We start from the raw sequence: 108625 nt of genomic DNA, 5'->3' as shown, positions 1-108625 counted from the left end.
AATCAATAACTTTTCGTGTTTTTCTTTCGTTCAATCAGACCGTTTTTGTAACTGACAAATTAAGAAACCTGCCCCGCGGATTCCGTAGTGATGAAAGCAAGCTTGCAGCATAGTTGTTCAATTGAAACGTTGGTCGAAGAAATGCAACAATAAAAGTGCACTTAATATTTAGCAGGAAATGGAAAATGTATCCTTCTCGACATTTTATTCCGTGGCACATCATCCTTGGCATGAACGTGACTTCCAACAGAACAACATGATGAATCTCATCTCATCCGCTTGGAAAAAAGTGTCACCCAACCATAGGGTGGTTAACAAACAATTGTGGACACGGGGAGATTGGTTTTTGCTTTGTGTATGGAAAAAGTAATAACAAAATAAGTAAGAATCAATTCATTACGGATGCCATGATGGTTATTAAATGATGGGCTCCGAGAGCCTTTGGGAGGAGAGTATTCAAACAGTAAACCAGTACCAAAGTACGACACGCAAGTTTATCGTTGAGTTTACCTTGAGCAAAGGACCACCACCATCATACACACAAGGGGGTGGTAGGGCAATTAGTTTCGGTAAAGGTACTTGAGGGACACTAATATTATTGTAAAATTGATAACATCGTTCATCGTAGTTCTTCTTATATTTGTTTTTCTGTTGTCCCATAGAACCATATCGATGGTAAACTTTTACGTGGGTCGGTTAAAGACGAGAGAGAAAAAAAATTAGTTGAGGCCAGCGAATTACTACGCAGACCACAGCAACCTTCAATGCAAAGGACATTAGTTACGATATTAAATAAACATTTAAGCGTGTGCCCCAAGAGAAACCCACAACAAGGGAATGAACACATGAACCTCCTTAGCGGCATGCACTTTTGAGTAATTTTTAAAGCAACTTACCGACTGTAAATACCTGTATTGAATGTTTTAGGCACGATGGGCGGGTGAGTTGTAAAGAACAGTTTTAAGGATAGGACGTCAAAGAGCCGTGCACTGAGAGGAGGTCCGGTAGTATAATCGAGAAAGGTACCACTCTTGTATTGTGGTCGACCTACGCTGAGGATGCACGGATAAAGATGAAAGTCGCAGGGCCGGTATCGGTTTTTATTGACGCATTGACGCAAAACGTGTCCGTGTAGGTAAGGCAAGGCTCTTCGATTCGAGGTAGGGAAAAGTAGTAGTAGTAGAAAACCAAGTTTCTTTAATAAGTTAAGATTTATTCGTGTAAGAACACAGGCGAAAGATTATAATATACATTTATTTTAAGCGTTATGTGTGGCGACGGGGGTCGGCATTGCAGTACTCTATATACGGTCATAGAAACACCCAAAAAAAAACAAAGAAGGAAAGCACCAACCTTTCATATCATAACAAAGAAATATAAAGGAACAGAGAAAGGCACGATCAAGAGAGAGTGTCAAGTGTGCTAATACGTGTTACTATCAGTTATCATCGTGGACTATGTAGCATCAGACGACAGTAGTTACGGAAGTACGGTTAACATGTATGGCGAATATTTTTACTTTTTTTTGTTATTGTTTATTTTATATAAATATAAATATGCTACACTTTGATAGGAACAAGCCTAGGCAGGAGTCAGTACCGCGAAAGCCTTGCAGCAAAGGACTTGCAAATGGAAAGGAGTGTAAAGTAAAACAAATCATGAATCTAGTTTAGTAAAAGTAGAAACACAAGACAGAGGAGAAAGGGCAATTGAATGCAAAAACATGAATTAATGGTTCCTTTTTTTCCTCACTCCACCCATCTCTGACCCTTGCTGTGTGTGGGCGGAGAGAAATGTTTCCCGTACGCATGCTCTGTATAGTTAGATAAAGCTTATTCGAGCCGAATGTGTGCTCCGTTGTTGCTTTCTTTGCCCCGTTAGGCCCGGTTGGGCTTTTTCCGTTCATTTTCCTGATTCCTTGAACGCTGTACACCTGTATCAAACAGCGCAGAGCCCCCGTTCCGAATGAGTTATTATTCGAGCGAGCAAAAGCGAGATAGAACTTACCGTTAGCGAGACATCGTGTTATAGATTAATATTATGTACTAAAGTTTCGCCCCTTGTATCATGTTCATTTTCTTCCCGTGACAAACACACAAACCACACGTACGGACTAGCTAAGACCAATTGAAATGCCTCTGGTATCACGGAGGGGGTGAAGCAATGAATGCAGATAAAAAACTGCGACAAAAAAAAAACCGGTAGGATTTGAAACACCTCACACAACACCATCCCTCTAGAGGAAATAAATTAATGATTTAAAGTATTTATTTGAAATTGTGTTTTATTATTATTTTTTTTCACGAGTTCACGACGAGCAGATGGTGTGACCTTTGGGATTACGGTTATACATGAACGATTAATATCACACGCGCGCGCGCACGTTTTTTCGGCTCACACTACGGTCCAAGATAACGTTATGAAAATGTCACCATCAGGTCAAGCGGCCGGCGGATTGTGCGTCCGTACAAGATTGATTGGGCAACAACAGTGACGAAACGAAAAGGGTCACGCGTTTCAGGCGTAGGTGCATAAATTTCCTTTCGCAATCAATTGAAACGGGGAGGGAAAAAACGACAGAGACGAGCCGACCCGGGTCCGTAACATCATCCTTCCGTGCGGCGCGGATTTAAATATTAGTTACGCCGCGTGGTTTATGTAAGCCGACCTTATGTCGCACGCTGCGATGGTCGCAGGACGATTCAGAGTAAATAGTAACGCTGAACAACCCACCCCATCACATTGCTGGCCCTGAAACTGTTCGGTGCGGAAACAATAATATAGAACGAGTGTAAGTTACATTTGCGTACATTTTTTTTATTGATTCTATAAAATTGTAAAATTGGACTACTACGTTTAATATCGAGTTGACGTCGGGTTAACGTCCGCTTTTTAAGGTACAACGACGTGGGTAATAGTGTGTAAGTGTAAGTTCATGTGTTTATGTGTCCTATGTACAAAAGAACCCAACGCGATGGTTTGAAATATGTACAAACAATTCCTCGTCCTTCGGGATTGCTTCCGGTGAAGGGGCGGAAAGGGCGCAAAGCACTTAGCCCTGGGTGGCACGCAGACGGGCCAGGGTGGCTTCGAGCGAGGCGAGGCTGAACTCCGGATCCTTGGGCGGGTTGGCACGGAGGTCCTCGAGCAGCTTGATCACGTGCTCGGGCGCGGCCGGCTCAACTGGCAGATGGGCACCTTGCGGCTGGAAGCCGTTCTCGTCAGCGACGTACACGACGGAGTAGGAAGCACCATCCGGACCGACGAACGAGTATTCACCGGCGGCGGACACTCCGTTGTCGCTTGACTGGCGCGCCTTAATGCCGTTGCTCGTCTCGTAGTTGTACGCGTACGAGCCGCCCTCGTTGATGATCTGCTCCTGCGCCACCACGGTGGCATCGGCGTCCGGTCCTCCGGCGCCCGGCGACCGTTTGGCTGGGGCCGAAGCAGGCGGTGCTGCGACGGCGAGCGCCAGAACGCACGAAAGAACGACGATCTGTGTGGTCGACGGAAGAATGGAATGGTGAGTCAAGTGCCCTCCGAAGGCTACTGCGATGTGTCGAACTTACCGATTGCTTGTACATTTTCAAGGCTTATCGCGTTGTTGGTTGGGTTGTGGAAAAGTGTTGCTGCTGCTGCTGCTGCTGCTGAGCTGTGAGCTGTTCGACTGTTATCATTCCGGGTGCTTCGTTCGGTTTTTATACTGATGATCATCATGTCCTGGCCCGGCTCGAAACAGTCCAGTATCCACCACCACTACCAGACGAATGATTCTGCTGCACACGATGCCATTTCACCTCCCGAAAAAGTAAACCCGCCGAATCGGTTGAAACGATGACGAAAAAAAGTCACAGCCTACCCTAACGCAGCATCCCCGCTGCATGTGTGAGTCGACACCCCGGTAGTAGTGTCGATGGCAGTTCACAAAGTGTTCACACCTGGCTCATCTCTGGCTCTGCTCTCCTGATTAGGCAGAGTCGCAGCATCCCATTCACCCGCTCATCCACGCACGACGTCATGCGTTATTGGGTAAGTCCTCTATCGTCCGTTCGTGTGACCACCCGTGCGCCGGTTTCCCAGTGTTGCATCTGCTTAAATGTCGTTAACATTTCCCCTATAAGCGCGCACACACACACAGCATCATGCACACACGCACATCCCTGCAGTTCGCTTTCTAGGCGCATGTATGAGCATCTCGCATGGAGACCGCTGAAGATGGTTGCACTTTTTCGGGGTCCCCGTCGTCTCGCCCGTGCTCGCCGGGCGTGATTTATGAATAGACGCCAAGCCAAGTTGAAGAAGATTCGGAGACCGGCCGGCCCGAAATAAGTAAAAAAAACGGGCGGCCACGAACATACATGATCGGTCAACCTTTGAACGGCGCGGCCTAGGCTGGGACTCTTCGCTAGGAGTTTCGTTTCAAACCAGTGCAAGTGGGAAGAGAAGGTTGTCTGACGTGTGACCCTTGACAAAAAGGAAGCGGCGTCGGGAGGGAGGGAGACGATCTTTTGGCAATCGGTAACGGCAGGCGAACGCAAGCCCGGCTGTTGGTCTTTCAAGGTGATGTTTAATTTTCACTCGACCGTTTGCGAAAAAATTCGACAAATTTTATTCAATCGAAGCACTCCATCCTAGGTTGTGCAGTACTTGAAGCACGCGTACTTTGAAGGATCCGGTTCCTTGCGGTGCCAATAACCACCTGCTAGTATAAGTTTTTGTGCAAACGAGAGTCGCAAGTGTTGTTGGACAACTATTTGATCAAATTAAATCTTAGGCTTGCAATGTCAAGCGGAAATACTAGAAAAACGTATTTGCATAGCAATACAAAGCTTAACAAAGGGAAAATGGAATAAAGATTAACAACATAATTAGAAATTCTAGTTGTTATTTTTTCTCTACCATCCCTCACTGTTTTCGATCAACAACAAATATTTATCCAGTAGGCTGAAACAACTTCGAGCTTTGACTCTGGAGAACTCCACTTCGGTTCGGTTGGTCTTTTTGTTTTGTTTTTTTTTTTGTTCTAGTAAGTTATTTATTAGAAGGTCGATATCTCAATCTATTTTTTTTTTCAAAGTCTTATTTATTGAATTTTAGAATTCATGCAATGTTAATTCCTTCCCTAGCATTCCCTTCACAACTCTGTTTTAAACTAAAAACAATTACAATGTTTATAAATAAGTAGCAATATTTGCGTATCATCGAAAACATAAGTAGAAAATTATGGGAATTTTAAAACATCGCTCCTTCTATTCTATGCTATATTCAGATCAACAATCTTATACTTATATCTTATATAAACAGATTATATCTAACAGTAGTTTTTTATTTTAGATTTAGTTCCCAATTTTTACAAAATTGTCCGATTTAAATTGGCAGGACCTTCTCTTGCATAGAAATTTGAATAGGCCATCCTCTGGACTAATTAAGTGAAGAATAGCTGTTAACTGTTGAGCATATGTTGTAACAAAAATTGCGTTTTTAACGAGAAAAGAGTAAGACATTTGGAAGAGAAAAATTCCTCAATTGTGTCAAACTATTTTTAAAACTACTTTATTCCAGCGATCTTCATCTATCCTCAATTTGATTGCCTTTCAACACGTTGAACCGTTTTCCCAGGAGTGATCCATCTCCGATTGTTGGATAGCGGTGACTCCCTGTGATGGAAGAGGCATATGGGAGAGATAGTACAACTCTCTTCTTCCCCAAACCATATCAAACCCATTGGAGTGTCTGCTGGATGCGATACGTGTTAAGGTCGCCACGAGGATTATGATGTGTTCAGTCACATAGTTTTGGGACACGCCGAAGATAGAAACCTAAAAACCCGTTTGACGGAAGCCCATCAGGTGCATCGATACGGCTACCATTGTGGTTGGAGGATGTTGACAAATAAAATAAAATAATAAAACACCCATGCGAAGCTGGCTCTCTTACAAGACCGCTGGCAGCGAGCAGAAATATAAATGAGGGAACATTATTAAACGATAAACGTTCGCACCCCACTCACCCATGCAGTCCCAACGGACATCGGTTGATATCTTACGATGAAGCCTCCTTTATGACCGCGGATTAATCAAACGATCGTTCCGCCCAAGATTATAGTTTGAAAAAAGAAAAAGGAGCCACGAAAAAAGTCGCGCATCAGCTGTAAACTGTGCGTTGATATCCTCCACGCGTCGAAAAAGGTGTCGATTGAGTACATCCTCATTAGAGCCGATCTTGGTGCCCTTGAACTTTCCGTTGATGTATTTTGGAAGAAAGGTTTCCCCCAAATTGGTCGGTAATTGTTGCAAATCTTCAACGCAAAATTATGATAGGACAGGAGGGGGGTGAGAGAGGATGGAAGCGGTCAATGGGACCGGTTTTGATTATATCGACGACCGGCCCAGCTGACTAGGTGGGAACTCGCGTGTCGGCACACTGATTGCAAGAGCTTCCTCCTGCAAGGGGTGGAATTAATCGAAAGATTTCTATGCCGGCCAAGCGACGAACGGGAAGCTGCAAAGACTTGAGCTCTGTTTAACGTTTTGTTTGACAGTGCACAATGGCCACTTTAGAGTAAATACCGGGATAAAATTATTTTTCAATTGTTTCATACTGCAAACTGTATTTTATAACTGTTTTATATGAAATTTATTCTCAAAAAAGTAATTCCACCCAATCCCACAAGGGGGCGCTATATGCTATGGTGACAAGCTATTAAGCACATTTTACTGAAGCTATTGTTACGTAAAAATGTCCTTATTGTCCGATTGAGTCATTTATTATGATTTATCAATTGATTTACTTTATTTTTTTGTACTTTACAAAAATATGAAAACAGTAAAATACCTTTTTTAATCCAAAATTATTATATGTTCCTCATGGTATTAAAAACTTGAATAACTTTCGATTCTGCGCCTATCCGCAGGTAAACTCTTCATGGCTTAAAAGAAAACATATCAGGCTATAATATCACGCCTTTGAACTTACGCAACTCCGCGCACTTTTTGTTTGGCAAGATGTCGAACTTCAAGTTGTTTCATATTTTATCAGTAATTTGATACGTTTTGTATAATATTTAGAAAAATGCAAGCTGTGCATCCAATTCTATATTTTTTCTTTAAAGACAAATAAAATACCTTTCCAAAACAGTATTACTTTTAAAAATAGAACCAAAAATGCAAGAGTTATAAATATGCAAAGTTGGATAATTTTTTTCAAATTTTCGGTCGGTTTTTTCGCAACTTTGGACTTTGACCTTTTGAATCTCAGAATTGGCTGGACGCATTGGCTCAAGTTTTTGGGTAGTTCTTAGTTTGATCTTGTAGTTTGAAGCAAAAATGGTTTGTAAACGTTATACCTAAGTTGGATTTCTGACTTCCATCCCGGCAAATGGCCATTGTGCAGTGGTAAGCGTTTTAATTAAATTGATCTCAACGTTTATTGTAAGTTCTCATTTTATTGCTTGCGCTTCTGCTATCGCAATATTTCTTAACGTGTATCGTTGCAGTAATGTGAACATTATAAGCACTGATTTTTTTATTATTTGGATTACAAATTTTTTAACCTAAATGAAACAAAATAAAATTGCATTTCTGAATATTTTACCGTACAAGATTTGATGTCATCTCATATAATATTTAATAATCAAAAGATTTATTTTAAATTTTAACGAACAGAACATAAAGATTCGCTGTCAAGGATTAAGGTTCAATAGCAAGTTATGTTAATTTTAGCCTGGCTTAATGCATTAAATTTATAGTGAAAACCACACCCGAAACAAATTTTTGACCCCCTTGCTAAGGACAAAGCAGAGTGGATCAAAGTTTTTTTTTCTTAAATAGAAAAGCAAAAATGTGGAAAGTAATACTATAACCGCAGGATAATGTTGCAAACATCAAGGTTAAATCGGATGACACCAGCGAAAACGATGGACTCGACCCGATCGGTTGATTGGGTGCTGAAAATTTGATTATAAATTGGATTTTAAACAAACGTCTAATAAATCTCTGCCAAAGTTAGGTCATATGCAATACGTCCAAGTTCGGCCATTTTTTTTTTTATATCGGCGCCTGAATACGACTAAAGCAAAATGTCATACATTCGGATGAGAGTACTACGTATTTTAGACGAATAGGAATAACGTGCGAATACTGTACAACACAAATTAGCGACAAATAAAACCATAACGTCCCAGGTTATCAATTCAATTCAATTGAAAAAAAATGTTAAAATTTGTCTAGTAAAAGATTTTACTAAACATTAGTATTATTTAATAAAATTAATAAAAAACAATAAAAACAATCAAAAAGTCAAATAATTTAATGATTTAAAAATTCAAATAGCGGAGATAAAATCATTTCCTTTAAAATCAAAGTAATTTGGTTCATTTAAAAGAAAAATGGGCCACTCATTTTGACAATATATTATTTTGCATAAAATTCATATGGAGTCAGGACATGAATCAGTTGACTTTGCCAACCCCTGCAATAAATGATTCATGTCATCTTGAAAATTCGAAAGCATAAGCAACGGAATATCAAAGTATACTCACCTTCAAAGATATCAAAATCATGGCTAGGAAGAGGAAAGAGGAAATAATATACCCTTTCCTTCGATTTTTGCACCTCCTTTGGTGAGAAATTTTATTTCGATACAACTTTATCCTCACGCCACTCGGCTGAGCACAACATAAATCTAGTGGGCATCGAACGAATGCTGTACAATTTGACCGTTTGAAAGGAAACGTTCGTTAGTAAGATAAGAAAAAATAACCCATATGGATTACACATTTTAGGCGTTGGGTTTTGTGTGATCGTTTTGCTTCAAGGAAAGATTTTCTGGATCCCTGCCGTCCGGCGATGGCACGGATGAGTAGCGCACTGTGTACTACTTATTCTCTTTCTCTTTCACGTTCCTTCTTAAATGCCATACCTGAGAGTGTGAGAATGAATATATAATCGAGTTTCGCCGCTGCTGTACGAATTCGGATCTGCATCTTCACCAAACGCAGATGGATCTACCGGCGAAAGCACTCTCCCGGGGCGGTGTTCAGCGGGAGAAAGTTTTGAAAACTTCTTTTTTCTTTATACACACACAAACACACTAATACACACACGCATGCACACACATTTAACCGTTAGTTAGATAGTTTCCTTATGTTATAGGGTTCGAAGTTTTTCTTTTTCCTTTTTCTCACACTTCATCAACCTGGCCCATTTTTTTGAGGTCAGGCGAAACGGAAAAGTCACAACCGGTGCTGGTGATCACCTCCTCCACCGAGCAGTCCTCGGCCAGCTCCATCAGCATCAGGCCGGTGTCCTTGTCCACGTTGAAGACGGCTTTCTCGGTGACGATCATGTCGACGCAGTTCCGTCCCGTCACGGGCAGGTTGCAGCTGGACAGAATCTTGTGCGAGCCATCCTTGGCGTTGTGTTCCATCGTGACGATCACCTTCGTGCCCGGGGCGGCCACCAGGTCCATCGCGCCACCCATACCCTTCACCAGTTTGCCCTAAATTGCAGAAACATGATACACGAAAAGGGAAAATAGTTAATGAGTCATTCCTGTGGAATGGACACAGACTGAAACACAGTACAAGGACAGGAAAGGACAGAACCTTAGACCTGCTGTCCCGCTGGATGCTATACTGACCGGAATCATCCAGTTGGCTAGATCGCCGTACTGCGACACTTCCATCGCGCCCAACACAGTGATATCGATGTGGCCGCCTCGGATCATAGCGAAGCTGTCGTCGGACGAAAAATAAGATGCACCCGGTAGCACGGTGACCGTCTCCTTGCCGGCATTGATCAGATCCGGATCCACCGCGTGCTTCTCTGGGAACGGACCCAGTCCGAGGATGCCGTTCTCCGACTGCAGCAGCACGTTCATGCCGGCCGGGATGAAGTTGGACGAAAGCACCGGAATGCCGATGCCGAGATTGATGTGCATACCGTCGCGGTACTCCATTGCCACGCGCTTCACGATGCGTTCGCGCATCTTTGCGGCCGGCGTAGACGATACGACCGACCCGGATCGCTTGGCATCGTTCACCCTCAGTCGCTCAATGCGCTTCTCGTACGATGGGCCCTTCACGATGCGATGGACGAACACGCTCGGCATATGCACCTGGTCCGGATCTAAGGAGCCGACCGGTACGATCTCCTCCACCTCTGCAATCGTCACTTTGGCCGCCTTGCACATCGTCGGGTTGAAATTGCGGGCTGACTTGTTGAATATAAGGTTGCCCGCTTCGTCGGCGACGTGTGCCTTCACCAGCGCGTAATCGCCCGTGATCGCTTCCTCCATGATGTAGGGCTTGCCGCCGAACAGTTGCATCGGGCGCGGTTCGCTAGCGATTTCGATTGTGCCGCCCGGGCCGTACTTGATCGGCGAACCACCCTCGTGCACCAGCGTTCCGTAGGCGGTCGGTGTAAAGAAGGCGGGTATGCCGGCACCACCGGCCCGGATTCGCTCCGCCAGCGTGCCCTGAGGGGTCAGCTCGAGCTCCAGCTCGCCGGACAAATATTGCCGCTCGAATTCGGCATTCTCACCGACGTACGATGCGATCATGCGCCGGATCAGCTTCTCCTTCAGCAAAAGGCCGAGACCGAATGTGTCGACGCCTGCCGAAAGAGATAAGACAAAGATAGGGTAACTTTTATTGCATGATCATTACTGTCCGCTATGTTGTTCGACTGTTCGAATCAAAGTATATATTTCTAAAGTGAAGTTTATATATGAATGATTACAATCATCATCGTTGCAAACTCGAATCTATCAACATTTTGCCAACAATTATAGGACAGTTTCTTATTTTATCAAAGAATGTTTAGAACTGTTTCGAAAAGCAACTTTTAAAAAAATAAGATTTATCCTATTATATAACCTCCTTATTTTCTCACAGATGAAGTACACTTACGTACGCCTTTATTGAACAAGTAACATTTACTATTTAAAATGATAATTTTTTACAGCAAACCAAATTCTATTGGTTGCATTGTATGCATTGGACTTAGTTAGACAGATTTTTATATAGATATAAAAACAGCTGTCCAGTTTCTAATAGACTTGGACAACGAGGGTTTTAGAAAGGATAGTATAAGTAATGTATTATTATAATATCATTATACTTTATTTGGCGTTATTCTCGTGAACTCCATTAACAAAAACAGTCAATCTTTTTGCCTTTTGTTTGTCACTATCCATTCAAACCATAAGAGCCATCCCAGTGTAACTTGCTTCTATTGTTGTATCTATGTGTAATAATAATCACAGCATTGACCAATGTAACAAATGATTAGTCAGAATGACTTAAACCATTTGATGATATGTTTATTAATCTTATAGAAACTGGGCACAAGTGTTCCTGTTCCTATAGGACTCGTTAATTAAAGGTACTCGGTACACCAATTACGCAAGCAGTCCACAATTGGATACATAAGAAAATGCAAAAATATTATTGAAAAGTGACTTAAACATTGAACATCAAAATATATTTTTAAGATACAATAGAATCTCTTCAACACGTTAAGCGCTACGTCGGCCCCGTGGGGCCGACAGTGTTCTTCCCCGTAAGCCGGCGTCGGCCTGCTTGGACCGACAGAGCCGGTTGATTAGGCCGGCGTTTCTACGAATCGCTGGCAGAACGGAAAGCAGTGCAATTTGGGCATAGCGCTTAACGTGTTAATTAATTAATACTCTTCATTAAACCTGCATAATCGTCCCTGAAAACGTAGTCATGAAAGCTATTTCCCCATCACAATTTGAGATGCCCAAGATAATAAAAAATCACCTGATTTCAGTTAAGGGCTCGCCAAGCATACAAGGGTCAGTACGTCTGGGTACGCCATGTGGAGAGATAAGCTACCCGTCTCGGAATCAAGTCCATCGGACGACTTGTACCGGTGGGACTCTTATCTCATGTTTCCCCCGACTTAGACTGACGGCTCGTTTCGTTTTTATTCCTATTGGCGGTGGTGGTGACCGCACCAGCCCATTATACCGTAGGTTACATTATTCTCCCTCTTCCTGGTGGCATTTTTTGGAGAGGTTATTTTTGCATCGAGGTCAGGCTGCGATTGTTATGTCTGTGCTTTTGCCCAGCTCGATGACGAGGGCATTAAACCACAATCGCCGACGATGAACCAAATTTAAGGTTCGAGTTTCAGTTTTTCCTCCCATTTTTGCATATGATACAACATTCGACACACGGCAATGGTGATAGAGTCGCAGCACCACCCGTCGGCGTGGTCGGAAAGTCCTCCAGCCAAGGTCTGTGATCTTTGGTGCCGGTGGGATACGCTTCTTCTCCGTTACGTCAACGTTCGGACAACCCGGTGATAACCGACATTGATGACGAGGACGACACTGAACGCACGCGCTTATGGCCCAGCCCGCGCCAGGTGACATTTGCATTTCATTTTTCGGGACTAATAGTGAAACACCTTCGCTTCGACCGTTTCAGACCGGACCGCCCGACACTTTCGCGAACACGGCCGATGCGGATGAGCAACGGACGAAAAAACGAAGAAGAGGTCAAATGCTAAACATTTGTAAAAAGCTTTAGGTCTCGGTGGTGGAGGTAAAGGTTTTCAGCCCGATCAATATCATCATCGATCAAGATCCGTAACTGTCTTCGTTCGTTTTCTTAACGTCGCCTTCCTCGTAACCTCCGTGGCGACAAAGATGCAAAGTTTGGTGCATCACAAGCCACGTATAAATATTAATACCATCGCGCGCTGGCATCGTCAGTCGCATCGGAGAAGATGCATCATATCGTTGGACACCCGGTATATGCAAAAAGAGAGCCGCTCGACTGATTGGTAAAACATTAAGAGGTCCACCTGATTCAATCGCAACATTAATGGAGTTGATGAAACGTTTCTTTATTGGTAACACGTTTCACAAGCGAAAAATATGGTTGTTTTTTCATCTAGATAGTTTTCATCAAAAAGCAGAAATTTGTAAACACAAAAACAAGATTTTCAACATACCGTTTAGACGAAACGAGGTTTGAATGAACCAAAATTTGATTCTAAAAAAATCAACATGCTGAAACCAATTCAATTAATTCGATAACGTGCATTTTCTTTTTAAAAAAAGATATTGATTTTTTACGTTACATGATCATGCTGATTGGTATTGTTTCAAAACTGGAAACACCTAAGCAGCCGTTAGAATAATAAATAAATAGTTGAACAAAACTGTTCCATTGGTAATCGTCCCAATTTCTCTTTCCAGAAAACGCATATGCTGATCTCACGTTTTGAAAATATCACCCGAAGTAAGAAATTCGGTAAAAGTGCATGTGTTAGGTGGAGTGTAGGCGGCTGAATATGCTAACGAAGGCTACGATTTCTCTTCCGTATGAGTGGGTATGGTCAGATATACTTTATCTTATCAGGTAGTCTACAAAATCAAACAAAAACTCGGTTGGTTGTAGTCAAAGCTCACGGCGGAATGTTGCAGAAGGTGTTAAATTAGTTTTGCGTAGTGCGAATGTGTTTAGTTTTTCCTATTAACAACAAAGAGCAAAAGAAATTATTTTAAATATTGGCTAAATTTATAATGCAACCTAACACGCATGGCGCAGCACATTGTCTCAGATGTTAAACTTCAAAAAAGCGGCTTTCTATTTTTATCACAAAATACAGCTTCCGATACTACTACCAATGCTGCCCATAGTAAGATCATTGATCAAGCAACAGGAGACATAGTAAGCGAGCATACGCTACCATGTTACCAAGCAACAGCAGCATGTTGTCAAAACACATAATTAGCAACAGGCGATCAGTGAAATCAACCAATACGATTTTCTTCGAGATCATGTGAAGTCACACATATTTAGAACTGGTGCGGCATCACAGTCATGAGCCCGTCCGCATTGGAGGTGTGTTTCCTGTAGGAGTGTTGGTCCGAGGGCGCATACGGAGCACCGCTTATGATAACCTTGGAATGAAACCGAAAGGTATTCGACCAACGGGCATATTCGGAGGGGGGTTCGGGGCATCATAAGATGCTGTTCCTTTCAGTACACATACGTGCACGATCTGTGCAAGCCATTTCACTGCGTTACCGTCGTTGATTTAATACTACCGGATCGCGTGATTATTTGTCCCGAAGCGGGGCAAGAATGCGTCTGCGAATCGAAGCTTACCGGCATTATTTGACACCACTGTCAGGTCTTTGGCACGTTTCTTCACCAGTGCCCCGATCAGGTTCTCCGGAATGCCACACAGACCAAAACCACCGACCAGCAGCTTCGATCCGTCGGTAATATCAGCGATCGCTTCGTCGGCGCTGGCGTAGATTTTGGAACGCTTCTTTTCCGTCGAATAGCGACATGCCAAAACCTGAAGAAAAAGTGCACGAAGCAGAGGGGGGAAGAAATTAGAATAAAATATGTATGCAAATTACAACCCCGCTCTTCAAATCGAACCGGTTCGGGAGGAGGCCCGACAGGTCGGGGGTTCAAGTATTTTTTTTTGCTACGCTTCTGTTTTACCATCCGTTAGTTTGTATCACTTTCAGTTCCGTGCGCAACAATAATTGTGACGTAATTTAGTGCAGTATGTCGACAAACTTGTTGGGGAGCTAACCTAAACTGCGTACTAAATTTCGCTGGATTCCAGCCACGATACAGTACTTCCGCAGTGCGCGTTCCACTTTCAAGGTCAAATCAATTTAAGGCGAGGAAAAAGGGCCCGAATCTACTTGGAGTCTGTGATTAACTGCCCACCACTTACCTTCGAGATTTCCCACGACAGTATTCTGCTCCTAAACCGGCCGGTGGTGCCGAGCACTTGTTTGCTGCACAGTGACAGAGCCATTTACTATGTTTGTGGTAGCAGGGAAGTAGAAAAAATATTAACTTTGTAGCAAACACTACTCGGAGAAAGAAACGCTACGACACGCGGCGGCCCGGAACCGATGCGATTAGAAACAGAACTGAAACCGACGATCGTACCACGAACGTGTAGAACGTTTTTGTTTTGATTGTGTAGCAGCTACAGTAACTGTCATAACATTTCGATGCGAGTTGGCGACAGCAGCTACATGTGTTTATACCGCCCGGTTGAACGTGCCATATCTGTTCCAAAGTTTATGGCGGTTTATGGCTCAAACGTTGGTGCGTTGGAATTATTTGTACTTACATTTGTTTGTGCAATGTTTAACATTTCGGATGGAGTATTTCAACATTTTCCAATTTATATTCTCTTGCATAATTTATTTGACAGCATTATGTACCATTTTTAGTTTTCCCTTGATTCAAAGGGAACGAAACAAGGATTCCACTCTGTTGTACATACAATTCGTTTCGTTACAAACAGCCAATCTGAAAACTGCAACATGATGGGTTTGTATTTCGTTTTTTTTTCGTTTCCGAAGCGGCACAGCGCACACAAAACAAACAACTCACCGATCAAGAACGCAAGGAAAAATAAAATGAAACTAGCAACCGACAAAATTATGAACCCGACTAGCTTTGGTGGGTTTTGCGTAGGATTAGTAAAGTTATGTCCTCTCACATGTCCACCGTTGGCTGGATGGTAATGCACGGCAGTCTGCCCCTAATTCCTAATACCATGCAAGTAAGTATACGCTGAAAAACTGATGGAAAAATATACACATCTTTACGTTTTTCCTACAATGTGAAACATTTAACAAATGTATGAGAACAGCTAAACGGTGTAACTAATGCTCCTAAAGAAAAGAAAACGCAAACGGTCAAAGTATTGAAATAATGGAACCAAATACTAAACCAAAGTAAATTTACAAACCGTTTATGAGCAAAGATGACCGGGTTTCAGTGTTCTGCTCATAACTTTCACACTTATCCTCATCATTCTTGTTTCCAGCTCTGTAGCCTGTTCATTCCTAACACACTAAATGGTTGCAGGAGGGACGCTTAATTCAATAAATACAACTAGCTCACAATTAAATATATTTCGTCCTTCTTGAAAGCGACGGCTCACTCCCGAATCCCGGAACCGATATTTGCTCCTTTGCGTAGTACTACTATTAAATGTATATGTATATGGCTCACTTTTGCATAACTTGAATGCAACACAGGACGCGGGGCGAAGGGTACGATAAAAAGAAAACAAACGCATTAGATAGTAAAACATGGTTTAACTTGTCCTTATTAGTACGATCAGCTTTTACCCTTTTCTTCATCGCTCTACCTGTTGACATTCTCAATTTTGGTTTGTTTGGCGAAAGTCCCTCCCTCTCTACTTCTTACATTTCTTTCCGATCAAAAACATCCCTCCTTAGCCTATCGTTATACAGAAGAATATCTTGCAACCAATGACAACATAAGAAAATTGGTATCATTAAAAGGAAACTATAAGAAATTTAAAAAAATGAAACTTAAACAAATATTCAAAACATAATGAAAAACAACTCAACCCGATTGAACTTAGTCTAACACCACTCGGGTTCTTTCGTCTTATGGTAGCAGCTCTCACAGCGCCAATAGCCCGTCGGTTTCGTCGGACTTTTTCTTACGATCCTTCGCCACCGCCGGACTGTTGCTAGAGCTTTGGCTGCTTATCGTCGGCAGAGTATCGGCCACGGCCGCCCGTTCAGCAAGGAATTTTTCAAACTCTTTGCTTGTTAGGCTTTCCTCCGTGCCGGCACCGCCGCTGGAGGCCCCGCCACCCATTGCCCCACCTGCCGCAAGCTGTGCCTCGAGGTTGTCGATGTCATCCTGAAAGAGATGGAGGTGGGGAAACTTTAATGAAAGAAAAGTGCGGCCGGAAGTAATGATTAGAACATCGATATCCATAAATCCACATACAAGGCGATACCGCGTGTGCTGCATGAGCCATGCCACAAGGCTGCTACTACTTTCTTAACATACTTTACAAGCAACTACAACAATTGTTAAGCTACTTTTCACCGCACAAATACACTCTCGTACATACGCATTAGTAACATTGTCCCTCCCAATGGGTAAAGAACCCCCAAGGTCCCACATCAACGTGATACTCACCGGGTTTCCTAGCCACTGTTCAATTTCGTCAAATTCCGACTCCCTCGTGCCCTGCAGTGGCGTACCACAATGTGGCCAAGGACGAAGGATGTATGTTGTGTGTGTGTGTGCGTGTATGGGCATATGTCAGTGTATTTTTGTTGGAAGATATTCGAAAGTTGAACGATTTCGAACCCCATAGCCAGGAGAGGCCCACCGACCGATCAGCAGCAGCGTACCCCGGGGTTCCGGTGTGTCACGGTGTGGTGGTAGTTATCGTGTTTTTTTTTTTTTTTTTTAGTTGCCCAGGACAAAACGAACAAATCGAATACGGTGGATGTGGTGGTTGCGGTAGTTTTTGTCCGGGTATTTCGATAGCCATATGGTACATTCACAATCGTTGTTGGGAAGCCGATTGGTTTGTTTCGTTCGACACAAGATGGACGAGCAAGTAGTGTACGGTAAAGAAGAAAAAAATATATGCGGAAAGAAAGAGAAAAGACAAACACACACATATGAAGGTATGATATAAAAAAGGTGGCGAAACATAATTTAGAAAACATAAGGGGTCGTTTAGTAAATGTAACACTATCAAATATAAAACCCTGCCGGTGAAACAAATTAAGATACCAAAATCTCTTTTATCTAGCTCTCTACAGCCAATTATAAAACTTAGGCCAATTCATAAATACAATAGAGAGACCATATCGATCATGGTTGCCTTGGTTCATTCCATTTGTGTATTGATTTTTTCAGTGCCAACCTGCCCGGATCAAAACCAAATGAAACGATACCAAGTCGCAGTAAGTCATCTCTGGATTGATATCTTTTGGGGCAGCTTTGTATGGTCTGATGAATACATGAAGTAACTACTATAAAATAAAAAACCAACTTTCAAACCATCGAACAAATTTCAAGCTTCAATGGCAATATTTTACAGCGGAAGTGCACGAGCTGGGTTTGGGAGCACAGGCCAAACTGAATGGCGTGAATAGGAAGGGAAAACAAAAAGGTCCACCGTAAAATACCGTAAATAATATATCGGGACTAAAAATAATTGATGGGCTTTCACTCGAATTGCTAAGATAAAAAAATCCAAAACATCTTTACAACCGATTTCGGGAGTGGAGGAAGAGAGAACACGCATGCGTCACCCTTACCAGTGGATTGCTACCAGCGGTTGCTCCCAGAAGGTCTAGCCTCGTCGTCGGGTCTTTATCACTGCAGGGAAGAACAAAAAGAAAAAAGAAAGCCGTCAGCACCTGTTGGCCTCATCGCTCGCTACACCTTTTAAAACCCACCCGGTGGTGTTTCTCGATTGGGCGAACATGTCGAACTCATCCGACACGACATCCGGTGGAATGGTGCTGGTGCTACTGTTGGTGGCCGTCGTTTGGTTTCTGCTCGGCGACTTGACTCCCAACGCTGCCGATCCGGACTGCGCCGATACGCTCGTAATTTGGGCCAGCTGGGACGAGGCGGTAACCGGTGAACCGGTGGCACTCGCCGCCGCCAAGCTGAGTCCGGCCAGCTGCGAACTGATGATGTTGGCGCGCGCTGCTGCCGCCGCAGCTCCACCGGCCGCTCCGCCGGTCTCGTCACTTAGATCGATGAGGGAAGCGGGATCACGCGGTTCGCCTGCTCCCGGTGCCCCAAGTGCCGCCCCGAGAATCGCCGACGGCGTGGCACTGGTGGCGCTCTTGGGGTCGCGATTCTTCTCATAGCGGGCGTGCCGCAGAAAGAGGTTGTTCAGCTCGTCGTTCAACCGCAGCAACTCGGCCGTCAATTCGTCGTGCTGCACCTTGCCGATGAGTTCCACGATGCGAGATTGCATTTCCCTGTTGCGTAAGGAGAATGTTTAGATCGATAGCCATGCAATGCGACTCACTAGAACACTTGCCGGCAGGTTGCGGCCAGATCCGTTAATAGCTTGTAGTCAGCTGCATCCTCCTGGCCAGGCTTCAGCTCGGTTAACATTTCACCCAGGATCGACATGTTCATCGCCACAATATCAAGTTCCGACTGCAACTTGGCGATCTGATCCTGCGAGAGGGATGATGGTGGAGGCATCTAGAAAAAGATAGAAACAGTTTTCGTGTGTAAGTATCGGATTTCCAGCCCCCACCCCCCTCTTTCCTTTAGCTTACTGCTGGCGATCCAGGCGTTTGCGATGCATGGTGGTGTGGTGAAACTGGCAAAGTGTTTACTGATTCCGGTGCAGGTGCTCCATCGGGGACACTCTAAAAGATAGGACAAATTATTATATAAAACAGTTTGGTATTTGAATTCATTGTCCCCAACCGATCTACTTACCCGTTGTGGGGTGTAGATCGGAGCGATCGCATCAAGATCGGTGGCCGGAAACTCGATGCCCTTGTTCTTCAGCTCCTGGTACACCTGCACCACGCCATTCAGGTCCGGCTGCGAGCGGAACGCATCGGCCCAGATCTGTATCTGGCTCAGCACCTTCTCCTGCACGATCGGTGGCGGATCGTTTTTCGGCCCGATCAGCTTCACCAGCTCCTGGATGAACTCTTTGTTCGCGACCAGCACGTGAAACGCCTTGCCGCAGTTCTTCACGCACGTTTCCAGCACGGTCAGCGTGTACATGATAACGGTGTAGTTTTTGCCCGCATTCTGTGCCAGCCGCTTGCGAATCGCCTTCATCGCGTCCCGTGCGCCGTCCGACGACTCGTTGATCATATCACAGATTTCCATGTTCAGTGCCCAGTTCTCCGAGGCCAGACTAGCATCTGTTGCTTGTTCTGTAAATGGAAAGGTGAAATGCAAAAGTTTTTTAAAACACGGCACAGTCAGGCGAGTATTTTGATATGTTTCTTTGAGATCTTTGGAATAGAACCTTGGATAAAAAGTTCATCAAAAGAACGATCTTAAAGCATCACCTTTTTGTGTGCTTTCATAGGTGTTGGTGATGGTCGAATGAGCTTTGTTTTGGGAAAGACAGTGGAATATGAAACTATAACCATATCGAAAGAATTAAATTATAATGTTTGTTTCTTCGTTCTTAATTGGTTTTGTTTGTAATTGCTTCAAGACCGGGCTCGTACAGCATTCTGACCCAATAAGGCAAACTTTTGTGAATTATATGTTACTGATTTTCCCTTAATATCTCCAACCCATCAGAAGGTGACAACAAGAATCCAAACAGACCCATGATTGGATTGTATACAACTTTTTAGCACCATTTATCACTGCTTCGCTGAATGTAGCTAGCGATTATTGGGGAACCAATCCGTGGTCCATATTTAAAAACGTTCGAATTCATATCTAGAGGCAATTGCCATATTTATCCCGAGTCAACTTGATAGATATTTTATTCGTGTGCGGTGGAGAGAGAATGCCTTTTTGTCTTTCAGCTACAAGAATCTACAATCATTCTCTGCTCATCATAAAATGTATACACTAACAAACAATTTCTTATCATTACTGCTACGCGGCCTAGCGAGGTGATTAAAAAGACCAACCTGGAAAGATTGTGCGCTACGTCAGAAGGTTGATAGGAAAAAGTACACGCCTGCGAGCCATGCAGGCAACATAGAAAAGTGTACCATACAAACGATGTTTGGATGCCCGATTGCAAAGCCGATGCCTTTCCTGCCTCAACGGAGTGGCAAATGACCGTGCCACAGTGGCAGTTTGTGTTTTGTGATTCATCAATGTTTACGCTGTGGAATAGTACTGGGGGACACTGGGGCTGGAACAAAATAGTTCCATTTAGACTGTTGTTGTGGTGTCGCCGAACACATGCCACCCACATGCATTCCCCACAGAAAAAAAGCGATTCTGTTGATTACGTGGCGCAGTGGTTGAGTTCTGTGAGCTCGACTCTGGCGTTACACAATTGGACAACCTTGGTTTGTTGTTTGTGGATCATCGGTTAAAATAATGGTGGAAAATTTCAAAATATAAGGATCGAAACAGAATTTCAATGTCATTAGTTGACTCATTCGCCTTTCCCATCGGATCGAAGCGCGGCGGCTTTCCGGCTAGAAGTATTCTTCCTTCAAATGACATTCAATCATCTTTCACCATTAACAGCTATCCCATTGAGTCACCCGGGGTCAAGTGTTATCAGCTGCTAACTTCCTACAGAGGGTAGCGAAGCGCAGGCTGCATTTGTTTACCAAACAGTGAGCAATCTGTGTCATTTTTTCGCTAATTAAAAGCAATGAGCCGATCGAGGCAGAACAGGCTGTCAACAGCTTGAGAGCGATTAAACAGACAGCTTGTGGCGGCTTCAACGTCCCTTGACGAAGAAAGGGGCAGTGTGTTCACCATGCGCTAACGCAATCGCCACATCATAAGCTGCACATGCAATAGGAAAAAGCTAACATTGCCACTGGAGAAACTGGCGAGCGTAAAGTTGTTATGTAAAGTAATTCGATTTGTTTCATCAACCGCCCAACGAACTCAACGAAACGAATCGGCATCCAGCTGAACAAGGAGAGCTTTTCTCTATCAACCCTTACAGTATGGTTTAATGAATAAGCAACAAAATAAAAAATCCCGGGTCTGCGTTTAATCTGAGATGATGGAAGGCTGGAAATTTACAGCGAACAGCCAAGATAAAATAGGGCCCTGCAAGTAGTGGACAATTTGACAAAATGCAGCACCAAAGGGCAAACCAATAATGTCCCTCAAGCCCGCAATGATGAACTCTGATTTCGCTCTCAATAATCAACAAAAACCATGAAAAATCTTTTCGGTCGATCGATCTTTTGAACAAACCAAAAATATTTGTAAAAAACATTGTCTGTATCTAAAACTTCAACTTTTAGAAAATTCTTTAGATTTACATCAATTAATCCTATAACTCAATCGAACGTATCATTTGAAAAATTTCCATTGAATCTGTAAAAATGTCTTTTATTTCTAATTGCACAATTTTGCTAAAACTTCGATGGTGCCTTTAGCCCGGAATCCCCTACGATATCATCTTAAATTATCAGCAGTCTTTCCCGATGTTTTCGATATGGTTTTCCTATTCGTCATGCACAAGATGCGTAACGCCGGCGCGTCTTATTATTATTTTTTTCCGAGCATAACTTATTCGTTGTCTGATGGTTGGAACATTACAACACTATGAACTGTTGAAGGAAAACCCTTTACGCTTCGAAAGTTTCGTGAGTTTGGGTGGATTAATTTTTTCTTCTTCAATTAATTCACTGTTTGTTGTTTACACAAACATATATTGCCCGGAAACCCGGACTGATCCATGATAGGTGTTTTTTAACTAATACATTTTTAATAGCGTAAGGAAAAAGTGGGAGAAATTTACCAATAAAAAATGTTTAGGCAGAGAAAGGAAACAAATTTCAAATACATTTTCATTGATCGTATCTGATACCGTGAGACAACAGGAACACAGTTGTTGGTTTCAATCATTGATAGAAAGGTTCGTTAGTACCTTCTAATGAATGTTTTCCAACGAAGTTTGTTCCGTTAGTTCATCAATGGGCTTCCGCTTTAACTGCGGCACTTTGATTTTGTGCTTACATTTTTTCTTCCTTGTTTTCCCATGTTTTGCGGCACGAGCTTTTAACCAGTCTTCGGGACGGGCCGGAATGGGATCATAATAGAAGAGGCATAAACACTACCGCCCGAGCACATCCACCACTACAAACCACCACAACATTACCGTTCAATTCCGCTGAAAAGCGACGGGGTAAACACGCGAACAATAAAACCCACAAAAAAGGAACGTGTCACTGGGCGAATGACGGTGACGGTAATTGAGGCACCAGTCGCACCGTCGCGCCGTCGTCATTGCAATGCGTCTCGCGGTGAATAATTATGCAAATCAATTCCCGCCGGGGCTGGTAGGCAAACGGCCACAATGTCAACACACCCACCAGCAGCACTATATACTGGTGCTCAACTGGTGGTGGCCACCGACTGGACCCATTTCCCGGTTCCCAACACTTTCGTTCGGACTGGAGGAAATAAAAGTAAGCAACATTGGAAAGCTTGGAAAATTCTCCCTTTCTTAACTGCCGGTTGCAATCGAAACTAACGAAACTAATTTATGTTAGAATAAGTAGTAGATTAATCACACACGATTTTCACTGAAAGCAGGCTTTTACAATTATTTCCATCCCTGTACCTTACTGTATGGATGGAATTAAAATTGCTTCAAGCATCATTGGATCTCTTCATCGATCGTAATCTCAATCTTTCTCCTGTCGGTATCGCTTGATCGCTCGGCGAAAGACATGTAGCTACCTCCCTAGTGGGATGGTGGGTGTTCTACGATCTACGGATTTTCTACGGCTTCAACGTTCCGAGTACCACCCGCAGAAGCCAACCGGGAAAACTAGAGGACGAGACTACGCGAGGAAAATTGTGCCCTCTGCAATGGCGCACTTCCGGTCCCGCCCCAGTACTGCACTCGTCACTCTATGGTAATTGTTGTCATTCGTAACGACAGTCCGGTGGTTTGGGGGGGTGGGCCACAATGTGCAGGCGGCAGCAGCTCTCGACCTCCTCCGGCTTTCGGCCACATATCCACACAAAAGAGCACACATGTTTTTATTGGTTAGACGCGGAGGTTCCACCTGGTTTCACAGCGTTTGATTTTCCACCCACGCGGGTTTGTTGGGTTGGTATAGGGGTGGAAGGCAGTTGAATCATTTACGATCATTGAGTCATTCTGTCTGGACTGGGTTGGAACAAGGCGTATTACCGCTCACTTGCTTTTGCCTAATGTCACAAAAACCACGTATCGACTCCAAAGCATGTCAGTTTATTCCTTTGAACATGATGACATCTTTTTTCTAAACATATGTTTTAAATTTGAACAAAATTGTCCGTTGGTTCGTCAGTTTGTTTCCCCGTCGGTAGCAATATTTTAATAAAATGAATTCGTATGTACTAATATTTTCAAAAATGAAACTCAGTAAAGGAGGTGCAGTATTCGTTGCATCCGAGCATCGTTGTGCAGTTGTTTTAGCAAGCACATTAATGGCTTTGAAAATTGAGCTTGTTTTTGCTTGACACTATGCTTTTAACCTATTTATTATACCATACAGTTCCATATTTCTAACATTGCTGAAATGAAAGTATTTTATGCATAAGCTACTTATCTCATTTGTATATATGAATTGCTCATAAGCATTTATTCAGATGTATCGAAAACATACGGTAGGCAGCGTATTTCAAATATGGGATGGAATTACCAATTAATGGTAGACTTAACATTAAACATCAACTATGTGTTAAATTAAAAATTTGTTCGATGTCGTCCGCTTTTGCTGTACAGTTTGTAGCATAAAGTTGCTTTGCCTTACTGTAAGAGCACAGAGCTTCTTGATTATTTCCTTATGAGGTAGTATTTTCATGGCAGCAAATTCTACTAATTTCGTTAACCGTTAAATATTACCTCAGCACGATGAACTGTTTTTCTTTGCGAGTGTATTTTTTTTTTGTTCCACATACTTTGCTATCGATGACGTTTGCAATAATCAGTTGCAGAATGAAGGGAACAACATCGGGCTGGTCTGGTTTCAACATTTTCTTCGCACAAACACAAGCGGGACATGCATAGACTGGATGACGGTAGACTTTTGACGAATGTCTACCATTTACACTTGCGACAGCTACACTAGTAGGACTTCCTTGAAGAAAGTGTATCCAAAGCCGCAGAGAATATCGTTTGGCGAACCGTATACCTACGTACTGCCGCCTGTCTCTTGTCAATGTGTCATTGCGGTGGAAAACTCCTACCAGCCAACAATCACCCACATCACCGGTACGGCTCGCGTCCAGGTGAGTGTTTGAAGAACGTGTGTTATCTTGTTTGGGATTTCATTCACCCACGGGTTATCGTCATCCACCGACAAAGGCGCCTTTCGCATGGGGAAGGAGTTGTTTTTTTTACAGGTTTTTTTATGAAATGTGCTCCAAAGATAACGAACGGGCGTTGCTTATCCTACCGTTCTTTGCAAGTTCTTCAAGCGTCCTCCACGGTGGATGACAATCATGTGATGAACATTTTTTGTGTTTTGTTTTTTAAATAAACCGTCTAATATTTTCATTTTTCCGTTTTCCGAAAAGGGTAACGTTCGTTTAGCCCATGACTCGTTTTCTTCTGAACAGTATTTTTATTTCTTTACTTGGTTTGCTAAAATTGGTAATAAAAAGGTGATCGCAGCAAGGTATCAGATATTCTTTTCATTTGGCTAAAGTAAACGTATTCGTACTTACCTACTTTCTGCCCCACAGGAGTCGAAAACGGATTGCCACCGAGGGCCCCAACGTTGAAGAATGATGTCATTTTCCCCGTTCCTTGCTGATTTGAGGTAGGACGAAGAGAAAAGCATGGAAAAAACAAAGGCTTGAAAAGTGTGTGAAAGAAGCCGGGAAATTCCTGGCAGAAGTTGTTGGGTGTTTGTGTAAATCCTTTGGGGGAAAATTGATGAAAGCGGTATGTATTATTCTTATGCGTATCGATTCAATTGCAGCCTTTTCCGGGTGCAATACGCCCTTTCTGGTCAACACAAAAAGGACACCATCACGCACGAACACACACACACAACAGGACACCAGCAGGACCAGGGTCAGTGCACACAATAAACAATTACATTCGGTGAACTTGCTTGAGGATGTATTCTGTGCGTTTCCACTTTCTTGCGGTCCGGTCCCTGGCAAATCGATATTGTGAGCTTGGAGGCGTGAATTGGAGGATATCCAAGTCTTTTTTTTATGTTGCTCCGGTCATCTGCACCGGAACCGACATCGATCAATACGGCGCACCAACACAGCTACGTTCGTTCAAGGGAAATAGAGCAGGGCTTTTAATTTGGCACGAGGTAGCTTAGTGCACCACTGCACTGTTGGACGTGCAATCTGTCTCAGGTGGTACCGGTTTTCTGGTGTGAAAGGGCTAGTTGTATTTTATGTATTTACATACTACTATGATCTTGCACTCTGGTTAAATATTGCATTTTCCATACTGCGGTTACCATCGTTTTACACTGCACCGGAAAGGACTCTTTGATTATCCTTTATGACATGAATGCCGCATACATACACCCGGGGCACACCCACGCACACAGATCATTGCGTCTGCCCTAGCCATCGCACACGTTCACTTGCACCCACACAATCGTTCAAGCGAAAAATGCTTACTAATTCCGAGCACTAACCACCACCACTGCCACGGGGAAATTTAATACCGGATGTGATGAGAGTTGAACAATAACAATGGATAGCAATAGAGTGAAAGATTATTGGAAAACGACGTACGAGCTCCCGTTTCAATACTATTATTGTTTCGTAAAAAAAATCTTTCACAGCTGTCAATTGAACGCAATCTTTTCTGATTCTCTAACGCATTGTAAATAAACATACGTATTCCAACCAACACGTACACTATTGCGTCTCAGATGACTTCGAGAAAGGGCCCCAAAACGAGACAATTGCTTGCGTTGTGATTATTTTTCTTTTTTCATTTTTGACGCAATTTTTAACTTCTCGTACCTTCCCGCAAGCCTTCGGATTATTGCAGCGAGCTGATCGTGTCACCACACGGACTATTGTGGTTATCGATTTCGGCTTTGCCAAACTTTTTCGCACCACTTTCTCACTGCTGCTGGGGGATACAGATTCTGAGGCGCAAACACACAATGGAAGTCAACCTACCCGAAGGAATAACTTTCTTTTACAAGCACTGCGAATCACTGCCGACCGACCGACCGACCGACAACTGAAGCCGCCGAATTGCTATTGCAGCGAAAAATAGTGTTGGCAGAATCGGGACTCGGAAGATTCGAAGATTCGATCCATGGACGGATTCTAAAGATTCGAATCCCATTTGACGGATTCTAAAGATTTAGATCCCATTTGACGGATTCTGAAGATTTGATTCGATTGGGATTCGAACCAGATTTACGGTTTACGAAATAAACAATTGAATGGGACGAAGGTACAGATATCTTGGTTGGTATTCGCATAACTTGTTAGTTCCTCGACCGATTTCCACAAATGATCCCTCAAATGAAAGGTCTTTACAAGACGCGTAATTTTATCTCAAGGAACATATCATATTTTATCCATCTTTTCTAGCTTTTCTACCAGCTCTCGTCGAGAGAAAAGAGGACAATTTTCTCTCCCCGAGACCAAATTTGGTCACGCTCACATTTGCATTCGTTGCACCAACACATGCGCGGTGCGTGTACAGACACGTTTGTCGCCCGAACCGGTTTACCGGTTCAGCGTTTGAAGGTCATTCGCTAGAACAAAACCCGCTGTCGGAAAGGTTGTGAGCATATTTCGCCCGGATTTTGGGAGATAATTCGCCTTTTCCCGCCAAATACGAGCGGCGAAAAAAGTGAGCTAGTGAGAACCAAGGGCCCAGCGGATGTAGGAATTGAATATCTCAAATACGTTAGATATATTGTAATGGACACAAAGCACCAGTTTACTTACCTGTCGCTGCAATCTAGCTTTAAATACATTACATCAGCCATATCTGAGGCGCTATTTATGAAGAATGTTATCAGAACCTCAAACATGTTCGTTCCGCGATAAAGTCCCCGCTGGGAAAGTGCGGAAAAACATCAAAAGGACTTGCTTCACTGTTTCAGTGACCCACGATGGATTCAATTTGAATGATAACGCTGTCATATTTGTTTTTGAAACATAATAAATGTTACTCTTCCTGGAATAAACTCGGGTAAATCAGTTAGTCTGCATATTCCCAAAAAGGACTAGATTGTTCGTGTTGTTTGAATAATGTCAACTATACTGATATTCTTATGTAAATCATTCATTGAATTAAACACATCATATGAAAAATCGGCATTAGATGAGCATGTATGATTTGACGGAATGGAATTCGGAATCGGAGATCCGGATCTCCAAATGGATTTGAATCGAAAGATTGGAATCCCAACCGGGAATCGATTTTCCCAACACTAGCGAAAAACTCCCGGAGTATCGCACTCAGTTCCGATAAGAACGACTTAGGTTCAAAGGGTTCCTGGAATAGGCACTGCTGCACCAACAGGTTCACAAACCGTTCAAATCAGATCGTTCCAAAGATCAAGATTGGCTAACTGAGACAATAAATATGTTCATAGAAAAATGTTCCCACTGATTCTGCTTAGCACGTTTAGCACGATGACTGCCATGACTATCAATTTTAATAGCCGTTAGCTGCCGTTAGTTCTTAAAAATATTTGCCCCACAAATGAATGAAAATACAACATAAAAACTGTAGTAATATAAAAACAGAATTATTCGGGGAGCTAAGTCTTTGCTTTAGTGTGAGTCAAATTTTATCAAACAAGATTGACCCAAAAAGTGTGCATAAGACGCTTGTCAGTCACGTGTTAGAGCATTAAAATAGTGTTAATATAAAAAGGCCTAAATGGCAAGCCACCATTTTGCACAGCATTGCACATGTATTGATTGATCTGCATAAGCATGTGTGGTCAACAAAAAGGCTTACTAGAATCCATTTTGAATCGTCAGGATCGTTTCGACTGTCTGCTCGTCAGATAGAGCTTGTACGTTCTAAGAAGCGTATGTTAGCATCCTTTGTCCGTGAATTGCGTGAAAGTGGCATTTATGTTTTAAAATTGGTGTACTAAGTGTTTCCTGTAAATAAATCTTCATTGATCTTCATACGCATGTGTGGTCAACAAAAAGGCTTACTAGAATCCATTTTGAATCGTCAGGATCGTTTCGACTGTCTGCTCGTCAGATAGAGCTTGTACGTTCTAAAGAGCGTATGTTAGCATCCTTTGTAGTACGTCCGTGAATTTCGTGAAAGTGGCGTTTATGTTTTTAAATTGGTGTACTAATTGTTTCCTGTAAATAAATCTTCAAACGGTAGTGCTAGTAGATTGCAAGACGTCCTAATAGAAGTTGAAGAACATAAAGACGAAAGTAATGAATTTTCCTGAAATTGATATTGAAGCGGTAGTTGAGTTGTGGTTCCGAATGTTCCCGGATGGCAAGGCTTCCATCAATTACGCCTTGCAATCGCCACAAGTAAATACCGGTGCAAATCTAGAACCAGTGCAAAGGCCTAGAGGCAGACAGGAACTTGTATTCGACATAGTTGGTATGGCTAAGGATCTTGTACCAACATGTTGTGACATTGCAAAAGTATGGGACGATTTTCGTCAAAACGGATACAACGACATGTCATACGATCTCGTCGTCCTTGAAGCGAAAGAAAATACTCTACCTCTGAAAAACATAAGTAACCAGCAAAAGCGACGCGCGTTGCGCAATGGAGCCCACACATCCGAGGTAATTGTAAGAGCACAAGACAGTGAAGTACAAAAGTACTTCAACCATCACCATTTGCGTTAACTGGATTGTGTCTGTCCAAACTGTCTGTCCTCTTCCCTAAACCAATGTAAACCGAGGTAATTGTTTTAGCTGTAGCCAGTGAAAGTCACTAAAACCATCGCCATTCGCGTTAACTGAAATGTTTCTTTCTAAATAATCCCTTCTCTAAACAATTGTTTGTTTTTTGGTGTTTTTTTGTTTGCAGGATCACTGTGTATTTTGTTTCAACAACAAAGCTGAACCAGTGGTTTATAAAAGTCATAGGTGCAAGGATCAACGTGGGTTGGTAAGCTGTCCAATTCTGCGAAAGCTCATGTGCCCTTTTTGCAAGGCGACAGGACCAATGGCACACACACCAAAGTATTGCCCCATAAAACCGATCATCACCCCAGCATACTGCGAAGCAATGGAGCGAAAAAAGATGGAAAACAAATGGTTGGTTGTTCATAAGGATATGAATAGAAGAAAATCCATGCGTTTGTGAAAAGAACAGCAATTGTCCGCAACCGGAATCTACAGGAGGAAGTCTTCAAAATTTAATTATCTTACTTTTACTTTCGTACGTCCTAGTTTTTTTTACATGTTTATCATTTCTGTAAGGATGTTAATCTCTTTTACTTACTTTACTTATAGCAAAATGAAAATATTTTGCACTCGAAAATTTACGGCATCAAAATTACGTGGTGCGTTCGAAATGTTCAACAAACTTGTTCGTCGACGCAGACTGAAGAATAGAAGGTTTCGCTGAGCGAAAGGTAGTGGCTAATTCTATCAGATTTAATTGGAGATCTTGACAGCAAGTTATACTACTTACTAACGTGCAGAATTTATACTTTGCATACGAACATCGATTAATAGTTACTCCATCTCAGGACTATGGTTAATTTTTTTTTTTACAGTCACATTTATGAAATTTAAAGTGCTCTCATGAGAAGAAATATTTTCATACAACAATTACAACAAACGTAAATTGCAAGAAACTTTTTCGAATATTAAATAAACTTTATATAATTTTGTTTTTTTACATGAGCAATAATAAGCCCAATTTATAAATCTGTTTACAACTTACAACTTAAGGTGGTTATTATTTTGTGTCATTAGGGAAACCTTGCTAGAGGAGCACGATACCTTTTAAATTAATGCTTATCTAAAACTGGGCATGGGCGCATATCTACCTATACGATTTAATTATCCTAACTTTACTAGCGGCTTGATTGAAGTCAAACCAAAGATGGGGGGAATTGATGCGAAGCCCATACGTTTCTGCATTGGAAAAATCTACCTTACTTACATATTAATTATAATAAGGATCTGTAACTTTCTTCATCACTCATCAACCAAGATAGGTAGCTTGTCCAATTAGATATCTTTAATTTATAGGTTCGTCTACACAATAGCTTATCGTTAGTTTGCTAGCACTTTCACGCTCCCGAGTACCTTTATATATTTACTCGGATATTTATTTACTGGGGAGATCCGAATCATAAAAATAGAGTTATTGTTTATCATGTATAAAATTCACTGAACGCTTGCTGAGTATCGCTTTCAAAGCATTTGAACTCAAATAAATAACTTTAGCTTACATATTGCATTTGCAAATCACTTATTTTTAATTCGAGCTGGAAATTGGGAATAACTGACATGAAGTTTACTAGCGCAGGTTTGAAATGCTGCACATTCCGCTGGGTCTGGTATTAGATGTTGCGACTAATCGAAGTTGTACTACTGATATGTGTCTAACACCGTAGCCGTAGCATTGATATCAGGAGAAACTTCACGAATGAAGAAGTGAGGGCAATAGCCAATGCGTGCTAATTTTTCGACTTCCCACAGATACGGTAAGATTTTAAAATAATCATTTAATATAATTGTGATCATTAATTGGAGCTTAACGTTTGTCTATAAATTGTACTGCCCATACTCGCATATGAGTCCCATTTGACTTTTCATCACTTTTGAGTTAGCCCCATGACTAATGTTCATTTCCAATATATTTTCAAAAAAAAAAATGTGTTTCTTACATTTGTTCAATGTGTACTGGCTCACATTGAACGTAGTTTGGAAGAAATTTATAACATTCATGTCCAAAATATCAACTTTTGTCTTCGCTTTAGACACAGTAGCAGCAAACTCTGGGTAAGTTATAGGTGGTGATTGACGCATAGCCTTTTCAACTGCTGCATGAAAGTAATCTGCCGCCATGAACGTATGGCCAGATTCAAAGAATTTAAGCACTATTTCGTTCACCTGGATTGAAGGAGAATTAACCAACAGAATTAGGTGAAGAAACAGTCCCCAATTCTTATTTTGGGCCGAACAATTATCAAGCCAGAATGTTATTTTACGATGGCTGGAAAGGTGTCCAATAACTCAATCGAAGCAGCTGATAATATCATTTGCTGACCGGCCTGAAATCGCTTCATTCCATAGGCAAGCAATCACAGCATTGTTTTTGGCGTATTTTCCGATAGGCGCAAATGTTTCGTTGAACGCCAAAAGCCTTTGTGCAAACACGAGTGTTATAAAGCCATCTAGCCGGGGCAGCTGGTACATTAAAAGAAAACTATGAGAATTGTATATTTTTGGTTGTTTGATACCTTCTACCTTCTGGAGATCCACAGCCAGCACGATTTCGTTCGGTTTAATGTTATCACCATCTGCACGATAGGCATTGCGCGCAATTTCTGCAACACGCATATGATGTTTTTGCTTGTCACAAACAGAACAGCCATGGCTTGTCTCGTCATCCTTATGCCCTAATAAGTCTTGATGTTGCTTTGCTGACTCGCACGTTTCACATGCTTCATGCCCGAGTTTTACAATTGAAATATTCAATTGCTTCACCATTCGGCAGAAGAACGTGTAGCTTACTTTCAGATCTTGGTGAGTCTCCTGGTACTGATCAAACATTTGTTTCTGGGTGACATCTTTCGGCAGATAGAGTCTGTTCGGGGCATGTTCTCGCCGATAATGGGAAATTGTTGGGTTGAAATAGATGTGCTTTTACAGCATTCCTCCGTTCAACACTCCGTAGATACTTTCCCCGCGAGTTAGGCTTGATTGGAACATTGTCTTCATCTGATTGAAGGCTCCGGTAAGCCAAATTTCTAAAAATAATCATCAAATAGTAAAACATAGTGACAAAGAAGAGTTCATGAACTTCTTACCCGCAATGTTCTCCATAACTTAAACTATTGAGAAAAAACTTGCGACAGACCCGCTCAACCCGTTTGTCGGCCGTTTCGAGTGAAAAATGATAGGAGTGTATTTTGCGCAGTCCATTGAGCTCATGACGGTTTGTGCTTCGTTTTTTGACGGGCACACGTTTCACCCTTTCACGGAAAAAGTCAGTCTGCCCTGCAATATCCAGCTTCCAAAATGATCGATGAATAGTTGTACGATCATCTCTTGATCACTTTATCAGCACAGCTTTTCCTGCAGCCACAGAGTTCAAATTGTGGTGGATGGGACTGTCGCCGTTTTTTGGCAACAACAGTCTTACGTTGCTCCTTTTTGGTTCTTTTACGTTTACTAGTTTTCTCGGAAAAATAGCTTCCGTCCGAATCAACATCCAGCGGAGGATGTCCAACATGAAGTGTATCACCGGCAGCATTTCTGTCAACGGACTGATTCTGAATTAACTCTGGTGTCACATTCGTATGCTCCACATACGATGCTGATCTGCGGGGCACTACTGGATCTGGAGAATGGCCTGCATCCAGAAAATCGTTGGTCTCATCGTCTTTAGCATGACCACAAGGCTGCTTTTGAAAAACATTGCAGCGGTTTAAAAATGAATCCCATAAGTTGCGGTCAGCTTCCGTTAACTTCTCACATTTTCCATTCGGATTCAGATTATCCGGATCACATCCATAGAAATCTTCCTCTAAATCCACACTTTCGGCGACACTATCTTCACCATAAAGTTTAATCATGTCAAGGGACATATTTAAAACCGATTAGTCACTATTGAAGTGCAAACATCCGTATCGAATGAAAACCCGAACAACAATGTTGTTGATGAATGAACCTGCAAGGTAATCTTAGCATACTAATGGACTAATATGCGAGTACTTTTGCGTTTGCTTTCGATTGTACCCGCATTACGTGTCCCATATTTTTTTTCGACCATTTTTATATTGAAAACGTGTATTTTGTATAAAAAGTCATTCTCAACAAAATGTTTATGTTACAATACAAAAGTTATGACCAACCAATCATGGATTTTGTATCACTAATAACAGCAAAACATTATCTAATGTACAAATGTTTAATCGTTATTTTCTCAAAATGGTGATTTTGCAAATGGGACTCATATGCGAGTATGGGCAGTGTAGCTATCAGCTGGTGCTAGGGATATTTTTGCGGTGCCACTAGTTTACCGTGCAAGGTTGCTATCACTTGGTTCATGACTGCTGACTGCTCATTTGTCTGAAAAATTCTAGGATAATTGTGATACATACATTCCTGTTTCTTTGCTTTTTCAAATTTAATCGACTTTTTACTTGTTCATCGACATTGTTCAACTGACGTTGAACCCTCCTTAAAACCACGTCTCTGGTTTTGACCAACTTAAGTAGTGATGGGAAACATGTGAATTAATAGAAATAATTGGGAACTGCTGTTCTGGGTTCTTTCAAATGACGTGTTTATTTTATATTTTTATTTAACAGTCACATTTTTATTTAACAGTGATCATTAAGGTCAAATTTTGCTATTATTCTAGTACTTATTGATTATAAAATTTTAAATCAGTCTGAAATCCAAGCGTCCGATTTGATTCATCAACTGAAATTCATTAAAATGATCTGTACACTTCTAATCCCCCGATCGAACCTGTTGGGTGCAGGTTGAAACGCTCAACACTAGTGTGAATGCGAATTTTCACGTACCTCATCCCGGACAGCAACGAGTACTGTTGTTGCAGCAAAGAAGTTTCGGATATTCCGTAGCCGCAGCAGTCACCGCGCATCCGAACGTACAAAAATCCCCGGAGCTAAATCGCAAGGATAATGGCATCCGTTACATCGAAAACTCCCATGCTCCGTGCCGCAGCGGTAAGCTTTCCTTTACTGTTCTCTTTTACCGTCCGATACTGTGCGTACGGAATAAACGTCAAAATGTTACGTAAAGTGTTCTCTGTGATGAAATAATCTGTTATCCTTTCCGGGGCCTTGGTGGAATCGATCTCGAGTTGCTAAGTTAAAGGAGAAGATTAAACATATCTATTCATTGATTGCAGGCTCGCGGTTACGCCGCGCACGCACAGGCTGCTGCCGCTTCCCGTGGTTCGGGCGAGGTGCAAACGACCACTCTTCCGAACAAGCTGGTGGTTGCTTCTGCGGAACCGAACGCTGCAGTGTCCCGGATCTCCATCATCTTCCGGTGATTATATTTGGCTGATTTTGGGCTACGTGATTGTTAACAATTGAAATCCAATATTTTAGCGCTGGATCCCGCAATGAAACTGGTGACAGTCTCGGAGCAGCCCACGTTCTGCGTGCCGCCGGTGGCCTCTCGACCAAGACGGCAACAGCCTTCGGTATAACTCGCAACATTCAGCAGGCAGGTGGATCTCTTACCACGAGCGCGGATCGTGAAGTCGTCACCTATAGCGTCGCGGTGACGAAGGACCATCTGGAAACGGGTCTGAAGTACCTCGAGGCAACTGCCACTGGTCAGGTGTTCAAGCCCTGGGAGCTGGCCGAACTGACGCCAGTAATCCGCAATGAGTTGGCACGCCTCCCGTCCGAGGTGCAAGCCGTGGATCTGTTGCACAAGGCAGCATTCCGTGGTGGTCTGGGCAATTCCGTATTTTGCCCGGACTATCTCGTCGGCAAGCACTCATCGGAAACGATGCAGCACTACTTTGCCGCCAACTGTACGACAAACCGCGCTGCGGTTGCCGGCGTTGGTGTTGACCACCAGCTGCTTGTCGGATTCGCTCAAAGTCTCGCGCTTGAGTCGGGAGCTGGCAGCGCCAACAAGTCCACCTTCAACACCGGCGAGGTGCGCCGTGACGGAGCCGGATCGCGGGCGGCCGTTGCCGTCGCTGCCCAGGCCGTCGGTTGGGATTCGTTGAAGGAAGCGACGGCTTTCTGGGTGCTGCATCATGCCGCTGGCCTCGGACCGGTCACGAAGCGTGGCGCTAACAATGGTGTCCTCACGAAGGCACTTGGGGATGTCAACTGCAGCAGCCTCTTCAACGGATACAGCGATAATGGTCTGTTCGGATTTATCGTTTCTGGGGATGCCAAGAACGCTGGAAAAGCCGTTGAAGCTGGCGCGAAGGCACTGAAGTCTCTTTCGGTTAGCGATGCAGATGTCGCGCGCGGTAAGGCATTGACTCTGCTCAACTTGGCTGAGGCTACCGAGAACCACAGCTCCCTGCTCACCCAGCTGGGTGATGAAGCGGCCTTGCTGGGACAGGTTTACAAGCAGAGTGACCTGATCGCTGCCGTCAACTCCGTCTCGACCAGTGATGTGCAGGCTGTAAGTTTACATTTATCCTAAGCTTTTGACAAAGAATTTATATTTATCTGTTATATTTGTTGCAGGCCGCCCGAAAAGTCGCCTCAAGCAAGCTTGCCATCGGTGCCGTTGGCAATTTGGCCCACGTTCCCCATCTCTGCGAGCTTCATTAAATCCACCCACCCAGCTAGCGGCCTCCCATCAGCAAAGCAACTGGCTCGCTTACCCACATGCAAATAGATCCGGAGACTTTCAAAAGGTTCTTTCGTTTTCGTGTCTCTCTGTCTTCTTGTCAAAACCACCAAAAGCCAGCTATACATGAGAGAAACGCAATAAGCATAGCAAAAAATTGTAGTTCAATTCCAACCTTGTTTCATATCCCAACCGATGAGCAAAGAAAACGACTTCGAGCAGAACGAACTGTTGGTGATGATGGTTGGAAATATTAAGGATCATCAGTATCTTCAGCAGCGCAAGAACAGCGGGAATAGTAGCAGTGACGTAGATTGACTCGGCTACCCTATTGATGTGTTTTACTGTTCAAGAAACAACCAACCAAACCGAATGACCGATTGGTGCAAAACGTTATTCAATAAATAGGATAAACATCATTTCTTCTTGTAGGTTTGCAATTTATGATACCGCAACCGAAATCCCTGCCAAGTTTATGACAGTATTGGATGTTTGGACAATACTTTAAACGTTCTGTCTTGTTTGTAGCTTTTCCGGGGTAAGAATAGTTTGTCCACTCTAAAAATTTGTTGATCTATACAAGGAAAGTAGAAGAAACTAGTATGTAAATATATATATATATTTCAATGCTTGAGTGATGTTTAAGGATAATCTAAAATGTTAGTGGAATAAGTATATTTGGTTATACAAATAGATCGGCACAAACAGCCGTCGGGTTCCCGTAAACCTATACAAACAACGGTTCAAAGCACAGCCGCAATTATAATTGCAACAAAAAGGAGACCTATAACGATCCAGTAGCTCCACGTCGAATCCTGCGTGGTAATTGTCCCTATGTTTCGGGTTTCACGATTCATCCGACTGTCCGTTGTTTCCATCGTTTGGGCCAAATCGTCAAGGATTTCTAGATGAAATAGTTTGCACGAATATATTGTTTTCTTAAATTGCTTAAAAGTATGCATTTGAAAAACAATAATTACCGTTGTGAAGATCCACTTCGCCACCGATCTGGGTTGCCAATACCTTTTGCCGTGCGATCACCTGTGACAGTGCCTCAAGCCCTTCGTTTTGATCCTCTAGGATGCGGGTTTGCTGGGCACGCAGATCAGCGACCGTATAGCTGCTGCTCGATGCAATCAGCGCTGGATCATCGTCGTCGTCGTCTTGGGCGAACGTTACCCCTCGACTGTTGGACGTTTGAAACAGGTCGGTGCGTTCGGATGAGGGATTCACGTTTGTGAACTGGCGCTGCAACTGAATCATCTTTGTTTGTAAGGCTTCGATTTTGCGTTGCCTTCGCTCTGCCTCGCCCGACGTAAGCGTTCCCGAAATGAGACCGAGTTTCCGATTAAGCTGTTCAAGCTCTCCGCCAAGCTGCTTCAGGCGCACACGTACGGTACCCGATAAGACACCATATTCGCGCGATAGCTTGTTTTCTCGATTGCGTGCTGCTAGTTGGGACTGTATTTCATTGCTCAAGTTTTCGCAAGCATCCAGTTCGGTTAACCTTTGTGCGTAGTTAATGGGAGAACCATGGTAGTACAACGCAGCATGTGTGTAGGATCAAGCATTACTTACCAAGGATCTCCATCGATGTTGATTAAAGCCATCGTAGTGAATCACGTTACAGCAATAAGTTTTCCAGTTTTTGCACTTCCAATCACGTAAAAAACTGCCCGTCTGGTGAGTAATTAAATTATTTTGATAAGACGATCGAGTGCTAGAACATCAAAAAACAAAACAAAAACACAGGAAGATTTCGAGCACTTGACGGAATTAAATTGAACGTTGGTTAGATTTACAATCACTATTGGTATAGATATACTAAGCCATGAGAAATGTTTTCTGAGAAAAAGATACATTGGAATCAAAAAGAATATTTTTTTAATATAATTGAAGCAAGAATAGAATTTATCGTTAAAATGAATCACCAACAAATGCAGTACTAGCGCATTTCGAGCAGGTAGAATGCTAGGTTCACCATTCCAGTAATAGGAACTAGTAGGATCTCTATGTAGTTCCTTTAGCAAAAACCGTTTCGAAAATGAGATGGTGTTAGTAAATGCTGAACCGATTTGTAATCGGTTTGATGAGTTTTTGTGAGTTTTTGTCAAAAAAAAAATATATATATATGTATATATTTCTAGTGTATATATCACATGAAGAGGTCGGTAGGTCACGCCAACCGGTTCATAACGGTTATAGCAGTTTTGTATCGAATCCGATGACTAGTGATGGAGAAACTGAATCCCTACAGGGACTCAAATCCATTTTGTGATCCGGATCTTCGAGTCCGAGTCCCAATCCGTCATATCATGCATGCTTACCAAACTTACCGATTTTTCATATCATTTGTTTGAAGGCGATGAGGCGAAACATCCAGAAATCGTCCGACCCCTCCTCTGGTTCATGCTGACAAACAGCCTCCTCGGATCGTAGCAAGCTCTTTCGATGTACGATGTGCAGCACCCCAACGAGAAATTTTGGCGTCATTTTGATGTAAAAGAATTCTCTTGAGACCTGATCGCTCTTCTTTTCAGAAGTGTTTTACACCTTCTTTTGCAGCAGATTTCCTATGCAATTTTGGATGTAAAACACTTCTGAAAAGAAGGGTAAAACAATTCTCTTGATACTTGCGGGACACCGCAAAAGAGAACTGTTTTGACAACGTGACTGTGCAACGTGTTTATAACACTTATTTCTGGCTATACGCGTAAAAAACGTATACCCATTCGTAGTAGATTATATGAGCTGGGTTCAAGATATCTTTTCTTTCCCAAAATAATTATTTTCATACAGGAAAATATTTTTGATTGTTTTATTATTTTGATACATCTATAATATTATATATATATCGTCCGGTTCGGTAGGCAATCAGGGGAAATGTTCAGAAATCGTCCGACGCCTCCTCTGGTTCGTGCTGGCAAACAGCGACCACGGATCGTAGCAGGCTCCTTCGATGTACGATGTGCAGCACCACTCCGTCATGGCCAGTGAAAACACGTAGAACGCATTGATGATTATTTCAAGCCGCTTCTTCCTCCTTGTCGAGACCCTGAAATGTGTCAATAACGGCTATAACAAAACTCAAACAAATAATTAAACAACGAATACGCTGGTACACGGTCGAATGCTTGCTAGTTGGCCAGACTTGCACAGTAAACAGTAAACAGTAAACAAACAAAGGTTTGACAGCCAGTACCTCTTTCCACTGCGGTGCCTCCCAAAACAAATTATTGGTAGGTTATGAGGTGTCCATGCCTACCAAAAATACACTCGGCAAGGTTCTTTTAGGTAGGCATGGATACCTTTGGTAGGCAAGTGCAGCAGGGTTCTCCTTGGGACCACTCCGTCCTGGCCAATGAAAACACCTAGAACGCGTTGATGTTCATTTTAAGTCGCTTCTTCTACCTTGTCGAGATACTGAATTGTGAGAAAAGCGCGGACAAATCATCATCAGTAAGAACTCTCTGCTGTGGGTTCTTATACACGTACTTACTGTCTGGCGCGAGTTAACCCGGCCCCGGTTAACCACCCCGAGTCGGTCGATCCAAGCGCTGCTATCGGACACTGGCCACCGATGCTATGGGTGTAACATACTGTTGGTGATGATGGTAAAACCGATGATCGCCTGCGATGTCCAACCGCCACCAACCAACTATTAACGCTGTGTTGCAGTTTCGGCGCTTGTCGCTAAGGGTCATCGTCTCTTCCTGATTCCTTTCCTGCCTTTTTCCTACCGTGTTCCATGATGTTGTTTAAAAACTTGTTCAATAAACTTCACTCCGATTCCGACACCCAAACCCGCGAAAGCGTTATTCTTAACTCGAGCTCCCGAACGAGTTGCTCCGATTCCATTAGAACCAAAACAAATTTTGACAATCGAAGACACATGACGTTTTGTACGGCGATTGTGCCAACACCTTTGGTACGTTATTAGGTGTAAATGTCAAACAAGCCTACCAAAAATATATTTGGCAAGGTGGTTTTTTGGTAGACATGTTCACTTTTGGTAGGAAAGTGCAGCACGGTTCTCCTTGGGTTGTGAGTCGATTCAAACAGTTTAGGAAGAAGTCAGAATCGATTCAAATCAAGTCCCAAACAAATCAAATCTGATTCGATTGAATCTAATTGAATCAAATCTTTATAATCCGTCAAATGTGATACAAATTTTTAAAATCTGTTAGATGGGATTCGAATCTTTAGAATCCGTCAAATGGGATTCGAATCTGTAGAATCCGTCTAGGGATCGAATCTTCGGATCTTCCGAATACCGATTCTGCCAACACTACCGATGACATTCAGCGCAGAGCTGTCAGTAAAAGTTTTTTCGGTGGCGTGAAAGGTTGGTTCGTCGAAGATTGCATCCTGGTTTGCGAAAAAGGTTTGATTTATTGGTGGCTAATCGTGATTGTACTCAAAACGGTGTAGGAAATTGACGGCGATGCTTGATTCTGTTGCGCGAAAATACCACGGATAGATGACTCGTGCGAGAACAAAAAACATCAATTCTGTTGAAGGTTAGCAAAGTGCGTGGATATGTTTTTCTTCTCGTGTTGCTGGTGTTGTTGGTGGCTTTGAACATATTGTGTTTTTGTTAGGGGCTGCCCTTTACTTTGCGCGAGTGGTTGTGGCATATTGCTTGTTTCGTAGCAAAGAGACCACAAAGTTGCTTGTTTCGTGCCAATAAAAGGCGCAATGTAATCGAACGCAAGATTATCCCTTCCTCCGATCCCCTAACAATTCCATTGGAGCAGACATGGTTGCGCAAAAAAAAAAACAACACAACAGTCTAAAACTAAATGCGAAGTACAACAAAATTCCAAACCAAATCAAATTGTAAATTAAGAATCTGTTTGTAAAACTGTTCCGATCGAAGCAAACCTACTTTGACACCGTTCTATGGAGACACAACAAATTGGAGCATCCCAAATGAAGGTACGTATTGTTGCTATAGTATGTTGTCGTTTTCTGTTCCAAGGCGCTGTGAAATATGGAGAGAAAATAGTCCTCAGTTTGAATATTGGGATACTTTGCGAGTAGAAAGCAAATTTCACTGCGCCATCGTGATGAGAAGCATGCGAATTCGACAATAGTGTGCACACTTACGTCACCTAGCACCGCTGGCTAGCGCTTTTCTACGAAACACTTCTGTTTCCCCCCCGGGGGCCAAACAAGTTCATCTGAGACGATGGCAGTTTTTGACACTCGGAATCTTCGTGTCATTCTTGCGGAGGAGCAGGTGACAGCAACGCTAAAAGACACAAAATACTAAAACGTGTGAACCACGAACCATATGGAAAAACTCTACGTTTGTTAGTAGGCGCTTAGACGAATCCGTGCGTATTGTGTGTGTGTGTGTGTGTGTACGTTTGCTGACCTCAATCCCACAATTACTGTTCCTTTTCTCCGCACCACAATCGGTCGTTTTAGTGTCTTGCTTCGACTGGCAAAAGGCTACCATCCTTCCCGCGAGGCTTGCGAACGGAGTGGCCCAATGGATGATGAAGATGGAAATGTGGAGCAAACGCGACATTCGCGTACTTCTACGGTGCACCGCGAGACCTTCACTTGAGAAGGTTGATATTGTAAATACAATTACAACCGGTGCACGCATCTCTTTTCGTCTTCTATTGTGATGCATGTAGCCGTGAGTCCAACAGCATACGACAGTAAAGTGTCCACTCTTCGGTACATCATGTACACGCGGCCCACCTAGGAATCGTGATGTTTTCCTCGCCAGAACTACGTGGCATATGGTAACAACAAGTTAATGTCCAGTTTCGAACTGCCGTCGAGAGGTACTCATTTTGAATTTATTTTAGACGCACAAATTCCATACCCCTAAATTATACTTCAGATGATGCACGGGAAATAATCGTTTATCTCTAGTTGCCCTTTTCTAAAAGATAAGCCCTCCTAACATACGGTGTAGGAGGTGTTTAGGCCTATCTTATCAGACAATGTTTCTCGTTTCGACTCTAAACGATCGGCAATGAGTGGTCATTGATAGTTTCCGCCCGTGGTGGTAGCAAATGGATTTGAAGCCCTACCTTCTTTTTCGTTAACATAACCAGCGACCATATGGTAGTGAAATTGTCTTTGCGCAGCCTCTTATCAGGGCTGAAAATATGATAGCACGTCAATCCAAGTCAAAGTTGCAATGAAAGCAAAGCGAGATGTATTTTTTTTACTTTCGAAAAAGGTTTTTCCTATTTGCGCGAAAACACAAGGTTGTTATCATCTACTATTTCTAAGGAAAAATCCCTTTGGGCATTTTTGAAACGCTACCTGCGTCCGATCTGCGGAAAACCTGTTCTCAAGCCTTCATTATTTCACGCCCAGGATGTTTGTGATTAGTCCTAAGTACCCCCACATGAAAACCGGTACGTTTTGCGCCTTTTGAAAAAAAAGAGAAGAATGGGTGTCCTACTGTTCCATCGCACAGCCATCATCTCCATTTACGCCGTAAACGACGTCCTAAGATAGAGGACGCGTGATGGAGTAGCTGTATGTAACGATTATCGTTGATTTTCTTCGCAATTTTGCCAAGTCCAGCCATCTCGTGGGACCACTCGATTGGGATATCTTTGGGCAAAATGCGAACACACACACACACCAACACAGGCTCCTAGAATGGCAAGGATCACGATTGTTCATGGGGTCTTGTGAATTTGTGTGTTTGTCCTGGAGGAAAATAATAATCAGATATAATTGTTCTCCGTTATGTCTTGTGTTATCTGCATTCTGCCTGTAGAGTCAGGTGACCTCTTCATACTTTGTTTAAGAAAAATATGATTCCAACATATAACGCGGACCCTTGAAAGATGTGCTGCAAACATAAACTTATGAAATAGTTTCAATCTCTTACCGATTCGTGCGGAAATTTAAATTACTGTCCTGTTCAAAGTGGAATTCACTTGTCTAATTCAGTGTTTTGTTTCCCTTTAGGAAGCGTTTTGTTCCTAGTAACCGATTGCAATTTGTTACATTCAAAGGTTCCAGCTCGTTTGAAAAACATCCATCGTAGCGATCAGAAATGATAAATAAGATTGACTTTTAGTTTTCTTCTCGCTAAAGTTCGATGCCATAATCGACTTCAGGCGATCAGAGTGGATGTTGTTTCGTGAAGGGCGCTTACGGTTGAGCTCGTCGGTATCAAGATCAGTTTTCTTCGGTCGACTGAACCGGTGGAATGTTTCCCCGTATTGTTTTTCTCTTCTGTGGAGGTCGCGCCACCCGCGAACCGCGAGAAGAAGCCAAAGCTTAATGGGTCGAATATTAACCGTTACACCATTTCGGACGACGTGGCTAAATCTTAGCTTTTTTACTTGCTTTTCTTCTTAAATGAAGGAGGCAGATACGATCGTAATGACGAGTACTGCAGGCAACAACAATCACTCTCGATGCTCTAGCAACTGATGACTCTCGGGCGGGTGATGTTGATGATTGTGATGACACAGTGTAGGGCAGTTGATTACGGAAAATTGTTTTTACCTTGTTTCTGTCTTTCTATGGTTGGGAAAAATTACTCCACTTCGGCCAGCATAACAAACCCAATGCGCAGCTCAATTTTTAATTCGTCACAACATTTCAATCAAGTGTTCCGGTAATTTTGACCAATTAAGCGCATATTTCAGTTTGTGTTACAATTGCTTTGATGTTGGATGAAGCATGTTATATTGCAACATGCATTTAAATATTTGGGATAATCTTTTATTACTTATGATCACCATAATTTAAGCTGACTTTTTTTTTCTTTGTTTGTTTAATCTTTTAACTAACGCTACATGTTTTTCTTGTATCTTTCCAGCTTTGCCCGTCCGGAGATTGCATTCGCTTCGAGCTATTCACAAACGAAATTATTTGCTGTTCACCGATTCTTTCACACTGACGCGGCTGCTGCTGTAAATAATTACATTTTCAGTTATCATCCTTTCTGTTAGTTGGTGAACGCAAGCAACGCCTACGCCGATTAACGGCGGAGCTATAATCAACGAAAGCAAGGCTTTACTTTAGCGCCGGTACCACCTTCCGGAGAGTACGAGTAATTAAACGCTGCAAAACGTTCAGCTTGCGTCCTGACCGTTCCAGTGTCCCGTCTGTCGCATTTGTTTGTGACGGTGCATTTTAGTGGAAAATTTAATTTCTTTATTGTTTGATACACTTCAATTTGAGTGCTTCGTAACGCAATGGTTCGTGGATAGGATGGTATTATTATTACACTTTTTTTTAGTGATTTTGTACAAAGGTGTTGAAATCAGCGGATGGTAAATTCTATGTTGTGTTGTTTGCATCTTTTGCTGCACTTTTTGTAGTAGAAATTAGGGAAATACAAGCATGCAGTTGAATACGACCGATCGTACACCGATGTGCATGCAGTTTGGTCATGTTCTGCAAATGATTTACAAGGATTCATACACAAAATCGCATCCCATGCAAAACGATTGATCCGTATCCTCCTACCCAGACAGCCGCACTGTGGAGAGAATTTTCTCCACTCGCATAAACGAAGCGAAAAAAAGTGCTCTTCTTTTCTATCGTTAGAAAGTGAAAATTTAACAAGCGAAAATTTTCCATCATTCGTATGCTTATGTTTTCTTTCTACCTTTTGCTGTTTCTAGTGGTGTAAGCTTTGCAGATGCATGAGCCGTAGTGAACGTGAGTGAGAAGTGATAATTGTCGGTAACACAAGAAAACAAGAAAAGAAACGCTGATATCTGGTGCTGGTTGTGTGTTTGTGTGGGTGTGTGTGTAATTTGGTGCTTTGCGAATCTATTGTCGAAGATTGGTGCTTTCTACGCCGGAAGCAGGGGAAGTGGTGGTGAGCAGCATCCGGTGAACGGAAGAAACTTCCGAAAGCAGCGCAGCATCGTTGCACTTTTCACCGAGAGATCGATCTCGTCGTCGTTGTCGTCGTCGTCGCCGTCGGTGGCGTGCAACGAACCGCCAAATTGAGCGATCGGCAATCGATCCTCGGTGTACCCTCCGCCAAATCCACATCCCGTCCCCCCTCCCTTCAGGTGGTGTGCTAGGGAAAACGGTAACCGGGGACGTCATACACGTGAGGCGTCTGCGGCGGATTGCGTGTGTGTGTTTTGCTCCGTGCGCGGGCGGAGTTTAAGCGCTTGAGTGTGGAGAGCCTGAGTGCGGCGCCACCATGAGCACGGAACATCCGGCAGCTAGCGAGCTGCTGGCCAACGCGACAGTCGCCAGCAGCACGGCCAAGGCGAACATTGCTGTGCGCGCGACGGAGGCAGCCCCGGCGGCGGCCCTCGCCATCGATCCTATCATCAACCACGTCGGCGATGGCATTTTTCTGCAAGCCAAGACGGCCCAGATTTTCGCCGGCATCTGCGTCTGGATGGCACTGTTCATCACTTGCCAGCAGGTAGGTTCAGGGACGGGATGGGGGGGAAAAAGTTCATTCGCCAATGGGAAAATTTGACCGTTTTTTTTCCTTTTACCAAAAAATTCATTCAGAATACGAACCACATTTGTTTCTCCCGCTGGTTGCTTGCCACACGATAGATGTGGACAGCAGCCAAGTCTTTCCATTTTGTACGCAATTGGGGCAATTCTGTAGTCTTGACAATTTGCACGTGTATATAGATTTCCTCAAATTTTCCTAGAAAGAAAACTGAGGCGTGTATGGATTTGAGCCCATGACCTTGGTTTTATTGAAAGAGGGCTATCGATTGGAATGCCACAAGTGGAGCGTAAATACACGTAGTACTTTAGATGTAGTACCTTCCAGTCACCAAAAAGGCTTCCAAAATGGTATTAATGCTACAGTTTGTTAAAACTATTATCTTGCCATATTTTTCCAACTGCATATAGACCTCCTAAAGTGTCGAAAATTGTGGTGTGTCTAATTTAACAACACACCAATACAATTTTTTTAATGTCAACTATCTACTTATCTCGCCGAATAAGCTTGCGGCAATGAACCCTACAAAATGTGAATATGTTCCATTCGTCCGTTTTTACAAGAGACAGGGTACTAAACTCTGCTATTTTATTTCTTTTTTTTTTGTTTTTGTGTTTCATTTTGATTCATTCGGTAGACACAAACTCTTCACACAAAAAAAAAATAGACAAACAGTCGTCCGCCAGAATCTAACCGTTGCAAAGGAAGCCGCGCGTGACACGCGGAAATGGCGCAAACTTTGGCGGTATTCGGTTGGAACTAGGGGGAGGGGAGCTTGCTCGCTGGTGGCTCCAGTCACGGACGTGTGAGCACAAATGTCTATGTAATGCGTTGCACCACATTGTTGTTTTCTGTTGTTTCTTGTGTGTGTATTTTTCTATGTTTTTTCTACTGCAACATCAGCAATGTCGGCGAGAATGGTGGGAATGGTAAAAAAATCACAAAATCAACCAACGGATAGAGGAAGCCTGGTGCATTTTTCGTTGGGTATCGATTTGTAATGAACATGATTGCAATTATCCAAATAATCTTGCACTACACGAAATAGCGAGTAAAGTATAGCGTAGCTTTTGATCAGTTTTTTATTATGCATATCGTATACTCAAAAAAACTGTTTATGGATCAAAAAATCAAATAAACTGTTTATTGATTTACTTTTCAATAGATGCAACAAACTGACTGCGAATGAGCTGTCAATGTGGGTTATGATTCTATTTGGGTTGTGGTGTCTAGATTTCAACCACGAGTACCTTAGAAATAAGACAGCTTATAAGCGTCTCGTTGTGTTTGTGTTTTATTACCCCTTCAAGGATAGATTGACCACCTCCTTGGCACCGTAATACACCGACGAATCGAGCCTCTGTCGCCTTTCATTGCGGTCGTCGTATGTCGTTCTCCGGCGTTCGTTCGTCTGGCGTCCTTGAGTGGGCCGCGCGCTGTCGGAGTCAGGTTTTCAACAGCCGTTGGTTGGCTTGCAGGTGGCACCGTCCCAGCTTGCCTCTTTCTCGATGCAGCTCTCATAACGGGATACGTACGAAAACGCAAACCATGGAACATGTTCCTCACTGGCTTCGCTGCCGCTTCTTGATTCAAGACGGAAAGTCCCCTTCGCCCGGTATGGTCCTGCCATGTGGAAAAAATCACGCAACGATGCAGCCCTCCCCTTTTGGCTACATTAATAATGTTCAGGAGCAGCAACCAAAGTACAGGAACAAGTTCCGTCTTGCAGCCACTGGGAGTCACTTACATACATGTACCTAGCGGGGAAAAACCGTGTATCGGGCACTAGTAGAGTTTTTAAAAGTTTAGAGGAAAAGAAATGTGTAGCACACAGGACATCGATGAGGCTAGCGAAGTTGATGGCCTTACGTATGTGTATGGAGCACATTTTCACGTTGCTGCACATTTGTTGTAGGGAATATCATATCGAATAATTTATTGTATCAAGATTCGCTTGATTATATAATCTTTAAAAATAACATTTAAATGCTGTCCTACTTAAAGGTTCTAATTAAAGGTTAAAACATTTGTATGACATAGTTATATTAAATACTGGTAACCTCATGTACCAAAGGAAGAATCTTTCGATTGAACAGATGTGTAAGTCTTTGTAGATGACGTGCAATGTATAGAACCCATACTCCCCCGTTTTTTTAAGAAAAGTGAAGTGCGCTCATATCTTGATAGGCAAGAAGGAGGATGTTTCTGCATGATTTTTCACCAATAAACTTTTGTTTTTTGTATTCAAGAGAAGCATGTTGTGTGCTAACATCTTTCCTACCACCAAAGCTCTGTTTGTTGTTTCGTATTTTCGTTGTGTTGGCGACGTTCAGCAAAACCTAAACTTTGCTCGTTAAGATCAGGAAACTTCATTGAAGGTACTTTTTTTCTCACAGCTATATCAAAGGGGTATAGACTAAGCTAGGCGGTGGAGTCTACATGGAAAACGAACACTCGCACCGACACACATCCTTTGGCAAACGTTGCTCATACAAAAGCATCCTTTGTGGCGTTCTTAGTGATGCTTAGCTACTTCGTCGTCGGTATCGAAAATAGGAAAAGTTTTTAATTTATTTTTTGCCTCCCCGTATCATTGGTTCCGCACCTGAGAAAATGGATAAAAATCTTGTCGTTTCCTCATCCGCCCATGCCCTCCATATTTTGGCTGGAATCCCTCCCTTGAACGCACCCTCGGCAAAGATTGCTATGCGTTTCCTCAGTGGCTGATTTGGAGAGACTAATTAGATTAAATCATCATCATTCAGAAGGTCCCTCCTCCCTCCGCCCCACCTCTTTCCCAATCGGGATGGGTGACCGTTGGAGGCCACTCCAACACGGACGTTGCAAAATGACACGAGTGCGAATCGATTCTCGGCGCATGACGTATATTCGGTATTATGTTTCTTCACCAATTCGTCTTCCGCTGGTGTCCTTGGATTTGCTCGGAGCTGGTTTCTTGCCCCACCGTGGCGTACTTGAGCGGGTTTGGTTTTGAATCTACTTTGTGCACAAGTTCGTTCGAAAAAATGGAGATAACAAAGGAGATTTTGTCTAGTAATTTAATAAAATGCATATATCTAAATTTTCCGAACCTTTAGACACGTAAAAGTTCCTACCGCTTAATATTGGCCAATAAAGTGACCCTGGTTAAAATGTTTCAGACTCCTTATTTTTATAATTTTTCACATTTCTTGCAATTTAAAATCTGCAATGCGAAAAGCAATGGTTGATGAAACCTCAAAGTTTAGTGTTAGGATAATTAACCCTCAAATTATCAGTTCCCTCCTTTTCCCAACCCTCAAATTATCATTTTGTTCAATTATGTATGCTGTAAACTTAGCGTTTTAAATTCAAACAAACTCCTAGGGGTCAGAACATTGATGGCATCGCAGTTGTATTCGTGCTGCATAACCTTGAACCAAAGCATGTACTGGCTTCACGGACTGGCTTTACGATGGCTATCCGCGTGTCTTCGCCTCATGCGCGCTTCTGACCGAGATACTGAAGCCACCAATTCTTCCCCCCCTCCATCAACAATGCAAACATGTTTTTCCTTCATATGGCTCTCCGGCTGATGCTTCTTTTGGTGCCGTGCGTGATTCGGTATGTTTCCTTCCATGTTGTCCGAGATCCAATTCCACGGACCGAGATCGAAATGGGGTGATCCACTCGCGGTGCATACTGCAGATATTTCCCTCCCACAGAAAGGAAACCGCCATGTTTAGTGCGTCAGAAATTATTGTTGCGTCTGGCGGGAAATCGAAGTCGTGTGTTTCATTCACTCGCTGCCATAGAGTGCATAATGTTCGATATCGTCTCGTCCGAATCGTTTGTTCCACCAAGGAAGCCAATCTCCTCACATTCCCTCTTTCCACCCATCAGCGATCACCACTGCTTACCAATAATCGTGTGTCCATTGCAAGCGGCTGCGTCAGGTTGATGCGGGAGGAGAAATACTTACGTCCTTATGTAAACACTTTCCTAATCACTAGGAAAAGATCTCGGACGCACAGACGGACGTGAGCCTAATGGAATGATTTATCAGGCGATATCTTGAGCCAAGTAGCAGCCAGTCATCGTTTATTATCCACTTTTCCTATTGGATAACGAGCATTCATTGGAACACTTCGATGCACGAACGCATCGAAGTATAATTGTGCCACGTTATCAAACTCTCCATACTGGTATGACGGCTCGATTATTTATTTGGCTAAAATTTCATAGCAGTTTTAAGAAGTCCTAATTTATATTAAATCTTTTCTTGCCTTTTTGCATGTTATGTTATCGTTTGCTTCGAAAGATCTTTAATTTAATAGACACAAAATAGTACGATCACATGAGATGTTTTTTAATTCATCGTCGTCATATAATCGAATGCAGTTTCAAATGAGAAACACGAATTTTACGTGGTTACTAATTCAAAGCTTTCTCAAAACCGCACATCACACGCGTTTCATGGAGAGAGGTAATTACACGCCATACGAACAACATGCAAATGAGAAAATGTCTTTCAAACGCTAATTGATTATGGAAACAAAAAATTGATTGAGCAACCCATCGCGGGGGAGCGGTTTCGGAAGGTTATCTAGTTTTGATGAGTCCGTATCGGCAAATGGCAAAATGATTTAGTTTGTGCTTTCTGATGCTCTCCTCCGGTCAGTAGTAACGCAAGGTTAAACGTAACAGCATCAAGCCTTGATGAGTGTTTTACAATCGCAAACTCATAATAAAACAGCAAACAACCCCGAAAGTCCATCGTATATGGCCTTCGAATGGGCACCGAACTGTCGGTGTGGTTTCGGAACTTTTACGATGAATTTATTGCAAATCGCATCGTGCAACGTCTTGTGCTTACCGTTAGTTTAGCTGGTAATTTCTCAGCTACAAAATTGTTGATGGTTTTTGAACCTATGAGCGTTAAGGTAAATGATTATAGCGTTAATTTAAGGTGCTTATTTCTTTAATTTTTTCCCCCGAAAACAAAACGAAAAACTTACATCAACTTATTTACGTTGGATTGCATCAAAAAGGCCACTCTACTCTGCTGCTTGCAGTTTTTGTTTTTCATCGACTTTCATTTTCGTTGTTATGTTTTTATTTGAACTTGATCACATATTACTCGATTACTGAGTGTGTATGAATGGAATGTCAAGGACTTTGCATCGGCAAATACGTTCCAAATAGACTTTTATTAATGCGTAAGTCGTCTTATTCATTTTTGAAACACATTCGGTGCCAAGAATACGGGCTAGAAGATCGTTGCCGAAGGGACCAATTAAAAGCGTAAACCAAAAGAGCGGAATCGAAGGAATTCATTAATTTCCTATTCATGGCCGAGTTTTAGATTGGTGGAAATTTTCATTTCGGGTTTTCCTACGGTTGATTTTGTCAATCCGTTTCGGTTCCGTTACGCTAGTGACCAGCGTATTAGTCAATACTCTACCATACGACTGCTGAGTTGCATCAGATGTAAATTGGGGGAGATTGAGAAACCGTGCAAAAGGAATGGAAACGACATAAGAAGTGCAGTTTGGTTTTTCTGATTCCAATGTCCGGTCAAATCTATTTATATTTATTTAGAAATAAAGATACATCCTGCGAAAGGAAGTGCTCCACCGGAAAGGCGAGTCGCATGCACCATAATGTGAATGTGAAAGGATTTGTGCGAAGATGCAACGGAATCCGGTTTGCGAGCTTGTGTATTCCGGGGCGTCCGTTCGGGAAAAATGAACATCGAATGGGCAATGTAAGCGCCGAATGATTGGTGTTGGTGCTGTTGAGCGAACGCAAAATGTTTATGTATTTTCTATGCTGACAATATGTAAATTCGGTACCCGCTGTCGCATTGCATTGTGACCGAAGACTCTCGGTGTATTTTCTTTAACAAAGACAAACATTTCCAGCCAAACGGATGATGGTGCATTGGCTTTTGGCAGTGCACATGATAGGTGCAGTGCGGTTCAAACTGCAGCTGCTGGTTGACAGAAGCCAACAATGCATCATACTTTATGTTTTGGGGTTTTATTCATATGTTGCATCGCATGCAAATGAAAGGCATGGAATAAAAAGAGCGAAAGTCGTAGAATTTAACGATGTAACCAAATAGTGAGTAATATTTTCAAAACATAGGAGCTCTTTTAGGGATACCACATTTAAACATTTTATTAATCTTTATGCTTCACTATAGCTGTAAGAGCTAGTTAATTAGAAGCAGTTTACAATATAACATTGTAAAACTTTTTACAAGTAGACAGAGGAATACGCTTGCACCAACACTCTTTTGTTATTTACTATCTACTTTCCTACAACTTGTTCACTGCATAAAGTGCACCGGGTAAGGAAAAACCGAACACCCACAAACCGAAAGTGAGTGCATCGTTTTGCAATCATAAATCATCTGAATAGCGGTGATTAAGTGACAGGGTTTGGCATGTCCTTTTTGTTGGCATCGTATGCTCTCCATTCCTTCGGTGCATACTATCCATTGTCCATCGTTATCATCGACATTAGATGCAGGCGTTGTGCTTTTAAAACGGTGTGGGTTCCTTGTGGGTGTCTTTTGTCGCTGTGTAGACAATATTGTACCGAAGAAATAGAAGTTCTTGAAGCATCTTTTCCCATCGTGCCATGGATATGGCGAAATGATTAATTCGTTTTCTCCGTGATGTCTGGACTGGATCGCCAAGAGTTTTAAAATATGTTCCAAGGCGTGTCTTAAGACCGTAAGACCGTTGCGAAATACTAAATTTCTTTATCTTTTATTTAGATTTTTTTTCTTTCATTTTGTTCATAGTAATCTTGTGCTATATTTTGAATTAACACGTTAAGCCCTACGCGCAAATTGTACTACTTCCCGTTCTGCCAGCGATTCGTAGAAACGCCGGCCTACCCAACGGGCTCTGTCGGCCCGAGCAGACCGACGCCGGCTTACGGGGAAGAACACTGTCGGCCCCACGGGGCCGACGTAGGGCTTAACGTGTTAATCAAATTCTGTATCATAGTCTGAATTTAAAAAAAGTGTATGTTATTAAATTATGTTTTGTTTCGTAATTTAGCATTGACCCATTTGTTTGGTTGTCCTCAGTGTTTTTAACAGTTTGAAATTTGAGGTTTTACACAATGTACAAGATCAAACGAACATCATACATTTAGAACAGGTTGAATACTTGCTTACATGTTCAGTGTTCATGGCGATAAGGTTAACTCATTCACTGGAAGGTGTGGGAAATATGTTAAAAGAAGCCATTTTTCTCAGCCTTACATTCATTCTTTGTGGATGCCATTTGGCGGTCTCAGTGCGTCTTCCACTTTCCTTGGGAAGATGATCACAAAGGTTGCTTCAGGGTTAATAGAACTAGTTGCTTTTAAGTTGTTAGCTAGTTTTACCTTGAAAAGGTTGAAGATTTTGCGTTTTACATGCAGAATTACGAGAACAAAAGCAAATGAGATATTGATTGCATTTATTGAAGTACTAGCTTGACTCCCCGGCGTTGCTCGGTGAAGAAGATGTTGAGAAAAGAGTGGTTTTACACTTTACTTGAAAGCTCGATTTAATTTAATAGTAACAATAACGGCATATTTAAATTCTTTGATTTTTCATCAATTTCCCCGTGATGTATAAACCTTGTTGTAGCTATATATACTATAGTAGATACACCTTCACATTTGTTTACATCCTTGTTTTGTTTGTGTTAGTAAAACTGAGTTTAAATTGTAAAATTTGGATGGTTTTATTGAAAAATAGTGATCAAACAAACCTTCAATAACATCTGCAGTGCTTAAACTATGTGTGTGAATAGTTTCAGCTGTGACAGTTCAATATTTTTCGAGTTTTTAGTGTACATAGAACTCCATAAAAAAAAGCTAAAATATGTAGTAGATCAATATAAATTTTTATTACCTTCAAATATACAGTTATTCTAAAATTTCCTTTAATTTAGATTCATTATCTATCGCTTCCCGTAATATTTCCTAAAGCATGAAGGTAAATAGATTGTTACAGGCACTTCGTATTTCGCATCTTATTTATACAACGCTACAACTTTGTATGTGATAAACGAGACATATTAATGGCATGAAGTACACATGATGGAGCAAGTTCCAGTGTCAGTTTTCTCCCTTGCCTTAAACTAGATCCAATCTAGGCTTGTGGAGCGGTTTCTTCTTCCGTGTCATGTTTTGAAGACATGAAGACTTGACTTTATTTTTAGCAACGATAAAGCCCGACCCCAGGTCCAATTGACTGGAGATGGGCGAAGAGGGGGACCTTACTGGGTTGCCAGAGAAGTGAGCAGTAAGCTTTTTCACGATTTCGCGTTTCGAAAGGCTCCGCGCGCATCATCGGGAAACTCGAAACTCGATCACCTCAGCATCACTTCTCCTTCTCGAGCACACAAAGCAACTTCCCTTGCGGGAGGGTGATTTCATCTGCAGAAAACCGGTTCGAACGGAAAGACTGTCTTCCTGCCAACTGCGCTGCTTGCTCGTGCGAAAGCACGATCAGCGGTTATTGCTTTTTCTTGCTCCGTTCACCCGAGCTACCCAAGGGGGCTTATTTTCAGTAGAGAAGATCAACTTCATGCGAAACGGTTAATGCTCACCATTTAAATGGGAAAAGATCGTTTTCAAATTGGTTGCTGTATCGTTTTCAACAATTGTTTGGTAAAAGTAAAAGCTGCAGGTCTAAGGGAAGGAAAAAGTAATAATGTTCCTCGCAACCACTCGTGGAGTACGGGTCTTTGCTGCCAGCGAAAAGCAAACACCCTTTCCATTGCCGCCCCGGGTTGAATGCAAATGAATGAGGAATGCAAAACCACCAAACAAATCAGGCATAACCAATAGAATCGTTTCCCTCTTCTTCAAGCATCAATGGCGCGGTTCCGTAGTCCCTGGTGCTCACGTAACCGGAAAGCGATTTTCGTGTGTCGATTGTTTCTGCAAAACACACCGAAAATGAAAAACAAAATCAGGAAAGCATGTTTTAACGATTGAAAATGTAGGTGCGCATCTGTTTATGCTCTGTAACAAGCTGGGTGTATCCGTCTGCAAGAAGCTATGTTTTCTTTGAATGTTAATTCTCCTCTTCCCCATCTCTGATGAGCCGTATCACTTTGCATTGGTTTGTGTTGTTTTCGTTGGCACAGCGAGAAAAACGAAGAGAAAACTACCTGTTGATTCTTTCACCGTGGCCATCCCCAAAACCTTCCTTCGCAAGCTTGTTTCTTTGCTGGATTTTTGTTTTTCGATGTTCCCCAGCATAAATACAGCGTTCACCTGCTGTGCACTGAGCGAACCGATTGCTCTGAAATGAAGTTGAACGAGTGCCGACGGTACTAAAAGAAGAACGATTTATGGTGACGAGCAGTAAGTGGGCTTTCAAGATGTGATGCTTCAATTTGTACCCTTTTCTCTCGCTAGGATAGTGGAGTACTTTTTGCTTTTGGTCCGACGATGTTTCTTCTGCTACGATAATGAGGTACGGCTTTGTGTAAGTGATTTTTTCAAATGTGCTTCCTCAAACACACTTCATTTCGCTCGATGACATTTGCAGTGCTGTCTCTCGATTGGCCTGGCGGTCGTTTATTATTGCAAGGCGACACGTGCACAACGTAACGTCTTGTAAGTTCGTGCGTTTGTGCGTATCAAGTGCGGGGCAGAAAGTAACCTTGTACGAGCATGTTCTCTTCCTACCTCCGACTGTGCCTTTATATCGTCTTTTGGGTGAATCACTAGCATTGTTGACCGCTGCGTTGCGAAGTGGTTTCTGCATACAGTCGGTAATAACGCCACGGACGTAAGACGACACGTCCATAGTGATTGTGCACGTTACTTCACGTTAACATCGATTGGTGTGTGAGGTTGACAAACCACTAGGAAAGCCCCAGGGACTACATTAACATCAATGTCATATGGGATGAGAAGAAAAGATTGAAATATTTGTGGTTAGAGGAAAACTGAGAGCTCCGTGTTTGTATTTTTATATGTTTTATTATTTTGGCAAGTAAATCGTTGATTTAAATACGATATCACCTTCAAAATGTGGTCGTGAAGAAGTTGAGCTTTTTGTACATGAGCAATCAAAAATCAAAAGTTTCTAAACTTTTTTTTTATGAAAAACGCCACATAAAAGTAACCTCTAATTCATTTTCCCTCTCTATGAAAATTGCAACATCTACTGAGCCTACGAAAAACGGTAGACCTTGGAGGAACCCAATCGTTGCGCAAGACGAAGAAAAAGAAAAAAAATTTACTTATTTTCTATGGCGATATCTTGTGTTACCAGCAGACCCGATGAAGGTTCGTTATTTAGTTGTCTGCTTGACACAGTTGTGACATTTGCTGTCGAGCTGATCAATTCCGCTGCTGTTTGCCCCGACATTTTGCCAGGTTGCCTGGCGATACTGTTGCGATAAATCAGCGTTATGTCCGGTTGTGAGGTGCTAAGAAACGTCGATGGGAAATAAGTATCTGAGGCAGATGATTCACCTACTGACAAACGTTCAAATCACCACACGGTTATTAGAGTATCGGAAGGTGTATGGGTGTGCAATTCCACCAGCAGCGAAAGGGGCTGGTAGGTTCACGCCGGTGGCACAGTATGTAACAAGCGTATCAGCAGCGAACGATTTGATCTAGCGTGATTACGTTGCCATTTTTGCGCCATCAGTTGCCGGGAAGGTGTGTCGGCAGAGTGCGTAGGTGAAGGTGAAAACAATTATGTTCATCATTACATGGTGTAGCGGGCACACAAATTACAACAATTCACCAGGAACTGGTTCTAGCACTGGTGGGGCCCCCGTCGTTGGGCCGTTTCGTCGAGAATCGATACAAAGAACTGCGACACTATACCACTACCAAACACACATTCACATGGCAGAGGACAAAAGTGTGTGCCGGTGTCGGTCGGCACCTTTTCCCTCGCCGGCCTGCTCATCAAGCTGTCATTCATCTCCGTCATAAAACGACAACCGCAGCGGCGGATATGATGTGTGATGAAAAGGCTTTTCCGATTTCCCATTTGCTCTATTTCCGGCCGCTGCGCTTCGTGACAGGCGAAATGCGAGAACCGGCCAACTCCCGGCCGTTTTCTCGCGCTACGCAAACACGTCCTCTCCTCTGGTCTCTAGTGTGCGGAGATCACATTGGTTGGTCGCTCCTCTAAGCAACAAATTGCGTTATAATTTGAATTTAAAGACAACTGCAGCCCGGTCCGGACACCACACTTTGTATCGGTGACGGTAGCTAACGGTTCTGTGGCTTTACCACCGTCTTGGGTTGTGGTTTTAATTTCCCTGCAAAACACAGCTTTGGGCAACGGCTTTGCCAATAACAGACCGTTTCTTGTGCATGATAGAAAGTGCTTTCAGGGGTTTGGATAATGTCGTGTTTTTCTTTGCAACAAACTGGTAGCCCAACTTTTGACTTATAGCCGCAGTAAACAGGGATTAATTTCTTCTTCATTCGAGTTTTACTTCACGTGCTCATCATTATCAGCAGACGGTTGACTGTTTAGCAGTTGTTTGGCAGATTGCATGTGCCGTGTTTTGCTAGCAGAAGCAGGGAATTGAGGTACATCGGTGTAAGGAAATACACAAATATCCTATTGGCACGGAACGGAGATTATACGACATCTATGAAAACGTTCAACGCACCTTCAATGCGTCAAAAAACACGAAGGTTACCCAGGGGATGGGTGGATTTTGGTGTGGCCAACAAGAAGGAAGCTAAAAATTGTAAAAATAAAACTTACAAGCTAAAAATATTCTTCTTGCTGCCATCATAATTAACATGAGTTGCTAGATATGATGATAAATTTAATCAGTAATCAGGAACATTGTGGGTTGCTAAATAGTTTTCTTATGATTGTGGTAAAAATTTAATTTAATAATAATTTTATTGTATCGTATTCAAATAGTGTGAGATGATCGTTAGACGTTTCCTCTTTTATTTTAGTTGGTAATTTATAAACATTAGAACTGCCTGTGTCCGTAGATCAGTCAATGTCACGAAAAATTAGGGAGTGTTGAAAAAGAATCACTCACTTTCTGCTTTTTTCCCGCATTGCAAGCAAACCATATAAAAGGTGTGTGGCGCAAGGAGTGTCAGTGTCAATCAATAATATCGATTTTTGAGAGCACTCACCCTTTGAATTTATTATTACCTTTTATGCTACCAGCTAGCGGATTTGACTTGTGGATGGATAGTTAGAAATTTAAAATTTCTTTCTAATCCGGAATTAATTAGGGTTTTCAAATGCTGTTTCCAATTATAATTGACTTTTTGAAGGGTAATTGTAAGTAACTTGGAGAAAATCGTGACTAATTTATTCTAATTCTCCCTCAACATCATTGCATATTGATAACCGTACCGTTAATGGATGTTCGCTTTTCAAAGAAGTACTCCCCCCACAGGACATGCTTAGAAAAACCTCCCAGTTTGTATCCCGCCTAATCGAAAATTAGATCCACCTAGCCCTGGGTCAGATTTTGAGACTGCCGATTGGAAGTGCCTTTTTCCGTATGAAAATCGTGGGAAAGTGGGGATGAAATACCGCCTCAGGCCGGTATTGAATTATGAATGAATTATCGGGGTCGGCCCTGGCAGGGTGAGGGTTCCGGTCGGTGGAACTATTGCCGTGAGCATGTTATTAATACGGAAGCACCAAACAACGAACGCACGCACAACCTCGCGCTGAACGTCATAAATCGATCGTGTCAGGTGTGCGACGTTCGTGTGCGGCACTCCTTTGGATGCTTCTATTTTGACGATTTTGTTACAAACCACCGCTAGCCAATGTAATCCACACGACATTCGTTAGGTTGTGTTCAAATGTTTCTTAAGGCGTCCATACTTTACATATGACCGATCATGTGTGACGCGTGAAGATGGCTCGCCGCTATTATCGCCAACCGCGAAGTGGGACGGAGAAAGGAGCGCAAGTTACAAAACTTCACAGTCAGCAGGCGCACGTTTGCATAAAACACGAGCGTGGCACTTCACTGACAAGCTTCACTACACCGTCACTTGACTTCCGCCTAATCCTTGCGAACGTTTTCCAAAAAGCTAGGTTTCCCCGGACTCACTTTTCTTCCACTTTGTGTCGATCAGCTCCAGGTCCAGGTGGTGGACCAGTTTTTCACGTAACTGACCAGCCCACCGTGAGGTAATGGTAAGCGTGGAGTCCTTTCACTTTATGACACTAAACATTGGCGCGTGTGACCAAACGGCCTCGATCCGCCAGTGCGTTATGTCGACCTGACACCCTCCCAGGTAGGAGTTTTCCGCTCGAACCGGTAATCATGAGTGTGTGTCCTCTGACGTTTTTCACGCTCCGTGGCGGCGCTTGCAGATGCGAAAGCATTCGTTATCCTGGGCGGAAATTAAATTTGGTGAAATGCACTCCGAATGACGACATTGGAAAAACAACCGCTATTTTACGATTCCTCAATACTTAATGACTGATGCACGAATATCTTTAGTAATGTTATCATAGATTTAATTTTTTATTTTTTTTAGTAGTCTACTTTTTAATTTACTCTTTTTAACTTTTTTGTAGTATTCGTTTTGAACAAAAATAATGTCAAATTAAGTATCTAAAGTTATGCAGAGATAAATAAACGACCTTCTACACTTTGATTAGAAACCGATAGCCTTGGTAAAGAAGCAAAACAGTACGTGTTTATATCTGTTCGAAGTTTATTTGCCCGAGTTTACTTAAGTTCACCGTCGGATTACAGCAACGACCTACCTATCGCGAGGTGAAAGAAGCTTTTCTTCTATTTCCAGCCCGCAGATCGAAGTCGTACCACGCTCTAGATCCGTTGCTTCATTGGCATTGCTATGGCTTCGGCATTAGCTGCACAGTCATAAGTGATTGGGAAAATAGTTGGACTCGTTGCGTTTCTGTCGAAGGAAGATTTAAATAAAAAATAGAAAGTATGAAGTCGTCAGATTTGCGACAAAAATCGATAAGTAGTAGGTCGTTAGTATTCGCAGAATCGCTAAGTTCACTCTCGAGAAAGAAAGTATGAATTTGTTTTCCGTTTGCCCTGAACTAAAAATACTACGCTCTGAGTGAGGGAGGAATATGGAATGTGTCGGAGCGCGTCCGGGGTTCTATTTTCCTGATTTCTTATTCAATCAAAGTGTTCATAATTTGCATTATGTGCATAACAAAAAAACAGTTCAAACATTATCTTACCCATTTACTGGAAACGAAAATATTCTTGTTTTCCACCACTTTTCAATCTTCTATACGGGGTAGCGTGCTCAATCTCACCACCTCAAATGTGCCATGTTCCCGCAGGCCTTATCAATGTCGATACAATGATTGCCGCAAAGTTGTTTCGACATATTCGTCGACGTTGTCTATCAGGCGTGTGACGTGGCGTCTGTTTCCTTTACAGCACGCTATCGCGCAATGGTGGAAGTAAATCGAAACAGTTGATGACAATCTCGTTTGTGCTTTATCACTTTTGGAAAATTTACCACGTTAAAGAAATGGCGAAACAATCGGCTAAAAACGTTGTATTGGCCATAACTAGAGGGTGAAATAATGTAAAAAAGAAATAGTATTTCTTTTTTTTTTTGGTAAACAAATATGTAAATATGTTTTAATTTCTAGATTGCATTTTAAAGGAAATTCATCGTATATAGTAGCTTATTTTCTTACGACTGAGTTTCTTTATTTCATGAAAAATCTCCCTCGGCATACAGATTGTCAAGAATATCATTTGTGAAATATTTGTTAAGCAGGCTCATAGACCACTCAGCTCTGCACTACTCGAATCAGTTAGCTCGGTGGAATGGAAGTTATAAAATGGAATATCAGCCGCATTCATGTATACGAGCATATTCATAGGCCCTGCTTTCAATCTCTTGTGTTGTAGAAAAGATGCAGTTTTTCCCCATTCAAGGAAAGAGGGGTTTTGAATTGTCAATTAGCTCCACCTGTGCACCGAGTCCTGTCTGAACAACGCACTTCATGCAATGATTCATATGTTACTTTTTCACATTCGTCGCACAAAACGAATGAGAGAAAAGCCTTTAGATAGCTCACGGTATAACTAAGTGGTTTCTTTAGTAGATGGTTGCATCTGGTAAGTGATGGAAATGTTTTGCTGTGTTTATTCTACCGTGAAGTTGGGTGTAAAGTTGGCGTTTAGCAGTTCAAGTACCACATTTCTCATAGCAAGACCATATAGAAAATTCATCTTCGCCCTTATCTAAGAACGTGAGGTCGAGAAACTAGTAATTGTACTGCATATGGTGGCAGCCTTGTGTCTAGTTAAACCCGGATATATTATATGTTGTTTTAGTACTTAGCACGACTAGCAAATGCTATTTCACCGGAAGCTAAAGATGTATTTTTCAACTCTCTAGTTCATGCTTGTCATCATAAATCTCTAAGCTTTTGTAATGTTTTAGAATGAAAGTCTCAGCAATTTCCAGTTACACTACTTTGGGGATTGTTAAAGAAAGTTGTATGTGGAGGAAAACGGGTAATCTGCTCGCGGCTATCATTGATTTTTGCAGGTGAGAATTGGGAACGTTTTCAATGTTTGTTTTCCTAAAATTACACAACAAACATTAGCTACCCTGGATGGGTGCCTAAAATTTTCCATTTCTTGGGTGCACCAACGCTTCGCCCATTTATTGAGGATTAAAGGTCGTACGTGCCGTTAATCCATCTCGATTTCAACCGTTTTGGGCTTTTATTTTCTGGCAAGAACTTTTCACACACAAACGGGAAAATGCTTTTACCGCGGCGGTAGCTGTTAGCCCGGCGGGTGGCTTTTAAAATGGTGGCAACGTGAATCGCGTGTGCAGTTTATGTAAACTGCTTCATGCAAGGCAAACAAAATCGAATGAGAAAACTCGGTCCCTCTTTCCCTTGCTCACGGGGGTTTTCTTTTGGTGAACATTACTACGATAAATACACGCCAAGTGTTTGCTGTGCGGGTCTGATAAATGTGGCCATTATCGAAATGTAAGACGAGTGCATGAATTTATCGATGTGCTGTACTTGTTTTCTTTCGATTCTTTTCTACTAAATAACATACCAAAAGCATACATTTAAATTGTAGTTGTACATAGTTTTAAACCTAGCTTTGCTTTGGTGTGTTCCATAGCATATTTCATACTCCGGCCGTAGTCGGATTACTTAATCGCTACCCTTCCTTTCCGAGCAGATGTATATTTGATTGAAAAACTTCTAACACCACACCCCCTACCGTGTGCCGCATTTGAGAAATGCATTTTGGGTTCGTTTGTTTATTTTTCTTTTGGGAGCACAACGATGGAGAACGCGCTCTGGTGGTTGCCGAAATGGCAGATTTTTCCGGCTTCCTTTTGACTTGACGGTTGATCGATTTTGTGGTATGAGGTTTTGCTTCCTGTCACTACACAGTCCCCCACCCGCTGCTGCTATTTTAGCCACAGTAAACAACAATGTTTGTGAAAGATGTGTTAGTTTCCGTCGTTCCACCACTGCCCACTCCACTGCACCGCCTCGCGGGAAGCCGGTGTGTTTGATACCAAAACCAAAAAACAGACCAATATTTTCTTTCGAAGGGCTAGCAAAATCCGTTCAAAATTTGATGTTGGTTTTTGGTATTTCGTATATTCGCCCCCGATTCCAGATGTCTTCTGTATTTTTTTTTCCAACAGCTAAATGTTGCCTACGATTGGTGTCTGAAACATATGTTCAATGTGCAATTTATGTTGTGGAGCATTTCCGAAAATTATTTTTCAGAATATTAAAGAGTTCTCTTTACGTTTTTTGTGTTGTAACAGATACAAAATAATGTTTCTTGAATTACTCCTTATATTTTATCGATGTTCATAGCATAAAAAACACTACATCCAAAAAAAGTAACATAAGACATAGGCATAAAAAAACTACATCCATAAAACACCTCATTATTATAAACATTTCCCTCACTTGAACCATCGATCGGGAGACAAGTAAACCCTCCAATGAGCGCATCCTGCGAAAGCTTTTATTACCAAAGACATGCTTTAAATGTCGTTTGAAGCCCGGTTTGAACTCAAAAAGTAGGAGACGGTCTATCCCGACGTCGATGTTGTTGATGTGATTTTCCTTTCGGTCGATGATGAAACAGGGTATTATCTCGTATTTGCTCCTGTGTCGCTTTTCTTTTGTCGGATGGATGCCTGATGACAACATCATCTTCGCGAGCAGAAGGCATCATAGCGCCTTGCCAACCGAACCACCAAACCGAAAGGTCATAGTTTTCCCGGCGAGACACCCCCGGGGAGAAAAACAAAATTGGTGACTGTAAAGTTATTTTAAAGCCATCAAAAATCACCCACGTAAAAAAACGGGGGCCGAACGAAGATGACTGGAAAATTATTCCATTATATCTTCTGTTGTGAATGGGCTGGCTTCCATTTGTTTTTTTGTGCGTGTTCACGAGCCTCCATTACGACCAGCGGAGGCAAGCCCCAAGTACACGCCTTGCAAAAAATGGTTCGTTTTCCTACCGTTTTCGTCCGATCTTTAACCGGCACCACTCTCTGGGCTACGTCGTCAACGGGTACCAAATGATGACACTACACTTGCAATACTCTCTTTTTTTCTTCATTTGTAAATATTTACTTCGTGTTTTATCTCTTGTGGAACGCCTTTTCCTTTCGGTTGGATATATTCATGTTTCACTTTCAGTGTGATGAATATTTTATAAAGCCCTAGTGCAGTAGATCCCCATCCGCACTGGCGTCATCAGAAATAAAGGCCCGTTCGTGAAATCGAGCCGAACGCAATGGGTAAGAAGGAAATGCAGGCCATTCGTAAGTGACCACTGGGCAGGAGGAGGGTGGTGGTGGGAGTGAAGGGAAAGGTAAAGTCGGGCACGATTTAGTGTAAACTACCCATGGGAATAAGGGTGAGAAACATTCCGCCCGAAACGAACTGTGCGGACCGGTATATTTTCTGTTGTGTTTCGCATCGATTTTCCACATTGTTTCATCTGTCTTCAACGGTTGTAAACGGAAGATGGCCTAAATTCATTTCTCGAACTATTTTGAAGGAAAGATTTTCTTTTATTTGAAAAAAAATTACCTGATCCGATTTCGCTGAGTTAATGAAATCATGCAAGGAAAACTTACTTAAAATTTAAAAAAATCTAACTTTGATTGATTTTTTAAAAATTTTTAAGTGATATTGTAAAATAATTAAATAAAATATGTTTCAATAAATGAACTTGTTCTGGAAGTGCTGTTTTACATTAACGATTGTACTAATTGTGTATCCTTTTGCGTTCTATTTATTCTTCGTAGATCTACCAACACCTTCGATGGTACACGAACCCACAGGAGCAGCGATGGATTGTCCGAATACTATTCATCGTGCCGATCTACGCCACCTACTCTTGGGTCAGCTTACTGTTCTTCAACTCCGAAAGCGTCTACGTGTACTTTTTCACCGTGCGTGACTGCTACGAGGGTATGATTGTCCTTCTCCTTTCCGGATGCCAAGTGGCAACGTTTAACGTTTTGCTCTTCTGTCCCGGCAGCGTTCGTCATCTACAATTTCCTGTCGCTGTGCTACGAATACTTGGGCGGCGAGGGCAACATTATGTCGGAGATCCGCGGCAAGCCGATCAAATCGTCCTGCCTGTACGGGACGTGCTGCCTGGCGGGCAAAACCTACACGATCGGGTTCCTGCGGTTCTGCAAGCAAGCGACACTGCAGTTCTGCCTGGTCAAGCCACTGATGGCGTTCATTATCATCTTCCTGCAGGCGTTCAACCACTACCACGATGGTGACTGGAGGTAGGAATGGAGGCCGCGTGTGGGTTACGCGGGCGAACGTTGGGCCTAAATTGAATTTCGTCCTTGACTGACGCGTACTGTCAGTACCAAGATCTTTGTGTCCGTTGATGTGATTTTGATGTTGTCATGCAAAGCCGTAGAATGGAATTCAACAATCTGCGCTCACTGCAAATTGGTTTTACGCAATTTGAGAAACGTTCAATTAAATACTCCGGACGCTTAGAATAATCAATTCTTAAATAAGAAAACGCTTTCTGTTCCGTAACATTGCCCCTTGTGTGTTACACGAACTAAGGAACAACTCGTTATCCGAATAAGAATACCAGTTGCATTTTCGCAGAACGTACCTTGGTTATTGATCCAAAGTTTGCATGCAATCCTTGAAATACAAATCAATCCCAGTATGTATTCCGATAGAGTGCAAAACTGGGTCAACAAAAACATCGTAAGAATGACGACATTGCTTATGTAACGCAATATTATTGTTCAAACCATTGTACCTAAGTTTAGTTGGATAACAGAGGAACTAAGCTGCTTCAAGTGTACAAACAGATGTATGCCAGTGAATTTTATCTCACTTTTTTTTCAACTAACCATAAGGTTCATGGTACAAAATTATGACCTGGCTCGAGCTGTAATTCGGAAGGCATTCGTCAACAAAATCTATGTTTAAAAAGGGGGAGAACGTTTCAACGTGTCTTTGGATTTGCGAAAGCTCCAGTTCTCAAAACTCAATCAAAACCAACAAAGAACTGCTGCTTATGATTGATCACCAAAGAGTGCTCCAGTAACGACAAGCTTAAAGAAAGTTCGTGGGTTTCTTCTGCTGACTGCCTTTACTCTGTTACTATAAATAAAACAACCGTATGATGAAACATTTCTGTTATTCACAGTCACATTGTATTTTTTGTTTTGTTTCGTTTTCGGAACAGTGCCGACGGAGGTTACATTTACATCACCGTCATCTATAATATCTCGGTTTCACTCGCCCTGTATGGACTGTATCTGTTCTATTTCGCCACCCGGGACCTGCTGACGCCGTTCGATCCGGTACTGAAGTTCTGCACCGTCAAATCCGTTATTTTCCTGTCCTTCTGGCAAGGTAAGTCTTCCCGTGGGTAATTATCCGGGTCCGCATTGGTGGAAGCTTATGACTTATGTTGTGGCCGTACTGTTCTAGGTGTTGGACTGGCAATTCTGGAAAAGGCTGAAGTCATCTCGCCGATCGTTGATGCCGGTGGTTCAACCACATCCGCTGGTACGGTGTCGGCTGGCTATCAGAACTTCTTCATCTGCATCGAAATGTTGTTTGCGGCCATCGCGCTGCGGTATGCATTCCCGTACCAGGTGAGTTCGACTGGCGTTTGCACACGGTGAGTGTGCCACTCTTAAATCTCAATCGCACTCATTTTATTCTTCCCTTTCCGAAAAGGTGTACGCCCAAAGCTGCATGACTGATGCCCACGGTCGATCCGTTACGATGCAATCCATTTCGAGCAGTTTAAAGGTAAAGCATACCGTAATCGTAAAATGCGAAACATTGCAAATAAATATGTATATTGAGACTCATGATCGTGCTTTCCCTACCCATACAGGAAACGATGAACCCTAAGGATATTATGACGGACGCGATACACAATTTCCATCCGCAGTATCAACAGTACACTCAGTACAGCTCAGGTACGTCCGCCTTCCGCTAAGAGCTATGTTACTTTCTTGCCTACTTTCTTTTCTACTCCAATTTCTTACATATTACTTGTTCGCTGGTTCTTTGATGCACGATCGTTGTTCGCTTGTTTTTTAATTTATTATGATTTCATAATATTTTGCTTGTTTGTTGTTAAATCTCTTATTTATTCCCTCTTTTTTCCTGCACCAGAAAGTTGTGCTGACTCCTTTGCGTACACTTACTGTTCTGGTATTTTGTTTTGTTATTTACAACTTGTTTGCATGGACAGCGGTTTTTCTCATATTATGCACAACATTTGATAAGTGTATCTTTTTTTACTGCTTGGTGATTTCCCCTTTTATTTTAGAACGTTTGTTTAATATATCTCCTTTGTACTGTAATGTGGTTGTATATGACTCTAGACGTAATTGCTCCATAAGATGAACCAAACTGTGCATTTATCATCGATACACTCACGTGCGAAGGTAGTTTATCGCTCGAGATTAGCAAACGATCATAGCCCTCGCCACGGAAAAGGAGCAATGAATTTCGTTGAAGGAACGTTCTGTTTGTTTCTTTTTTTTTCTATCCATTCTTAACTTTCTTTGGATGCGCGTGCAACCCTTACCGACCTACTGCTACCAACGGCGCAGATTGTCCATCTCCGATCGACCGGAAGCGCGGCGAGTCAAAGCTTTTCCAGGCACCGCAGTACCTTAAAAGCTACTACCAGCTCCGCGAAGAAGAACTGCACGTCCTGCCGAATGGCGAACCGTACACGGGCAATCTTTTCTAAATCAATTGATGCCCGTGTATTTTCCGCCCCTCCTTAAAATCTTTCCCACCGCACTGAGTTTGGCTTTTCTGCAAGCTTTCTCACGGCCAATGGTCATTGTAAGGAAAGCTACGATGATACAGGTTTCCTTATTTTTTGTTTTTATTCGAAACGATCAGTTTCAATACACTAATGCAATGCACCTTTGCCAACGCAGTAAAAGAGTGTTTGAACACCCGTGTGTAAACGCAAATGGTAGAGGAAAATCACTTCTTAGTTTTTGGTTTCTTAACAGTTAATAAATGGAACGTATGTTTACTTTTTCGTCGTGTGATATAAAAAAGAACTACTACCTACGGAAATAAGTAATGATTTCACTGTTTCTCGTTTTTTTTCGTTCGTGTTTGTGACTTTTGTTTAATTTCCTTCTTTCCAATTTTCAGAAGTTGTTTCGCAGATGCCTTACGAGCGACTTTGAATGTCGTCCTCTGTGTTGTGGATGGAAACATAATCCACTCTTTTTTTTAACCCCGTTTAGTAAGTAACAATGAGAACCTAGTTATATCTTATCCGCGAAGGGAAACACACATACAAAAAATAGAAAAGCAAAATCAGCAAACAGCGAAACGAAAAAACTATAAAATTGTAAAAACCTTACCTCTTTGAAGCCTAAATCGAAACTTTAGTAACAAGCAACCGCGAGCTAGAATCGCTTTAGAGAGCTTCTAAAGGTAATGAAACGTTTTATTATACAATAACTATTATTTTAAGTTTCTACGAAAGGTTGATTACACCATCAGCAAACGCGTTCCGTGTCGTGATTCCCCATTATTAGGGCCAGAGTCAGAGATTTGTGTTTGAAATATCCGTTGAAATTATACACATTCTAATAACTGAGTATTTTTATATGCAACCGTACATCATTCAAAACGTTCCTTTTTACCTTGTGACTTCTTCAGAACGCTAAATCAACACTCGGACAAGAAATTCGTAATTATTTTATGAATCGATATTTTAAATTTCGCTTTTAATCCCTTGACCCATGTACCCTTTTTTTCGTATGCTCCCTTTGTCCTGGAGATGAATTTGCCACAGAAATAAAAAATGAAGTTCACTTAAGGGCCACAAAAAAGGAGATATATTCATAAGTGAGATCGTTTGGTATCGTACCTTTGTTTTGTCTTTAGGACGTATTACATCGTGACCTTAGGCGTTCTTATGTAGCAAACTGATATAGGGTTTACCCCCACGGCGTTATGATTGACTTCGTTTACTGCAAGCATGACGGTACGTTTCTAAAACGACTCCAGCATGAGAGTATCTATTTACGATCACCATCTTTCTTTGAAGATTGCTTAAAATTTCAAAATGAATGTTTTGTTATTCAATCTAATGTTTGTATATTTTATAAAATTGTATTTCTTGTTTTTGTACCGCAATTTTATCTGTAAATACTAAATGTTCAGCGTTGAAACTATGTTTGAAAGCTACCGGTTCCTTTCTGAAGTGACTGTCTGTCTTTTTTATGCGCCTCTTGTGTGTATCTTAAGTTCACGTATCGTACGCTTGCCGTAGGCGAATGTCCATCCTTTTGCTCCTAAATCCTAGCTACCTTTTTATGAGCGAACGAGTATCGATTACATGCGCCTGCGTAAGTGGTAAACACCGGGAGGTAACGTTTCTTTGCAAACGGCAGCAAATGGTTCGAAACGTTGAGATGCGAAAGGAATGTGATTTTTGGACGTAGGAATACTTATTTTTAAAAGCGATTGCAGCTGCGAAAAGTAAATTTATCCGTGAGGAAGAGGAGGAGGAGCGTTTGTCTTATGAATCTTGACAGCCAGTCTGCCAGGAAGATGGAAGAAGAAAAGAACGATATTTAAAGGAAATAAGGACAAAACAGTACAGTAAACAGGACAGAAAGCAACGCAACGCTATAATAAAACGTATTTTTCTTGTATATCTCCTATTGTTGATAAGTAAGTCGAGGCCGTTTATGCATCATTTAGGATTACTCGTAATATGAAAGAAAGTAGTAGTAGTGTTGTGGATGTTGATAAGGTCGAAGAAGGAATCAACGCTGTTTTGGAAAACATGATAGGACACTCCGGCGAGCATGACGGTACAGCAGGTAATATTTGGTAAGTATTTGCATTTCCGCAGCGCATGTGGATTATCCTTTTATCGTTCTTTCGTGTTCCGTATCTATGTATCTCGTCATCCCCACTATCCCCTGTTGGCATGTTGTTTCCCTAGCGATGTTTGTTGCCTTACGCCTGCGCTGTGTCTTGCGTCATATCTTCGCCACCACCAGCGGTCACTCGTACGCCACTAAATGGTATGCGAAATAATTTTAAATTCTTTTAAAAGCTTGTTAAACCACAACATGTAAATCATAATCACAGTATTTTTACATTATAGCCGCTGAAAAATGAGAATTTTTCTTGATACGTTGTTTTTTGCCTTGCTTTTCTTGTAGGTGGTAAGAATCCTCGGGGCATTCGCGTATCCTCGTACGATCCGGACGATCCGAGCAATCAACTGACGGGGCACGGGCAGCAAGGTGGTCATGGTATGGGTAGTGGAGCAACCACGGGCTCGTACAATGGCAACGGGGCTGGCGGTCACGGAGGAAGCTATATAGCTCCACCCACATTGGGCAGCCAGCGGAAATTCATGCCCGGGGCGAGCGTTGTACCACAGAAGGTTTCCACCATCAGCCAGAACTACAATGAGAAAACGATGCTTCTTTCCAGTGACGACGAGTATCAGTAAACAAACACACACATACACACGTTTACGAAATGTCCTTTGATTGTGCCCCCAGAAGGCATTAGTGTAGTAACTGTTAATTCCAAAACTGTGTTTCCACTGAAAAATGTGTCAGTGTCCTGGAGTTGATTAAGTTCGTTTGGAGGGTTTCCGGCTCATTAGTGCCGTCAGTAGGTCACGAGTCCCAGTTATAAGCATTGCATTGATTGTATCCTTATTTTTACCCCATTTTTTAAATGGACTTCAGCATATGCTTTCCACGAAACTCGTAACTTATGTGTATGCATGCATTTGTTACCGTGTAGAAACGTTAGAAGTGGAAAAAGTAAGCCTGCTCGAATGCCTGCGTGTCTCCAGCATTCGATGGTAACAAGTTATACCGAAAAAGTATGCAGAGCAGATTAATTTGTGAAGAGCAAATTTTCAAACCGAACCGCGTTTCACATCTCGGCACGTTTAAATTAAAAAGCAGGTATATATCGTCCTACACCGGTGTCTGGTATACCACAATTTTTGTGGCCAAATGGCCAGGCGCCTCGGGCTCTTAAAAGAACAATGAATATTACATCCATACAGCCATGTAAAGCAAAAAAAAACAACTTTTTAAAAATAGTACAATAATCCTGCCATTCGTGTGAACATTTCACCTGTGCGATACAGCATTACATTAAGATCGGGAAGGAAATTCATCGCAGAATGATGAATGCAAGCTATATCGTTTCAACAATTCCGTCACCGCTCCAATTTCATAGCGCTGCTAACTTGTACTGTATTGAAACATAATCCTTCCTCCCGGTAAGGTCAAAAAAGATTTATTTTGGTTTCTCAGAACTCATTTCACAGAACACGTTTCACTGGACAAACTCATCACTGGATGCGGGCAGGCATACAGGAATTAGGAAAACAAGATGATGATTTAATGAATCCATAGCACTGCAGGAACGGAGTAAATGCTTTACGTTTTAAAATAGACAAAACTATTAAATTTGATTCTTACATTGCCAAAACAAAACCGAAAAAAAAAACAAAAAAAAGCGATATAATCGATGTCACAATGTTCAGTTTTTGGATCCATACACGTCACATGCAGCGCCTGAATTTGCCGCCAGAAGCACGGGTTAATGTTGTTAAAGGGAAGAAAATAGAGGTTTTAAGAAAATATGCAGACGAAAGCATGGTGGGGAGATATAAGCGATGCTTTTTCTCGCTTTACAATCATTTCCCTGACAGGAGGAAGGCTATAAGGATGGGATGATTATAAACAAAAGTCGATAAAATGTAATTTCAAAGAGTGGACTATGAAACACAAAGAAGAAAAAACTGATAAAGATGACCGTATGGAAAAGGGAAACAAGTACTGGTGTAGAAAAGGGACTAGTTAGTGTGCTTTATGATACATCTATTATATACTATGCCAAAACAAGAATAGCGACACTTATGGAAGGAAGAAGAAAAAAAAGTAGACAAGACACAGAACAAACCAAGCAAAACAGCAAACCATACCCAGCAGACACCATTTCACCGTCAATATGCTATATAAGTGAACCAAAAAGTGAAAAAACACAATATTAAAAACTGAGTTGACAATGTTCCGAGATAAATGCATGCAAGTACGATGGATGCTGACGAAAGGGATTCCAAATTGTCAGAAACAAATGGAAGCAAGCTTAAACCAGAAAGAGAGAGAGAGAGAGAGAGAGAGAAGAAGATTTATAAAAGGTAAATAGTACGTTGTAAAAACAAAAACTTAGAGCAAACGAACAAAAATGAACAACGGTACGTATGATCGTACAAATGTTCTTCTATATACATGTAATCTTGATTCTAATATATCCATATATGAAGCAGCAGAAGCTGTCCTGGTGCGTAACGTAAAAGACACACACATTTCCAGATCAGAAACACAGAGCCGGATGCAATAAGTAGACCGGAAAAAACCCTCAAAAGAATTGAGCTAGCAGATCTAAAGGATTGGAGTAATAGTGCAGGGTTGGGCTTATATGACAAACACACACTAACAATGGAAGGAAGAGGTTAAAATTTAAAAAGAAATGTGGCGTAATAAAACAAATGGAAATGAAGATTTATGAAAATCAACGTGTGTGGGTAGAAATTGTCTGATTATGTTTAATTCATAAATATATCATTTTTATCCGGCGCTGTGTACTTTGACCGGGTATCAGAGAATTCGGCTTCGCCTCGGCCATTATCAGCGGAAGTTAAGCTTACCAGAAGAAAGATACAGTGGTCATTTTCAAATTTCTTTACAGATACCTCGTTGATTCACATCGAAGTGTAACCGAATAGGCAGGAAAACTGAAAGTCTTTTTGTTGCAAAAATGTGTGCAGCGACAAAATATAAGCAATATGTTTCGCACAAACACTTGATGCATCTCTTCGCGATAACCCAGATACGTGGGCCACGGCAATAAATGGAGTGCAGATGCGTAAGGCTGTGCGCCCTGTAACGAATACATTCGACGCCCCTTTCCGAAGGGCTGTTCGTGGGCCAGATGGGTCTCCAAGGTGTGTTACCTGATAAGACGGGACCACCTACATTCGTACACACGCATGTGCGCCGCAGCACTGTGTTATCGAGTGGTATTGGTTTCCACGCGCTGGAAAAACGTTCAGTTCAGTGATAAAACACACCATATTTAAACAGTTTAGCAAAGCGCCCGTCCCGGTACGCGATCATTATCAAGCACACTCGCGAGCGTTGGCGACGTTTCTTTGCTAGTGGAGCATTTTTTTCCGCGGAACGAACACTTGTACTTGGTCTTGTAACAGCCTTCAAGGATTTCTATTACTAACAATGGGTAAGCAATAATATTTTCGTACGGATTCGTTTCTAGTTTCTAACAGATACATTTTTTCCCTTCAGCGACTGCGTGGATTTCAGCGAGTGTGCACGGTCCGTTCCCTCCGCATATGGTTCCGGGCGGGCACGATAGTGACGGCGCCCAGATCTTCGTCGGTCGTGCCCATTACGCAGGTGATCTTCTGCCAGCGAAAGTGCTGCCGGACAAGAGTGCCGCGTACGTGGCGTACGGTGGCCAGGAGACGCTCGTCGACCAGGTCGAGGTGCTGGTGCAGCGACAGTTGGTGTGGGATACGGCTCACGCCGGCCAGGTACCACTCGGAGCGATCGTCGGTGGACACACTTCGGGTGGAGAACCGCTGTACATTGGGCGTGCTTACCACGAGGGTTCACAGACGGTCGGCAAGGTGCAATGTTCTCATAACTGCGTCTACATTCCGTACGGTGGGGCGGAGGTGCCCGTCCAGACGTACGAGGTTCTGTGCGAGCGATAAGTCAGCACACCCCGGCATTCGATTCGATCAGACAAAAGTGAAATGGGGCGTGTTTAGTTTCGCTGGACGTTTCCCAAAGGAATCTATTTAAACAAGACATTCAACTAACGGACTAACCTCGAGTTGAACAAGAGTAGTGTATTTAAACTAATATCCGAATGTGAGACTCGGGGAACCACCACATCTGGGTAGCGATAAGGTTACTCATTTCTGTTGGCTCAAGTTGAGTCATTATTATTTAAATCATAGTAAATGATTGATCAGTACTTTGCTTCCGTTACGATTGTGTCTTCGCTGCACCTCGGCATCATATTATTCCGCCTTTGAACCGCCAACGATTGTATCTTATCACAGGTGTTTGTTATCACCATTGTATTGTGGTGTGTGAGCTGATGATACAAAGTAAACCCATGGTTCTACAGATGAAGACCTTCGTCAGCGCGGGAGACCGTTGCGCAAACGGCGATGATGATGTCTGTGCACTCGGGCTTCCACCCTGGGAAGTGACAATGGAAGAGACTGTTCTAGATACTTGCCTTTTCCAAGACAACAGCAGCCGTTGGCGAAAAATAATCATTTGTGCATGTTGTATGATTAAAGCCATTCGATTGTTGTATGTACCTTTCGTCTTCTCCACAAATAACATAACAAAAGTACATTTGTGTCGTCTTGACAAACATGAGTCACCAGGTAAAGCCCTGCTTGCATGTAATAGGGAATCTTATGAACAACAGTCGAACGCGAAGATATTTGGGAGCGTAAGTGGATCAGACACGTGTCAACAAAATTCCTTCATTGATATCAGTCTTATTTATCTGCCAATAAGCCTGGATCTATTTAAGTGTACGTTGGGTTTAATGTTTCCTTCCCTTTACGTTTTTATCCTGTGTTGCAATCAATGTTGCTTCATATCTATCGGTGCATCCCTTTAAATAAAAAAAGAACAATCTTGTTGCAATGAAATTTTGTTTCTCCCCCACCCACCGGTGGCATTTAGCTTCCAAAAATGCCTCTAGCTCTAAAGGTAGCGCGTATTATCTTACCACCTATCTCTTGCACCGGTTTGCCGATACGATGTGCTACACGCAAAAACCTAAAAACAACACATTTGCAGCGGTGTGACGCAGAGTCTGCTTAGCGGGTTGCTATTAAATGGTTGAATTTACCCGGCAGTGAGCCAGTTTACGGTACGTTTGACCATTGAGTGGTAACGGTGCGAGCGGATCTACCAAGCGGATCATCCTCTTCTGAAGTGCAGCAGAAAGTGCTTTGGATATCTCCGTTTAAAAGCGCTAATTAATCTCCACACATCGTCAACATGAGCGGAGGTAAGTGTGTTTTAGGAAGGCGATCATCACACGATCAGCTAACAATGATTGTCAGCTGAGACAATATATCAATTGAGTACTGCATCGGAGATTGTGATCGGTAAAGTTGGCATGTAGGGAATTCTATAAAATAATCGGTATGTGAAAGAATGTTGGGTGTATTCAAATCTTAAACTTTATGCTCAAGAACATCAGCAACAAATACATAGAGCTAACGTGCATGGTGGTCGTGAAATTAAATCTACTACATCACGTCTTTTTACAAGCTTGTACCAGCTATAGCTCTGTTTGCATACTGATAGTACATGTGTTAACTGAACGAATCAACTTAATGTGATTCATTCAATATAAGTGTCATTTGTTCCTGTCTTCAAGAAATCCAACAAAATATGCAGTGAAATTTATTTGCACTATATAAAATGTTAAAATTTTAAAATGTATCTAGAACTATTACGTGGCATAAGTGACAAATATTACATTTAAAATAATACTACCTGATGTAAAGTTTGTACTTTAAATAATCAGTCACACAAAAAAATGATAACATTCAGCACACCTTTGCTGACCCTTATCGGATTGAATGCGACCGGGCTCCAAAATAGGACTTTAACCTACTTTCCTCCACTCCCGGCAACTCCGATAATGAACAATTGTCCGCCCCGGTTCGTTCCCCAAAATAGACCTTTTCTTTATCCCATGCGGCCGTTCCTTATTTCGAAACCATCTTTATCCGTAGGTTATCCGCACTACGGGTTCCGTCCCGATTATTTGAGTAATCCCTCCGACTTATCGTACGATCGAACCGAGCCGCTTCCTTCGGTGCCCGTGACTTTTAGTAGAAAATCCAGCACGTCTTCTAGTTCGTCCGCTTCGGTGCCCGCTGCGGTCAACCCGTCCGCTTGGGTCGCTCCGCCAAGCGAACAAGCTAACGGTCACTTAACTTGTGAACTCGGTATGGCAGTGCAACATATAAAAAGACACGATAAGTTTGCACACACTCTGTAGTACACCCGAAGACTAACCGTTGTTCACTAACATCTAATGGCGTTTGCTTTAAGGAAATCTATTCGTTTTTATTTGAATTCTCTACAGTTTTAAAAGTTACTAAAAGTCAATGAAAGGCACGATAAAACATAGAGTATTTTTAAATTATCTTATAATTCACTACACACCAAAGCAGATATATCTTTTTCTTATTTAAGTTTGTGTTACTTCGAAAGACAGGAAGGGATCTCTTTATCGTCCCACGATTCGTGCAATATGGAAATATGTATGGAAAAAATCATCAGTTGAATTTCCGTTGAATTTCAGGTTCATAAGGCATACTAGATAAATCGCTACTATTAAACTTCTGTTATCGAATTTACCTACTAACCTACACTAACCGAAATATACTATCATTATTCATTATACCGTAAGTAACTTGAAGACCAACTGAACCTCACTCTGCGCCGTCCATTTCAGCTGGCTGCTGGCAATACTGCAACATCAATGGACCGTTCCCTCAGAATATGGTCCGCGCCGGAGTGGATGCTGACGGCGAGGTTATCTATGTCGGGCGTGCATTCCACGAGGGTGATATGATTCCGGCCAAGGTGATCCCCGGCAAGAACCTGGCATTCGTCTGCCACGGAGGGGAGGAGGTACTGAAGGAGGACTTCGAGGTTCTGCGCTACGGAGCATTTGTGTGGGAGTTTTCCTCGAACGGCTCGGTACCGGAAACGGCCGTCAAGATTGGTCAAACGGCCGAGGGCGAACCACTGTTCATGGGTCGAGCCATCTACAACGGCTCGCAGACTCCGGGCAAGGTGCACTCGTCGCACGGTTGCTGTTATCTCCCGTTCGACGGAGCGGAAGTGAGTGTGAACGAGTACGAGGTTCTGTGCGTGCGATAGGTTGTGTCCGTGTCGAGTCAGGATACACAAGAGCTATCCGGCGAATAGAAACGTTTTAATAAATAATAATGAACTTTTAATTGCTATATGAATGCTTATTTTTAATTACATACATCCTATATGTCCATATGTAACTAGTGCCATAAATGCTTTCAGAAATGCCATGTTTTTTCTTCAAATAGAAACATATTTACCCCACTACTTTATCATATTTATTGGCCTTGATTGGCCTTGTCGTATTTTTCATTAGGTACAGAACTTGCGTTAGCCACTGCTTTTTTGGTATTTCTGGCACCACAAAATAGTGGTTGCGTTAATATTCACGCATGCAGTGATATAATACAACTCAATGTCCAGGACAACCGTTATAATGTTTCCCATATTGAGTTTTGAAATTTATCATTTTATTGAAAATTACAAATTGATTCAATTGAAATTATCCCCGAATAATTAACGCACGTGAAATTTAACGTCATACAAAAATGTCCTTTTTCCATAATGGCTCCAATTTTCGGATTTTATACCATTTGATTTATTATTCCTTAGATTTCAACAAAAAGCTTACATCACTTCCCGCCTCATACTCGGCCGGTTCTTCGTTTTGTTGGAATAATCGTGATTTAAACATTCCCACCAGATGGGCCTTTTCGCCATCAACCACCAGCGTGGTACCCTCACGCAGTCCCAGTACCGGGGCACTGTTGAGCTGGTGGAATTGGTTGATGCGCTCTTCGCGAGTCTCGCCCTTGTGCGTTCCGTCCACCGGCGGATCCTGGTAGTGTGGATTAATATTGAACGGCACCAAATTAAGGGCATCGAAACTCGGTGGGTACACGATGGGCATATCGTTGGTCGTTTGAATGCTCCTGGTTGCCACGTTCGTACCGGCCGAGCTGCCCACGTACGGTATGGCATTCTTCAGGACGCGCTCGCGAATGGGATCGACCAGTTGATTCTCGTACAGTGTTTTCAGCAACAGGAACGTATTGCCACCGCCAATGTAGATGGCTTGGGCGTCACGTACGGCCGCAACCGGATCCGGGAACGAGTGTATGCCATCGCAGCGGAAGCCCCACCGTTGCAGTACACCACCGACCTTATCCGTGTAGCCGTTGTAATCCGTCAGGGCGTATGGTATAAACAAGACACGGCTGACGTTGTTGCTAGAAACAAGAATGTAAAATGTTAGAAGAAAGAAAGACACGATCTCCCGACTTGGCCGTATACATACCGTTGGAAAAAGGCGGTTATATCATTTTTGGCATGCTGCAGATACTCGTACCCGTGCACAGCGGAGGAGGACATCAGAAAAATCTGTCGTTTGGCCATCTTTTTAGAAACTGAAACTCCTACAAACGACCCTAGTAACAAAATTGCTATGATCAGAGTTCTGATGGAACCGACGGACGGTGCGTTTTGCATAATTCCCGACAATATAAAGTCGAAGCTGAAGCGAATTAACGGGTAACAATTCCCGTACACTATATACCTGCAGATACAGCAGGCCAGAGTTTGTTACTCGGGGATCGATTGAAGACGACTGGCCACCCGGCAGATTCCCGTTGCTGCTAACGACGGATTAAAATTTGGTTTACTCGCCAAGCACTCTATTTATCACTATTGTAAATAGCATACACTCCGCACGACTGAATCGACTTTACTTCGAGATGCGACAAAGCACTCTGAACAGCTCGTAATCTAATCGTATTCTTTTGTTATTGAAGTGACAAGCAAGTGGTCATCAATGCAGTGAGATATGCACAGCATGAGGTTTCCATTCGTTGTTATGTGATTATCAAACCCATAGTTAGGTTTGTTGTGGTTTTGTGGCCCTTCTTGCCTTATCACACTGTTTGGTGCATTCACCTCAGGTTTACCGCATTCTCCAATATGTAGAACCCACGAAGCCGTTGAAGATCAGCTGATCACATTCTAACGAGTTGTCAGAACGCATTGTTTACGGTGGTGGTTTAAAATAAAACGTTTATCTTCAGCCGCACGCGTAGCGCCTGGCAATTAATAATGCTTTATTCATGCTATGAGTTTCCAAGAGTTTCAATATATTATATGAAGTAGTACAAAAATTATAAATAAAGAAAGATGATTCTTAAACCGAACCTAACCATATGTGTTACTTGGCTCTCTAGTAAATGAGAATTTATCATTGGAGATTTCCACAGATACAGGTTTTATCGTCGAATGTAAACTGCTCAAAATCTTCCGGCGTTTTAACCTAGAAATGTACGTTTGATAGAAAGATACATTACATGAATTGACTTTTAGTTTATAGACTATTTCTTGCGATCGTACCTCGACCACTCGCCCATGGGTGGTACAATGCAGCGGCAGCGAATCACCAATTGCTTCTTGCGTGCATAGCAGACGTTCCATGCCGAACCATGTTTTCGAACATCGAGCAAGCAGGCCCATATTGCCCACGATGTAGAGCCCTTCCCTTGCGCGAGACAGTGCGACAGAGATGCGATTTTCATGCGAAAGGAATCCGATGGTATTTCCATCGCTATTGGTGTTCAAATTGCCACTGCGTACCAGGGACAGCAGAATGATCCTGCTTTCCTCGCCTTGGTAGTTATCGATAACCGCGATCCGTACACCCTGCAGTGTAGCTCGATTTTTCTTTTCCTGTGTGTAATGTAAAGAAGAGTTAGTGCTTCAACAATGTAACACAAAGGAACCATGAATGGAAAACATCTCACCGAAACTAACTGCAACATTTGGCCATTGTAAGCGGTCAATATGACAATATCTTGCGCGGTGTACGGCCCCTGGGCAAGAAGATAGTCACAGAGTGCGAGAAGAAATTTACACTCGAACGCGTTGCGTTTAGACTTTTCATCTGCACCATGCTCATCCTGACCGTCCTCTGACCTCTTTGAGCCAGTCGATTCTACTCCCTCCGGGAACGTGTGTCGCAGGAAGAATAGACTTTTCTTCATGCCCACAATGCCCGGAAGCGCCTGCACAGACTCGCTGTCCTCCAGTACTGGATAGATTATTGGACGCAAGAGATTCGCTATTTCCGGCCGCATTCGATGCTGTACGGTCATCGTTGCGGCACTGAACCGATTATTGATCATACGCTCGAACAGCGACAGGTCCATCTGATAGCGCCGCGAAAGCACGTACGTGCTGGTGGTCGGTCGCAATTGCTTGTGGTCACCGATGAGTATCAATTGTTCGGTGTGTTGGGTCAGCGAGGATACGATATGAGCTTCAAGTATTTCCGCCGCCTCCTCGATTACAACGATCGGAGTGCGCAAAAGTTCCAGTAGTGTGCGGTTACGCGCGGCGAACGTTGTCGTCATGGCGACGATGCGAAAGTGTTGGATGAGCTTCAGCGTACCCAACTGGCTTAGTTCGTTGAGTCGGCGCGAAGCGTCGAGTAATTTGTCCTACGAATGCAAAGGATTTGTAAAACTTTCTTTACAAATAAACTTCAAATCACAAACGTGAGCTTACCATACATTGACGCATGGGCTTACTGAGACCATCGAAGCCTTCACGCTGCTGCTCCTGCAGTTGGTCAAACTGTTCTACCAGCTTAAGATATTGCTGCTTCGCGTTGTAGTAGCAGATCCTCAACCGACGATCGATTTGTTCGTCCTCGTGCAGCTGCTTTACATTATATGCATCAAGTAGCGGATGCTTCGATTGTCCTCCCATGCGCACGATACTCTCCGTGACGCGTGTAACGCCGCAGAGAAATTGATCGAGGGCATGGTTGGTCAGACATATAATCAAAATCTGCTCACTCGTATTGGCCAGCAACGTTTCCACAATCTTAAGTCCGATAAAAGTTTTTCCCGTGCCCGGTGGACCCTGAATCAGTGCAAACCGGTTGGTCAACGCCATCCGGTACGCTTCGAATTGAGACTCGTTCAGGCCGATACTAACTTTCAGTGATTCCTTTGGCCAGCTTTCTGGTTGCTTCAGGTCAAACTCGATTCCAGCGTTGACGAAAAGATGTCGTTTTCCTTCGGCTAAGTATCTGGGCAAACGTTGGACCGGTTGTGACACATCAACGATGTATGATTTTAACGGGAAACTTTCCTCCCGTAAACGAACAAGTGCATTGAACGTCTGATGGTAGGGCTCGAAAAAAATTTCGCTTTCGATCATTAGCAAAGGTCGGTTGAAAATGTTCATACCGGTATCGTCATTCGATTCCCCATCCTTATCGAGCCGGATTAGTTCTACGTTGATGTACCCGTCTAGCAATTGGTTCGGGTCGCGACAGCTGATGACGGCCACAACCAGTTCGTCCATCTGTGGCCCACTACTAAAGAGTACCATTGAGCCATTCAGGAGCCTTTTACTGTTCGGAAGAGCCAATCGCCGGTAACGAGCTGATTCATTCGAGTAACCACGGTTGGCCGGATCAAGATCCAACACGATCAGTTGTTCTTTGGCCGTACGGCGGTTAATGGTACTTGGTAGCAACAGTTTCACCGGATAGTGAACGCGAATGTTTTCCCCAACGAATGTCCATTCACGGGAATGCTTAGCAACAAATGCCCGATATTTTTCCAACCCGGACCGAAGAGGTATGAGAAAATCTTCCTTCAGCAGGTTCAGATGCACATCCAGGTAATGCTCAACGCTTTCGTACTTCCCGTGGACGATGTTTCGTTTCAAGTCCAACGAAGGACCGGCGTCGGCCCTCAACTCCTTTACAGTTGGGTAAATCTATGGGAGATATTACTTTTTTACTGATTAACTATTTTGCCCCCATCATCAAACGTACACTGATCTTCTTTGTGGGATGTTCGGCTGATGGGAATGTTTTCAGTTTTTCCAGCAAGTCACGATGTCTCTGGTCCTTCTCAGACAGTACGCCAAGCAGGGCATCGCAGAACCGAACGATTGTATCATTAAACTGCACGATTGATTTGGCTACAGTTAAAAATTCCAACAAAGCATTCATCATATCCTCCCATGCGACTGTTGGTCTAATGATTTTGCTTTTCTTTTTCTTCTTTTTCTCCCCTTCCGCGGGTTGCTGGAAAAACTTTAGTAACTGCTCGAAGAAATGGTCTTGATCGAGAAGCACCACATACACCTCTTTAGCCGTCTCGTAAAGGGGCATCGATCCGAGTTTGATCATGATACGCATGAGCACAAGCATTAGCTCCTCCCCGTAGGTCCTTTTCGTGAGCGTTGCAAGGAACTCCTCCTTCTGCACATACAAATCCGCAAACATTGAGAGTGTTTCGCTGTCGACGATGTTGGTTAGTTTTGTGAACGGAATGGTTTGCACATATTTGCCCGGCTCTACTTTCCGGTTGTTATGTTTCAATCCGGCCTGATCAGATCTTTTTAGCGAATCAATGTAATTTCCATCAACATCTGCAGTAAAAAAACATCAAAATAAAACAATGCACATTACAGTCAGTTTCTTGCACATGCTGCTTTCTTACCATCGACAGTGAACTTTAAGTTGTCTAACATTTCCCGCACAGATGCGCCTTGGCAATCGTCGACCTCCTTTTCCGGAATGGAAGTACCAGCAGCATCATTTGCTGGAATTTCCACAACGAAATCGTTCTCATCTTTGTTGAACCAATCTTCCTCATCTTCCTCGATCGGTTGAGTTGTCTGGGACATGTTGGGAAAGCTTTAACCACTTTTAAGTACTTGTTTCGGTTATTGGAATTGAAACAATTGACGATGGCGATAAGTACGCAATAACAAATCCAAACAAAACCAACCGGTGTCAGATTTGATTCTACGTGTCAATTGAATACACACCTTGTGGGAAAAAGTTGTAAATCTTTTTTCTTCATTCGGGATATTATACTTTTCAATTGATGAAGTAGCTGTGAATAAATAAATCTTTCCACAAGTTTGGCAACGAAAAATAATTAACTTTAATTTTTATTTTGCTTAACACAAAACAGGTCAATATGGGATAAACTCGAACTGCGGCTAATCTACAGATTGTTAAATATTTTAAATGAACAGAAAACGAACCTTGAATATACAGAACCTAATTCTAACTGCTATTCAACTATTGAGATCAATACAGCATACTTCATACAAAACGGGGCTTATTAGCCGGTGTCCGACGTACAATCGGACGAATCATTAGAATTATCCGTTGAGCTACTTTGCGCTGATCGGAACGATCGTCGCTTCTGTTCACCGCTGGAACCGCCCCCAGATTTACGATTTTCCGGGCTTTGCTCCATTTTGACGTAACCTACGGTTGAATTTTCTCTACTTCCACTCGCGGATAGTTTTTTTCGTTCCTTAACGCTTCCTTCATTCTGACCGGACGATGGCTTACATTTGCTTGACGACGCTTTAACTGGAGTCGAAACAGAGCCCCCGGCACTGTCGTTTTGATCCGGTTTCTCATCCAACGTTTCGGCCCGACTAGCGGTATCGATTTCCTCTTCCTCGTCTATACACATTGGTTTGTTCTTAGCCTCCGCCTCGGCAAATGCGGAAGGGTATTGATTTCCGATTTTCGTCTTAATCGTGCGTATCTTTCGGAAGATGTAATCCAAATCTTTCTTCATATCGTGGAGAAGTTTGGTGTGTTTCTTAAAGTCATCGGTGGCAATCTTCAACCTACTCGCACTGAGCGCGTTGCAGTTCAGCAGCATTTCGTTGGTCTTTTCGAAGCGCTGTAACCTGAAAGATAATGCTCGGTCATTTCACTTTGTTATGAAGAATTGCGTGGACTAGAAACAAATCGTATTGTAGAATGGGTTACATTTGCTTTTGGGCGCGTATCATCACTTCCACATCCGTCTGATTAACCAATCCAGCCAAACCTTGGACGAACACCTCGGGAGCAGTATAATTTTGAAAGCATTCAATACTGAAATCACTTTCCGGCCGACCCGAGTGCATACTACTACTCATTTCGGAATTCATCATTTCGGCGATAGAACAAGAAATGGGCACGTAAAGAATCGACTTTCGCAAGTTGAAAACAGCTGTGGTACGCAGTACAAATGTTGCTGTAAACAATTGTACGAAATGTCAAAACGAAGCGTTTTTTCAGTCATACTCCAATGGTTGATTATTTTTACTGGGTAAAATAACCTGCTTTTGTTTGGGAAATTTAAATCAAGTTAAATTACAGTGTAAAAAAACTTAACAAATAGATCGCCTTTTCTCTTTTATGATTTATATATATATATATTTCATTTCGAATAGCATACATTCATATCCTTTATGTCCTTATATTTTCCTTAAAAACAGCACTTTTTCGCTTAAAAAATATCATCGTGATCATAGCAAACTAACTCTCGATTATCCTTGTGTTTGCCTTTCTGTGAACGATTTGTTGCCAACGCAGACCAGACCGCGGAAGATCCAGCGTCATTGATTGGATTAATCTGCGGCTGTCGGCGTGCCAGTTGCACTTGCAGTTGTATACCGCCAACCGTCTTAGAATGAAGATCGCTTATAGCCTTATCGGCCGATTCGGTTTTTGAAAACGTGATAAATCCACGCCCCTTTTCGATCTCCATCGAAATATTAAGAATTTCGCCAAACTCGCTAAAATGTTTCTTCAGAAAGTCTTCCGTAACCTTGTTACCCGACACGTAAACGGTGTTACCGGAGCGTGGCTTTTCTTTAGACGCATCGCCAGGTTTGGCCTTCTCCGTTTGCTCTTCTTTGTCACGCTCATTTGCAAACTGTTGGTAGAGATTTTGGACGCGGCTCGTTTCCTTTTCCACTGGACTGGTCGGACGTTCTACAGCAGTGGCCGCTGCCGATCCGGTATTGGTGGACGCTGGGGTGGTTGTAGACGAACTGATGTTGTCGAATTCCGTCGACGCCCCGAACGATTGATATTGGCCTCCGGGTGTCAATTCTGGTGGGGCTCTTTTTCTTTCCTGTCCTTTCGGTCGCTTGAAGGAACTATCCTGCTTCGGTTGCGGTTTCTGGATTGCTGATATAGCACCGCTTTTTAATAACTTTCGTGCAACCTCACGTGCATCCCTGGCGTCTGCGGGACGTTTTGGAAGCAAATTCTTTTCCGGCTCCTGTTTGGGCGCTTTCAGCGCTTGCAATGCTTTCTTTTTTCTTTTCAATTTTGCATACTTGGCTTGCAACATCAGCTCCTCCTCTGTTAAGTTGGAAGGGAAATGAATGTAAACCATTCTCAATCACTCTTAGACATACACGGCCAGCACAAATAAGAATCTGAGTAAGTATACTCTTGTATAAACCACAATTTTACTTATTCATGCACGGAATCAACTTAAACGCGTCGTAAATAGGACAAACGCTACAAATGTTTATTTTCCTGTTTGTTGCGTTGCGAAGTTTATGAATGACAGTTTGTTAGGGCGTAACGTAAGTAACTCTTTAATGTCACTATTGACAACCAACGCTTTTGACGTTGAATGAGACGGTTATTTCAAAAGAAGGTAGCACAACGGAAATTGAAGAACTGTTTTTGGATATTTCTCGATGTAAAATACTCCAAATGGTTAGTGTTTGTGTCTATTCGCGTACAACATTCTTAATGCAGTCTCAATAAGTTGAATTTCTTATGATTATTCTTTCAGATCGGTAATAAGAGCGTATTTTGAGCGTTTTTGTAACAATCTTTCAGGCAACGAGTATAAACCGAATGTCAAGAAGCATCTTCGCCCTTTTCTGATCAAGTGAAGTACAAGTTTCAGCGCTAGTTGGAAGCATCGGTCGCACTCGGGCATTATATTTCTTTGAAACGCCTTTTGGCAGCGAGAAAACGTTGTTCGAAGTCGAATTCAACGTACTAAATGCCCAGAAAAGTTGGCTAGAAACAAAGATCATAGATATTCCAAAAGCAACGCGCAGCATAGAAGTGTGTGACATTCTTTGGGTTTTGCTCGTCACCATCATTCCGTGTATGAACGGTGAGCGTTCTTTCTTCTATTGTGCTCGTTGGAAAGAAAGTGGAGTTGTGAAATAGGCAGCAACAACAGCAGTCTGTGGGTTTTCGCACAGCTGTTAAGAAAAGATACCGAAGAAAGTAGTATCGTTGGGAAAGTGTACTAACGCTAGCGAAGCAGAACCCCTCCCCCCTTTGAGATCAGCGTGATTATCGCGTATTTGACGCGCATAGCGGAAAGGGGCACACGAACACCCAGAGTGAAAAGAAGGGAATCCTCCATCCATCCACAACTGGTGTATAAGGAGCGTCGTGGCGAAGGAGGCGAAAGCAGAGGTGTTTAAGAAGGTGCGAGGTGGTACAAACGATCGAGAGAATGGCCCAAAACATTAACCCCGAGCGCGCACAGTCCTCAAACCCATCGAAACAGAACGACGAGACGCTGATAAACAACAATAACCATGCAGTTAGCAAACGGTACGTGAAAAAATAGGAGAAGAAAAACGGGAATTTCCACATTCATGGCATGCAAACCACCTTTTCTGCAATACGACATCAATATCCCAAGTGCGCTTATTTGCATTCTTGCAACCATCTGCCAGATGCTTCTAACTTCATCGCTGGAACATCTAATTGCATTTCCATCCCATGCTGTCGTGAAGCTCTCTAGCAAGCATTTTTGCTTCTGCAGACGTTTTATTTCGAGTGTTTCTGGAGTTGTTTTACTCCGATACAAATAGCGCGTTTTCAATGCGCGTGTATGCGTGTATGTACGGAAGGGTTGGAGGTTAGGCAGCACCGTTAACAAAAATTTCGATCGGATATCCAGCGCACCATTTTCTCCATGGCGGTCTTTTGTCTTCCATATAGTATTATGTATCCCGCATTTGAATACTAGTTTTCTAAACTGATAACAGAGTCTAGATCTCATTTGTACGAGCGGGGTGCTTTGTACACCGGGAAACTTGAAATCAAGCATTCCCAAGTCGATAATTGAAGATCAAGCATTCGTTTCTTGTGTGAATTAATGATATCGTCATTTGCAAGAGGTCTTTGACCCAAGGCAATCAGTTGTAGGAAGCCATCTTTCTAATTTTCTTTTAAAAAAAAAACAACAAAAACTATACTAATTGAATTGTTTCTTTCCCACTCTCAACACAGACTCCAAAAGGAGCTAATGGCTCTGATGCTGTCCTCGGAAAAGTCAATCTCTGCCTTCCCGGAGGGGGAGAATTTCTTCAAATGGATCGGTACGATCAGCGGCCCGGACGATACGGTTTACAAGGGCCAGAAGTACAAGCTTCTGCTCGAGTTTCCCAACTCCTACCCGTACTCGGCGCCGAATGTGAAGTTTATCACGCCCTGCTTTCACCCCAACGTCGACCTAAGCGGTTCGATCTGCCTTGACATCCTGAAGGACAAGTGGTCCGCCCTGTACGATGTGCGGACAATCCTGCTCTCCATCCAGTCCCTGCTCGGTGAACCAAATAACGATAGTCCGCTTAACTCGCAAGCTTCCCAACTGTGGCCGAATCAGGTCGAGTACAAAAAGTATCTGGATGATTTTTACGAGAAAAATAAGGACTCCTAAACGAAGGGCCGTGGTTGCTCCTCCACACCGTGAATCCCCCTACCTATATCCCTTTTTATTAGTAGAGCAATTTAAGGATAGATGAATAGCCAGTCAATCAATCGCATTATATTTTAGTTAACGATGAGGTGGCGTTTTATGCTCTGTTCTTATTTTTGACCCATATTTACGCAAGCTGCATAAAACCAATCTTGGCTTTGAAATTAAATTTTTTATGAGTTCATGAAATTGAGAATGCTTAAGTCTTAACAGGAATGGTTCTGTGGTACCGTTTGAAATGTTTGTTTTTTTTTTAATATTTCATTGTTATTTATGTTTTCCTTTCGTTTTATACGTGTCATTTTGATAAATGTTCCCACGAATTACACCTTTTATGTCCGGTCATGAAAAAAGTTGAAGATTTTTGTATGCTTACCCATCCCGAAATCAACTGAAAAAAAATTAAAGGTACGCATTCCAATGATATGTGCGATTCTAAAAGTATACATAAAAAGAGCAGAGCAACTCCAAACCTACATCACCAGGAATCACCGCTGCGATGATAATGAATCGTGTATTTATAATAAGCTTTGTGTGTGTATAAGGCGGACGGACGATTTAATTTAAATGTGTGCGACAACAAGGACATGGCCAAGGAAGAATGTAATTTAAAGCGCGTCTAATATGGAGAAACGTTCTTTGTGTTGCGAGCCACTGAGAGCCGTTAGTTTTTCCCATTGTGTTTTTTTAAATGACCAATTAGGAAACTACACTTTTTCGCCACACTAAAGCTTTTTTCGGATTTATTACTGGTCACCGCAGTTCCCCACCCACTAAACCACGAACAAGATTAGTTCATCACAAGGGATATAGTTTGAAAAAGCTGACAGAAAATGACAAAAATTAAGTTTAACGGAACCGAAGCGCGTAAAATGTGCGAAAAATAAAATCAATCACTCAAATGTGTGTTAAGAAGCGTTGGTTTCGTTTTTTACCATATGATAGTAAATTTATATTCTTGCACATCAGATTTAAACATTTTGTTTTTCCATGTGTTCTGCAGTAAATGGGAGTAATAATAACATGTATCATATGTTATTGTCCTATGACCTTGTTTTGTTTCTTTCCTTCATTCATCATATTTTAATTTCTGGTGCTTGATTTTGTTAAACATATGGGTTATTCTATTCTAAACTTCTGTCTCCACATTTCGTTCAGAGCCTACCGAGCCCCAATTGTCTCTACATATTTACAATATTCGTGACGTCACTGATGAAAACAAAACAGTCGGCGTTTTCTCTGAAAACGACAAATGTCAAATCTTATCCACAAAAACAACAGATCTAACGATGGAAGACAATAATTCGCTCGTCTATGGGCTAGAGTTCCAGGTGATTATTGTTATTGAAAGTTCTGTCGTTACCAGTAAAACGTTGGGTTTACATTCTCCAACTGTTCGTCCCACGGTGTAGGCCCGAGCTCTAGCGTCCCAGCAGGCCGAGAGCAATGATGTCCGATTTTTCGTGGCCACGCAGAGTCTCAAGCCCAACAACCAGCTGCACGTCGTTGACCTGAACGAGGACAGTTCGGCGTTGCGATCTCGAATATTCGCCCATCCACTCGGTGAGGTATGGAAGCTGAATGCGAGTGCTCACGATCCGCGCTTGCTGGCCAGCTGCTACAGTTGGCTCAAGGGAACGCAAATCGCAATGCAGGCGGCCTTGCTAACGCTACCCGAGTCGCTCGAGTCAGTTGACGGCGAGCAGGAGTTTCTTGCGTTCGCACAGGTTGAAAAACTCGCAACCGAGGGTTACGGAGCAGAAATACGCACCACCGAGTTCCATCAGACTGACCCTAACTTGTTGGCCTGCGTAATCGACGGGAAGATCGTACTGTTCAACCGGGCCGAGGCGGCAACCCGCGTGGCGGCGGAGATCAACGCGAAAAACGTTCCCAAATTTACAACCGGACGATGGTCGCACTTTCACCAGGGCAATCAATTCATTGCTCTGCACGACTGCAGTGTAAGGTAGGTTTGGTTTGGTGGGGTCGTCTAGTACACGAAACACAACTTCATTACTCCCATATCATTCGATAGATCTTACGACGTTCGTGATCCAAACCACGTTGTCTGGACCATCGACGAAGCACACAGTCAGCTGGTGCGGGATCTCGACTGCAATCCGAACAAGCAGTGTCACATCGCGACGGGCGGTGACGATGGTGTGCTGAAGGTTTGGGACTTCCGTAACACCAAGGAGCACGTGTTTGCCCGCAGTGACCATCACCACTGGATATGGAGTGTGCGCTTCAACACATTCCATGACCAGCTGCTACTCTCTAGCGGAAGCGACGGGAAGGTGCTGCTGACTTGTGCCGGAAGCGTAAGCTCCGAGGCACCCGAAGTGGGCAGTGGAGCAGCAGGAGAGACGGAATCTGGCAGCAGTGGAGCAGCCGGTGGGAGCGGTGAACTGCGGGAACACCTGGCCGATGGTTTGTTGCAGACTTTCGATCAGCACGAGGATTCGGTGTACGGGGTCGAGTGGAGCACAGCGGATCCGTGGATGTTCGCGTCGCTTAGTTACGATGGTCGGATGATAATCTCGAAAGTTCCAAAGCAGTACAAGTATCAGATACTGCTGTAAATTTGGTGTAACCTAGCGACGGAGCGACCAATGGCCACTAAGCTGCCAATAAATCATTCCTTTATTTATTCTAATACACGGAATTTGAAGGATTTGGATTTCATTTCTACAACACATTTGGACGATTTGGTCATCAAATCAAACTTCACAAAAGACCCACATCGACAGGTTATATAGGACCCCTTTTCTGTTCGTAACACAAGAAAGGAAGAATGGAATTTATTTCTAGTTTCATGTAAGGTTTGCTTGTTTACTTTTCTCGTGTCGAACCTTAGGTAGGTTTGATGAATACAAAAATTAAAAGTTGCTTATCAATGGATGGCCACAATCGATAACAATCGACCGATACCGGTGTGTTATAGAGTTCGCCTGGGAAAACACGGAGACCACGAGCGCGGAAGTAAAACGGAAGGTGCCCCGAGGTTGGAGATTTTTAGAACTTGAATTCCTTGTACTTCTTCGATTGCTTGCTAGTAGTGTCGGTTTGCTGTCGTTTTCGTTTTGACTTTTGTCGCGCCACATGCTCTGCCAGCATGTCCGAGAGGTCCTCCTTCTGCAGGTGGCTCTGCTGTTCACGCAGCTGCTGCTCGTACCGTTGGGCCATGGCTTCGTTGTCCAGATCGAGCTCGGAGGGATCGAGTGCGAGCTCTATCATACCCTCGCGATCCACTGGCTGCCCACCTCGTCCCGCACGGCCTCCTCCGCCAGCTGCCGCTGCGGATGCTGCTGCTGCTGCGGCCGCCGCAGCACCTCCTCCACCTCCGGCAGCCGCAATGTCGTACACGTGCGTCGAAGCCATCATCGCCGTTCCGATGCGCTCGTTTCGCTTCTCCGGTAGCACGTGGTACAGCACGGGCGTCTCGTTGTCCTCCATCTCGCTCTCGATCTTCTTCTTGCGCAGTTCGATCGTGTCCGGCGTTTCCATGCCCGCTGGGACGCCACTGGTCAATCCGGACGGTGTCACCAGACCTTCGGCTGGCGTGATCAGGCCACTCTCGTCCGGTGGTGCACCCGCACCTCCCAAATCCTCACCCTCATCTTCCTCCTCCTCGGACGATTCCTCCGACTCGGACTCCAGCTCGCCCCAAACGGTTCTATCGATTTCCTCCTCGCCCATGCCACCCTCGCCGTCTATGCCGGCCATCCCGAATACGTCGCCGTACAGTGGCTTTCCGCTTTCGTCCACCGGTGGCTTACCCCAGCCACCGGCATGATACCCGAAAGAACAACCCTCCGGAATGGGCGCGTTTAGTCCCGGTATCTTTAGGTTCGGGTAGCTCGGCGGTGGTCCGTAACGCTGCTGGGCGATCAGCCACGGTGGAGGGATCTTGTGACAGGCAGGCCCAATCGGCATGCCGAGCGCAATGCGCAGCTCCTCGGAAAGGTCACCCGGTTTCTTTTCCTTCAGGCGCGTCTCAAACTCCTTCCCTTCGTAGTACAGATCGCCGTGGATGGTCATGCGTGGCTTCGTCTGCCACTTGAAGAACGCATCGTGCAGCTTCTGGTAGTCGATGTCGATCTTGCCCATCTTCGGCCGCGCCCGTTCGCGCATCTTCGCCTTGAGCGTTTTCGCCTCGTCCTTCTCCTGCAGCGAGGCGCGCATCTCCATGATGCCCGTCTTTTTTATAAACGCCGGCAGATCGAACGGTGGCTTCTCGATACCGCGCTTGCCCTGGAGGTACTTGCGCTTGAAACACCAGTGCCTCGGCACCTGTACCGTGTTTCGGTGGCTCTTCAGTTGAACCAGCAGCTTCGGGTCGCGCGCGGTCACGTCGTGCATTTCGACCACGTCCGGTCGTGAAACGAGCTGCTTCAGCTCGGCCACACTAAGGCGGGTCAGCTTTTTCAGCTTCCGCTTGGAGATTTTCTCCTTGTCATCCTTATCGTCCCGGTCGTCGCCCATGTCATCGTCGTCGTCGTCGTCGTCATCATCGTCTTCGTTTCGCTCTTCCGCTTTCCGCTGCGCCTCGGCGGCCGCCCGCTCCTTTTCCGCATCTTCACCAGCGCGCAGGGAATCCTTCGATTTGGTGTCGAGCTTGAAGATTTCAAACACCTGATAGAACTGTCGATACATCGGATCCAGGTCGGTAAAGGACAGCTTCTCCGGGACGTACTCTATCTCGATACCCTCCAGTGGGTCATCCTGTTTTGTAGCTGCAACGACTTCTTTCGCCCCTTTCTTCCCTTTCACCGAACGTTGTTTGCGTGATTTTATGTGAACCGGTTCTTTATCATTCTCTGCACTCTCATCTTTCTGCTCCTCCGTTTCCATCTCATCGCCCTCGGTATGCTTCCTTCCATTGGTTTGCTGATCATCCTCTTTATTTTCCTCGTCGTCATCCGAAGCCTTCTGCTTGCGACCGTTCAAGTTATTCATACTTTTCTCCTTATCTGCGCCCTCTTCCTCATCTCCCGAGGGCGGGTTGTCGGTATCAGCACGCGCTTCTTCTTCCGAATGCTCCACAACGTCTTCCTGTGACTCTTGGCTGGTTGGTGGTTTCTTCGAGCCAGGCCCTTTTTTCCCCGGGACCGTTAGTTTTGACGGCTTTTCCAGCTGTTGCTGTTGATGTTGCAGGCGCTGTTCGTGGGCCTTTTGCATCTGCTCCCGGCGTGCCTTTCTATTTTCCTTCTTTCGTTTTTTCTTTCTTCGATTTTTGTCCTGTTTTCCTTCAACCCGGTTTAGACCCTGGTCCGGCTCTTGAAGCGATGAATCGTCTCCCTCACCGTCGACCAGTGGCGGCTCGTTAGCATTTTCGTCATCCGATTCCACTGCCCCTTCACCTTCAAGGTATGACGAGCCCGGCAGGACAGCTCCAGGACTGTCCAGAGTGTCCTCTGCATCGAGCTGTTGAGCGCGTATAGTTTTCAGTGCTAGTACATCCTCGAGCGCCTTGGGAAGGACGAGTTCGGCCTGTCGTTTCTCGCTCTCATCGGGATTTTCCACTTCCAAGGACATTAGCGACGGTGGGGGCGACAGTACCGACCGTTGTGACTCCTCTTCTTCTTCCTCCAGCTGCGGCTGGTCGTCGGCTGGGGATAGGTCAGCTTGTTCACTTTCTTGCTCTGCTTCTACCATGGGATCCATCTGTCCGGGCCATTCCCCGTCGACCTCCTCGAAATCACCGGTCAACAGTTCAGCAGAGGGCATTGGCGGTGGTACCATTGAACCATTGGTTTGTTGTTGCTGCAAGTGAAACTGTATCGTATCAACAAAAGTGTCCCATACATAACCTTCGTTTCGTTCGCTGCATTTAGCGATGTTCTGGACTAGCAGATTTAACCCTTTAGGAAAACCATTTACCTCTAGATCGCTGTCCATAATGCACTATCAAAAAGCAACACTTGAATTAATATAAAATGCACTACTTTACGCGAAAAATACAATATCGGTAATTTTTTCATCGACCGACCGACAAGTTGTTTGTAGTTTTGACATATTTGCCGAAGCGAGCTAGTGCTGGGTAGCTCGATTCGTACCCAGCAGTACTTTATTTCGTAAGATTACGAACTGAGCCAACTGCCAATCTTCCGATATAAATGAGCATGCCAAAAGTCTATAAGTTAATCAAAGATTATCAAAAACTAACAATTAAACTAAAGCATTATTGAAGGTAGGCGAATTTAACACACGCACTCTTCACGAAATAATCGGAAACGGAATCATTCACATGAAATTCATTCGGTATGCCCATCACTAAATCGAAACGTCGCTACCAAGGTAGTTAACAACAAATGCAAGTTAGCTGGTCTAGATGAGCTATAACAACCTTGTGTAAAGCAGTATTTCTTTGACCTTTCAAAAATGGCGGTAATTCACCGTGCTTTCCAAGAACCTGAACTGCGCAACGGTACTTGCTAGACAGACTTTGCAGTTTTAGCATTGCTCATTGTAAAAAAAAGCGTGTTGAACGAAGTGCGTATGAAATAGTGTAAATCCTGTTAAAAATTTCGTCACTTCCCATCGTATTTCAATTTCTTCCAATATCAAAGATTCATTACATCGTCGTAGCGATCGGTTGACATACTACTACGCAAACTACTACTACTATCGCCAAAAAGTGGTCGCCATTTCTTTTCTTCTGCACTTATTCGCACTCCAGTAGGCAATCGACTACCCGCCATACCACGCGTGGGAAACTAAGCTCCAGCGAATCAGCATTACAGGCGCTGAACATTGTGTGAAACAAAATTCTTTCCGATATTAGTGTGTGGTTGAATTGCAATTCCTTTACTTTCCCAGCATTGAATGTACCGGGTGTATCGAACCTCGTTAAATAGTAGAATAACGCGGTTAGCCCCAAAATGCTCGATTTCATCCGGCCCCTACAGAACCTGCTGCAGATAAAGCCGGTCAATTCGACCGATCTCGTATGGCGATTGCACAGCCGAGTGACGGTGTACCTGTTGCTCTTCGCATCGCTGCTTCTGTCGGCCCAGCAATACTTTGGCAAGCCGATCCAATGCGTTACCGGCGGTGGACAAGTGACCGAATCGACGATGAACGACTTCTGCTGGATAATGGGGACCTACGTTAGCAAGGATCCAAGTTTTGGTAATATCGCATAGATACCGTTTTCCGCTGTACGCGACCTTAAAAGGGGAGCATGTGTTAAAATTGTTAGGTTATATGCTGATAATCTCGTTTCTATACCTTTTTCAGTGCTGGATAGTACCGATTTGGTAAAAATAAGTGCCAAAATTGGCAACATTCCAGAGGAAGACCGATCATACCAGAAGTACTACCAGTGGGTAGTGTTCATTTTGGCCTTGCAGGCGTGTTTTTTTACACTCCCAAACATCCTGTGGAAAGTCTGGGAAGGTGGCCGTTTGCAGGCTCTTTGCGAAGGATTAAGTACGCCCATTTTGTACCAAAGAAAAAAACTCCTTCATCTTTTTATGTATCTAATTCATTTCTATCTTTTCTTTTTGTTCAGCCTCCCCTATTGTGCCGGATCAATGGGAACAGTGTCGTAAGAAAAAACTCGTCGCCTACTTATCCGCCGAATGCCCGCAGCTCTATCACAGCTATCTAGTGCGCTATTGCTTCTGTATGGTGCTCAACTTTGGCAACGTGATGTTGAACATATTCTTTCTCAACACGATCTTCTCCGGATTCTGGATGAACTATCATCCGGCCGTGCGTGCTCTGATGGCGTTCGACTTTCCTGCCTGGAACCGGTATAACTCGCTGGTGTTCCCAAAGATGGCCAAGTGCGATTTCCACTTCATTGGCCCGAGCGGGTCCAAGCAGAACCGTGACGCGCTCTGTCTACTGTCACTGAACGTGGTAAACGAGAAGATTTTCGCCTTCCTGTGGGTTTGGTTTATCGTGCTGGCCATTGTATCCGCGCTCAATCTGCTGTACTGGATGGTGCTTCTATGCAGCAGGGGTTTCCGTCTTTGGCTGCTAACGTCTCAACTGCAGCCCATCCGGGCGGGAGTTGTCGTCCGGGCCCTGCAGGGCCACGGTACCGGTAAGTGGTTTGTACTCTACCAACTGTGCCGTAATTTGAATCCCATCATGGGTCGCGAGCTTCTGGTGGGCGTTTCGCGAGTGAACAGTAACAACCAGAAAACGTACCGCAAGCAAAAGGAATGTGAACCCGATTTCTTCACCATGGCTCCGGATGGTATGCTAGAGGAGGATGAAGCGGATGTTTAAAGATTACAGGATCTTTGCGCACGGTTAGTCGTATCAGAGATACACTCGAAACGAGGCAGGAACAAAAGGCTTGTACAATCAAAACGAAACATTATTCCGCATAATCGAACTGCCATATAATATTTAATTTTCGTTTATTTTCACATATTCAAACTCATCAGTTTTGACATTCCCTTCGATCAAGTACGATATAGTAAGGCGTACACTGTAGTACTTAAATGTCTCTAGTTAGTTTGCTTAAAAAGGATGTTGATTTTGAATTGTTTATAGGAAGGTTGCAAATTATCCGAGCTTTTAAATATGGTCAAAACCGCTGGTCTTAGGTTGAGCGCCATGTATAACACTAAAAGAAAGCTTAGAAAATGTTCCGAAATGCATTAACCGAAACTCTCGTGTGTTCCTGCGCTAGCGCAATCAGAATTACAAAATCCATGCCGCGGAGAAAAACAGTGGTAATTGAGATATCAGTGAGATAAATTTAGTAGTTGTATGTGCCTTTCTCAGAACTGATTTTCTTACGAAGAAATATGTATAAGGTACATTTGTGCCGAACGAGAACTAATGGAACGGGTTAATAAAACATTTGAACATAATATTCCGTTTGATCGCTCATGTTTAATACATTCACGTTTCCAGAAAAATTATCACTCAAAACTGCGTACTCTTGGGTATATTATGGTGCAAATCGGGGACTCTCCAAACATGACCGGCATGACAACTGATATTATCCGGCCGTAAGAAAATTTTAGTACTTGATACAAAAAACCTATCTCAATTTTTGTCGGATTTGTTCACGATTCCAAGTTTATTTTTTACCCAAAACTGAAGATTGAAATGGTTGAACGAAGTGTTCAGTACCAGGTAACTTCCTCGTATAGTTTTTCTATCGTACTTGCATTATTGATCGTTCTAAAATTTCCTAGTCTTGAGACTCAGTCCAAAAACCCGCAGGAAAAAACTTGTTTACTTTGCATCCAAAATACGAGGGCGGACCCAAAATTAACGGGAATCGGGTTGTAGGGAGAAGAGGGGGGAAAGGGGATCGGGTTCAATATTTTTATTTAAAATTTTAACATGTTCTTGATCAGTATGCAAAGTTTAGTTTCTGTGAGTGCATCCACTAGTCTTTGAGAATTTTTTCAGTGTAACGATTTTATTTTTTTCGGCGATTTTGTGAGATGGTCAAGTGAAACTGAGGTCAACCTCGTTCTGGGCGCCCCCCAACTTCAAAAACGGACGAAAATGTTCCAAAAAACAACAATCTTGTTCAGAATTTGTTTCTCCACGATGGAAAAATCGGTGTCATGTCATTTTTGGTCAAAAACTGCCTCACGGACAGCGCTTGGTGGGCAGGTGCGTTGTCGTGGTCTCAGTTCCGTGGAAGAACCAGTCTCGTCACGGATCCGTCGTTTTCTTCCAGCTGTTTTTCCTCAACATCTTCAAATCTGCCGGGTGGATTTTTTAAGTTTATCCTCCATTATGGATAAACTAATTCTGAATAAGATTGTTGATTTTTTGAACTTTTTCGTCCGTTTTTGAAGTTGGGGGGCGCCCAGAACGAGGTTGGCCTCAGTTCCACTTGGCCATCTCACAAAATCGCCGAAAAAACTAAAACCGTTACACTGAAAAAAAATCTCAAAGCGGATGCACTCACAGAAACTAAACTTTGCATACTGATTAAGAACATGTTAAGATTTTTAAAAAAAATATTGAACCCGATCCCCTTTCCCCCCTCTTCTCCCTACAACCCGATTCCCGTTACTTTTGGGTCCGCCCTCGTATATTCATCAACGTTGCCATGAATTTGGATGGATTTGGAAAATGGATCTAACCACAGGAAATATGGTTAGCGATTTATTAAACCCGAAGTGACAGGCTGTTCTTTCGCTGATTAAAAAAAAACAACCATCAATCATGTGGTAAAACACATGATTAACACAGGATAGTGTATTCCTTCATTGCAGTATAAAAATCTGAAAAAATATTCACATAACTCAAACAAAGGAAAAGAACCGAACAATTTCACCTTTACATATATATTACTCAATAGGGAATTTTATTCATGATTATTATTCAAAACGCATTATACACAGAACAGAAACACAGCAGTTGTAAGAGCCAAACGGGGAAGAAGTGTGTACCATCCGTGTTGGTGCATCGTCCTTTAACGTTGTTACTTCTTTGTCTGTACCATGGCCACCGCAATGCGGTTCGCTTTTCCCACCTGCTCCTCTTGCCCCGCAAGCAACACGACGAACAGCCCATTCAGCGACATCGCCTTGTACAACAGCTCTATCCACCCGTCGATCTGGCGCGCGAGTGCGATCTTTTTCGCCTCGGCGTCATCACTATTGCTGCTGTCGCGTCCTATATCATGCGGTAGTTTCACGTAGGTTAAATTAAAATCATATTGCAAACTGTCGGCAGCCGCTTTTCGAATAGCTTCCTCAGCCGTACGCTTCCGTTCAAACGATAACCACTGGCGCGATCCCTGATTGGGTTCGTGGGCTCCCTCGTTCTGCAGAATCGTTTCCCCGAAGTACGCCTCGAAGGTACTCAACTCCTCGTTGTCGTTGGTAACGATGGCGGACCGCTTGTTGCGCTTTTTCGCGTGGGCAAACAGGGTCGATGTGATTTCCTGACCGCGCTGCTGATGCGTTGGGAGCACTCCGCCATCATCGTGCATTTCCGTGTCCTCGGATTCGGTGGCAATGCCCACCCGTCCGCCAGCATTGATGAATCGATGGTATTTGCTGCGATCCTGCAACCACTGGTCGCCGAAGTAAATGCTCTTGGACAGCTTCAGTTGGACCAGCTCCAAACTTGCCGCACAATCCTCGATCGGATTGTGTCCGCCGGTACCGCACTGGATGTCCCTCTCTAAAAACTTTTTCGTCAGAAAGCGCAGCTTCGCCTTCTGGGTTGCGGTTCCCGTCAGGTTGAACACGATGCTCGAGTCAATCACGTACGGGTGCATCATCTGCAGTGCATCCAGATCGCAGTTTAACGATTGCCCGACCAGAATGGCGTCCCGTGGCAACAATGCTCGGATTTCTTGCTGCACATCCTCGATACGCTTGGTCACGTTGGCCAGCATCTCCTTCGAAATGCCAGAGTACTCGAAGCGATAATCAACGATTGGCTGGCGCGGTTTCACCAGCTCGTCGTAAATAGTATCGCCTGCCTCGTTGACGATCGACACACGCGTCAGCACGGATTTGTTGCCGACAATACCGCACATCTCACAATCCAACCCGAACATCGGCGATCTTGGGGTAACCGGTAGATAGAAGTCACTTGTCGTCACGTAGTGCCTGTATCGATTTTGTAGTGTGCCTTTTGGAAGTGCGAGAAAAAAGAACTATGATGCATCGCTCGCTTAATCGGTTTTCGCCAAAATCTTACCTGTCAGTGGTAGCGGGTAGCCTTCGTTGATCATCTGAATAGGCGAGAGGAGGAGCTGCGTTCTAGGGTACTTGTCTGTTGGCGGCAAATCGAATGCAGAGTAATCCAACCCATTGTGCAGGACATCCGGCGACTGGCGTATGTTCCGAAAGATGCTTCTCCGCACTAGCATCTGGTCTTTACATACCTGCATGGCTGCTTCGAGCGAACCGTACTCGGCCACTAGAATGTCCTTGTGTGTGTCGCTAAGCGGTACGCAGGCCATCTCCTCGACGAGCTTGCTCGTCGGACAGACTACCTGAAGCGTGTGTTCTGTGCCAAAGATTCCACTGTTGCTGGCGCTGCTGGCAGGCATGTGTTCGCGTAAGTTCACATAATCTTCGCAGCTGAAGCCCTCCACGATCAGTACCATCGTGTGGGTCAGTTTCGTACTTTTATGAATTGTGGCCCAGCGGGGTTGAAGTGGAGAGTCCGTGCGCAGAAGCGCATACATCAGCAAGGCCTGAATATCGTCTAGCAAGAGCGGAATTCGATCACAATTAACCGGACGATCAAGTAGCGCATCCTGCCCGACCGGTTTTAGTATGACGCGCGGAGAGTAGCGCATGTTTTTCTTCTGATTAACGTACGCCTTCAGGGCACGATACTCCTCTGCGCTATCTACGGAAGTGGCCGTATTAGCACAACTCTCGGGACCCTCTGGCGCCGCAACACCGTTGTTGTTGATGTTGGAAACTTCTTCGGCCTTCCGACGCTTTGCTTCCAATGGACCGTCCTCCCTACGGTCAGGATCAGATTTCTGTTCCTCCGTAATGGTGAACGCCGTGTGATTGTTAGCAAGAATTGTTCTTAATTTTGCTTCACTCACTATTGAAGTGTCCTGGTCGTCGGCAGTAACTGCTGCTTGATCGCAAGCGGCTGTCGAGTGAACGTTTCTGCTGTGTTTTCCGATGCCTTCTTGATCATTCAACATCATCACCGCAGAGAGAGCGAGAAGTTTGCGCTTTTTCCGCTCCAATCGAAGTTCCTTTCTGCTCTTTACCGCCTTGTCATCTCCTTCGGTGACCGTCTCGAACGGCGTTCGCAAGATGTTTGTGTTTTCACCGCTTCTTAGCTCTTGCAACATCGGACTGTAGGAAGAAAGTGGAAAGGAAACCATGAATTCACCGAATATAAAATAAACCTCTGTCCATGTAGCAGCGCGTACATGGGATGCGATTGTTATTCTCTTTATCGCTGAGCATGCAAAACAAATAATGATTCACGAAGCTTCAGCACACCAACCATGTTCGTAACATACACATCTCATAAGCGAGGCAAGACCGTACCTACCCTTTTGCACACGCTAGTGTTGGTTTTCTCAGTGGTTATCTCGTTTCCCGCAGAGCAGAACACTTGAAACTCTTGCTTTTTTCCAGCGTGGGCGAGGCTCTTTGTTCAATCAACTACAATGTAGCGTTCGGTGGAATCTGCTAAAGATATCGGTGCAACTCAGCAAAACAAGTGGAACGAATCTGCAAAGGCATGTGAAAACACGTTTGTTGAATGACACCAATGGAATGACGTGCCAAGTAGAGATACGTCGTCGGAGCTGGAGCGAAAGGTTTCATCCGATCCCCCAAAATATCTGGTTATCTAGTTTCCAATTTTGATGTAAACCCGGTTGACAGAAATTGACATTGTTGCTGGTACTATGTAGTTCCAGCAAGAGTCCCAGCAACCTGCCATGGAAAAACTTGCTGGTACTACATGACAGCTGCAAAAAATTTGAATTTTTGTCAACCGGGAAGACTATTCGTCCTGCAGTAAAATCATCTTGGTTGTTACACGCTTTCCAGACTGCACCGTCGCGTAACGCGACGTCGCCTGACAGGCGCTGAACTCCCTGCAAAAAAAATCTAGCGCGATTCGCGCGACATCGCGCAAGGTTTTTTTTATATGGAGTTCAGCTCCTGTCAGGCGACGTCGCGCTGTAGTGTGGACCCCGAGTTAATGTTGTTGTTGTTGTTTGACAAATCGGTTGAACCAGTTAGAAATCAAAGCCCGGAGCTAATGAAAGGATTCGCTCCTTTATCGCCTCAGAGCTTCAATTTACCATCACTGGTTAAGTGCGTAACACTAGTTGGATGCTGTTTACAGCGTGAAGTTAGGAACTGTGGCTGTGCTTTTCGTGTTGTAGTTTGTAGAAATTGAAATATACCTTTTTGCAGATATTTAATCATGAATCTGGGAGAATTAGTCTATGTTATATTCTGCACCTCAATGAAAGAATTTATATTTACGGAATTTCGTCAAAATCGTCGATGCTAGCAGCTTAATTATGTGACGTAAAAATTAAGCTAGCCGATGGGATGTGAGCTTGACGTTTGTTCGATTTTTGAACCAAACGAAGTTGTGCCTGCAACTGTTTTGATTAAAGTAACACTGCTTGGGCGGATTGGTTTGTAAAACGAATGATTTCACCCCATAATGGATTTTACAAGAATGAACGAAGTTCCAAGTGATAAATTGGTACAAGCGCTGCGTATACTGAACAATCAGCTGGCACAGGCAAACACTCAAGCTAAAAGGGACCTGACTTTATCAGAGCAGAGGTATGTCGAAGCCAACAACACTATGCTGCTTGTGAGGCAAGAAAATGCATTACTACGAGACATGGTGCGCAAGCTAAAGGACCAGTTGCGCATTATAACGGATGTGATGATCTCTGTTCAAGACCAGAGTGTGAAGATGTTTGATAAGATCAATCGGCCGCATGCGTTAGCCGAAGAGTACGAGCGGAACCGGGAACCACGCGCCAGTCAGGTGTACGAACGATTGAGAAGTGAAAATCCACCGTACGTGCACGAGGCGGTGATACATGAGGAAGAGGAAGAAGTGGATGAAAGTTGTGTCAGAAACTGCAGCCTGGAGGAATCGCTGACGCCGCTAGCATCGAAAGAACATGGGGCTTCAGGTTGCGGCTCACTATTGCCGGCTAGTCCTTTGGTGCAGCGATTGAAACGTCCATCGAAAAACGACAGTTTCGATGAATCATTTGAAACGATTGAAAGGGAGCGCGTGTTCAAATCGTCCCGTATCAGTGGAGATAGACGACAGATCTACGGCGTATTGAAGGAAGAACCGGATAGAATTCGAGAGTTGGGAAGTGATGTGATGGAGGCTGATCGTCCGAGCACTATTACACCGATCGCACATATTCTTCCAGCAGACGAAAGCAGCGATATGGAAATAGAAGGTAAATCTTAAGCATAATAATTGGATCAATATTTTCTTCAATCTAATGTTTATTTTTTTTTGTTTTACAGATGATATAAGGGATACATTGAAAAACATGTCCCGGATTAGTATAGACGCGGAAGAGTTGCAACCTGAACACAACGAACACTTGCGCTACCAATTGTGTAGCAATGGAGAGCGAGGCGTTTTAAAGAAGACTGCAAGCGAATCGATGCTTTCAACGCTCTATCGACCCGTCGTCCCCGACCGTGACTGTAAAAGTGGCGACAGTAGTTTTGAGGACACCTCCGTGTTCCTTCCGGAAGACACTATCAGCAATGCAAGTTGCAGCACGCCCGTAACCAAGGGAACCAGGCTGCCAGTACCTTCCTCTATCAGTACAAGACAGCTGAGAGTAACACAGAAGATGAAGAGTGACACAGCGCTAAACAAACAACTGGAGCCTGTGGTGGTGCTGCGTCCCCTGACGGAGCAGAATGTTCTATCGTTCACACGGGCAGCGCATCGTGGGCCCACCGGACAAATGGATAAGAATCCGAACGACAATTACCCCGGTAGTTCGAACTTTGATGGTACTACCCTCGAACCATGTTCATCGACAGAGAATCTATCGGTAGCCTCGAACGAGTCTGGTCGTCCGCGCAGAAAGGCGGCACCTAAAACTTTGAAGGAGCCTAACTTGATATATAAAATGCGTAGAAAAAAATGATATTTTAAATGCCGACTACTGAGGTAGAAAGTTCCTGAAATGGATTTTTACAATTAATAATTAAATTTAAACTTATATGTTGACACCTAAACAACTAATTTTTATAAAATTGATTAATAGCGCTTTGATTTGCAAGCTGATTACACCTAGACTTGACATAAGAAATAGATAGAAATGAACAGATAAAAGGAGTATATTTGGTCAGTAAATACCACACATTTTGTTTAAATTTATTAATCAGTTTATTTATTTTCAATCTTCATTTCGTCAGTCGGAAAACATATCTTTTAGCGTAAAACATATCTTTTTTCTTTTTTAACATTTAATCGATAAAAAAAGAAAATTTGAATAATTCCCTGCACTGATCCAACCAAAGTAAATTCGCTTATCTGTGGCGCTCGTAAGATTACATATGAAAAAAAAAATCTAAACCCAAACGAGTTTTGTTCGAGCATTACCCACTGTATGAGCATGTTACACGGTCAGGGTACTGTTTCCTTTTGTGTAATTCAATCGATTATATTATTTCAAATCACAAATACGTAGACGTTTTCAGTTGCATGATCCAACATTTAAATTCACAATTGTAAAAATGACACACAAACAACGTAGTTTAAATGGTTTCCCTCTACGTTGGACATACGGTTTAGAATATTTCATTCGCCTGTTGGCATATCTTCGAAAAGCGATGAATGCCGTCACATGCACGATAATTATTTATTAATCATACATATTGGTTTAAGAGTTCGATTTCTAAAATATAAGTTTGACTTTTTTATAACAAATAAACAACCGATTGATAGTTTGATATTTTAAAGCAAATTTCGCTTCGCTAACGGGTTTTGTTTCTCAAGGAATTAACTTGCAATAATGTGTCGATGTAACAGAGGCTGTGCGTGCATAAAAAACCAGAAAAAAACTTATATTTCGCTACTCACACATTAGCCTATTTCACAGTAATCCCACAGTAATTTTCTTCTACTTTCATTGTCTAGCGATAGAGTTTTTAACACAACGCAACACATTTTCCTATAGTTTGTGTGAAGGTAATATTTTCCATGTCATAAAGAATGCTTCGACATAAATGAACAATGCATATATCTATAACAAATCGCTGGTGCTCAGTACATCCGAAGCAATGAACAAGCTATGCTTTTTATGGCTGCCTCGGAATTCAGTTAAAAAAAGTATGGCAAACCAACTATTGATTGCAACGAATAACTTGCTTTATGGCGAGAGGTTTATGATTGTGGTTTTATCTTCGCGATTTTCTCTTCCCTACGGTTACTAACTTTTTTGGTCTGCTCCTTGTCTTCCCGATGGCACATACCGGTATAACGGACTGATAACGAAGGCGTTGTAGTGACTCTGGTTAAAACGTTTCGTTCGGTTTTGCTTTGGTAATGCTCTGTAGTACTGGGATGATGCTAAAATTTGTCGATTTCATATTTCTTCCGCTTTGTTAAAAATCATGTCATTCAGTGCTCCGTTAGGAGAATATTCAGATAAAAGAAAGACGTGTGTCTTTTGGATACAGTTCCTCTAATATGTCACCCGAGAAAGCAAAATTATTTGCCCATATTTAAGGATTTTTAAACCTACGGAGTATTCATGATTTAACCCCGGAACATAGATTCGCGCCAGTAGGCACGCATTAACAACACGTAACCATCCATTAACTATCGTCGCTTATAGCTTATAGCATAACAAATATAACTGTATATGTTGAGAATGTATATAATGCTCGTAAAGAAAAGTAAAGAAGAATAGTACCGAACTAATTCGGAACAAAAAGTAAAACAAGACGTTACCAAAGTAAAGTAACCGTTAAATAGCTTAACATAAACAAGCATGCGTGATTTTTGCGTGATCACGTTCAGGCTTTCCCAGGGAGATTTATCGATTCGTCGTGGTTTGTGGTCGTTTTGTTTGATTTCTAATCATTTAGCATATCTTTAGTGGCAATAATTTAGTTGTTTGGCGCAGTCTGCCGCTGTAGGGATGAGGGGACAGGTGACAAAACACAGGTATGGCAGTTGGCCACGCGTTGTTCCTTCTGCTCCGCGCCCTGCTTGTCGTCGACTGTATGTATGATGATGGTGCGAGATTCTCAGTTCCTGGCGAAGGCATCCGCTTCCGCACGATCACGTGTTAGGCTGTCCCGATATCAGGCCCCTACAGGCAGCACCGCTAGTCGAAGATGCAGGCAAACACGGACAGGCAGTTGAGCAGGAGTCGATCACAGCAACCCTTCTTGCCGGTTCCGTCGCGTTCCCGCTCAGCCTCTTCGGCGGCCTTGCGCATCTTCTTCGGGTAGTTGCGCGGTTGGCTGCGGGCACTGAGTGGTATCGGAAGCAGAGCGAAGGCAGGCCGAGGGGCCTGGAATCGGGCCACCAGAGCCTGCTGCTCTGGCGTGAGGCCAGCCGCCTTGCGGGACGACTGTTGCTTCCCACCGGCCGAGCGGATCAATATGTCACCGACAAGCTGCGACTCGATCGGATCGAGCAGCTCGATGCGCTCCCGGGCACCCTCGAACTCACGGCGGCTCATCGTGAGGTAGCGGGGCGCGTAGCACAGTGCCCCCAATGCACGGCGGCGGTTCTCGGCCGTCGGGTCTATGTTTTTGCGCTTGCAATCCTCCAGACTCCAGCGAGCGAGCAGATCGAGCAGGACAGTTTCGGACGATAGCTGCAGGGCATCCCGCTTCACGATCATCTCAAGCTCCGGGAAACGCAGGGCCATCATGGCCTCCTGTGAGAGCACCTGCTCCGCGTGCATATCGATTAGCTGAAGGCAGTTGGCGAGCAGCGCGGCAAAGTGTTCCTCGGGCGTTACCGGCCCACGAGCCGCCCCATTGGCTTCCCTGTTGCGCCGGGTCGGGCAGCAGCGAGTTCTGCGTCGAGCCGCTCCGGAATTCGGTGTAACGGCGGCCGATGGCACGGAGTTGTAGAACCAAAGGGCTCGGTACACCTCCAGCACGTGGTCAACGTTCAGGTTCAGATCGAGCTCCTTCACACAGTGGATCTCCAGCTGGGGACACTGGTAGCGTGTGGCCAGCACGAGCATTTCGAGCGTGTGTGTCGGGGAGACGAATTTGATGAACCGGGTCTCAAGATAGCTGTAAATTTTTAGCGGGCAAAAGAGAAGAAACATTTAGAAACTGGTGGCACAGAAAAATGATTGAACAAAAAATCGGCCGATTCCATCAATCAATCAATGCGTCAGTTTGAAGTCACTTTGGATTGGTGCCAGTAATATATGAACATTACATTTACCGTCAAGAAAACATTCTATAACACAACATAGAGACAGCAATGCCATTGCAATCAAAGATATCTGGGGTGTCAAACTCGCAGTCGTTTTAGAATCGGAATGGAGTTAGGTCTTATTTTCTTACAAATTATCTTTTTATTGCTGGAGCGAATCCCAGAAAGGGAATAATTAATAAATTAAACTGAATAATAAAAAAACAACCTTATTTTCACACGTGAAACATCTCTCATTTACAACATTACCCCAGCACCTTTGACCTATTTCGATAAAAATATGCATTTGTTTTTTACTTGTTTGTGTAGTCAAAAGAGTCATTTACAACCCTAATTTCATTCATACAAAAATTTAATACTTATTATTCTTATCACTGCTAGTTGCACAATCAATGCACTCGACTCTGTTATGCTTGTTAGCACTTTCGACGTAATGAAATAAGAGGCATATTCAATAGATTTAGTATAAACAAAATCTACTTTAGCTACATCGAGCATTTGCTTTTACATATTTTTAAATTTTTTCAATTAATACAAGTTTTTGCAAACTCTTTCGTGTGTCATTAGGGCTTAAGAATAGTTAAATTTGATGTTTTCCTACAAATAATGCTTTTTGGAAGAAATGGTTAAAAACCTAACTTTAAAATTTATTCCCATGTATAACACCATCCCTAATAAACGAAGCTCACTTTAATTATCATTGTCATTAAAAAAGGTGAAGTTACATAAGTGCACATGGTGTAAGTTTAAAAATTAAGTTTAACTACCGTTTAAGTGCATCTTTTCAGTAAAAAAAACTGAAAGAAATATCTATTGTCAAATGACTAGCCGGATAAAGAATAAAAGAAGTGTCGCACTAATAATTGATTAAAAATAAAAATTAGTCACGAACCTACGGCGCAGTTCGACATCTCCGATGCAAGGCTGGCTTATTTTCGCTGACCCTGTGCAGCACACGTAGGGCACGCGCACCCACGGGTGCTGTCCGATGCAGAAGAGTACGTACTTGATAAGAACATGAACAAACCCCCTGCGAATGAATCATACGACAGGGGGACGCCAAACCGCGCCGCCAGAAGTGCCAAGAAGATGATCTTGTTCAAACAAGACGCATGGCACTTTCGGACAAAAAAAATCAGAGAGTCACCCCCTCTCCTCAAGTACTCTCAACACTTAACACCAATGATTTGCAGCTACTCAATAGCGCCGATTCGGCGTAACTATCGGGAACGCCTTTATCAGTGTTAGGTGATTACTGTGCGGCACAGCATTACTGAGCTGCAATTACCGGTCCACATGTTGTTTGGTCAGTTTGGGGACACATGGGGGGAGATCGCCTAAGACGAATGAGCGGCCGCATCTGTATAATAAGTTGTCTTACGCTTCGCTTTCATCGGGGAGTGGGTAATCAATTCACTTTGTTAATTAAATCCGTTCCGCGTGTGTTGACAGCAATACTTGCGAAACGTGTGCCGCAATTCCTCAGCGTTTAAAAATAGAAGCTGTTAAGCTATTCATAATTGTAGTAAAAGTTGAAGTATAAGTCTCCACAGCAAGGAAACATACATATCATCTGTCCAAAGTAATATGTCTTTATAATCTAATTTAGTTATTTGATGGCAGTGTGCTCGTCAAGCCACTCAAGTCGAGAGAATTTCATCCCCACCTTAAAAACTCGACCTTGTCCAGCGCGAATGGCCTGCTAAGCAAACCCAATTGAACCGGTATTACTGACTCAAGATACACGACAAGGCGGACAAATAGCGTAGGGTTTCCCATATACGCCCGGGAAATGGTATCAACAATTTCCCTCAGTCCCGTACCTACCGTAGAAAGGTCTCGAAGTTGTTTCGGTTCACGTCACGCACGACACACTTGCCACCGGGGCCACCGGAATTCGCCAAAATCTGTGCCAGCCCGGTGTTCGAGTCGAGGATGGCCTTCCGTTCGGCCCGCACGAGATAGTTCTCCTTGTTGCCGAGCACGAGGAAGTCCACGAACTGGCCACCGTCGGCGGTTGGAGTGCCGTTGGTCATGTTACTAAAATCGGTCGCCCCCGTGCGGGCCGATTCCGGCGCCAGCGAGGCCATCGGGGGAGCCGTCGGCAGCGGGGCCGCACGGCCCGTGTTGGCTTCGGTGGTATTGAACGGAAGCACCATGCTGGCGGAAGCTTGCTGCCTAACGCCGGGGAGGAGGTTTTCTAACCCAAAGGTTCACCCGGTTCTGCACTTTTTGATTTGTTGATGCTGCTGGTTTGCAAACCACCGTCGAGATGATTTTCATTCACTTGGTTTCGCGTTCGGCACACGTGTTTTGTTCCACTGGAATCGCCCTTTGCCGTCGGCGCTCGCTGCTACATTTATGTTTCCTGCTGCGTTACCATCGATGAACTAACTGGCCGTGGTCGCGTCCGTTGGTTCCGATGCTTCGCGGTTTGTTTGCTTTCGCTGCAAAAAATACCAGGAACGTAACGTGTGGTACCTTAAAATAGAAGAGGAGAAAACATCAGACCCTTGGTACAGCGCGACGGAGAGATAGATAGTGAGAACGTACTGATAAGCCAATTCTTCGATCACAGGCATGTAGATAGGAAGCAGGTTTAATGGTATCGGGAAGGTTAGGGTAGTGATAGTAACGGGTTTTACGAGGGTGGCGGGAAGGAATTGGTTGAGAAAGTGGGGTAAATAAAGTGTGCTTCCGATCGGCGTACTTCCTCTGGCCGAAAAAGAGATACCCTCTAGATGAGGGATCGGCATACATTTCTTAAAAAGGGCCAGATGATTAATAGAAAACCGAAACCAGGGGCCAGACACCTTAAACAACAACGGATACCAAACAATAACTTAATGTTTTCAAAGTAGTACCCTTTTTAATGGAGTATCATCTTTCCAAATAGTAAAGTTACATAAAAAGTGGTAAAATAAAATATTTGAAATTTTGTCATTAAACTTTTTTCAAACATTTTCATTCTTATTTTCGTTGTATTTTGATGTATTTTTCAACATATAAGAAAACCATCGCGTTGAACAATATTAATCTTCATTTTTGGGAAGAAAACAAACCTGACGTCGTGGACAAATCTTATAAAAATTGGATTTGAATTTTTGTATGAAGCACTAAAGTTTTATTACGGGCCGGATAAAATCAGTTGGCGAACTGGATTTAGCCCGCCGGCCGGACTTTGCCGACCCGTGCTCTAGATGTATTTGCACGATGCCAAGCCTCTCCACTTTCGTGGAACACTTCTGCTTCTTCTTCAAGGGCGAGCCTTACGAACGAACGTGGTCGTCGTCCGGTGAGTCACAGAGTATTTGCCACTGTTACGTCTTTACTCGCTCA

General features: G+C 43.2%; 20 protein-coding genes across 25 annotated transcripts; 9 read left to right on the top strand and 11 right to left on the bottom strand.

Moving 5' to 3' along the window:
- Positions 1 to 2891: 2891 nt before the first annotated feature.
- On the bottom strand, positions 2892 to 3660 carry LOC131266627 (cuticle protein CP14.6-like). Its single transcript, XM_058269225.1, has 2 exons — positions 3570 to 3660; positions 2892 to 3496 (listed from the first exon to the last, which is right to left on the bottom strand). The coding sequence occupies exons 1-2, from the start codon at positions 3582 to 3584 to the stop codon at positions 3053 to 3055; spliced, it is 459 nt and encodes a 152-aa protein (XP_058125208.1). The 5' UTR covers positions 3585 to 3660; the 3' UTR covers positions 2892 to 3052.
- Positions 3661 to 8599: 4939 nt separating this feature from the next.
- LOC131266616 (succinyl-CoA:3-ketoacid-coenzyme A transferase, mitochondrial) lies at positions 8600 to 14973 on the bottom strand. The gene is made up of 4 exons (XM_058269210.1): positions 14736 to 14973; positions 14147 to 14342; positions 9640 to 10613; positions 8600 to 9498 (listed from the first exon to the last, which is right to left on the bottom strand). Exons 1-4 carry the CDS (start codon positions 14817 to 14819, stop codon positions 9181 to 9183), a joined length of 1572 nt encoding a protein of 523 aa, XP_058125193.1. The 5' UTR covers positions 14820 to 14973; the 3' UTR covers positions 8600 to 9180.
- A 328-nt stretch (positions 14974 to 15301) lies between these two features.
- Positions 15302 to 26694, bottom strand: LOC131266614 (TOM1-like protein 2). Of its 2 annotated transcripts, none has more exons than XM_058269207.1 (9): positions 26627 to 26694; positions 25190 to 25274; positions 19280 to 19731; positions 19114 to 19206; positions 18867 to 19036; positions 18268 to 18804; positions 18127 to 18187; positions 16988 to 17038; positions 15302 to 16702 (listed from the first exon to the last, which is right to left on the bottom strand). In XM_058269207.1, the coding sequence occupies exons 2-9, from the start codon at positions 25257 to 25259 to the stop codon at positions 16457 to 16459; spliced, it is 1680 nt and encodes a 559-aa protein (XP_058125190.1). In that variant the 5' UTR covers positions 25260 to 25274; positions 26627 to 26694; the 3' UTR covers positions 15302 to 16456. The 2 variants fall into 2 exon arrangements, with proteins under 2 accessions (XP_058125190.1, XP_058125191.1); XM_058269208.1 differs by having other exon boundaries at positions 26465 to 26683.
- Positions 26695 to 28446: 1752 nt separating this feature from the next.
- LOC131266624 (uncharacterized) lies at positions 28447 to 30724 on the top strand. Its single transcript, XM_058269221.1, has 2 exons — positions 28447 to 29245; positions 29493 to 30724. The coding sequence occupies exons 1-2, from the start codon at positions 28880 to 28882 to the stop codon at positions 29769 to 29771; spliced, it is 645 nt and encodes a 214-aa protein (XP_058125204.1). The 5' UTR covers positions 28447 to 28879; the 3' UTR covers positions 29772 to 30724.
- Positions 30725 to 34174: 3450 nt separating this feature from the next.
- Positions 34175 to 36363, top strand: LOC131266620 (cytochrome b-c1 complex subunit 2, mitochondrial). The gene is made up of 4 exons (XM_058269216.1): positions 34175 to 34344; positions 34530 to 34672; positions 34735 to 35779; positions 35845 to 36363. The coding sequence occupies exons 1-4, from the start codon at positions 34300 to 34302 to the stop codon at positions 35929 to 35931; spliced, it is 1320 nt and encodes a 439-aa protein (XP_058125199.1). The 5' UTR covers positions 34175 to 34299; the 3' UTR covers positions 35932 to 36363.
- A 197-nt stretch (positions 36364 to 36560) lies between these two features.
- On the bottom strand, positions 36561 to 37671 carry LOC131266623 (syntaxin-8). The gene is made up of 3 exons (XM_058269220.1): positions 37529 to 37671; positions 36931 to 37457; positions 36561 to 36854 (listed from the first exon to the last, which is right to left on the bottom strand). Exons 1-3 carry the CDS (start codon positions 37558 to 37560, stop codon positions 36694 to 36696), a joined length of 720 nt encoding a protein of 239 aa, XP_058125203.1. The 5' UTR covers positions 37561 to 37671; the 3' UTR covers positions 36561 to 36693.
- Positions 37672 to 40289: 2618 nt separating this feature from the next.
- LOC131266619 (transmembrane protein 184B) lies at positions 40290 to 70446 on the top strand. 3 transcript variants are annotated; one of them, XM_058269212.1, is made up of 10 exons: positions 40290 to 40334; positions 44575 to 44774; positions 44974 to 45341; positions 63681 to 63846; positions 63917 to 64175; positions 65108 to 65277; positions 65356 to 65522; positions 65608 to 65682; positions 65771 to 65855; positions 69099 to 70446. In XM_058269212.1, exons 3-10 carry the CDS (start codon positions 45111 to 45113, stop codon positions 69392 to 69394), a joined length of 1449 nt encoding a protein of 482 aa, XP_058125195.1. In that variant the 5' UTR covers positions 40290 to 40334; positions 44575 to 44774; positions 44974 to 45110; the 3' UTR covers positions 69395 to 70446. The 3 variants fall into 3 exon arrangements, with proteins under 3 accessions (XP_058125195.1, XP_058125197.1, XP_058125196.1); XM_058269214.1 differs by lacking the exon at positions 69099 to 70446 and adding an exon at positions 67063 to 67733 and having other exon boundaries at positions 44575 to 45341; XM_058269213.1 differs by lacking the exon at positions 69099 to 70446 and adding an exon at positions 66498 to 66727 and having other exon boundaries at positions 44575 to 45341.
- A 1641-nt stretch (positions 70447 to 72087) lies between these two features.
- Positions 72088 to 72813, top strand: LOC131266631 (uncharacterized). The gene is made up of 2 exons (XM_058269229.1): positions 72088 to 72210; positions 72276 to 72813. The coding sequence occupies exons 1-2, from the start codon at positions 72207 to 72209 to the stop codon at positions 72704 to 72706; spliced, it is 435 nt and encodes a 144-aa protein (XP_058125212.1). The 5' UTR covers positions 72088 to 72206; the 3' UTR covers positions 72707 to 72813.
- Positions 72814 to 73897: 1084 nt separating this feature from the next.
- Positions 73898 to 75946, top strand: LOC131266630 (natterin-4-like). The gene is made up of 2 exons (XM_058269228.1): positions 73898 to 74034; positions 75499 to 75946. The coding sequence occupies exons 1-2, from the start codon at positions 74025 to 74027 to the stop codon at positions 75927 to 75929; spliced, it is 441 nt and encodes a 146-aa protein (XP_058125211.1). The 5' UTR covers positions 73898 to 74024; the 3' UTR covers positions 75930 to 75946.
- A 486-nt stretch (positions 75947 to 76432) lies between these two features.
- Positions 76433 to 77814, bottom strand: LOC131266622 (probable alpha-aspartyl dipeptidase). 2 transcript variants are annotated; one of them, XM_058269218.1, is made up of 3 exons: positions 77410 to 77814; positions 77161 to 77290; positions 76433 to 77092 (listed from the first exon to the last, which is right to left on the bottom strand). In XM_058269218.1, exons 2-3 carry the CDS (start codon positions 77256 to 77258, stop codon positions 76465 to 76467), a joined length of 726 nt encoding a protein of 241 aa, XP_058125201.1. In that variant the 5' UTR covers positions 77259 to 77290; positions 77410 to 77814; the 3' UTR covers positions 76433 to 76464. The 2 variants fall into 2 exon arrangements, with proteins under 2 accessions (XP_058125201.1, XP_058125202.1); XM_058269219.1 differs by having other exon boundaries at positions 77419 to 77814.
- A 196-nt stretch (positions 77815 to 78010) lies between these two features.
- On the bottom strand, positions 78011 to 81589 carry LOC131263167 (NFX1-type zinc finger-containing protein 1). The gene is made up of 6 exons (XM_058265327.1): positions 81368 to 81589; positions 80695 to 81296; positions 79410 to 80636; positions 78647 to 79342; positions 78240 to 78572; positions 78011 to 78162 (listed from the first exon to the last, which is right to left on the bottom strand). The coding sequence occupies exons 1-6, from the start codon at positions 81552 to 81554 to the stop codon at positions 78091 to 78093; spliced, it is 3117 nt and encodes a 1038-aa protein (XP_058121310.1). The 5' UTR covers positions 81555 to 81589; the 3' UTR covers positions 78011 to 78090.
- A 210-nt stretch (positions 81590 to 81799) lies between these two features.
- On the bottom strand, positions 81800 to 82889 carry LOC131263657 (kxDL motif-containing protein CG10681). The gene is made up of 2 exons (XM_058265889.1): positions 82669 to 82889; positions 81800 to 82586 (listed from the first exon to the last, which is right to left on the bottom strand). The coding sequence occupies exons 1-2, from the start codon at positions 82833 to 82835 to the stop codon at positions 82001 to 82003; spliced, it is 753 nt and encodes a 250-aa protein (XP_058121872.1). The 5' UTR covers positions 82836 to 82889; the 3' UTR covers positions 81800 to 82000.
- A 192-nt stretch (positions 82890 to 83081) lies between these two features.
- On the bottom strand, positions 83082 to 84219 carry LOC131263415 (negative elongation factor E). The gene has a single exon (XM_058265612.1). It carries the CDS (start codon positions 84068 to 84070, stop codon positions 83174 to 83176), a length of 897 nt encoding a protein of 298 aa, XP_058121595.1. The 5' UTR covers positions 84071 to 84219; the 3' UTR covers positions 83082 to 83173.
- A 303-nt stretch (positions 84220 to 84522) lies between these two features.
- LOC131262063 (ubiquitin-conjugating enzyme E2 C) lies at positions 84523 to 86734 on the top strand. The gene is made up of 2 exons (XM_058263977.1): positions 84523 to 85266; positions 85951 to 86734. The coding sequence occupies exons 1-2, from the start codon at positions 85166 to 85168 to the stop codon at positions 86378 to 86380; spliced, it is 531 nt and encodes a 176-aa protein (XP_058119960.1). The 5' UTR covers positions 84523 to 85165; the 3' UTR covers positions 86381 to 86734.
- Positions 86735 to 87708: 974 nt separating this feature from the next.
- Positions 87709 to 89087, top strand: LOC131262302 (EARP-interacting protein homolog). The gene is made up of 3 exons (XM_058264275.1): positions 87709 to 87750; positions 87832 to 88388; positions 88458 to 89087. Exons 1-3 carry the CDS (start codon positions 87709 to 87711, stop codon positions 89002 to 89004), a joined length of 1146 nt encoding a protein of 381 aa, XP_058120258.1. The 3' UTR covers positions 89005 to 89087.
- Positions 89088 to 89173: 86 nt separating this feature from the next.
- Positions 89174 to 92445, bottom strand: LOC131262301 (splicing factor 3B subunit 2). Of its 2 annotated transcripts, none has more exons than XM_058264274.1 (2): positions 92306 to 92445; positions 89174 to 92188 (listed from the first exon to the last, which is right to left on the bottom strand). In XM_058264274.1, the coding sequence occupies exons 1-2, from the start codon at positions 92321 to 92323 to the stop codon at positions 89438 to 89440; spliced, it is 2769 nt and encodes a 922-aa protein (XP_058120257.1). In that variant the 5' UTR covers positions 92324 to 92445; the 3' UTR covers positions 89174 to 89437. The 2 variants fall into 2 exon arrangements, with proteins under 2 accessions (XP_058120257.1, XP_058120256.1); XM_058264273.1 differs by having other exon boundaries at positions 89174 to 92200; positions 92306 to 92411.
- Positions 92446 to 92908: 463 nt separating this feature from the next.
- LOC131261918 (innexin inx4) lies at positions 92909 to 95265 on the top strand. The gene is made up of 3 exons (XM_058263779.1): positions 92909 to 93556; positions 93665 to 93856; positions 93939 to 95265. The coding sequence occupies exons 1-3, from the start codon at positions 93307 to 93309 to the stop codon at positions 94664 to 94666; spliced, it is 1170 nt and encodes a 389-aa protein (XP_058119762.1). The 5' UTR covers positions 92909 to 93306; the 3' UTR covers positions 94667 to 95265.
- A 1430-nt stretch (positions 95266 to 96695) lies between these two features.
- LOC131262389 (uncharacterized) lies at positions 96696 to 99603 on the bottom strand. Its single transcript, XM_058264383.1, has 3 exons — positions 99404 to 99603; positions 98072 to 99201; positions 96696 to 98002 (listed from the first exon to the last, which is right to left on the bottom strand). The coding sequence occupies exons 2-3, from the start codon at positions 99195 to 99197 to the stop codon at positions 96840 to 96842; spliced, it is 2289 nt and encodes a 762-aa protein (XP_058120366.1). The 5' UTR covers positions 99198 to 99201; positions 99404 to 99603; the 3' UTR covers positions 96696 to 96839.
- An 878-nt stretch (positions 99604 to 100481) lies between these two features.
- Positions 100482 to 102905, top strand: LOC131262487 (uncharacterized). Its single transcript, XM_058264500.1, has 2 exons — positions 100482 to 101309; positions 101380 to 102905. Exons 1-2 carry the CDS (start codon positions 100541 to 100543, stop codon positions 102018 to 102020), a joined length of 1410 nt encoding a protein of 469 aa, XP_058120483.1. The 5' UTR covers positions 100482 to 100540; the 3' UTR covers positions 102021 to 102905.
- A 1305-nt stretch (positions 102906 to 104210) lies between these two features.
- LOC131265710 (uncharacterized) lies at positions 104211 to 107445 on the bottom strand. Its single transcript, XM_058268012.1, has 3 exons — positions 107367 to 107445; positions 107114 to 107303; positions 104211 to 105138 (listed from the first exon to the last, which is right to left on the bottom strand). Exons 1-3 carry the CDS (start codon positions 107443 to 107445, stop codon positions 104211 to 104213), a joined length of 1197 nt encoding a protein of 398 aa, XP_058123995.1.
- Positions 107446 to 108625: the final 1180 nt, after the last annotated feature.

This window comes from Anopheles coustani, chromosome 2 (genome assembly GCF_943734705.1).
Source record: "Anopheles coustani chromosome 2, idAnoCousDA_361_x.2, whole genome shotgun sequence".
Taxonomy (NCBI): Eukaryota; Metazoa; Arthropoda; class Insecta; order Diptera; family Culicidae; genus Anopheles; species Anopheles coustani.
The sequence above is the reverse complement of the archived record's forward strand: the minus strand, read 5'-3'. Positions and strand labels throughout refer to the sequence as shown.

Bases quoted from the DNA above. Each gene is read 5' to 3' on its own strand.
- LOC131263657 (XM_058265889.1), bottom strand. From the start codon at position 82,835: ATGATGAATTCCGAAATGAGTAGTAGTATGCACTCGGGTCGGCCGGAA. The intron at 82,587-82,668 runs GTAACCCATTCT...ATTATCTTTCAG, and splicing joins ATACGCGCCCAAAAGCAAAT to GTTACAGCGCTTCGAAAAGA.
- LOC131262389 (XM_058264383.1), bottom strand. From the start codon at position 99,197: ATGTTGCAAGAGCTAAGAAGCGGTGAAAACACAAACATCTTGCGAACG. The intron at 98,003-98,071 runs GTAAGATTTTGG...CACTTCCAAAAG, and splicing joins CTACCCGCTACCACTGACAG to GCACACTACAAAATCGATAC.
- LOC131263415 (XM_058265612.1), bottom strand. From the start codon at position 84,070: ATGGTTTACATTCATTTCCCTTCCAACTTAACAGAGGAGGAGCTGATG.
- LOC131266622 (XM_058269218.1), bottom strand. From the start codon at position 77,258: ATGGCCAAACGACAGATTTTTCTGATGTCCTCCTCCGCTGTGCACGGG. The intron at 77,093-77,160 runs GTATGTATACGG...TCTTGTTTCTAG, and splicing joins ATAACCGCCTTTTTCCAACG to CAACAACGTCAGCCGTGTCT.
- LOC131266614 (XM_058269207.1), bottom strand. From the start codon at position 25,259: ATGACATCATTCTTCAACGTTGGGGCCCTCGGTGGCAATCCGTTTTCG. The intron at 18,188-18,267 runs GTGGGTTTTAAA...TCTTCCCTGCAG, and splicing joins CAATCGAGAAACACCACCGG to TGATAAAGACCCGACGACGA. The intron at 17,039-18,126 runs GTAAGGGTGACG...ACGCCACTGCAG, and splicing joins CCGCTGGTAGCAATCCACTG to GGCACGAGGGAGTCGGAATT.
- LOC131263167 (XM_058265327.1), bottom strand. From the start codon at position 81,554: ATGTCCCAGACAACTCAACCGATCGAGGAAGATGAGGAAGATTGGTTC. The intron at 80,637-80,694 runs GTACGTTTGATG...TATCTCCCATAG, and splicing joins ATCCCACAAAGAAGATCAGT to ATTTACCCAACTGTAAAGGA. The intron at 79,343-79,409 runs GTAAGCTCACGT...TTGCATTCGTAG, and splicing joins AGCCCATGCGTCAATGTATG to GACAAATTACTCGACGCTTC.
- LOC131266623 (XM_058269220.1), bottom strand. From the start codon at position 37,560: ATGGCTTTAATCAACATCGATGGAGATCCTTG. The intron at 37,458-37,528 runs GTAAGTAATGCT...CTACGCACAAAG, and splicing joins AACATCGATGGAGATCCTTG to GTTAACCGAACTGGATGCTT. The intron at 36,855-36,930 runs GTAATTATTGTT...TATTTCATCTAG, and splicing joins CGAAGTGGATCTTCACAACG to AAATCCTTGACGATTTGGCC.
- LOC131261918 (XM_058263779.1), top strand. From the start codon at position 93,307: ATGCTCGATTTCATCCGGCCCCTACAGAACCTGCTGCAGATAAAGCCG. The intron at 93,557-93,664 runs GTAATATCGCAT...TACCTTTTTCAG, and splicing joins TAGCAAGGATCCAAGTTTTG to TGCTGGATAGTACCGATTTG. The intron at 93,857-93,938 runs GTACGCCCATTT...CTTTTTGTTCAG, and splicing joins GGCTCTTTGCGAAGGATTAA to CCTCCCCTATTGTGCCGGAT.
- LOC131262302 (XM_058264275.1), top strand. From the start codon at position 87,709: ATGGAAGACAATAATTCGCTCGTCTATGGGCTAGAGTTCCAG. The intron at 87,751-87,831 runs GTGATTATTGTT...CCCACGGTGTAG, and splicing joins TCTATGGGCTAGAGTTCCAG to GCCCGAGCTCTAGCGTCCCA. The intron at 88,389-88,457 runs GTAGGTTTGGTT...ATCATTCGATAG, and splicing joins CTGCACGACTGCAGTGTAAG to ATCTTACGACGTTCGTGATC.
- LOC131266624 (XM_058269221.1), top strand. From the start codon at position 28,880: ATGAATTTTCCTGAAATTGATATTGAAGCGGTAGTTGAGTTGTGGTTC. The intron at 29,246-29,492 runs GTAATTGTAAGA...TTTTGTTTGCAG, and splicing joins ATGGAGCCCACACATCCGAG to GATCACTGTGTATTTTGTTT.
- LOC131265710 (XM_058268012.1), bottom strand. From the start codon at position 107,445: ATGGTGCTTCCGTTCAATACCACCGAAGCCAACACGGGCCGTGCGGCC. The intron at 107,304-107,366 runs TGGCGCCGGAAT...ACGGCACTCCAA, and splicing joins GGCTCCCCCGATGGCCTCGC to CCGCCGACGGTGGCCAGTTC. The intron at 105,139-107,113 runs GTAGGTACGGGA...AAAAATTTACAG, and splicing joins AACTTCGAGACCTTTCTACG to CTATCTTGAGACCCGGTTCA.
- LOC131262063 (XM_058263977.1), top strand. From the start codon at position 85,166: ATGGCCCAAAACATTAACCCCGAGCGCGCACAGTCCTCAAACCCATCG. The intron at 85,267-85,950 runs GTACGTGAAAAA...CTCTCAACACAG, and splicing joins AACCATGCAGTTAGCAAACG to ACTCCAAAAGGAGCTAATGG.
- LOC131266619 (XM_058269212.1), top strand. From the start codon at position 45,111: ATGAGCACGGAACATCCGGCAGCTAGCGAGCTGCTGGCCAACGCGACA. The intron at 64,176-65,107 runs GTAGGAATGGAG...TTTTCGGAACAG, and splicing joins TACCACGATGGTGACTGGAG to TGCCGACGGAGGTTACATTT. The intron at 65,523-65,607 runs GTGAGTTCGACT...CTTTCCGAAAAG, and splicing joins GGTATGCATTCCCGTACCAG to GTGTACGCCCAAAGCTGCAT.
- LOC131266620 (XM_058269216.1), top strand. From the start codon at position 34,300: ATGGCATCCGTTACATCGAAAACTCCCATGCTCCGTGCCGCAGCG. The intron at 34,673-34,734 runs GTGATTATATTT...CCAATATTTTAG, and splicing joins CGGATCTCCATCATCTTCCG to CGCTGGATCCCGCAATGAAA. The intron at 35,780-35,844 runs GTAAGTTTACAT...TATTTGTTGCAG, and splicing joins CGACCAGTGATGTGCAGGCT to GCCGCCCGAAAAGTCGCCTC.
- LOC131262487 (XM_058264500.1), top strand. From the start codon at position 100,541: ATGGATTTTACAAGAATGAACGAAGTTCCAAGTGATAAATTGGTACAA. The intron at 101,310-101,379 runs GTAAATCTTAAG...TTTGTTTTACAG, and splicing joins CAGCGATATGGAAATAGAAG to ATGATATAAGGGATACATTG.
- LOC131266616 (XM_058269210.1), bottom strand. From the start codon at position 14,819: ATGGCTCTGTCACTGTGCAGCAAACAAGTGCTCGGCACCACCGGCCGG. The intron at 14,343-14,735 runs GTAAGTGGTGGG...CTTTTTCTTCAG, and splicing joins TGTCGTGGGAAATCTCGAAG to GTTTTGGCATGTCGCTATTC. The intron at 10,614-14,146 runs GTAAGCTTCGAT...CTCTTTCGGCAG, and splicing joins AGTGGTGTCAAATAATGCCG to GCGTCGACACATTCGGTCTC.